Here is a 144179-nt window from a genome sequence, read left to right as displayed (position 1 = left end):
TTTGTGATTTGCAAATATCTTCCCACATTCTGTGGGTTGCCTTTGTACTCTGTTGATATTGTTCTTTGATGGGCAAAATTCTTAATTTTGACGGAGTCAATTAATCTATTTTTTCTTTTGTTGGCTCTACTTGTGACGTCACATCAAAGAAACCAAAATCATGAAGATGTTCTGGTATGTTTTCTTCTAAGAGTTTTATAGTTTCAGCTCTTATGTTTAGATCTTCAATCCACTTTGAGTTAATTTTTTATGTGGTAAGCCCTTTGACTATTTTTAATTGAGTTATTTTTCTTTTTTATTATAAAGTTGTAAAACCATTTATTTTTATGCATTTATATATGCTAGTCTCCTTTAGTTTGTGATTTCCTTGAGGCAGAAATGGTCTTCCCGATTTTGGCATCCTCAGGGCCCAACTTAATGTAAGGCATAAAATAGATGTTGAAAAATTATTTATTGAACTGAGTTTATACAATATTTCTGAATAGAACTACTCATGTTGTTACCTAGGAAAGTATATATGGGGGATTTTGCATTCCAAGTACTATTCATGGTTTGAAATCACATACCATGTCTGCTCTTATTGCGTTTTCTTGATGTTGTGCAGTATCTTTTGCTGAGTGAGTTTCTGTTGCTGTTTCAGTTCAAGACTAAATACTGCTGGTTTCTTCCTGTTTCCTTAGAAGCCATTAATAGTCAATCCCCTTTTCTTTGCAATCTTCCTAAACCAGGATAAAGTGAGTAAAAGAGAATCCAAAGCAGGTGAGGCCAACCCCAAGTGTACAGACAGAGGTGACAGGCCCCATGACAACCTGGAATACATCTTATTTAATGGATAGCCTCTCCTGTGCTCACACATACTCAATGCTGCCTGGTCTTATAAATTTGGATGTTTATGAGAAGTTGTCCAACTTTTAAGTGTTGGTAACTAACTTTTTTAAAAAAACATGATTTTTAAACATGTTTTAAACAGGAGGACAGCAGTTTGTATCTTTGATCTATATATATTTACTCAACTCGTGTTAAATTACTCACTGTAGCTTGGATTCCAGTCTTTAAAGTCTATTAAATTGCTTCTGCCAAACAAAGTACTAATTCTGAAGCTTGCCTTCACTTGTCATTACTTATTATTTATACCATGCTGAGCTAATCCCTGAATTTGACCAAACATAAATCATTGGATGCCTACCCTGAGGAATTTCTGTCTTCCTCTGCACTTCAGAGAATTACTAGATTAGACAAAGAAATCTCAGATGGGTTATTGAATGCAGAAAAAACAAACCTGCCCAAAGAAGCACTTTAAACAGATAGTCATGCCTTATACCATATGCCCTACTCCGAGGAAAATTATAACCTTTGACCTACTTCTCTCTGAACAAATATTCAATTACATGATTAATGAAATCAATGTTTACAATTAAGTTGCTACATTTCTTTGAATGATTTCTAAAGCTGTTTAACATTTTGCTGGTGGATAAATACCGCTTGTAGTAAATGTAAAAGTTGTCCTTGTTCGAGGAGTTCTGGTTCTCAGCTGAAAGTGCTCTGAACCATGGTAAGCCAGGAAGGAACTTAAAGCAACTGCCAAACAATTGTTTGTATTGTAGGGGAGGAAAGCTCTTCCCTTTTTCCCTTCCAGTGGCTAGTCTAGTAATTAAATTGACATAAGACAGATTAACAGGAGAAAAACAAATTTAATTTTGTATGTTCGGGAGTCCATAAGAATATGGGACTCAAAGAAGTGACCAAAGCAGACTGCTTTTATACCTTTTAGATAAGGAAACAATAAATGTGTGAAGAATTGACAAGATGAAGAAGTTTGGGTTTGGAGTAGTAAATTAGTTAGGAAGTAACAGGTTTGCTTATACAGGTTTCTCAGCCCTAAATTCCCTATCTTTGGTGATATGGGTGCCTTCTACCCTTCTAGTACAGGGAGGGGACTTTTCACAGGAGAGATTTATCTCCTGCTTTCAGGGAGAAAAAGGAAGTTCGGAGTGTCCTTCTTGCAACAGCTGTTTCTCAAGTTCTTTCAATTCAAAATCATCAATATTCCAAAGTGGCATATCTTGGAATGACATATTCTGAACCCCTGCAATGATTAGAGGCTTCCCAAATATAATATACTGAGAAGCATACCCCTGAGTGTGCCCTTATTCTTGCCTCTCTCCTCTCCTCCATCTTAGTAAATGGCCATGCCATTCACCAGGTAATCAAACTAAAACCTTTCTCTCCTTGCCTCAAACTTATACCTATCCATCAATATTCAAATGTCCCAAACATTTTGATGTGCTAAATGTGTGCATTTGGAGCTAGCATTTGCCTCAGAGCCTTCAGGCTTCACCTGGGCTCACTGATCATCCTTGGGGCTTGGCTTTGGTGTGAGCTGGGGGCCACTTCTAGGCACTAGTAAGTTTAGAAGTGAAGGCAAAAGGATAGGTGTAAATAAACACCAGACAGCAAACCCTGATAGAATGAATGATGCTGACGGATGGGTGCGCACAAAGGAGAGCTCACAGCCCATTTCTGGAACACTGAACGAAGACGGAAGAGCGTTGATGGAGGAAATAGCAAAGGAAACCACAGCCCAGAGGAAACCACAGCTAGACTAGGAGATGCATTTTGGGGGGAGGATGGTGGGGAGGGGAACAGACTGCTCTGCCTGTAGAATGTGGGATGGGCCCAGGGCTTGACACTTAGGGGCAGGAGAGAAGAATGGGGCTGAAAACCAAGCACTGTCTGAAGATCTGTGTACAGGAGGGTCAACATCCCCCTACCCCTCCGCAGTCTGTGCACAGAGCTGCTGGGAACATCAGCCAGGAACTTACCTGAGCCCAGAGGAATGTGCCCAGTCAGGGAAGGACTTGGGCAGCTGGTGTGCAGACCCAGAGTGAAGACCACCTCCTGCTGGAATGCAGCTGTTGAGGGGAGAGGGGCAGAGCCTTATCTTAGCCTCAGGTGCTTCTCTGCCCACTCCTGCTGAGGAGTCCAAGGCAGCAGTCCCTGCTCTAGTCCCAGAGTTTTTGTCTGCCTTTAGGGGCTCACTAGAGATTAGACAAAACTTGTAGCATGAAAGAAAGCAACCAGGATTCTAAAGAGAGAGAGAAAGACAGAGACAGAAACTTATCTCAGAGGAAGCAGAGAGAATTCAGAGAACAAGAGAGTATAAAACAAAGAACATAACAGAATAAAACGTCTTTGATCAGCATCCTCAGAGAGATTTTAGAAAACATTGCATCCATAGAACAAGAGCATGGCACTATGAAAAATGAGCCACGTGAAAATACCCACAACAAAAGCCTCTGGAAATTAAAATTGTTTCACAAAACATAAAATAACAAATATGGATGGACAATAACGTTTGGGACATTTCAGAAGCTACAGAGAGAAAGAGGAGACAGAAAATAGGACAGAAATAATAAGAGATATAGATGATTAAACCAGGATTAATCCAGATACAATGCCTAACTAGTAGGAAATCGAGAGAGACAGAGACAGAGAGGAAGAGAAACAGAGGGGAAGAGAAGAAGGAGGAGGAAGAGGAGGAAAAGAAGAGGGGGAGGGAGAGAGAAAGAGTGGGAGAGAAGGAAAGAAAGAGAACATAAAATGTAGAGTAGAAAATTATCAAATAAATAGAGAAATTTTTCCAAGAGCTGAGGAAAGACACAATCTTGAGATTGAAAGAGGCTTTGAGAGTATAAATTAATATGCCACTTTGAAGAGTGACCTGACAGTAATTCCTGGGGCTGACTGTTCACACACCAAGTAATTTCCCTTTTGAGTCTGTCCTCTAGGACAGAGCTTCCCGACCAGGTGTCCCAAGTTGAATGCAGATGTGTTGAGTTTGTATGTGTTCTCAGGTGTCCCCTGGTGGCTGAGCAGGGCCAGGGGCATTTAGGGCTGCTGGTATCAGCACCTCCTGAAGGAGCAGCGCCATCCTGTGCTGACCCCAATCTGCCACACCAGTAGTGCTGTGTCTGGTGTGTGATGTGATGTGGGAAGGTTGGGAAGCATTTGTCTCAACACAGAACATATAAGCAGCTTACGCGGTGATGTTCGTGGAAGCAAAATAAATGGGAATAGCCTAAATATCTACCAATGGATTAAAAAGTAGTGCATTTGCTGTGCAAACTATTATATATAGGATGGATAAACAAGGTCCTACTGTATAGCACAGGGAACTATATTCAATATCCTGTGATACACCATGACTGAAAAGAATGTGTGTGTGTGTGTGTGTGTGTGTGTGTGTGTATGTATGTGTATGAATGATATCTGAATCACTTTGCTATACACCAGAAACTAACACATTGTAAATCAACTATACTTCAATAAAATAATTTTTTTATAAAAAGTAATGCATTGATCATACAATGAACATCACACAAAATAAAAACATGAACTGGACTACACATATCATCAAGGATAAAGTCTGAAAACAAAATGTTGAATGAGAAAACAAGTTGCAAATCATTTATATAATGTCTACAATACCATTTATGTAAAATTAAAAAAAATAACAGTGGACTGTATGTTAAAAACAAGCTTTCTGAAACTGGAATCTATGAAAAGAATGTGCAATGTCAAAATTTAGAAGATTGCCTGAGATGAAAGGAAAAGAATACATTTAAAGATTTATGATTTGGAAGCAAACATTTGATGTGTCCCTTCAAGAAAAAAAGAAAAGCAATGACTATAAAATACTAGATAAAATACATAATGATAAGATAATAGCAAAGGGGAGGGGGGAAAATGGTTGTGAAACAGGTAGAAATGAAAAAGAAGCAGGATGAAACAAGGAAAGAATGTGATATGAAGGACCAGCTTGAGTCACAAGGCTAGAATGCAGCAAAAAACATTGAACTCTATGACTGAATCAATATCACACTTTTTAGAACTACCATATGACCCAGCAATCCCACTTCTAGGCATATACCCGGAGAAAACAATAATTCAAAAAGATACATCACCCCAATGTTCATTGCAGCATTATTTACAATAGCCAGGACATGGAAGCAACGTAAATGTCCATCAACAGAGGAATGGGTAAAGAAGACGTGGTACATATATACAATGCAGTATAACTCAGCCATAAAAAGGAACAAAATAATGCCATTTGCAGTGACATGGGTGGACATGGAGATTGTCATACGGAGTGAAGTAAGTCAGAGAGGCAAAGACAAATATATGATACCGCTTGTATGTGGAACCTAAAACAAGGGTACAAATGAACTTATTTATAAAACAGAAGTAGAGTCACAGATGTAGAAAACAAACTTACGGTTACCAGGAGATAAGTGGGGGGAGGAGGGGTAAACTGGGAGGTTGTGATTGACATATACACACTACTATATATAAATAGATAACTAATAAGAAACTACTGTATAGCACAGGCAACTCTACTCAGTACTCTGTATATGCCTATATGGGAAAAGAATCTAAAAAAAAGAGTGGGTATATGTATATGTATAACTGATTCACTTTGCTGTACACCTCAAACTAACACAACATTGTAAATCAACTAGACTCCAATAAATTTTTTTTAAAAAATCACACTTTTAATTAATATAACTTAAAAAACATTTTTTAATTTATTTATTTAGGCTGCACTGGGTCTTAGTTGCGGCACACAGGATCTTTAGTTGTGGCATGTGGGATCTTTTAGTTGTGGCATGCATACTTCTTAGTTGCAGCATGCAGACTTCCTTAGTTGCAGCATGCAAACTCTTAGTTGCGGCATGCATGTGGAATCTAGTTTCCCGATAGGGATAGAGCCCAGTCCTCCTGCACTGGCAGTGCGGAGACTTACCCACTGGACTACCAGGGAAGTCCCTAATTTATTATAACTTTAGAATAAGCTTTAATATCTGATTACGTTGCTCAACTTTCAATATCTTTCTTTTAACACTTAAAAATATATTCATAGTTTCTTCCTTTTGAAGAAAAACTTTTTAGATATGACAAATAAAGACACTACCATAATTTTATAAAAACAAAATATTAATTATTAAATTTGAAGAGAATTTTTTTTAAGTTTTCTGGACTTTAGTTATTGATTATTTTTTAAAAACTACCAATGAGACTTGAGAAAGTATATTTGTTGTGATGTTTGGTGATGCTCTACTCCACGACCAGGGGATGTGAGTCTCCATTATTTTATGTTTTCGAGGCCTGACTTTATTGACAAAGTTATAAGCACCTTAGATGTAGGAAAGAAAATGCATTTACTATAAAAAGTAAATAAGGTAATTGACATATTACATATTAATAAAAAAGTAGAACAGGATTCTGTCAAAACAAAAATTCTGGGACTTCCCTGGTGGTACAGTGGTTAAGAATCCAACTGCCAATGCAGGAGACACGGGTTTGATTCATGTTCCGGGAAGATCCCACATGCCGTGGAGCAACTAAGTCCATGTGCCACAACTACTGAGCCTGCACTCTAGAGCCCACGAGCCACAACTACTGAGCCTGCATGCCACAGTTATTGAAGACCGGATGCCCTAGAGCCCACACGCTGCAACTACTGACCCCGCGCTCTGCAACTACTGAGCCCACGTGCCACAACTACTTAGCCCATGTGCTGCAACTACTAAGCCCATGTGCCTAAGGCCCATTCTCCTCAACAAGAGAAGCCACCACAATGAGAAGCCCGTGCACCACAACAAAGAGTAGCCCCTGCTCACTGCAACTAGAGAAAGCCCACGCACAGCAATGCAGCCAAAAAAATAATAATAAATTAATTAGTTTTAAAAAAATGCTTAAGAAACTCAAGAATGAAATTATCCATTCATTCACTCCACAAATCTGGATAAGTGTGGACTAAGGAGCTGGGGACACATGTGGTCCATGCCCAATGGAGCTCCTATTCTGGTAGAAGGGCCAGGTAGAGTTGTGACCAACATCAAATAATAATCAGTATCATGACTGAAAAGAACAGAGTTTTGTCTGAAGCCTTAGGAATTGCAATTCAGGAGACACAGATGCAGGTAAAACCAAGAGTGTTCTGGGGAAGAGAAACAGGAGGTTATAAAGGCAAAAGCTACAAGGTTATTACAGTTGTCTTGCAAGACTTATAATTGGCTCTGATGCAAAAGAGAAATACTTGTTCCTTTATTTTTTTCTTTTGCATTATGGTTTAGTACAGGATATTAAATATAGTTCCCTGTGCTATACAGTAGGACCTTTTTGTTTACCTATTTTATATATAGTAGTTTGTATCTGCTAATCCCAAATTTCTAATTTATCCCTCTCCCCCACCTTTCCCCTTTGGTTAACCATAAGTTTGTTTTCTACGTCTGTGAGTCTATTTCTGTTTTGTAAATAAGTTCATTTGTATCATTTATTTTTTTTTTAGATTTCGCATATAAGTGATATTGTATGGTTTTTGCGTTTCTTTTTCTGACTTACTTTATTTAGTATGATAATCTCTAGGTCTATTCATGTTGCTGCAAATGGCATTATTTCATTCTTTTTTATGGCTGAGTAGTATCCCATTGTGTATATATACCACATCTTCTTTACCCATTCATCTGTTGAGGGACATTTAGGTTGCTTCCATATCTTGGCTATTATGGGAAATACTCGTTTTGAAGAGATAGGCTGAAAGGGCTTCCCTGGTGGCGCAGTGGATAAGAATCTGCCTGCCAATGCAGGGAACACAGGTTCGATCCCTGGTCTGGGAAGATACCACATGCGGCGGAACAACTAAGCCTGTGAGTCACAACTACTGAGCCTGTGCTCTAGAGCCCATGAGCCACAACTACTGAAGCCCACATGCTTAGAGCCCATGCTCTGCAACAAGAGAAGCCACCGCAATAAGAAGCCCGTGCACCACAATGAAGAGTACCCCGGCTTGCCACAACTAGAGAAAGCCCGCCCACAGCAACAAAAACCCAAAGCAGCCAAAAATTAATTTAATTAAATTTTTTTTTAAAAAAAGAGAGAGAGAGGCTGTCACAAGTTATTTAGGGTAAGGGTCCCATAAGTATCTTGGGTTTCTGGAACACTGTGCAGATGATCTGGATGCCTGTGTTAAGGCAATAAGTGGTCAAAAGTTAAGATTCCATCCAAGCTGAGACATGCATAAGTCCCAGCTCATCAGTGGCCTCCTGGCTCCATTTTAGAGAGCTCTCTCAGCAATACTGACTCCATTCTGATTTTTCTTTTACACCAGAAACTGGAATGTAAAGTAGAGAAAGCTGCAGGTTCCCCAGGGGAGATGTGATCCAGCCTAGGCATCAGGAAGAGTTGCCTTGAAATGTGATGAGTAAGCTAAGAGCTGAAGGACCAAAGGAGCTAGCAAGGCAAAGAACAAAAGAACATTCCAGGTGAAGGGGGCTCAGGTATGGAGCCAGGTGAGAAATTATTGACTAAAATGAGAAATCTGTGATTACGGACTTCCCTGGTGGTCCAGTGGTTAAGGTTCCATGCTTCTACTGCAGAGGAGTATGGGTTTGATCCTTGGTCAGGGAAGTTCCACATACCATGCAGTGTGGCCAAAAAAAACAAAATCTGTGATTACAAATAGTGACATTGTCACTCAAGAATTACCAATGCCATTTCTATTCATAAAAGGGATTTGCTCATAGGGTCCTCAGAACAAGATGTGGATTGAGTTTCATCTTCACAGTAAGCAATCTGGTAGATTACACAGCTCTACTATTCTGAAGTAGAAACATATTCTACTATGTTCCATCTAAGACTGACATTCTTTCTGCAGTTGCAAAACACAATATTCAACTGCTTTTGTATAGCTTTGTAGCTTCATACAAGATAAATGTCCTATATCCCAATATATTGACTGATTTTTGTATTTTATAAAAATATTTTGCCCAGGGCTTTCCTGGTGGCGCAGTGGTTGAGAGTCCGCCTGCCGATGCAGGGTATGCGGGTTCGTGCCCCAGTCTGGGAGGATCCCACGTGCCGCGGAGCAACTGGGCCCATGAGCCATGGCCGGAACCATGCGCGTCCAGAGCCTGTGCTCCGCAACGGGAGCGGCCACAACAGTGAGAGGCCCGCGTACCGCAAAAAAAAAAAAAATTGCCCAGAGGATGCTTTGGATTCTTTTTTTCAGAATTTAGAATGTTGCACATGGTGGGGGGGAGGGGTACAGTTGGAAGCCTTTAACTACCAAGTAGAAATTTCATGATGTTCTATATTTGAATGTGTAATTTCATTAGTGATGTGTTCTTTTTCTTTCTTTTTTTGCTGTTTGCAGTGACTATTTCAGAGTTCAAATTACAAGTTTTACTTTGAAGATTTTATAAAGATACAATTGCCTACATTAATTTACAATATTGAATTTTCAAATAAAACAAGGATGCACAGTGATTAAGGTCCTAGCCAATGTAATAAAGAGACAAAAACTAGGAAGTTAAATAATGGAATGATGCTTGTCTTACAAAATTCAAAATGATCAACATAAAATCTAGTGGAAGTAGTAAGAGAGTTCCATTAGGTGGGCAGATATGGTTCCAACAAACAATAACCATTCACCCTGAAACCAAGCCAGACCCTAAGGAGCCCTCCTGGGTACAAGTCCCTTCATGTCCTGACTTCTGATTTGTAAAAAATGCTTTAGTCTCCTAGGCCTTCTCCAAGTTCCAAAGATCAGACTCAAGCAGTTAAGTATTACAGAAGTGAGAAAACGCAGAAACAAAGGAAAAGCAGTCAAACAAGAAAAGTACTAAGCCTGAACAATAGAGTCACAGGACTCCTAGTTCCTTCTGAAAGGATATAGATAACAATCCGATGCATATCCTTGAGTTTTTTACAGAAACTAGGACCGCCCCACCCCCCACCCCAGGTTGGAAACTGCTAACCACAAGCACACAGACATCAAACTGGTTGGAACCAGAAGGTTGAGGATTGAGATTCCTGAAATATCACCTTGTTACTGCACCACCAACCAAAAAGAAGAATGTCCACAAGCTGATCATGCACCCTATGACCCTCACCCCTAATGTTGCCTTTAAAATCTCTGAAAGCCATGAGGAAGTTTGGGTCTTTTAAACATTGGCTACCCATTCTCCTTGCTTAGTGCCCTGCAAATAAACACTGTACTTTCCTTCACCACAACCTGGTGTCAGTAGATTGGCTTTATTACATGGCAGGTGAGCAAATGTAAGTTTGGTTTGGTAATAGTTTTTCACATAGGAGAACAACCTTACAAGGAACATCCAGTTAGAAATGTAATGCAAAATAATCCCAACAAAAACTATAAAAAAATTACTCAGTAAATTCAACCAATCTTAAACCTAATGGAACTTGAAACGTGAATTCTAAAATTTTTCTAAAAGATAAATAATATCTGCCAAGATTTTTTGAAGAAGAGGAATGATGAGAGCACACTGTCCTATCACAGGCAAAATACTGATGGCTGTGAAATGAAAATAGTGTGGCTTTGCACTGCTGCAGGCTACTTGACCAATGGGAATTTAGCACATGACAAAGTCAAAGTTCAAAAATGTAGAGAAAGAATGCATGATTTTTTAAATGGTATTGAGACAACTGTCTGTTCATACAGGAAAATCTGAGATGTCTTTCCAGTGTATGGGAGCGAAATTTGCCACCCCAAATTGTGTCTCTTTGGCATGAGGATTAAAACAGGCTGATTATTTTTAAGAAACAAGAGATTCAGGAAGTCTTTTCTCTCCCTTCCCCTTAGCTGCCTAAAGAAGTTAAATAAAGGGCTTATTTACAGAATAAAGCTGTCCAGAATTATCTGCAAAGAATATAGATTAGGTGTGGTGGGGGAAACTCAGCAGGACCCAGAGACCAGAGTTTGCTTTGTGTCCCCTCACCTCTGCCTGGCCCAGCAAACATTTATTTACCAAACATTTGCTTTTTCAACTTCCTGTGAATTGTCTTTCTCCCCTTTGAAGTTCCAAACTACTATCCCCAACATCTCTTTTTTCTTTAGCTGAAGATGGTATTTAAGGTCAGGGTTTTGGCCATTTGGGTGAGTTACTTAGTTTTCCTGTGTCTCTCCCATGTACAGGTTATTAAAATTTTGTTTGATTTTCCCCTGTTAATCTGTCTCATGTTAATTTAATTCTTAGACCAGCCAGAAGAACCTAGAAAGGTAGAGGAAAATTTCTTCTTCCCCAACATCAGTTTAAGAATCACACAGCCTTGGGACTTCCCTGGTGGTCCAGTGGTTAAGACAATGCACTTCCAATGCAGGGGGTGCATGTTCGATCCCTGCTCAGGGAACTAAGATCCCATATGCCACGTGGTGTGGCAAAAAAAAAAAAAAAAAAAATCACACAGCCTTAAAATGTTTTGTATTGATTAAGGATGTAAATGTTAAAAAGTGAAATTATAAAAGTACTAGAAGAAACCAAGGGGGAATATTTTCGATTGTTAGGTGGGAAAGTGAAACCAAACAGAACCCTGTGGGTCTCCCAAGTACAAATCCTTTCTGTGTTCCCTGTTTCTTGTTTGCAGAAAATAAGCTTAATTCAGCTTCCATGACCTTCCCTGAGTCCCAAAAGGCAGGTTCAAACAGTTGCTAATCAGGGAAGGGAGGGAATGCAGAAATAAGGGAGAAGTCAAGAAACAATAGTACAGCCTTGGGGCTGGGTCCTGGTTCTTCCTGAAGGAATATATATAATAATACCTTTGAATTCTTCTGCAGGAGCTAAGGTCCCCACCCAGGTAGAAGATGGTAACTTCAAGCTGAGCACAAGATTCCTGGAGCACCACCCTTTTACCTCACCACCAGCCAATCAGAAGAAAGTCACACACCCTGCAGCCCTTACCCTAAATTTACCTTTAAATACTTCTCGCTGAAAACCATCAGGGAGTTCAGGTTTTTTAGCACAAACCACCCATTTTCCTTGCTTGACCTGGCAATAAACCTTTCTTTACTCCAGACTCCCACATTTCAGTTTGTTTGGCTTCACTGTGCATCGGGCACACAATCTTGTGTTTAGTAACAAAAGTACTGTTAGGAACTGAATGTTTATGTCTCCCCCAAATTCATATGCTGAAATCCTAACCCCCAGGGTGATGGAGTCTGGAGGTGGGGCCTTTGACAGGTAATTATGAATGGGATTTGTGCCCTTATAAAAGAGGCATCAAAGATCTCCCTCATTCCTGCCAGGTGGGGACACAGTGAGAAGACAGCTGTCTAGGAACCAGATAGTGGTTCCTCTCTAGACACTGTACCAGATGGTGACTTGGTCCTGGACTTTTAGCTCATAGAAGGTGAGAAATAAATTTCTGTTGTTTGTAAGCCATGTATGGTATTTTGTTATAGCAGTCCAAACAGACTAAGACAATGACTTACTAATGAGGATATGAAATGCAAAAGCCATAAAGAAAATAAATAGGTTGGACTTGGCTGCATTAAAATTTAAACTTCTATATGGCAAGACACCAAAAAAAAGTTAAGCAAATAATGCACAAAATTTTTTTAACATAAGAAGAAAATTACAACAACCCAGCAGGAGGGAAAATGCATAAAGGATGTGAGTAGACTGTTTAGATAAAGAAAACTACAAATGGTTAACAAAAACACTCTCTCGTAATAGTTATCAGAGAAATGAAAACTAAAATAGTGAGATATCATTTAAGCTAATTAGATTAGCATAAATATTAAAGATTAATAATATCCAGTGTAGGGACTTCACTGGTGGAGAAGTGGTTAAGAATCTGCCTGCCAATGCAGGGGACACAGGTTTGAGCCATGGTCCAGGAAGATCCCACATGCTGTGGAGCAACTAAGACCGTGAGCCTGCGCTATAGAGCCCACAAGACACAACTACTGAAGCCCACATGCCTAGAACCCGTGCTCCGCAACAAGAGAAGCCACGGCAATGAGAAGCCCTTGCACCACAACAAAGAGCAGCCCCTGCTTGCCACAACTAGAGAAAAAGAACCCGTGCTCAGCAACGAAGACCCAATGCAACAAAAACTAAATAAATAAATAAATTTATTTTAAAAAATAATAATATCTAGTGTAAGCAAATGAATCTGTATGTTTCTGGCATGGGAAGGAAAACTTATTCTTATCCATTTTCGGTAGGAAATTGGTATAGGACTTTACGAAGAACTATTTGTAAGCATCTATCAATCAGATTTTAAAGTGTACATATACTTTATGATAGCAATAACATTTATAAAAAGCCCTTCTACAGAAATAATCATGAATGTTAAGTGGATGATTATAGAAGTATTGTTTATCATAATGAAAAACAGAAACACCCTAGATGTTCATCAGAAGGGGAATTTAATTAAACTGTGTCACCTTAATATTATAGAAAACTATGCAGTGGTTTAAAAGGATATAAGAAAGTCCAGTTCAGGACAGCAGACCAATGAGACATCCCACCTTCCACTTGTCTGAGACCTCCTGCTTATAGCAGTGCCTTCTTCATCCCAAAGCTCCCTGACGACACACACTGAATGAAGTCTGCTGGTCAGTGAGTGGTCCCCTGAGTTCCCAGTCAAACTCACTAGAAAGATCCCTGGGGTGACATGACTTCCATCCAAAACAACAGCATAAATTTCCATTGGCCACTGAGCTCTCCTGTAACAAACATCCACCAATCACCATGCAGAAAAAAGAGAACCAATAATTTACAAGAGAAATACACAAACAAATGGCCAGGCATGGAACAATAATTTGTGAACAATATATAAGATGAAAAGTCTCTAACATACTTGGAGAAATGTAAGAAGATTTTCGCCAACATAAAACCCAGATAAATGTGGAGTTACTGTGTACCGGGTACAGAGTTCAAGTCTGCGAAGATGAAAAGAGTTCTGGAGGTGGAGGGTGGTGATTGTTGCACAACAGTGTGAATGCACTTGATGCCACTGTACTGCACACTTAAAAGTGGTTACAGGCCTTCCCTGGTGGCTCAGTGGTTGAGAATCTGCCTGCCAATGCAGGGCACATGGGTTCGAGCCCTGGTCTGGGAAGATCCCACATGCTGCGGAGCAACTAGGCCCGTGAGCCACAACTACTGAGCCTGCACGTGTGGATCCTGTGCTCCACAACAAGAGAGGCCACGATAGTGAGAGGCCCATGCACCGCAATCAAGAGTGGCCCCTGCTTGCCACAACTAGAGAAAGCCCTCGCACAGAAACGAAGACCCAACACAGCCAAAAATAAAATAAATAAATAAATAAAAACTAAAAAAAAAAAAGTGGTTACGATTATGTTATCTCTATTAGACTACAATTATAAAAAAAAAAAACAGAATATAATGAAAAATAAGACAGAGGGCCAGTTACTCGGCATGGTTCTTCTTGCAGCTTTGGTACCAAAGGAGATGTTAACGGAAGTTCTTCGATTTGACATCTGGGAAAGTGCCTGGAAAGCGGCACACATCCTGGGATGTGTCTGCCTCCGACATACAGCTGTCTTGGGACAAGAGGGAAGGCAGCCTCACCAAAGGCATCACTACCCTGAAGACCTAACAAAGGAAAACAGACGCCTTCCCCAGGGAAGAGGTGAGGAATAACCACCCTGCACTGCGAAGGCACCTTCCACTGGTCTCCTCTGTGGAGGTGGTGTATGGATGATGCCCCAGCAGATGAGGTAATAAGACAAAACCCCCATTGTGAACGTATGTGTTTCAGCCCCTTGGGAAGTCAGCTGTCTGAAGCCAATCAACTTGTGGGCATTAGTGTCAGGGAGCAGGTGACAAATCACATCTTGCTTGTTACAGCTAAAGCCAGAATGCCTCAGCTGTTGAGGAGAGACGCGTTAACCCCTCAACATCCGTTCCCATGACGCGCCTGTCATGAAGACTAGAAGAGAAATGCTTCCCTTTATTCTTGGTAGCCAAAGGGGATCACTTATTCCATGGACACAGGGGATAAAAGAATTCTTAGTCATCCTCATTAGAAAGACCGTTAAACCATAAATCGCACAGGTCATGGAGGCATAGGACAAATACTCCAACTGCTAGCCCTCCTCTTTCATTTTGGAGGTCAGAAACTTGGGCCTGGAAAAGCTAATATTTTTCACAAATTTAACAACTAATTTGGGAACTTAAATTCATGCTTGGAAGTGTAAGAGAAGAAAATAATTTTCCCTCTACCCTCTGAGTTCTTGGCTGAGACCCTCCTAATAATAAAAGACAGACTGACAAGAAAAAAAGAACAGAAGTTTATTAACATGTATACCTCATAGGTGCATGGAATATACCCAGGGAAACTGTAAATCCCCAGATTACCCAAGCCACCACCTTAAATACCATCTTCAGCTAAAGACAAAAGAAAGATGTTGGGGAAGGGAGGCCAGTCATGGTGATGGTGGGGGTTATTTCCAGGAAGAGTAAAGTAAACAAGGGTAAAGTTGTTATATAGATTCAAGTGTGTGCCTCCCTCACTTATTAGACTCTCTTGTAATTTACAGTCATCGTCCTCTTCCTTGTACATAATAGGTGATACCCATACAAATGGATAATTACTTTATAAATGTAAATGTCCCTTACAATAAGGTAACTTCTACTCTGTTTTCAGAGCTTCTATGGCCTCAGCTGTTTCTCAAAATAATCCTTGTGCCAAAGAGGCATATTTTGGGGTGGCATATTCTGCTACCTTTCAGCAAGCTCTAATATCTGTAAGAAAAATGGATAGTTTTGATATTTTTCCCCAAAAAACTGCACACTCACTATCACCTTGAAAAAAATCTAGATGCTTGACTGTATTTTATTCTATTGAGTTGTTAACTGCTCTGGTATTTATAGTTCTGTTTCCCTAGTGAAGACTGCGGTTTTAAAAGCCACTATCCCTCCCCCATACATCACCATCTCCCTTACTCCGCTTAATTTCTTGGCAGTTGGGACCTTGTCTCTAGTCTTCAGGTCAAGAAGAAACCATGATATAAAATATTAATTTAAAATGTCATACATTATCTATTCTGGGTTTTATATAAACCATAATATAAACTATGTTGGATTATATTAACACTGATTCATTTTTTTTATAAATCTTATTTGATGTCTAGAAATTTTTTTCCCTAGAACTCTAAATTTTTCAGCTATAGAAGCCAAATATTCTCTCCATATAGGACCTCAAAGCATAAATCTGTGTTTTCCTGCAGAAACAGTATCAACAATCTGTATCAAAGATCTTTATTTATTTATTTATTTATTTATTTATTTATTTTTGCGGTACGCGGGCCTCTCACTGTTGTGGCCTCTTCCGTTGTGGAGCACAGGCTCCGGATGCGCAGGCTCAGCGGCCATGGCTCACGGGCCTAGCTGCTCCGCAGCATGTGGGATCTTCCCGGACTGGGGCACGAACCCGTGTCCCCTGCATCGGCAGGCGGACTCTCAACCACTGCGCCACCAGGGAAGCCCAAAGATCTTTATTTTTTTAATGGTGACTAAACAGCTCTCAGAAGGTAGAAGTGATTCAACACGTTAAACACAGGAACTAGAAACCTTGCAGGGGAGAAAGGTCCTCGCGTCTTTCACATTCTCATGTGCTTGTGCAGTGGGTCAGTTTTCCTTCATGACCCCTTTTTGTCTCTGTACTTTGCAGAGGGTGAAAACAAAGTCTCGGTATTTACATCAGTAGCACTAATATAACCGGTTTTGCTTAACTGATTTATTTCCATTACTATGCAACGTTTCTGATGGTGGACTATATAAGTAATATGACATAGTCCTATCTGATCCATGTTTGTTCATGAATCAACGTAGCTCTTACATCCTCCTTCCCTTTCCCTTTACAAAAGATTTTGTTTAAAAAAAAATTAAATGGGGAGCAGATGGAGCACTCTTCAGCACATATTAAGCCTTAAATGTGAAAATAGGGAGCTTCCCTGGTGAGACGGTGGTTAAGAATCCGCCTGCCAATGCAGGGGACACAGGTTCCAGCCCTGATCCGGGAAGATCCTACATGCTGTGGAGCAACTAAGCCTGTGTGCCACAACTACTGAACCTGAATGCCACAACTACTGAAGCCCATGCACCTAGAGACCATGCTCCACAACAAGAGAAGCCACCACAATGAGAAGCCTGTGCACCACAACGAAGAGTAGCCCCCGCTCGCTGCAACTGGAGAAAGCCCATGCACAGCAACTAAGACCCAAAGCAGCCAAAAATAAATAAATAAATAAATAAATAAATATATATATATATATATATATATATATATATATATATATATATATATAAATGTGCAAATAAGCTGAGGTAGATATAAGGATCTTGCAATGTCCACTTGTGAGCTACAGGGACATGGGAACACATGTAGACATCTCCCTGAGGCTGCAGCCCTGCTTTGTGTTTCCCCACCTTCTTCCTTCCAACACCAGAGGCTAATGGATAGGCACCACACTTCTCCCTTAGTTCTGAGAATGCAGAAGTAAACACTTTCCTACCAACTCCCTGGTGGTCACTGCCTTGCCTCTCCTGAGCATTTCTTTGCCCATACCTCTTTTTCTGCATCCTTCTAAAGGACAGAAATTTGGGGATGCAGTCCACTCTTCACTTCCCAAATACAGAAACTGACAGCTCTCTCCCCAGTCACTCTGGCCATAGTCCAGTCACCTGTAGGAACAGACCAAGGAGCAACAACTGGGCCACTTCTCTTTTTCCTTCTCAAACAAGCTAAAAGAAATTATCCTGATATTTGTTCAAATGGTAAGGAAGACCTTTCTCAAGACTATTGCGATAGGGGCAAGAGATCAGGCCCAACTCTGAATGCAGCAAAGATGGCTAGGGGTTTACAGCCAATGAGCCGACTGTGAGGTTGGTGGATGGGAAATCACTAAGAGGAGACATCCAGGATGGGGGATTCTAGCTAAACCTGTCTAACTGGATTCTTGCTGAAGGCATCAAGGATGAGACACCAATAGTGGGGGATGAGGAGTTTGATCAGATATCAAGAGTGGGTGAATCAGGCTAAACTGACTTAGCAGGATTTTTTGCTAAGATTGTCTTTAGCAGGCCGTGGATGAGGATTCTGTCTAAAGTTTGGTCAAACAGAGAGTCCTTGTGAACCAGCTGACTTAAATTGGGGTAGCCAGGGAAACTGCAAGAGTCCTTCCTTCCTCAAGAATGCCTGGGCCAAGGAGCTGGTGCTGGTGGTGTCCTTCACCATCGGGGGCCTCATTATAATTCTGCCCACAATCAGCCCCTGCACCAAATATGCCATCATGATCAACCAGGCCTCACCTTACAACCACACAGTGCTCCTCCTAGACCATGGGAACATACCCAATGGGTCCAGCCACTCACAGGATCCACAGGGCCCAAGCTTAGAGTGGCTGAAGAAACTGTGAGCACCTACATTGACAGGGCAGGGTCCTCTTCCCTGGATCCCCCAATAAAAATGTGAAAACTGAAAAAAAAAAAAAAAAAATGTGGGCAGCAAGTGTATGTGCATGTGCATGTACGTGTGTTTAATTATGGGAATGGGAGAGGCAGAAACAAGTGTATTTTTAGATGAGACAAGGCCCTAGGCCCAGTTATTCCATTCCAAGCTGCTTGGGGATTGGTGCCCTGCCTCTATCCAGAGATTTGAACCAGTAAAGGTTTGCTCCATCTGTTTTTTGAAATACAACTATAATCCCAGGGAAAAACAGCTATTTGTCTTGGGGACAAACCAGCCAGGGAAATTTCAAAGAAACGAGACAAGAGTTGGGGGGACTGGCCCACAGCACTGTCGTACTCATCCTTCAGGATTCCGCCTGGCTGGCTTCATTCCCACAACGTCTGGACAGTCTGCATACTAAGCCCTAAGGGTGAGGACTCTGCCTTTAGTCCTCAAACATTTGTTGAACACCTACCTGAGCTGGGCCCTGAGAAGGTGCTGAGGATCTTGACCCCACTCTTGAGGAGCCTGCAGTCTGGGAGGGGAGGTGAAAATGCAAACACTCCCAGGACACCGGGGATGGGGGGATGGGGGTGTCCAAGGCAGCTGGGGTGCAGCGTCAAAGGGAGGAAAGAAGGAAAGGGGAGGAGGACAAGTCAGAGAAGCTTCCCTCCCTCTCTCTCTCTCCCTGCCTCCCTCCTCCCTGACAATAGGAGAATTCATTTTGCTGTTTTATTTAATCCCAGTAATTCCACAGAGTCTAGCTAACTGCTGGCACATAGATGCTCAAAAAAAGTTTAATTGACTGACTGACTGAACAAACCCCATTTTTCCTCTTAGAATGTCTCCTTGGCATGAGGATTATCTCAAGCTGATAATTTTTAAGAAACAGAAGACTCAGGAAGTCTTTCTTTTTACCTCCCTCTTACTGCCTAAAGAATTTAGATAAAGGCCCTGACCCAGCAAGAGCCCCATCACCAGAGATATCTACAAAGAATACCGGCTGGGTGTGGCAGGGGTCACTCAGCAGGGCCTGGAGACCAAAGTGCTCTCTGCATCCCACTGTCTCTGCATGGCATAGCAAACATCTGTTCACCAAACATTTGTTTTTCCACTTCCAAGTGAATTGTCTTTCTCCCCTTTGAAGTCCCAAACCCCTACCCTTTCTCCTTCCCTCAGATGACATATAGGCCTCAATTACCTAACTCGCATTCTTATGGAGGCCCCGTAGGTATGTAATATGTAATTAAATTTTATTTTCTCTTGTTAATCTGTCTCATGTCAGTGTGGTTCTTAGACCAGCTAGAGGAACCTAGAAAGAGTAGAGGGAAATTTTTTCCTTTCCCAACATGGCACCATGAGCTTCTGGCTGGCATGCCAATGCCTCCTTCTCTTTGCTGCTGCTCTTCAGTATTCTGGATCCCCAAGGCATTGATAAGGGTATCCAACCCCACTATGAGGAAACATATTAGCTCTGTAGGGGAGGAAAAAACTCTCCCTCTTCCCTCCTAGGTTCTCCAACTGGGGCCCTGCAAATTAGACTAATAAGAGACAGATTAAGTAGAGAAGCTCAGAGTTTATTAATGCATGCAACACACATAGACATGGGAAAACTCAGGGATGAGTAACTCAAAGGGGTGGTTAGAACTTGGGATTATATAACATCTTAACAAAAAACAATAAATCTCTAGAGATGTGACAAGACTCAGGAAAAGATGTTCAAAATTTAAAGGCAGCAAACTTGGGAAGGTAAATATATGGGGAGAACTCATGGAAGATAAGTGTTGTTTTAGTAGCCTTGTTACATAGATTCCTCTCCTGCTATTTTGAGAGCTGAGAAGAGACTCAGAGCCACCCTCCTCTTCCTGGTACAGTACAGGGGACACTTTTACAAATGGGGATTTATATCGTGCTTTTAGGCAGATGGGGAGGCTGGAGAGTTTTGTTTGGCATCTGCTGTTTCTCAATTGTCTTCAGCTCAAAATAATCTTTATGCCCATATGGCATGTTTTGGGGTGGCCTGTTCTGATCCCCTATAGCCCTTAATAATCGCAAATCTTGATTGGTGGCCAAATGCACTGCCCATGTTTAAGGACAACCATGATGATGCAGGATTTATATACCAGTAGTATAACAGAGTTTAAGATGCCCTGGGAGGATGTGGACCAGACTTGTCACCTTATTCCAAATGGCAAAGGCTACCTAATGTGATGGGTTGTATGCCCTTGGCTGTATCAAAGAGTGAGATTTCTTTCTATCTTTTCAATCTTTTTAGTGAGTTACATTGAATGCCTGTGATGTGCATCGAATTCTGGTTTAATGCTTTATTTGATAATAATGTTGTTTTCTTTTTCTTCTGCTTCTGTGGAGCAGTATTCTGGGGTGGGAAAGGATTTTGCAATTATATTTGCCCCGCACTGGCCAAAAACAAGCCCCAGCACACCTGGCCCAGTGTACCTCCAGGTGGTTGCAGACTCAGCCCCCTACCCCAAGGAGTGCTCTTCTTCCTGCCACACCTAAAGTGCCAGGGTACTCTGGAAAAGACCAAGGCCCTGTAGCCCAGGCCAATTATCATTGATCAAAATTTCTGGGGTAGAGCTGGGAAATCAGCATGTTTTTTTAAAACTTCCCAGGAGATTCTAGTGTGCAGTCACTAGAGAGATTTGCAGCTCTGGGAGACAAAAACCCAACTCTTGCTGGAATTGGAGCCTCAAGCAGAGCTATGTAGGGGTCGAAAATGGCCAAGCTCCCCATGAGGAGACACCACATCTCTTCCTGCTCCAGGCCTCTCAGGCTTCTCGGTCTCCCTGTCCTTTCTCAGCCTGGGCCTTTAGCCTTTCCTTCGGTTTTGGGAACAATAGATTGCCATTCATTTCACTTCACTTAAGTTAGCTCACAATGATAAAACCTCATACAGTTATCGGAAGGAAGTGTATGGGATGAAGAGGGATGACCCTCTCAGGGTCCCTGGCTAGGTCTGAAAATTAAACTGATAAAGGCAAATGGACAGGAGAAAAGCATACACATTTATTTAATATAAGTTTTATATGACATGGGAGCCTTCATAAGAAAATGAAGACCTAAAGAAACAGTTAAAACTGAGTGTTTTTATGCTAAGTTTGATGAAGAGTGCACGGTCATGAAGGAACAGGATAGGACAGGGTATGAAGTCAGTGTAGTAAACTGGGGGAAACAGCAAGGCCTGTGTGCTCAGAATCTTCTCAGTGTCTCTCCAACCTGAAGATAAGGAGGCTCCTTTACTCTGGATATAAGGAGGGCACCTCTTATAAGAGGATCTCATGACCTGCTTTGGGGGAAGTGGGAAGTCAGAGAACCCTTCCAAGCACCTGTCATTTCTCAAATGCCTTCAGTTTAAAATATTCAATATGCCCAGGTACCAAGATGTTCTGAACCCCATCAGAAGGAATTGTTACTTTCAACTTTATACTGAAAAATCTAACCATGAGTTAGATTTTTTTATAACCTCTCAAAACTTAGAAAATCCAATCCAAACTTCCTAAGACTACAGCCCTGTTAAAGAAAATATCATTATGACACTTGTTAAAACAGTAAAGAAGACTCTCTTCAGCACTACGTTGAAAGGTGTCAAGACTATTGCAATAGGGGCAAGATATAGGTCCAACTCCAAATGCAGCAAAGTTGGCTGGTGGTTTATAGCCAAAAATCAGAGTGAGGGGTCAGTGGATAGGAAATCACTAAGAGGATACATCCAGGGTAGAGGATTCTTGCTAAACTAACTTAAGAGGATTCTTGCTGAAGGCAGGCTGGGGTTGTCAGATATCAAGGGTGCAAGGGTGAGGAATTTGATCAGATATCCAGGGTGAGCAGATATTGAAGGCATTCAGGGCACTGTCAGGGAAGAAGAAAATTTTCCCCTACCCTTCTTAGCTTCCTCTGGTTGGTCTAAGAATTAAATTGATATGAGACAGATTAACAGGAAAAAATCAAATTTAATTTTGTATGTATAGAAATCCCACATACATGAGAGAGTCAGAGACCCCACATACATGAGCAGTTCAGAGACAGAAAGGTAAAATGAGGTATATATGTCATCCTGAGCTAAGGAATGGGATAGGGGCCTGGGGCTTCCAAGGACAGGAAGGTAATTCACAGGACAGTAAAAAGAAGAGCAGGTGTTTGGTAATTAGATGTTTGATCTGCTGTATATATTGGGCCACTTAGATAAAATTTATCTCCCAGTAATAACTTTTCTGGGAAAAATCCCCAGTTTAAATTCTTCCAGGTATTTAAGAGAGGAGCAATAGCTTCTCTTAAACCAGCAGGGTCTCAATTGCCTTTAGCTCGAACTAATCCTCATGCACATTTTTGAGAGGCTTGTCCTGAATCCTGACAACATGCTACCCCAAAATATGCCATTTTGGTATATTGATTAGTTTGAGCTGAAGGCACTTTAAAAACAGAAAATCAGGGAGAGGCTTTCTCTGAACTCCCCTCATTCACCTAAAGACAGATCCTCCAAAAGGAATTCAGTTGTCATAAATCATATCCCCGGGAGTTTCATCCACCAGGAGAGAAGACTAGTAATTGACATCACATCCAGAATTTGTCCCAGTCTATCATACCTCCCATCTATTCCTCTAAGGGCTCCGACATCTTTCCTGAAAATCACTTTCTCCTAAGGGGCCCATATTCCCTATCCCCTTCCCCTATTAAGATGGTATATAAGCTCTTACTTATATATGTTTTTTTTAGGTATTCACTTTTTTTCCTGTGACGGCTTTGTGCATGTAACATTAAAAATTAATTGGGAATTCCCTGGCGGCGCAGTGGTTAGGATTCCGCACTTCCAATACTGGAACTCAGGTTCAATCCCTGGTCAGGGAACTAAGAACATGCAAGCCACATGGTGCGGCCAAAAAAACAAAAAAGAAAAAAAAGAAAAAAATTAATACATTTGTATACATTTTCTTCTGCTAATCTGCCTGTTGTCAGGGTACTTCATAGACCCAACCATCAAATGCAGGAAGGTAGAGGGAAAGTCTTTCCTCCCCTACAATACCAAGGGTAGGGGATTCTCTCTAAACTGAGTTAGCAGGATTTTGGCTATAGCTTGACTTGTTAGGCCAAGGACAGGGCTCAAGGACAAGGCATAGTCAAAAAGGAGGCTGTCTAAAGTTTGGTCTCACTCTCTGTTTCCATCACTTCTCAGCCTTTACTTCATGCTCCAGCAACAACTGCTTGTATCCACACACATGCACACATTCCACTCCTTTGACCATGCAATCTTCTATGCTTGAAATATTCATTCACCTCTTGATCTATAACCCACATTCAAAGTTAAATAAGCTTAGATAAATTCCTTGAAAAATATAATTAGCAAATATGACATAAGAACATCTAAAGAGTCCCAAATTTATAAAGAATTCATAATAAAAAAAATCTTCCCTCTACAGAAAGGTCCAGACCTAGAAGTCTTTCCTGGTGAATTCTATCAAACATTTAAGATAGAAATAATATAAATACTATACAAGCTCTTTCAGAAAATGGAGGAAGAGGAAATACTTCACAACTTGTTTTGTAAGGCCTGTGTGACCCTGATACCAAAACCTGATTAAGAATTTGCAAGTAAAGAAAATTACAGACAGATGCAAATATCCTTAACAAATATCAGCAAATTTACTTTAGTAATATATCAAGAATTAGGCTTATCATGACCCACTGGGACTTATCCTAGAAATATAAGGATGGTTTAACATACAAAAATCAATTAATGTGGGCTTCCCTGGTGGCGCAGTTTTTAAGAATCCGCCTGGTAATGCACAGGACACGGGTTCCAGCCCTGGTCCGGGAAGATCCCACATGCCACAGAGCAACAAAGCCCGTGTGCCACAACTACTGACCCTGTGCTCTAGAGCTCGTGAGCCACAACTACTGAGCCTGCATGCCACAACTACTGAAGCCTGTGTGCCTAGAGCCCGTGCTCCACAAGAGAAGCCACCGCAATGACAAAAAGAAGCCCCCACTTGCCACAACTAGAGGAAGCCCAAGTGTAGTAACGAAGATCCAATGCAGCCAAAATTTAAAAAAAATTAAAAAACAGAAAAAAAATCAATTAATGTGATTCTCTACATTACATTGAAAAAAGATAAACTTTGAAAACATTATGCTAAGTGAAAGAAGCCAGTCACAGAAAATCACAAATGGTTTAATTCCAATTATATGAAACAGCCAGAATAGGTAAATCCATAGAAACAGAAAGTAAATTAGTAGTTGCCTAGGGAGGAGGGAATGGAGGGTGATTGCTTAAGGATATGGGTCTTTTGGAGTTATGAACATATTTTAAACCGATTGTAGTGATGGTTATGCACTTTAAATGGATAAACTGTATGCTATGTAAATTATATCTCAATACATGCTATAAAGATCTCTTAGGATGTCCGAAAAGGCCCTGTAGGACATTTCTCATGTATCATTCCATGTTCAAAAGGCCAGACCTCCTAACTTAAAAATACAGTGAGGGAATTCCCTGGAAGTCCAGTGGTTAGGACTCAGCACTTTCACTTCTGAGGCCTGGTGTCAATCCCTGGTCGGGGAACAAAGATCCTGCAAGTCACGCGGCATAGCCAAAAAAAGAGAAAAATACAATGAAATCTTTTTCGAAAGATAAATTAAGTTATCTAAACCTAGACAAATACTTTAAAGACAAACAGGAAGAATGCCTCTTCTACCCCACACATGCTCTCAATTTCTGGGAACTTGTACTTGGAATAATGTGGTTTCCTACCACTGAGGCTCAGATGCCTGACTCCTGTGGCCTCATGTCTCTCAAGGATTGGGCAGAAGTTCTGGCACCAAAGGATACAACTTTTGCACAGGCTTCATTGATGGAAACTGATTTTCCTTTTTTGTTGTTGTAGTTGCACTTCATTTTTTTCAGGCATTATTCACGTCTTATTAAGCATGGTATCCCTTGCACCTAACTGTGCCTAAAAACTCAGTAGGCATCCAAAAAATATTTGTTAACTGAATAAGGGCAGGAGGGCAGGGAGGGAAGCCTGATATCTGTAACTATAAATTGAAGACTCTTGTTATTTCTATACTTTTGACATAAACAACTCCAAAAAAATGGCAGCATCTTGTAGGGATCTCCATGTCAGGGAATTTTATTGTCAAATTTCAGTGGATTTTTTTTTTAACTTCTTTTTAAATCATGTTAGCATTTTGCTGTTATTACATGCTGTGATGGTTTTAGAGTGGGATTTGCCAGAATCGTGTTTGCCCCATTAACGAACTGTTATTACCATTGTCATGATTTTTTCCTTCAGTTGAGCATAATCTTGTTCTCCATCTCCAGATACACTGACCATAGGTATATAAATTACATAGTATGGCTTACCAATAACATTACTAAAGTACTTAAAATGCTTTACAAGCAAACCTTTTACAATTATCATTACAAAATTTGTGAAATAATTTTACTCGCTATGACGTGGAACCTTGTGATACATTATTTAGTGTTTTATTAAACCTGGAAACTCACTAGCTTTAAGGAGCTTTCTCTCATAGGTTAATGGACACCAACCTACTTCGTCATTGTTCACTAGTTCTATGCCTCTGAATCTCTGGTGTGCAAGGTGTAAATTTATCGGAATAAAGCATAATTAAACACAGTGTAGATGCTCAATGAATACATAAAAATCCCACCAGTATGGTGTAAAAGTGGTCTAAAGTATTTGATCACCTAGAGTGTGGGGTCACATTTCTGAATGAGTCAAATTCTATCAGAAGTATTACTACGTTTAGAAAATGAATGAATGAGTCATTAAAATAGATACATAGTGACCTCCAAGTATTTATGCACTCATTTGTTTTGATATTATTTAAACTTATTAATAATATGCTTTGAAAGATGAGAGCTTTTGCTACTTTCCTACATTAGAAAACACCTGCTGTTGGAATATGTCCAAATGAATCTTCTATCCTACTTTATGCTTTTGTTTGCTTGACAGCCAGGTATGAGAAACCAGGTAATTTAAATTTTTTTCTACAAAAATGAATTGCTCTTTGGTTCAGTTAAAATGCCAAATGAATAACTTACACAGTTGTCATGTGTTTTCCTTGCCTAAATGTGAAGCAGGCTCTCTGGCTACAGACACTGTCTGCTGTAGCTGAAATTAAAAGACCCAGCTCAGTGTTGGGTTCATTCTAGGATTAAAAAAGCTTTACAAGTAAGGATAGCTTTATATTAAAACCAAAATGAGACCAAAATAGGGGGGATCTTTTGCTAAATTTAATGAAAAGAATATGTGATCAAGGATCCCTGTGGTAATGATACTTTTGCAGCAATCATTCTAGACCAAAGGCAAGCTAAACAATACAGCATTTTCCATGCCAGGTATAGATGGTGTTCTTATTTAACTTGCATTCCACTGTTTTTAGTGTTTTATTTAAACTAGAGTGTGAATTTTATTGTTCTTGAGCTTGTTTTCTGAGGCAGCACATAACTTGTGTATGAAGAACCAGGAGAGATGGTTAAAAGGAAGAATGTGACTCAGTAGCAGGTGGGTCTCCCAGGGGCTGCTGCTGGTCCATGAGCCTCATATTCATTAAACATGAAGGTCCTAGAGTACTGACCATTCAAAGATCACAAAGGGAGTGATTCTCCTTCCAGTAAGAGTGGAATAAAGGGGACAGAATTTGTATCTTGCCTTACCCAACTGAAAAATAGATCAAATATAGGAAACAACTATGGATTACTGCTTGGATGGTTTGCTGGCCACGGAGCATCATAAAGGGTGCCCAGATGTAGCCCAGCAGTGGCAGGATCCCTGGGTTAAGGAGACACAGCTCAGAGATGGGGGTGGCCAAGGCAGCTATGCTTCACAGGAGAGAGTGCCCCAGAGGAGAGATCTCCACAGAGAACTCCAGAAATCTGTCTGCAGATATGTGAATGAGTTCTGAAAAGTGTGAGTACCTGAGGAGACAGGCCAGAGAAAGATCACCAGAAAGGATCAGGGGAACAATCCCCAGGTTCACACAGTCCAGGAATAGTTCATGTTCCACTAGCCAGACTGGAAAGACTCCTAAGAAACAGGGTGTTGAGAAAAGTAGTCAATAGTGTATTGGCTTAGGAGTAGGGACAAATTAGCCCTAGAGTGAAAATCAAGTCTTGGAAGGATCAAACTATTTACAAGTACCTTCAGTATGTACCAGGATAAAGGCTAGTAACATTTAAAGGAATACTAAAAAAAATTCCTACACCCAAGAATATATTTACCATATCTATCATGCAATAAAAAGATTACCAAATATGCAAAAATCTAGGAAACTATAACTCATGATTAGTAGAAAAATAAATCAGTAGAGACAGATCCAGAAATGATACAAATGATAGAATTAGTAGACAAGCATGTTAAAATAGCTACTATGGATGTTTTCCAGATGTTCAAGAAGGCAGAGGAACACATATGTATAAAAGAGTTATTGGAACATATGAAAAAAAATAGAAAGGACCTCAAGAAATAAAAAATATAATGTCTGAGATGAAAAATACACTGGATGGAATTAACAGCATTTTAGACAACGCACAAGAAAAGATTAATGAACTTGAAGACCTAGTAATAGAAATCATCCAAAATGAAACAGAGTCTCAGTGAACTGTGAGACAATATAAGTGGCCTAATATTTTTGTGACTTGAATCCTAGAAGTATGGAGGGAGGGGATTTGATGAAAACTATAAACCCACAGCTCAAACAAACAAGAACAAAAACCAAAACTGAACAACCCCAAGCAGCAGGATCATGAAGATAATTACTCCAAAGCATATCATAATAAAATTGCTTAAAGTGAGTGACAAAGGAAAATCTCCCTGGCATGTGGAAAACAAAGGGCACATTAAGAATGGAGAGATGAGGATGGCAGGGGAGGAGTGGCCAGTGGGTCTAGGACCCTCTGCTTGAATGCTTGTATGTCCCTCATTTGTCCTCCTGGGCCCAGCTCACGGGCCAGCTCCTGTGAGAGACAGGAGGGGACACTGCTTACTCTTTTTTTTTTTTCACTGCTTACTCTTGATTGGCAAGATCTGTTTCACTGATGTAGCAGGTGAGGGAGGATAGCACCCTCTCCCCTCACTCTGTGTACCTGTCTCTCCAGACTATCTTTGAAGAGATTTGTGTTTGGAAAGGGTAGAGGAGGAAAGACTTGCCCTGGCTGGGTCTATGAAACACACTGACAACAGGCACAGTAAACAGAACAAAAGGCATGCAAATTTGTTTATTTTGAACATCACATGAATGGGGATGTCTCAGGGAAAAAAGTGAATACCCAAAATGGTGATGAGATTTGAGAACTTATATACTGTCATAATAGGGGAAGGGGAGAAGGGATGTGAGCATTTTAGGGGAGAGTAAATGATTTACAAAAAAAAACCCCAAAAAACCAGATGGAAGGTGTGGTAGCTTGGGACAAAATTTAAGAGTGGTGGTGACTTCCTCTCTCTTCTCCTGTGATAAGAGTCAATCTTCCCTAGTGAGTGAAAAACTCCTGGGAGGGAATTGATGACAATTGAGTTCTTTTTTTTTTTTTTCTTTAATTAAAAAAAATATATATTTATTTATATTTAGGCTGCCCCTGGTCTTAATTGTGACATGTGGGAAATTTTTAGTTGCAGAATGCAGACCTGTTGCGGCATGCATGTGGGATCTAATTCCCCAGCCAGGGACTGAACCTGGGCCCCCTGCATTGGGGATACAGAGTCTTACCCACTGGACCACCAGGGAAGTCCCTGGTTTTTTTTGGAGGATTTGTCTTTAGGCAGATAAGCATTTGCTTTTTTCAAGTACCTTCAGATCAAAATAATCAGTACACCAAAGAGGCATAGTTTGGGGTGGTGTTTCTGAATTCCTTCAAAGGACCTTAGAATTTGTTGGTGCAGAGTTAAAGCCTTGGGAAATACAGAATCCAACACAGACCTTAGAATTTGTGGGTGCAGAGTTAGAGCCTTGGGAGATAATGTCACTTAAATATCTTAAGAGCCACAAAAAGACAAAAATCCCAAATGCAAGGAGGTTAGGTACCATCTTAAGGGGGAGGCTGCTGATCTTCGGATAGGAATTAGATAATGTACAACTTGAGTGATTGAAACATGGGCTGGGACTCCCTTTGGTACAGAAATATGTCCCTTATTTTGAGAAGGATCACCTGGATTTTCTGGAGCTGAGAGAATAACCTTGCTTGGGATGGTTACTTCACTCCACTCAGGTGGCATCACATGCTTGTGTATTTGTTGTGTCAATGTATCTAAAGTATGTGTAGACCTAGTTCATAAATCAAACATATAGAGTTAATATTTTTGTGCATACTTAGCATTTTAAGTATTTTTAAAGTTTCAGAGATTTGGGGCCCAACAATCTTGTAATTTCAGCTTAAAATGTGTAATTAAATAACTGACAAGACTTTTTTAATTTTAAAAGAAAATCTTACTCTTTATAAATATTATTACCATTTAAAAGAACTTACGGGCTTCTCTGGTGGCGCAGTGGTTGAGAGTCCGCCTGCCGATGCAGGGGACACGGGTTCGTGCCCCAGTCCGGGAAGATCCCACATGCTGCAGAGCAGCTGGGCCCGTGAGCCATGGCTGCTGAGCCTGCACTCCACAACGGGAGAGGCCACAACAGTGAGAGACCCGCATACGGCAAAAAAATTTAAAAAATAAATAAAAGAACTTACAATTCATGAATTTATGAAGATTGGTGATTACTGGGAAAATTTTGTTCACTAATCAAACAACCAAAGTACTCACAAAGGAAATCAAACACACACATATATATACACACATATATACGTATTTTGCTATTTTTTATTTAAGTATAGTTGATGGAAATCAAATATATTGTTAAATGTTTAAGGAGACTTAAGTTGTATAAAAGCCTTAAAATTTATTTAAAGATTTGCTAGATATATAAATAGAATAATATGAATTGTAAGTTTATTTAAAGAAGAACTAGGTTTTTACAATTTTAGAATTCACTAATTTTAAATTTGTAACTTTGATATAGCAAATATTGATTTAAAAAACAAAGTTTACCCCACAAAGTAGTTGAAATGTGTACAAAGAGCTACTCTCAAGGATATCCAAAATGTGCTTTGAAAAGAAGGAACTTTTACAATAAAAGAAGGACTCTGTAGGTCAACAGGAGCCTTCCCTGAGCATTGAAAGTGCAGGTGGAGCTCATTTTATACATTTCTGTCATTCTTTGTATCTTTTACAGCAAGTATGCATGAGTTTTCTAGTAAGAAAGTGTTTTAACAAGAAAAAAAATCCTTCATCTTCCTTTTCTTCCCAAGGGTGGTCGATGACTCATGTTGACTTAAAAAACACACACACTGTAAGAGCTGTGAGTTGAGTATATTCAGCGTCTTGCTGAGGACTGTAGACCAGGAGACAGCCTCTCAGCCCTGAGAAATTGTTCCGAAGCAGTAAGGGAGAAGCCAGCATATATATGAGATTTTTGCTGGAAAAGACAAACAAAAAAAACATGTAGTTGAACGTCAGATTACTGCTAATCACAAAAAAAAACAGACATATAAAGTTAATGATTTTAGTGCTTTGCTGTATGTGGAAAGATGCAAAAATCTGGGGTCATTGAAATTTTTCCTTAGATATGTATCTTAACTACTTAGGGGCTGGTATCCAAAACCCAGAATGCTTCCTGTTATTCTCCATCCTGAATTTCCCTCAGGTGCACAGGCAACTGCAGTGGTTAATAGATTGATGGTTGTAGAACTGGAATAGCAAGCAACATTTTTTTTTCCTTTACCCTCAGAAGTCTAGCTCTTCTACTGCAATAATGGAGGAGGGGTACATAGCCCACTGAGGAGCCTGGAACATAAGGGGTGAACAGGGTAATTAAGGAATGATTTGCCGGATACTACTCCAAGAAGAGCTTCAAAGGGCCAGTTGACTTTTGTCCTTGAGAACAAAAAACCATATCTCCTGGAATTAAAAATTCTTCCCCTTAGCCTCCACCACCTACCAACACAACATTATCATTAGCAGAAAGTCACTGCACGCACTCTAGCTGGGCGAACTTATATTGAATTTAATTGACATCCAAGGCAGAGAGAAAAAGCTATGCTTTGCCAATTTTTTATGTAAAGATTAGCAGTAGTATATATGGACACACATTAGAAGCACATTCACACATGGGGGTGCTTGCTCAAAAGGTTTTCAACTTCGAGATCGAACATGTTTGGAGCTCATCTATTTAGAACATTCCAACTATTCTGCCTCACAGGAGAGGTGATCAGAAAAAGACTGAAGATAACAAAATTCTTGGCTTTTGATTTACAGAGTAGGATTCTGAGGTCTCAAGGCAGAGATTTTAGTTTGAGAAAAAAAATTTGAGAAGTATGAAAAGTGGGTTTGAGACTCAAATGCCAAATTGCTAAGGACTCACAGATTTGGGGGATATCGAAAGAATAGATGAAACTGGCCTTTCCCGCCCTCCTGAAATGAAGACTCCCTCCTCCTTCCAGGAAGCTGGCATTGCTATGAAAAGTAGAAGGCCTTGGGATCAGGGCTTGGGACAGATCATACCTGGTGGGAGTCTCTCTGTCCCTAGGTTGTCGATGCCTGGAAGCTAGCATCTTAGCTACGTTCTCCATAGGTTTTGGCTTTGTCCTGGCCACAGGTTGCACCTCTGTGGGTTATCCTGGATGTATGTTATCTGCTAGAATGCCAGTGCTCACTGTATGTGTCTCAGGCTTTGCTCAGCGCTCTGATTCATCCTCATAGCTACAGGAGGTGCGGTGAGGCCCAGATTGAAGTTGGTAGATGACCCAGTCTTGAAGGCAAATTGTGAAAATAATCACCACCGAGGGTCCTTGTTTGCAAGCATTGTGGCTTCACAGATTTAATATCTCTGATAGCTCTAAGGGACTGCTCCAAAGAGGCAAGGGAGGATCCAGGATATACAGGAGTTTTTGCAACTAAAAGCAGGTACTCAAAACATCAAAAGTTACTGCTAACTAAAGAAAACCAGACATCTCAAGTTAGCACTTTTCTATCTATGGGAAGATGCAAGAGTCTGGGCTCATCGAAATTATTCCTTTGATATGCACCTTAACTCTCTAGGACTGGTATCCTGCTTTTCTCCATCCTGAATCTCTTCATGGTGCACATTATGGGGCATCTGCAGTGGTCGATGGCTTGATGGCCCCAACATCCTTTATTTACTGATAAGCCTGGTGACATTCTTCATTCTCTTGATGAAGGCAAACCTCACTAAAATAGAGTTGGGAGGGCAGAAGGGGGAGCTCTCACACAGATACAATTTGAAGTCTATAAGATCCCAACAGGAAGAGAAGTACCTTCCATCTCCTACAGGAATGATACTACTTTATTACCACCAGCAGGAGGAAGAGAGATTTTCTTCTTGCTTGGCATGGCTCAGACAATGAGAGACTGTCACAACTTAACCAATGAAAAGCCACTATACTTTGAACTCCCAGTTTCCTCTAGTGCAGCAGTCCCCAACCTTTCTGGCACCAGGGATCCATTTCGTGGAAGACAATTTTTCCATGGACTGGGTGTGGGGCAGATGGTTTCGGGATGAGTCAAGCACATTACATTTATTGTGCACTTTATTTCTATTATTATTACATTGTAATATATAATGAAGTAATTATACAACTCACCATAATGCAGAATCAGTTGGAGCCCTGAGCTTGTTTTCCTGCAACTATATCTTCCCATTTGGGGGTGATGGGAGACAGGGACACCCGAAGTGTGTTGTTTATGTCCAGTCTACTCCATAATCTCATTTTGGTTGCTGTCACTGCAGGAAACCCTGCTTCACAAAGATAGGATGTTGGAAATGGAAGCGGGCTTTTCAGTGCTTTTGTGGCAATCTCAGGATATTCCGCTGTGACTTTAATCCAGAATGTATGGAGTATGGAGGTTTGAAGTTGTCTCAAACATACTTTTAAGGCCACCATCATTTGCAATCTCAAGCAGTTGATCCTCTTCTAGCACAGACAAAGTCAATTCACCTGGCTTATTCACAAATGGGTCACAGATCCATTCCTTCCCAGTTCGGGGGTCTTTTGTGGTTGGGAAGTAATGCTCAAACTCTTGTGAAAGCTGAGATAGATGAGCAGTTTTGAAGGTTTCATGGTTTCGTTGGATAGCTGGTCGCCACATATTATACAAAGTGGGCTTGGAGAATGTGAATCACCTGCTGCAATTTAAGTAAGACTTGGTATTTTCTTTTAAATGCAGCTTTTTTTTGTTGGCAGCCTGAGAGTCTTCTGCTCTCTCATCATTGGGTCTTTCACCCTTTTCAAAGAAGCTCTTCAGCGACATTTGTTTTTTACTCATTTTGGCTAGGGTGAGCTTGTGGGCTTACCAAAACTATGACTGAGACAAGTGCACAGTGTGGGAAAGAGGCGCGGATGGAAGTGGTAAATAAAATAATGGGCGGGCCACGTGCAGACTAAAATAAGGGTCAAATTCTGACTTAAAGCCTGCCACCAGATGCAGCTTAATTGTCACTTGTCACTCACTGATAGGGTTTTGATATGAGTCTGCAAGCAATTGATTTATTATGGTCTCTGTGCAGTCAAGCCTCTCTGCTAATGATAATCTGTATTTGTAGCCGCTCCTCAGTATTAGCATCACCACCTCAGCTCCACCTCAGATCATCAGGCATTAGAGTCTCATAAGATCCTTCGCATGCGCAGATCACAGTAGGGTTCAGGCTCCTATGAGAATCTAATGCTGAGGCTGATCTGACAGGAGGCAGAGATCAGGTGGTAATGTGAGTGATGGGGAGTGGCTGTAAATACAGATGAATGGCTCACTCACCCGCCGCTCACCTCCTGCTGTGAGGCCTTGTTCCTAACAAGACACAGACTGGTACCAGTCTGTGGCCCGGGTTGGGGACCCCTGCTCTAGTGGGCTTTTTGTTTATAATAGCCCCTTCCAAATTTCCCTTCTCCTCAACAAAAAGTTTCCTCTCCTTACTTTGCTGCACTTCTTTGCTGGATTTTGATGTCAAAACTCCACAGGCAACTTCCTCACTTTGACCCAAGCTCTTGATAAATATTCAGCCGATGGAATGTGCTTGGCTCTAGCTGATGCTGGTGACACTGTTGAAGATGCTAACTTTATGGAAACCATGGTAGATGCAGGTATTCTCCATCTGTACACCTGGGTGGAATGGGTGAAAGAAATGGTTGCCAACTGGGATAACCTAAGAAGTGGTCCTGCCAACACCTTCAATGATAGAGTTTTTGCCAGTGAAATTATAAAAACAGATCAAAACCATGAAAAGATGATGCTTAAAGAAGCTTTGAAAACAGGGTTTTTGAGTTTCAGGCTGCGAAAGATAAGTACCATGAATTGGCCATAGAAGGGATGCACCAAGACCTTGTGTTCCGGTTTATTGAAGTTCAGACACTTCTCTTGGCTCCATTCTGTCCTCATTTGTGTGAGCACATCTGGACACTCCTGGGAAAGCCCAACTTAGTTATGAATGCTTCATGGCCTCTGGCAGGTCCTGTGGATGAAAGCTTGATACATTCCTCACAGTATCTCATAGAAGTAGCACATGACCTTAGACTGCGACTCAACAACTATATGATACTAGCTAAAGGGAAGAAGACTGACAAGCAGCCTCCTCAGTAGCCTTCACATTGCACCATCTATGTGGCAAAGAGCTATCCATCTTGGCAACACATCACCCTGTCAGTTCTACGTAATCACTTTGAGACCAACAGTGGAAAATTGCCTGATAACAAAGTCATGCTAATGAACTAGGCAATTTGCCAGAATTGAAGAAATACATGAAGAAAGTGATGCCATTTGTCACAATGATTAAGGAAAATCTGGAGAAGATGGGACCTCATGTTCTGGATTTGCAATTAGAATTTGAAGAACAGGCAGTGCTCATGGAGAATAGAGTCTATCTGACCAATTCCCTTGAGCTAGAACACACAGAAGTCAAGTGTGCCTCTGAAGCAGATAAAGTCAGGGAAGATTGCTGTTCTGGGAAACCACTTAATGTTTTTAGAACAGAACCTGGTGTATCAGCTTCCCTAGTGAATTCTCAGCCATTCAATGGCCACTTCTCAACCAAAATTGAAATCAGGCAAGGAGATAACCGTGATTCTATAATCTGGCGTTTAATGAAAGTGGACTGAGGAATCAAAGACCTTTCCAAAGTGAAACTGATGAGATTTGATGATCCACTGTTGGGGCCTTGGCAAGTTCCTGTCCTGGGAAAAGAGCATGCTGAGTAGACGCCCATTTCTGAGCATGCTGTTTTCCACATGGACCCCACGAGCAAGAAAATTCATCTTACTGAAAATGGGCTACGGGCAGATATTGGTGATACAATGATATATCTTGTTCATTAAATTCAGGCACATTGGAGATTTATCCTGGTTTCTGGGGATATTACGACTATGACCGTGCTTACAGATGGGCTATGAGAACCTTAGGCTGGACCTAAATGTGGTTTGCTATAGTTGCGTGCCTCGAATTGCAGTTGTTTTCTGCTCCCAGATAAACTTGCTTTGCTGGTATAATAACTGGCTGCTTTATTGTCTGGTGTTAACAAAATCTTTGCAGGAAAAAAATACTACAAACAAAAGAAAAACCCAAATAAAAAATTTGGTAAATTTTTTGCTACACATATGACAGAAAACTAGTATTCTTCAAGGTGCAAAGAGTTCCTACAAATTAAGGAGAAAAATAAAACAAAAATCCAAATAGAAGAATTGACCATGGACATAGACAATTCACAAGAAATAAATATCAAATGACTGTTTTCTGTTTCATTTTTGAACAGCTTCTTTTGAGATTTAATTCATTTACGGGTAATTCACACCTTTAAAGTGTAAAATTCAATGGTGTTTAGTACATTCCCATAGTTATGGATCCATCATCGTAATCAATTTTAGAACATTTTCATTACGCCCAGAAGAAAGTCTGCACACCTTAGTCATCACTCTTCAGTCTTCCTAACCCCTCATCCCAGGCAACAAATAACCTAATTTCTGTCTCTACAGATTTGCCTATTTCGGACATTTCAGATATATGGAATCATACAATATGTGGTCCTTCATTGGTTGATGATACTGAACACTTTTCCTGTGCTTATTGGCCATTTGCTTATCTTATTGGGAGAACTATTCAGATCCTTGGTCCATTTTTAATTGGGCTATTTGTTGTTTTATTATTGTGTTGCTAAGTTCTTTGTATGTTTTTATACAAGTGCCTTTTCAGATATGTGATTTGCAGATATTTTCTCCCATTCTATGGGTTGTCTTTTCACTTTCTTGATGGTGTTCTTTGAAGCTCAAAAGATTTAATTTTGGGGATCACTAGTTTACCTATTTTGTTGTTGTTGTTGCTTGTGCTTTTGGTGTTAGAATTAGAAACCATTGTCTAATTTAAGGTCACAAAGACTTATACCTATGTTTTCTTCTAAGCATTTTATAATTTTTACATCTAGGTCTTTGGTACTTCTGAGTTAATATTTACATGTAGTGTGAGATGGAAGTCCAACTTCTTTTTCTAAAATGTGGATATACATTTGTCTGAGCACCATTTGTTGAAAATACTGGCACCCCTTTGAATTGTCTTGGTACCCTGTTGAAAATCAATTGATTGTAAATGTGATGGCTTATTTCTGGACTCTAAATTCTACTCCATCTATCTATATAGCTATTCTTTTTTTTTTTTTTTTGCCACACAGTGGCCTGTGGGATCTTAGTTCCCCAGCCAGGGATTGAACCCGGGCCCTTAGCAGTGAAAGCTTGGAGTCCCAACCACTCAACCACCAGGGAATTCCCTATATATCTATGCTTATGTAAATACCATATTGTCTTAATTACTGTAGCTTTGTAGTAAGTTTTAAAATTGAGAAGTGTGATTCCTCAAACTTTATTCTTCTTTTTCAATATTGTTTTGGCCATTCTGTATTCCTTAAATTTGTACACAAATTTTAGGATCAGCTTATCAAATTCTGCAAAAATGTCGAGATTTTGATAAGGATTGTACTGAATCTGTAGATCAATTTGGAGAGTATTACCATCTATAAATATTGTATTCCAGTTTGTGAACATGAGATACTTTCAAACTTATCTAGTTCTTTAATTTCTTTCAACACTGGTAATTTTCAGAGTATAATTTTTGCATTTCTTTTGTTAAAATTATTCCTATTTTATTCTTTTGAAATCTATTATAAAAGGAATTGTTTTCTTAATTTCACTTTTGGTTTACCCATTGCTACTGTATAAGAAAAAATTGACTTTTGTATATTGATTTTATATCCTACAACCTTGCTGAATTTGTTTATCACTTCTTATAGTTTTTAGTGGATTTCTGAGGCTCAAATGACTTTTAAATATATGAAAAGAGACCAACCTGTCATAAAATGAGACAAATGTAAATAAAAACTATCATGGGATATGGTTTTGTTCACCTACTGAACTTGCAAAGATCTAAAATGACATTCATATCATTGTATGGGTGTGGTATGTATTAATATTTCTATTAATATTCATACTCTTTATTCAGCAATCCCACTTCTAGGAATATATCCAAGAGCAGCTATCTTCCAGTTCACATACAGTATCCCTAGGGATGCGTAAACAGTATTGAAGTGTTACGTTGTATGTAGGCAGGTCACTGTTTGATTCCATTTACATAACCAGGCAAAACCACTCTGTTGAGAGAACTCAGCATAACTGTATCATCATATCGTTTAATCAAAATTTTTCAGGAGACTTCCCTGGTGGTCCAGTGGCTAAGACTCAGCGGTCCTACTGTAGGAGGCCTGGGTTCGATCCCTGATCAGGGAACTAGATCCCACATGCCACAACTAAAAGTTCACATGCCACAGCTAAAGATCCTGCATGCCACAACTAAGACCTGGCACAGCCAAATAAATAAATAAATACTTAAAAAAATTTTTTTTCAGGATGTTTCTTTAAATCGTGAGGACTTCCTCCATCTCAACCTAACCATAATCCTCCTCCTCAATAAAATAATAACTCTCCTCTATCATCGAGTAGTTTGCTTGCTGTTTGTTTTATTTTTTTAATATATATTTTTAATTGGGTTCCTTTTAATTTTTTTTTTAAATTTAGAGTTGCTTTACAATGTTGTGCTCGCTCCTGCTGCACAGCAAAGTGAACCAGTCATATGTATTGCTTGCTGTTTAAAAGTTATTGTTATATTACCCTTTTCATAAGCATTGTATCCAGTTCAAATCCAGCCCCCCCAAGTTATTTCAGTAGCCTTCTACATGGTCGCCTATATTTCATAATTCCTACTCTAAATTTTCTTCTAGATAGCAACAGATTGATTTAAAAAAGTCACCCCACGAACCTGACTGAACATCTTCAATTGTCTCCCACTGGATGGTGAAACTCCCTTACATGTGCATAGAATTTAAATTCCCCAATATCCTGGCACTTGAGGCCCTTCACAAACCCTATGTTCTAACAAATGCGCATGATACAGTATTCAGACAAGGCATGTATTCATTTATAATAAATAGTTGTTGAACCCTTACTGTCCTCTAGGAGGTATATTGATAAGGAAAACAGATCTTGCCTCTGGCCTCTGGACTTTATAATGGGGTGGGTGGTGACTAAACAAGTCAGTGCTGGATGTAATTACAAAAGAGAATCAGTACTACAAAGAAAAATAAACAAGGATGTCAGTAAAAGAGAATAGAGGGCAATCTACTTGTGCAGGTGGTCAGAAAAGGCTTCTCTGAGGAGGTGACATTTAAAAGCATATATTTGCCTGCTGGGTAGAGAATGACCTGGAGAAAGGTGGGAGTGAGCCAGGGGAGGAAGCTTCTTAGTTGACCAGATGGCTGAACTCTGCTCCTGCTGTTTCTTTCTTGGAGTCATTCATTCAGTAAATATTTCCTTAGCACCATGTGATGTTCCCTTCATGAAGTGTAAACATTCTTGTGCATGTAGACATAGTGTCCCCTCCAGAGGCTAATGCAGTACCTTGTGCTCAGTAGGGTCCATTTGATATCTGTTGAGCCAGGGAGTGGAATGGCTCTTCTGGCTCTCTTTTTCATTCAGCAGTGCTGTGACAGTGATAGTTTCAATTATTTGAGAGAAGACTGGAAGAGGAATGGTGCTCTAATTTATGATTTTCCTGAGGTTCCAAGGTAAGCCAAAAATGAGTGTGGAGAAAGAGTACTTTCTGAGAGAATTCCTGAGAAGAAAGTGGTCCTCTTTGGTTCTTCTGGTCCCACTGCTGCCAGACTTCCAAGGAAAGAGGCTTGCAAAATCTGGCTCCTTCCCCCTCTAATAGGAAGCTGCTGGGGTCTACCTGGTCTGAGGCTTCCTGGGAAGCAAGGTGGCCAGACCTCTCCATTCAGAATGGGAAAGGAAGGGACTCATACCCTCCTGGTTGAGGTTTTTGGAGCCAGGGCGGACTGCCTCCAAATATGCCACAATGGCACATTGATTATTTTGAATTAAAGTTACTTAAGAAATGGCCAATGCAAGAGGGACACTCTGACCTTCCCCTCTGTCTCCCTGAAAACAGGAAATAAATCTCCCATGTGAAAGGTACCCTTTTTGTACCAGGAGGCAAAGAGAGATCCTTATCACCAGAGATAAGGAAATCAGGCTAAGACGCCTGTATAAACAAACGTTGTTACTTTTTAAATTTACTACCCCAAGCCCAAATTCTGTTTAGATTTTTCACTAACTGAGCACCCAAAACCTAAGTTTGTATTGTCAATTCCTCACAAATTTATTTTTTCTTTGTCTAAAAAGTATAAAATCTGCCTGCTTTGGTCACCTCGTAGATCCCATTTCTATGAGGCCTACATGTGCATGAATTAAAATTTGTTTCTTTCTCTCCTGTTCTTCTGTCTTGTGTTAATTTTGTTATTAGTCCACCCACAGGAACTCAAGAGGAGTAAAGGGGGAAATTTTCCCCTCTCCAACAAGGTGAGGACACTAGAGAGGGCATGGGGGTGGGGGTGGGGGTGGGGGGTGGGGAGGGTGGGGAGGCGGAGGGGGAGGGGGAAGGGGTCAGAAGCCAGGGTGTTGGATCTAGGTCTGTGTGTGGCTCCTGCAGAGCCAGCAGTAGCACCTCTGGCAAACCTGTTTTTTTCCCCTAACTGGTTACTTCCCCTCGAAGAAAAACTTCTGCATTGAGGCCGTGAAACAAACTTGGGGAAGCTGGCTACAAACCACAACTGGTCTTCTGTAGTCTTTAATGAACCACATCTCTCACCAGGCTCTAGTCCAGGCAGTACAGATACCGCAGAAAATAGAAACAAAGGTGTGCCCTCTGGAAGTTCAGAAGACACGATGTGACAGAGGGTGCTAAGAGGCTTGGAGAAACCATCCTCACTCATTCCAGCCTCCTGTAGCCCCGAGTGGGGTAAATACCTGGAGAGGTGCCAGGCAGAGCTGACCCTGCCTTTTCCTGAGCATTCCTTACCTCTTCCTTCTTTTTTGGCCCCACTGCTGGCCATCCAGGTAGGTTGTGGTCACCTCTGTCCTGGATGACAGCCCTAGACCTCATGCTTCTCCCTGTAGAATATGTGCATCAATGTGGCTCTAGTCAGAGATCTGACCCCAGAGCCAGCGGAGAGGAGTGGCTTCTGTCCTAGTGAGGCCACCATCTTCTCAGGATTCACATAGGGCTGCCTAACCAGCGTAGCCATAACCTATAGCCACAAGTGCGAGTAGGAGAACCAGCATAAGCCACAATCATAATGAGGGTCATCATGTTAAACTTGTAAGCCCTGAGTGCTCCCAGTTCAATGACCTTTGTCTCCACTTGCCCGGGGACAGCAGGCTATAGCATCCAATTGGGAGTTGACCCAGGCAAACACTGGGGAGAGATCATCCTTACTTACAAGGTGACTGGTGGCCTATAAGGCTCACTCACCTAGAGGTTAAGTTAATACAAAGAATCATCCCTATTGCGTGGGGTACATACTGAAGACTGAATACTTTTTGCTGTGTTGAATAACTGAATAATCCTGTAATAAATATAACTAATTTAAAAAGGCTCCTGAGGATCAGTTTCCTATGATCCATCAATGTCAGTGGGGTGAATATACCAAGGTTCACTGTGGGTTCATCTCTGGGGCAGAAATTCCCTTCTCCCCAAGTAGAATCCCTGGGATCCAGCATTAAAATAGACATAGGCCTTGTATAAGTTGAAACTTTTAACACGCCTGTTTATATTTGTTTATATTTGCCAGCAATATAGTTCCTGCAGGATGAAAAATACATGCAGGCCCTTCTGACGTAATCTCCAGAAGTACAGTGTGGTTGAAAAACTGTAAAGAAATTAAGTTTCTGGAAATGCTTAGTTAGCAAGTTGGAAGAGAACAGAGGCTGCCTGGGAAGTTGAAGCAATTTGGCTTATTTAGCATTCCAGAAATTCACAAAATACTTCGTATTCCACTTTTCTAACTTGTTATTTTGAAAAATTTCAGTTTTCCAGAAAAGTTGAAAAAATTGCAGAATTAAAACATATATACCCATCACTTAGACTTACCAATTGTTAACCTTCTGCTACGTTTGCTTTATCTGTATATAAAATACATGTGTTTCTGAGCTATTTGAAAGAACATTGTAGCCACCACAACTTTTAAAATAATTCATCACACAACTCCGAAGAACAAAGACGTTCTCAAACATAGCCATTATCACAGTGAAACATTTAACAGACTAAATAATACTCTCTTTAATATATTTTCCATCAAGTTCTCCAATTATCTCCCAAATCTCTTTCATAGCGTCTTTCCTTCAACTTGGTGTAGGATCAATGGTCATGCAATGGATTTGGTTGTGGTCTCTTATGTTTGAACTTATTCCTAGCTGTTCTGTGTTTTTCTTGATGTTGATTTTTTGAAGAGTCTGGTGGAGCTGTTTTGCAAAATGTCTCTCACACTGGATTTGTCTGATTTCTTCCCCTGTGACTAGCTTCATTTTAAACCTTTTTGGCAGATATACATGGGTGACGTAAAACCTCATTTTTGACATTCAGCACGCTAGCAAGTAAGGCTTCTGAGGGCCATGGAGATATTTTTAGCAGAAAGACTAGTAGTTGCCTTCTCTGGAGTGTGGCCCTTCCTGACATAGGGCTGGCTGACATCCCTGGCCTGTGCATTCTTTTTTGTTTTAGAAAATATCTTTTTTTAAATTAAAAACAATTTTATTTTTATTTTTGGCTGCATTGGGTCTTCGTTGCTGCGCAGCTTTCTCTAGTTGCAGTGAGCATGGTCTGCTCTTCATTGTGGTGCATGGGCTTCCCATTACGGTGACTTCTCTTGTTGCGGAGCACCAGCTCTAGGTGCGTGGGCTTCAGTAGTTGTGGCTCGCGGGCTCTAGAGCGCAGGCTCATTCGTTGTGGCGCATGGGCTTTGTCGTTCCGCAGCATGTGGGATCCTCCCAGCCCAGGGCTCGAACCCATGTCCCCTGCATTGACAGGCGGATTCTTAACCACTGCGCCACCAGGGAAGCCCTGGCCTGTGCATTCTTGATAGTTCCCAGTGATCATCACTAGAGGCCAACTTTAAAACAGGGGTTCTCCGGTGTTGGAGGGGGTAGGACAACATATTTGGCTTTGTCTGGAGACATTTTTGGTTTTCATGTTGGAGGAGGGAGTGTGCTACTGGCACCTAGAGGGTAAAGGCCAGGTATGCTGCCAAACATCTCCCTTAAAAACGAGTTATCTGACCCCAAATGTCAACAGTAGCGAGGTGGAGAAATCCAGGGGATGCCACTGAAATGTTCCAACTAGCTGACTCCTTGGCACCTGCCTCCTTCCATTTCTCCTTGTTCCTGAAATGCTCCACTACTGTCTGCATCATAAACATTAAACAGAAAGGAAAGTAACAATTTCTCAACACTTCCTAACTGGTAAGTACGGCGACACACTTTTGTATGTCTGTAACTAAATTGGCCCTCTACTTGGCCTGTGAACTTGTAGCTCTTGCCAAGTGTGTCATCTGAGATGAGCACTTTAATTGTTCCAACAGGCACGTATCAATCTTACTTGGAAGAAAAAGGTGCCAGTAAAATCCCAAAGAGCATTGCTAACTGACAATTGTCCTGCAGGTTAGAGTATACACAATGCTTTCCAATAATACATCTGTCATTTGACCTGACAACATTCGGGGAGGCGGTTTATTACGAAGTGACTGCGCTTTTGCACTCGAGGAACCACGTCCGCCCAGCGACTCGCTGGAGGACACCGGGCTGGTGGGCGGAGAGGGCTGGGCGGGAGTCGGGAGATGAGGATGTGGGGAGAGGCGAGTCCCAGGCCAGGGCTTGGGGGCAGAACTCCAGGCTGGGGTAGGGGTTCAGACCCGGGGTTCAGCCTCCAGGTACGGCACTCCGCAGGAGTCAAAACTGTTCTGGACGCTTCCTTCCTCTCCCCGTCCTCCTGCAAACAAATAACCTGACACTCAAAGGGCATCTTGGCTTAAACATAACTCAAACAAGTTCACAAGTAACCGTGGGAATGCCTGGCTCCTGACTTCCGCGGAGAGCCGAGCGAGTTCTCCAGTTTGTGGTGGGGGCGGCGCACGGGGAGGGAGTGCAGGGTCAAGAGCTGCAGAGCTCACCCTCCCCTGCCAGGTAGGGCAGGTGAGTGGGCGAGGCCCGGGTCCGTGCCGCGGTGGCGCAGTGCGGCGGAGGGGTCCGCGCGGGAAGCCGGATGGCACTGGACGCTGTCTCTGCGGCCACGGCTCAGCCAGTGGAGGGCCTTGTCACTGTATCCGGTTTTATCCAAAGGGGCGGCGTGCGCGACGCAGGTCGAGTTGCTGCTTAAATTCAAGGACAAGGAGGGACAGTCATTCGGTGAAAGCCCTCCCACCGCGCGAAAACGAAACTTCCAAGGATGCCAGACTTCCGTTGCGACCGCGCCGCCCCTCTCCCGGGCCTCCGGGCCCTGAACGCCGCCTCTTCCAGCGCGCAGCTGGGGCGCAGCCAAGCCCCGCCCCCAGGTGAGAGCCGCGCCCGGCTCCTCCCCGCCGCCAGGCCCCACCCGGCGCCAGGCCCCGCTCCGCTCTGTTCGGCGGCCAGGTGAGTTGTGCCAGACCAAGGCCTGCTCTGCCACCAGGCCCCGCCCCACCTCCAGGCCCTCCCCCACTCAGTCCCGCCCCACCACCAGGTGAGCAGTCTCAAGCCAAGTCCGCCGGGCCCCGCCCTCCGCCCTCTAGGCCCCGCCCACCGACTGCAGCGCCTGCGTAGTACGGCCCGTCGGGCCGGGGCCGGGCCGCTCGGCCGGTGCAGTCGGCGGGCGCAGTGCGCGTGCGCTGTGCGGCCGGGGGCGGGCGGCGGCGGCCGCGGAGCGGGGGCGGGGCGGCGCCGTCTGGCTCGGTTGGGCCGGGGCGGGAGCGCGACGCGGGACGGCAGGGCCCGCGGGCTGCCGACGGCGGCCTAGGTGGCCGGCAGGTGAGGTCCGTGCGCCGTGGGGAAGCGGGCGCCGCAACGGGGTCGCGGGCGGGGCGCGCTGAGGGACGGTGGCGCCCGGGGAGCAGTGGGCCGAGGCGCATTGTCCGGGCGGCGGGTGGCGCCTGCACAGCGCCCCCTGCCGGCCGGGCCGCGGGCGGGGGCCTCGGGCTCTGACCGCGCGCCTTTGTTCGCCGCCCCCGCCAACATGGCCGCCGCCCCCGGCCAGGCCGGTCGGCCCGCGCGCTTTGTTCCGGAGGCCTCGGCACACAGTGGGCGGGGGGCGCGGGGCGGCGGGGGCGCTGCGGCGGGCCCTGGCGGGGGGCGGGGCGGGGTGAGTGTTGCATAACCCGGGCTGGGCGGGGAGGAAGGAATGGGACCCTCGGGTCTTGAGGGGGAGGGGTTCGAGTCCCCTGGGGCGGGGGTGGGGACTGTATCCCTGGTTGGGTGGGAGGGGATGTAAAGGGGGGAGGGGAACGGGCCCTCGGGGCGTGGGGAGGGGCTGGGGTGGAGGGTGGGAAGGAGGTGGGGGAGGGAATGGGGACTGCCCCCCGGAGCGTGAGAGAGAGAGGGGCTCTGCACCGAGACCTCAGAAAGGGGAGGGGGTACTCCGGGTTCTGGACCCCCCTGAGGCCTGGCGCTGGTCTCCCACCCAGGGCTGTGTACCTACGACGGCGTAGCCTCCCCGGCGGCTGCCCTGGGTCCTGCAGCAGTAGGCTTCGTGGAGAAGGTGGTTTTTCGGGGCTCCCCGTAACACCCCCCTCCTAATTTCCACCGCCCCCTTGGCTGCCTGTCCGCGCGCCCTGGTCAGCTCTGCGCGGGACTGGCGGACGGCGGGGTTTCTGCACACCCACACTCACACAGTTTTCTTTTTCATCACGAGTGACCTTGAACGCATTCCGCAAGCATTTGCTGAGATTAATTGCACGGCTCGGAAACTGCGCAGTGCCTTCGGTTTGGCTCTGTTCATCTTTCCAACTGCGGATGCGTCCTCGACTCTACCGGGTTAGATTTTAGTGATGGCTTCAGCAATAAATGCCACGAAGTAGGCACCCCAAATCTGTTTACGCATTTGCTTTACGGTTATTTGCTATTTATGATTTGTGGATTGAGATTCCTGGTTTTGGAGAGGGTTTTCCATGCATGTTGAAGTAGCAAATATGGATTTTGCTGTACGTTAAAAAGCAACACCAAATACATTTAAGTGTTAACGGATTACACTGTATAACGTGACTTGTGCCAGAGACGACATACCTACCAAAATGCGAATTCCTATATAACTTCTGTTGGAATTTTCTGGAAGGAACTCCGCGGTCTGAAAGCATTGATGGAGAGTACAGTAATTGCTTTCTACACAGCTTTTGTTAGGAAGTGAAAACTAAACCTACACTTGAGGATGTATACCAGGACAGATTGAGTTTGTGAACATTCTTAAAGGTTGTGAACTTTCAGAGGCTGTGAAATTTCGGATGGGGGTAGAGTGAAATGAGGAGGCTTCTCTCCCATCCCCCCAACCTTGGTTAATGGGCAAATACCAAAAAGTTGTAGTAGCTACTGGATTACAGAACCTTTATTATCAGACTTGATAATTAAATGTAAGAGTTGCTAAATATGTTTGTCAAAATTATGGGTAGTAGATGTGTGTTTCTTGTGAGAAATAAAATAGAATTTCTTTATTTTGACTCTTGAGTAGCAAAATGGTTACTTTATTTTTTTTAGTATTTATTTATTTGTTTATTTTGACTGTGCCGGGTCTTAGTTGCCACACACAGGATCTTTACTTGTGGCATGCGAACTCTTAGTTGCGGCATGCGTGCAGGATCTAGTTCCCCACCCAGGGATCGAACCCGAGCCCCCTGCATTGGGAATGCGGAGTCTTACCCACTGGACCACCAGAAGTCCCACAAAATGCAAAATGGTTATTTTCAAATGCCGTGAAATGGGTAAGGAAAAGAGGCCCTCAGTCATCTCTATGATTAACTTAGCATTCTTTTTGTTTTTTGTGATACGCGGGCCTCTCACTGCTGTGGCCTCTCTCGTTGTGGAGCACAGGCTCCAGCTGCGCAGGCTCAGCGGCCATGGCTCATGGGACCAGCCGCTCCGTGGCACGTGGGATCCTCCTGGCCCGGGACACGAACCCGTGTCCCCTGCATCGGCAGGCGGACTCTCAACCACTGTGCCACCAGGGAAACCCCTAGCATTCTATTTTTTAAGGTTTTCTATTGGCCCCAGAATTTTGATAGTACTGTTTCTGACAGTACCTTTATTTACCAATTCAGACCACAGTAACAGTATTTACTTAGTTTTGGAATATATATCTGAAGCAGTGTTTAAGGTGGTATTCTTGGTAATACTAGTGCTAAGAAATGCTACAGGAAAAACAAAACGGTTCTTGGTTACCTTAGTTTGGGAAACGTTGCTTTGTCCTTTTCCTTCTCCCCAAGGGTCACAATTCACATTATCAGGTTAAGGGCTCTGAGAAATAGTACCAGCACTGTTTTCCGTATTTGGCCCCAGATCCCTTCTTGTTTTGTTTTTCGTGTAATATCTAGTAACACTCTTGAAATCCAGGTAATGGTGAAACGTTGGTCATTGGTGTCCTTACCGGTAATGGTACCACTCCTGTAAATTGTGGACTGGGAGGTTGATGTGATTTGTGTGTGCCTGTGTATTCTATGGGAAAGAGTACCTCAGATTTGGCTCTTATCACACTGATAGTGTATAATTATGAGTTATTAATTTGAGGTCTTAACTAGAAGAAATTTAATTATGTAGTGTTCTCACTTCCCAATGACTTACCTGATTGCATACAGTTAAACTCCACTGGCTGCACTCCTTAATTGTTAGCATTTTTTCTGCCGGTATGTTGGAAACACATAAAAAGGGTACTGTTGTTCCTGAAGAATTATTGTGGATTATTTTAGAGATTAAAAATAATGCTGTTGGGTATTTCTTTTGAATTAGCTATTAGCAGGATTCTAATTTGCTGAGAAAGAACAGTTAACATATATCATGTAAATACTTTCTTATATTTATTAGATGCTTAATTGTGTTTTCTTTCTCTTTTCCTTGAATGAAAAGAAATTGGAAGCAGGGAATCAATTGTGCAAAGGATAAGAGCTCTGGAGTTGGACATGGAGATGGCCTTCAGCTCAGAAGAGTCTGGGTTGAAATCCAGCCACACTCCTTACTGGTTCAAAGCTACATACATGATTCATCACATAGCCTTTTTAAGCTTTCTTAAAAAGCTTAAACCTGTGATGAAACCTAGATTTCATCCTATAGGATGAAACCTATCATATAAAGCTATTATGAGAATTAAATGCAATGGATTTGTAGAGTTCCCAATACAGTTCCTGAAGTTCAGCAGCTGGTGCCAGTCATTGTTGATTTCCTTCTCCATCCTGCTTTTGAACTTTGCTATAGTTATTAGCATTTTTTTTTCAACATCAGGTTGCTTAGTTGTGCTCGTCTTCAATTAAATTTTTTTATACATTTATTTATTTATTGGCTGCGTTGGGTCTTCGTTGCTGCACGCGGGCTTTCTCTGGTTGCGGCGAGGAGGGGCTACTCTTCGTTGCGGTGCACGGGCTTCTCATTGCAGTGGCTTCTTTTGTTGCGGAGCACGGGCTCTAGGTGCGCAGGCTTCAGTAGTTGTGGCTCACAGGCTCTAGAGCGCAGGTTCAGTAGATGTGGCACATGGGCGTACTTGCTCCGCGGCACATGGGATCTTCCCAGACCAGGGCTCAAACCCGTGTCCCCTGCATTGGCAGGCGGATTCTTAACCAGTGCGCCACCAGCGAAGTCCCAATTAAATTTTTAATTAAATCTCTACTGGGTGCTTATTATATGGCCTTAAAATTGCCATAAGTCGTGTATGGACATAATACATAAAGATGTGCCCTCAGAGACCTTACGGCTTGGTAGGGAAGATACCCATACATAAGATGAGGAAATTCTATGCTTTTGATATCTGGGAAGAGAAGGTGATGTTCCAGCAGGGTTAAGAATATAGATTAGGAGAGGAAAAAAGTCTAGATGAAGGGACAGCAGGAGCAGAGTCCTGAAGAGAGTGTTTGAGACCATTCTGGATTTGAATTACAACCAAAAGTTTGCCCTGTATTATCGGTTACTCCTGTGTGACTGATTCCTAGGGTCCCTGGACATCATAAGTTCTCTGTGGGTATTGATCATACCACTGCTGACACCACTTATAATTTGGCATGGCCAGTCTGTCTAGGGATGAATTTGGGGCCAGATTTTAAATAATTGTACATATCTCATTAAGGTGGTTGGTGTTTATCCTAAAGGTGAGGGGAGCCATTGAAAGGCATTAAACCGTATGAAAGGAGCATTGGAGGAAATCTGCCAGTGTAGGAGCTCTAGTTTAAAGAGTGTAGCCTGTTCAAGAAGGCAGATGAAGTCATTTGAAGCAGGGGCAATTTGTTTGGAGTCCCTAGAATGTTAAGTGTGTTGACTTTTTGGGGGGTGGGTGGTGGGTGGTAGAGGGAGGAAGGATCCATTCATCATGGATATTGTTTTATCCAAATGTTGAGAGAGTAAATGAAGAGGTTAATAAAGCATTTTCATACCATTTTAGATGTTTCTAGATTGTAGTAATAAAGCATGACAACTTTTTAAACTTAGATTATATTTGTTTGTTTATATTTGTTGTTCAGCTTGCTTATAGTTATATCCTTATAACCTAGGTTTAATTTTTGGACCTGTCTGCAAATGATCCACGTATTTATCTATAGATGATCTATATACTTACACGTATGTATGACCTGTATATCTACCTGTATAGTAACTAATCATATATCTAAGTTAATATTCCTAGTGTGAGTTTTAGGTCCTGACACAGGATAAGAATGTTCTTTTTCCTATGTACAGGGTTGATTTGTTGTTGTTTCTTTTTGCTTTCTCTCTTTCAGGATCACTGTGGACCCAAGGAATTTTATGTATTTGGTGTGTTTTAAACAAGTAGTCATCATTCTTTTCCCTCAGCTTGTTCTAATTTGGGCATGGCTTGGTCCTTTCAAACTAGTTCTCTTCCCTTGGATGCGACCCCATTAATCTTTGAACTGTTTCTTGCTCATGTTACAAGATGTCTTAGATTCACTTTGTGCTTTTCCTGCCCAATATCTATCAGCCAGTTGTTTTAGCTCTTTTTATCAGGCAGTGGAATTTAGATAACAAAATCTGGTGCTGTGTGTCCTTACTGCTACTGAGATGCCCTTGCTTTCATTGGATAGGCTTGGGAAATAATAAATTTTGATTTTGTGTTGATATTTCCAATTCACATTTAACTTTATAGGGTTTTTACTTTGACTTTATCCTTTCTTCTCTAATGTTAAAAATTTGCATTCTTAGCAACAGTAGTTACTTTCCTTTATCCTACAGTATAAATATAGTAGTTTGAAAACGTTAATAACAGTAGAGTGATTGTAGGTTTGTATTTTATTCTCCTTGTTTTAAAAATGTATCCATGCAAGGATGTACAGTTGACAATCTGAATTATAAAATCATTTGAAAACATTTTCCCTCTGATTTTGTAACCAATTTGATCATTAGTTTGGTTTATTTGAATGAAATCTTTAACTTTTAAGGATTTCTTTAATGTTTTAATGTATTTTTTCAGTGTGTAAAACATTTACATAGTTCCAGAATCAAAGCTGCATTACTAAGGTATGTTCACATTCTCCCTTTTCTTCCTATCCCTGCACTGTACCCCTTCTGCCCCACTTTTATTAGTTTCTGGTTTATTTTTCCACTGTTTTTGCAAATTTAATCACAAGTATGTTTTTTACCTGCCTTTCTTAAAAAGAAGTTTGTGTACACTTTTGTTTCTTCCTTTTTACTTAATACATTCTAGAGATCACTTCGTATACACTCTTTTTCATTCTTTTGTGCTTGTAGTTCATTTCCTAATTATAAACACTTGGGTTGTTTATAGTCCATTGCTGTGAATAACCTTGTGGATGTATTGTTTTGTATTTGTGCAGGTATAGTTTCAAGATAGTGAGATTGTTGGGTAAAAGGTAAATGTGTTTGTAATTTGTTAGTGTCAGAAATTACCTTTTAAAAAGGCAGATCTGATTATGTCACCTTTTACGTAAAACCCTCAGTGGCTTCCCATTGCTTTAAGGACAGAACTTCAAAACGTGGCCTTAAGGGTGTGCATATTTCTTAAACTTTGGGGCCTTGACCTCACCAGTACCACATCTCCCTTTGCTTTCCTTGCTCCAGCCATGCAGGTCCTTCTCACATCTCCCGTGCCCATCATCATCTCCGCCACCAGGGAGTGTGGCATTTGTTCTTTCCCTCTTCCTGGAATGCTTTTCCGTCCGGGTTTCAGTTATTCCTAGTTTCATTTAGAGCTTGTCTCAGGCATCACTTTTTTATGAAATTCGTTTTGTGTGAGTTTGCACATTTTATAATAAAGGTAGAATAGGGAACTTCGATATATCCACCACTTGCTACAGTAACTAGCAGTTTTCTTGACTTTACTGAAGTCAAGTTCTTCTATTAGGGACATTGTTGTCCTTCCTGGTGCTTATCAAAATTACAGGGTTACATTTGTTCACATGATTTAATGGATTTTTGTTTTCTCAAAAAGGCTGAGCTTCATTAAAGTAGAGATTCTTCTTGTTTTGTCCGTAATTACTTTTCTAGTCCTTAGTTCAGTACTTGGGTTGTGAGTGCTCAAATTCCCTGGGCAGTAACTAGAATTGTCCAAGGGCAGGTTGAGGCTGTGTGGTTAAATGTGTGGTCTGTTGCACAGGGGTCTGTCAGACAGTCTTATTCAGGGATCTCAGTTAACACAGTGTAGGAGCTGATGATGCAACTCGTTGATAAGACTGTTGTCTGTGTGCCTGATGCTGGAGTTTGCAGTCCATAGGACAGGCATTTGAGAAGGGAAGGTGGATGTAATGTGGGGGAGAACCCAGACTGGAAGCCACAGCAAGACAGATGGAAAGCTGTGTCAGTTCTGTTGCCTCTGACCTTGGTTGTGTGGATATCCTGAAAGAACTGGCCCTTTGTCATGGAGGTAACCACACACACTTGGCCCAGGAGGCAGAGACTCTCAGGGAGCCTGGGGGAAGGTAGAGTAGTTGTTGCAGCCTCGCATCCTTGAAGCAAATGGGGAGTTCAGTGGGTGCAGACTGCAGATGTCCTACCAGATGTTTGCCCCTTCACTTACTTCCTCCGCGTGCTGCACAGTAGTCTCTCTTCTGGCCCGCCCAATCTGGAAACAAATGGGCGTGGAAATCTTGGGGAATGCGATTTAGCCTAGCCAAGTGAAAACGTTGCAAAGCAAAACGATGAGTTCAGGGTTTTAAATTACCAGGTCAGGTTCCACATAAGGGACCTGAAAGTTTCTACAACTGCCCTAAAACTGCAAATTGAATTCCCCGTTTGTAAGTGAAAACATTGGTTGGTAAGGAATGGGATCCTGAAAATTGGATTAGCGGCATATGGTCAGATTCTGATTTAACTGGAGACCTTGAACACCTAAATTCTGCTGGGCTACCTTTCCCAGTAGAAGCAACCTTTCCATCCCTTCCCTTAACTTAATCTCCCTTTGCCTGAAAAACCTGCATTTGGCTTCCCCTAGGATCATCCCAGGAGGTCCCAAAGGGTGAGGTGCAAATTGTGACCCATGAAGAGGTAGGCCTACCCAAAAGATTGTCTAGTTTGCCATGAGAGAAATAGGAACCTGGGGAATATTTATGGGAATGGATGTTAAGGGTGTGAGTTGAAGGTGAAGGGAATGTAAAGTTGGGTTAGGCCAAATTTATTGATGTGGACCCATAAGGAGAGATTCTGGATTCAGTGTTACAGCTTGAGGGCTTAGAAAGGGCTCTGCTTGGTTGATTGCCTGAAACAAACCGAAGGGTGACCTGTACTAAGTGGAGTTGAGATGCCAGAACTACCTTGGTATACTGTAGAGGAAGGTATCCAAAGGCTTAGGGAGATTGGAGTATTGGAGTGGATTTGTCATGAAAGACTTACCCTTCCTGGGAAGGTTCACAACTCAGGCCTTATCCCACAGCCATAAGACACCTGCAAGACATCTGAACATTTGGTACGATAAGCCCCAGTATCCTTGAGAATTCTGGTCACTCTTCTCTGTAGATCAGAAATCACAGTGGGATCTGCTGGCACTGAACTGGGATCTGTAAATGCTGTGGTGACAGTTGGATCCTGGGTTGTCAGGTCTATTAAATGGTCTTTTTTATTTAGAATCAATCTCTGGGTTGTAACTAGTAATTTTTTGGTTACTCTGGTATTTTTGTGTAACCCTCTGAAATTTTTCCTTAAATTGACTCAGTGAAAGATAAAAGCAATTTTATGTACTTTCCATTCATAATTACTCTTCACCACAAGCTTTAGTCCATAAAGCAGGGTTCATCTAAAATACATTAGCCTTTAAATATATAGTTTATATGACTTGTGGGACTAATTTGGTGGACTCTTTTTGGAAGGTGGCGTCATTGAAACAATATAAAATGCCTGTACTCTGTTCGGCCTAGCAATTCCACTGCTAGGAATTTATGGTATAGATGTATTTGCACAAAGGTACAAACCTGTATGTGTAAGATTTTTCATTATAGTGGTGTTTGTGGTAGTGAAAAATGAGAAACATCTGTCTAATATTGAAGTTAACAGTAAAGTAAGTGATCTTTATGTCCATACTCTGGAATGTTCTGTCACTATTAAAAATAAGAGGGAAATAAAAATAAGAGGAAAAAATTTCCTATACTGCATGGAAAATGTAATGTTTAGTAAGAGAAGCAAGTTGTAGAACTTTGTGTGTGCATGTATGTGTTTTAAGATGTTTGTATATCTATACTTACTATGCTTTAAGAATTTGCATATGTCATTAGATTCACAGCAGTCTTTTAACAGTGGTTACCTCTGAGGGATGTGAGAATGATGAAGGAAGGGGGAGGAGGGCTCCATGTAAACAGTCTGGCTGCATACAGCTTCTTTTTTTTTTTAGTTTATTTTTCTTGAATTTTTGAATTTTATTTTTATATAGCAGGTTCTTATTAGTTATCTATTTTATACATATTAGTGCATATGGGTAGCTTCTTAATCTGAGTTAATAGTAAGTAGCAAATTCCCCTTTGGTTTAAGGATAGTTGACTTTTCAGAGTCTTGCCTTTTTGATTTTTCTTTTTTTCTTTTTTTTTTTTTGGTGAAATGTACTGAAAGTACAGAAGTAGTTACAGATCCATGGTTTGTGACATACCAACCGTGGAACTCTACACATTTTGTCATTAATTTCATTCACTCGGTCATGTATAGTTGTAGTTTGTTTATTAATGTAATGATTTATTCATGTATTATCCATGGTAGTAGTTCATTCTTCTGTTGATAAATATTGGGTTGTTCCCAATTTGAGCCTGTTAAGGTCCCCCAAGGACAAGAAGACAACAAGTTGGGGTTAGATTTTGCTGTAGGAGAAATACTTGTGACAAAGCCAACAGCCCCTTGCAGGACTGATGTATGTAGAGGAGGAAGAGGTTGGAGGGAACCTTTGGTACGATAAGTCTTCGGACTTCAGTGCAGTTCTAAGAAAGTTTAAGTAAGGCCAGTGACATGTCCTCCAGCCAAAGTTGGGGTCAGAGGAGTTCCTTCTCCTGCAGGAATGGACCTGCTTTAGCATCCTGCCTATGGCCAGTCATTGGCTAGAACAGCCTGTGGGAAGTGTTGGGCTGGGGGAATGGTGATGATGGATTCAGAACAGAGCAGCTCCCCATGTTAGGTGATCCAGCAGGCTCATTTCCATGACTGTCACGGGGCTCATGTGAGCAGACGTGCTGTGAACATTCAGGTGCATGTTTCTTGTATGCTTTTTTGTTGGGTAGACTTAGGAGTAGAATTGTTGGGTCGTATATTATGCCTATGTCTGGTATTAGTAGATAATGCCAAACTTCCAGTGTGGATATACCTATCAGTTTCTATTCCAGCTACAGCAGGGGTCCCCAACCCCCAGGCTGCGGACTGGTACCTGTCTGTGGCCTGTTAGGAACTTGGCTGCACAGCAGGAGGTGAGTGAGTGAAGCTTCATCTGCTGCTCCCCATCACTTGCATTACCGCCTGAGCCATCCCCCCGCCCCCCCCCTCCCCCCCCCCCCGTCCATGGAAAAATTGTCTTCCACGAAACTGGTCCCTGGTGCCAAAAAGGTTGGGGACCGCTGGTGTAGAGCAAACAGAGAGCAGAGGGTGGGGGAGAGGGCAAGGGTGGAGAAAAGAGGGGGAGGGAATGGGTGGGAGTGGGAATTTTCTTCATCTTAAGCAGCTAAGATTTCTAGGGTGGTTTGTAACCATAGCATACTCATTAACCTATCTTGTCAGATAAACTTTTTTTTTTGTTTTAAATACACTTTATTTTTAAGAGCAGCTTTAGGTTCACAGCAAAACAGTAGAAAGTACAGAGTTCCCCTGTACCCCCTGATCTCACACAAGCACAGCCTCCCCCATTAGCAGCATCCTGCACCAGATTGTACATTTGTTAGAATGGGTGAACCTACATTGACAAATCATTATCATCCAAAGTCCATAGTTCACATAGGGTTCACTCTTGGTGTTCTATATTCTGTGGGTTTTGACATTTATAATATGTATCTGACATTATAGTGTCATACAGAATAGTTTCACTGCTCTAAGAATCTTCTGTGCTGTATTTGTTTTTTTCTGATTTCTGTCTTCATTCCATTGTGGTCATAATACTATGTAATTAAAAGCTTATGAAATTTTTTGAAGCTTGGTTTATGGTCCAACATATGATCACTTTTTGTAAATGTCCTGTGTGTGCTTGGAAAGAATGTGCTTCTGTCTTTGTTAGATGCAGTGTTCTATGTTTGTTAGTTTAACTTGGTTAATTGTGTTAAATTCTTCTACATCCTTTTTTCCTTTTCGTTTGCTGGTTGTATTGGTTACCAAGAGAAATGTATTAATACTCATATTTTGCATTTGTCTGTTTCTCCTTACTTGCGATAATTTTTGCTTTATCTATTTTGTGGCTATGTTACTAGGTGCGTACAATGTTTAGCATTGTGTATTTTCTTTACCGGTTGAGTCTTTTAAAATAATTGTCTTTCCTTAAGGCAAAAGTGTTATTAGAGGTAAAGGTTGATTAGCTTAATATTAATGTAGTTGCATTATCTTTTCTCTGATTAGCAGGTGCAGTGTATATCTTTTTTTTTAACCTTGTACTTTCATTCTTTGTACTATGTTTTGGACGTTTCTGTTGTCAGCAGTATATAGGTGGGATTTTAAAAATCTAGTCAGACAATACTTCTCATAATTGGAGTGTTTAGTCTATTGATATTTAAATTTAACCCAACTGTTGACATAGTTGGGTTTGAGTATGTTGTCTTAATAAGTGCTTTCTGTTTATTGTACCTGTTTTATGTGTCTTTTACTCCTTTCTTGGCTTTCTTTGAATGCCTTTTTTTTTTTTTTCCTCTGCTAACCTCAAGGTTACTTAAAACATGCATCTTTGACTTGTCAAAATCTAATATTTGGTTGTTTCCCCCTCTTCCTGGACACTTAAACTCCATTTATATTAGTTTCACTTACGTAGCACAGTTTGTGCTATTTTAATTCTGTGTATATTTTGTCTTAGGACACTATTAATTTATACAGTAGTAGCCATTTAGATTTACCCTTTTCATTGCTCTTCGTTCCTTGTTATAATTCCAGTCCAATCCAATTCCAATTCCATTTTCCTTCTGCCTGAAGAACATTCTTTATTTCTCCCCTGTTGTGTGACTCCTAATAGTGAATTCTTTGAGTATGTGTTAGTCTAAAAATATCTCAAATTGATTTTCCCTTTTGAGGGATATTTTTGATTTGTATAGAGTTCTAACTTGTCAGTTTTCTTCTAAGGTGTTGAAAGAAGTTATTAGATTTTCAGCTTTCATTTTTTTTCTTAAGTAAACTGTCAGTTTGATATTTGCTGTCATGGATGGGATCTTTTTTACTTCAGGCTTTTATGGGTTTTTTTTTTTTTTTTTTTGGTCTTTGGTTTTCAACAGTTTTTATGATGTGTCTAGGTATATATTTCTTTTTATTTATATTTTGTGTTTATAGGTCTTACTGAATCTGTGGTAATGTTTTCTTTTGAGAAGTTTGCAGCCATTATCTTTTAAAGTATTTCTTCTGCCCTGTCCCCCCTACCCTCTACTCCATTTAAATGCATGTGAGGCGTTCCCAGTCTCTTACCCTTTGCATGCTTCGTCCTTGGTATTTCTTCTGATCTATCTTTGTTCACTAATTTTTAATGAGGCCAGCCTATTGATAATCTATCCATTGAGTTTACTGTATTTTTTCACTTCTGGAAAATCTGGTTCTGTGATAGTTTTCTACCAAAGTTTTATATCTTATTTTTCTGTCTCTGAACATAATAGTCACAGCTATTTTATTTTTCATTTAATAATTTTATTTATTCCTGTAACCTTCCTGTAGCTTACTATAAAGTATGATTTTGTAACTGCAACACCTGGTAGCCCAGTGGGTCTGCTTTTTTTTGTTGTTTATCTGTCGTTTCTGCTAGTTTTTATTTTGTCTCTTTCTGGGCTAACTTGCATGGTTGCACATGTAGTAGATTACATTTTTTAAAGTGTTTGAGATAATTTGGGGTCAGGATGATATTCCTAGAGAGGATTTATGCTTGCTCTGCCAGACGTCTGAGGGAGCTGGCAGCTTGGGATCACCTCTGCTAAGTTTTAGGGTAAAGAGGAGTTGCGGCTGGACTTCTTACCATTCCTCCAGCTCGCAAGAGCAATTCAGGATTCCATGTCATAGAGACGTGGGTTCACCAGCCCCCTCCTTCCTTTGGTAGTCCCTGGGTTCTGGTCTTTGGCCCCTCACCTGGCAAAGTTATTAGCCTCTAGCTGCCCCTTAACACTTGGCAGTTACTCTCAGGGAGAAAAGTGGTTGCATATGTGGGGTTTACCTACCACTCTAGGTCCTGCCTCTGGAAGCACTGCTATCTTCAAGTTCTTTGATGCCTTCAAGCATATGGTTAGTGTATGTGTCACTGTGTGTGTTCATGTTTTTGTCACGGAAGTTTTCAGTCATATACAGTCGTTCCTCCATATCTGCTGGCGATTGGTTCTAGTATCCCCAGAGGATACCAAAATCCATGGATACCAAAATCAAGTCCCTTACATAGAACGACGTAGTTTCTTGCATATAACCTGTGCACATCTTCCCATATACTTTGTCATTTCTAAATTATTTATAATATCTAATACAACATAAATATTGCATAAATGGTTGTAAATGCAATGTAAAAGCTGTGTAGATAGTTGCCAGTGCTTTCAGGAACTTTCTGGAATTTTTTTTCCCCTGAATATTTTTGATCTGAGGTAGGTTGAATCTGTTGACGTGGAACCCACAGATGTGGAGGGTGAACTGTACAATAGTCAAGAAAATAGTGTAAAAGATCCCCCTTTGTCTCTGTGACACCATTCCAGTGATCTTCCTGACCTTGATAGCTTCCTGGCTTCTGGTATGGCAAGATGTTCCAGGCTCTTCATATATTTCCTCCCGCTCACCTGCAATTAACCTTTTCTATAAGAAACACTGCTTCCCAATAGTTTTTGTTAAGGGTGTTCTTTTAGATTTTATTTTGATATTCTAGCTTTCAGGAGAGTGGTCTAAATTACCAGTCCATCACTACCAGGATTGTCCATTCTTTACATTGATTCCTGCAGGTGGCCTTTAAAGACACATCAAAGATTCAGGGTTGCTTTTTGCCAGTGGTTTTAGGCAGGGGTTGTTGTGCCACGGACGTTTTCTCAGTCTGGTGAAACCTGTGGATACCTTCTCAGAATGTTTCTGAATACAGTGAATAAAATACAAGGGAGCAAAGAAGAAATGTTATATTTAAATAGTTACTAAATATGAAAACAATGTTAATTTAGTAATATGGCTTTTTTGTTAATATGTTAAGTGACAGATAAGACATACAGAAACAATTTCATATTTTAAGGTACTAAAGTGACAGCTCTTGATGTTTATCAAAAAGTAAATTGAGGTGGTCTTTTCTCTCCTTTCACATATTGATCAACAAATAATTGATGGTAGGGAATACAAGAGAGCATAGTAGATCTGTGTGTCACAGCACTGTAATCCTGACACACTAGCTACCCAGAGTGAGGTCAGACTTTATAGGCCAAACCACTGTCCTCCATAAAACTGCCCTCACTACAGACACCAACAATAAACTTGGTGGTCCACAGGCCACCCATGTTTCTGACCACCTGGCTACGAATTCGGGGGTCCTCGTGATCTCATGTTTGATAATTTACTAGAACAACTCACAGAACTCAGGAAAATGCTATACTTATGATACAGTTTCATTATAGCAGAAAAGGATCCAAATCCATGACCATCCAAAAGAAGCACACAGGACAAGGTCTGGAAGGGTTTGAATGGGAATCTTCTAGTTTTCTTCTGTGGAGTCAGGAGTATCACTGACCTGCACATGGATATGTAATGGTGCATGGAGTTAGAGTATTGTTGACCAGGGAAGCTCTCTCCGGCTTCTATGTCCAGAGTGTTTATTGGGGTTTTGTTATGTGAGCATGGCTGATTGAATCATTGGCCATGAGGTTGAGCTCAGTCTTTAGCTTCCCTCCTTGAAAGTTGGGCTATCGGGATTCAAAGCTCCAATCCTCTAATCCCGTGGTTGGTCTTTTTGGTGTGGCCAGCCCCATCCTGAGTCATCTTGTTAGCACAAACTATCTAGGGACCCACCATAAATCACAAACACTCCTGTCATTTAGGACATTCCAACGATTTAGAAGGTACTTCCCAGGAACGGGGGTGGGGAGGGGGCAAGTTCTAGCCAAACTCTTTGTTTTACAACAGTCACCAATTCTGTTGTCACAGTTTGATGACTAATGCCCTGATGGCTGACCTACTCCGGTCATGTCTTGTTCTGTGGCAGGCCTCATAACTTAATTTAGAAGTAGTTGATGAGGGCTTCCCTGGTGGCGCAGTGGTTAAGAATCCACCTCAGGGGACACGGGTTCAATCCCTGGTCTGGGAAGATCCCAAATACCGTGGAGCAGCTAAGCCTGTGCGCCATAACTACTGAGCCTGCGCTCTAGAGCCCACGAGCCACAACTACTGAAGCCCCCGCGCCTAGAGCCCATGCTCCACGATAAGAGAAGCCACCGCAATGAGAAACCTGCGCACCTCAAGGAAGAGTAGCCCTCGCTTGCCGCAACCAGAGAAAAGCCCGCACGCAGCCACAAAGACCCAATGCAGCCAAAAAAACAAAAAAACCCCGAAGTAATTGATGAGCTTAAAAGCTGTTTTGAGATCTGTAATAAATGCAGTGGGGTGGAAAGATCTGTGATTTCTGTTGTTGAGAAAGTCAGGGATACTGGTAAAATAATGTGGTTTCATACGCTCATGATGGAAGGAAGTGCTTGCTGTATAATTCAGGTGAAAGTTAGGAAAATGGAGATAGAATTTTTCCCTCATCCAAATTCATGATACTTGTGAATTTTGTCCATCCTTAAGAGCTCCTTTGTTAGAACTTGGTGGTTGGATGTCTCGTGATTTAGGCTGTTTAATAATTTTGTTTATATTGATATGAGAGTTTGTGGCCCTGAAGGCCTTCAGATATACACTTGGTATGTACTGTAGCCAAACACTGGGTAATTAACAATGCTGTGTTCAAACAGCCCTTCATTTTAATCTTGAGGTTTTAGCCAAAGGGACAGCCTATGCTGGAGACCTCTAGAGCACTGGTTTTACATGCCATCCATTGAAACATTTGTGACTGGGCTTTCTGGTAAATTCTTTTGGGTACTTAGGAAGGTTCTGAGTTGTAATACAATGTTTTTTCTTTCCAGATTTATAGAATCTAAAACTATTGACCCTTTTTCTCTCTTAACATTTTATTGTGAACATTTTCAAGCATACAGAAAAGTTGAAACGCAGTCGAACACCTGTATACTCACCATCCAGATTCAGGAATTGCAAATACTTTGCCACCTTTTTTTTTTATATAATTTTTTTAAAAATTATTTTATTTATTTATTTTTGGTTGCATTAGGTCTTCGTTGCTGCGTGCGGGCTTTCTCTAGTTGTGGCGAGTGGGGGCTACTGTTGGTTGCGGTACAGGGGCTTCTCGTTGCACTGACTTCTCTTGTTGTGGAGCACAGGGTCTAGGTGTGCAGGCTTCAGTAGTTGTGGCACGTGGGCTCAGTAGTTGTGGCTCACGGGTTCCAGAGCACAGGCTCAGTAGTTGTGGCACATGGGCTTAGTTGCTCCGCAGCATGTGGGATCTTCCCAGACGAGGGCTTGACCCGTGTCCCCTGCATTGGCAGGCAGATTCTTAACCATTGCACCACCAGGGAAGCCCTACCACCTTTTCTTAATCTATTTTTAAAAATCACATCTTAGGAAATAAGCTACAGACTTTGGAGTACCTACAGTAAATCTGTGTTGTTGCCACCAATTCCAGATTTTGCTGTTCTTCTCTCTCTGCTGTTGTTTTCCCCAAACTTTTTATTTTATTTATTTATTTTTTTTGCGGTACACGGGCCTCTCACTGTTGTGGCCTCTCCCGTTGCAGAGCACAGGCTCCGGATGTGCAGGCTCAGCGGCCATGGCTCACGGGCCCAGCCGCTCCGCGGCATGTGGGATCTTCCCGGACCGGGGCACGAACCCGTGCCCCCTGCATCGGCAGGCGGACTCTCAACCACTGCGCCACCAGGGAAGCCCTCCCCAAACTTTTTTAATGAAACTTCCTATACACTGAAAAGTTAAACCTATAGCTGAGTTATACCTGTATGTTTTCCATTGAGATTCATTTGCTGACATTTTGTTATACTCAACATTTTTTGTTGTTAAGCCATTTGAAAGTTGCAGTAAATTGCAGACATCATGATACTTTTAAAAATAAGGATTTTTTTTGTAACTACAATATCATAATTAAGAAATTAAGAAAATTATTTCTTGTTTAATATTCAGGTCCTATTCAGATTTTAGCCATATGTCATTTTTCACATAAATATTTGTGATAGCATACATTCCTCCCCACACTTTGAACCCTTTGTGACGACAACTGTAAGACACTTGTTGGCAGCCCAAACTTCAGCTTAACACTTGGTGTGTTTAGCGGTTTGTACTTTTCCACTAGTGTTGAGATTTCTTTGGAACATGGCACTTTTGCTTAAGCAGTTTTAGAAATTTATTTTCTTTTTATAAATAGCACTGTTTGGTGATAGCAGCTGGCAGCAAATATTTTGATATGTAACTTTTTTTAAAAAAAATATTTATTTATTTATTTATTTTGGCTGCTCCAGGTCTTAGTTGCAGCATGCATGTGGGATCTTAGTTCCCCTACCAGGGATCGAACCTGTGCCCCCTGCAGTGGAAGCACAGAGTTTTAACCACTGGACCACCAGGGAAGTCCCTGTGTTTATTTTTAAAATAAGAAATTTATCTCAGCTATGTTACTTGTAGTCTGTATGCCCACGTGCATTTTAATTTCGGTGCCGTAGGTTTTTATTATTTATTGTTTTAACATCTTTATTGGAGTATAATTGCTTCACAATGTTGTGTTAGTTTCTGCTGTATAACAAAGGTGCTGTAGGGGTTTTTTTATATATGAATTTATTTATATTTGGCTGCGTTGGGTCTTCATTGCTGCACACGGGCTTTCTCTAGTTGCAGTGAGCCGGGGCTACTGTTCATTGAGGTGCGCGGGCTTCTTGTGGTAGCTTCTCTTGTTACGGAGCACGGGCTCTAGGTGCGCAGGCTTCAGAAGTTGTGGTGTGTGGGCTCAGTAGTTGTGGCTCGCGGGCTCTAGAGTGCAGGCTCATTAGTTGTGGCTCACGGGCTTAGTTGCTCCACGGCATGTGGGATCTTCCCGGACCAGGGTTCGAACCCGTGTCCCCTTCATTGTCAGGCGGATTCTTAACCACTGCCCCACCAGGGAAGTCCCGGTGCCGTAGGGTTTTAATTTCCAAAATGGAACAAGTATAATGTGTGCCTTATGGTGGTTGTGTAGAGTCTGAGTTGATGCATATATAGCAGTGTGTGACACACAGCATGTGCTTGGGGACACTTGTTTGTGAAATTGTGAGAATCTTGTGTTCCCCTTTCAGCTGGTTACAGAAATATTTTGAGTTTCGAAACTAAATTCATGACATGTTTTAAAGATTGTTTAGCCAAATTGCATGCTTGGATAGTTAATTATATTTAATACAGATGGACTTATAGCAAAGGGAAATAAATCCAGGATCTTCTTTTCCCCAGCTTTCTTTACGAAAAATTTTAAATTGAAATAAAAGTTCAGAGAATAACATTAGTATGTTCTTTGTATAGATTCAAAAATTAATATTTTGTCATTTTCACTTTATTGTTTGTGTATGTATCACTTTCTTTCCATGAACTATTTGAAATTCACTTGCAGACATTAATTCAGCCTACCTGTAGAAATTTCAGCATGTATTTCCTAAGAATAAATATATTCTCATGTATAACTACAGTGTCATTATTGTGCTTTTAAAGGTTAATGATAATTCCATAATGTGTCATCTACTATATAGACCCTATTTAAATTTCCCCAGACTTCAATGTCTTCTATAGCTTTTTCCCCTCCAAACCATTCATTCAGGGTTTGCTTGCTGTCTGCTTTTAGTCTCTTTTAATCTAGAGCAGTATGTCTACCTTTTTTTCTTATGACATTGACCTTTTAAGGAGTGTATTCCATTTGTCTTGTAGAAACTTCTCACATTCTCTTGTATCACCTGTATTTCTTAAAAACTGGGAATTAGGTCTAGAGTCTCAAGTAGATTTAGATAAAGCATTTTTGTCAAGAATGTTTTATAATGATGTGATGTACCTTGCATCACATCACATCTGGAAGCCTCTAAAGTGTGGTTGGCTCACAATTAGTGGTGTTGAATTGTTTGATCCCTCCATTGTCAAGAAGCATTTATAATCAACAGGTAATTTGGGGTGATTCTTTGGTACTGTGCAACATTATTTTTTAACAGCCTTTCACTGAATGGTGTTAGCAATCTGTTGGGTTTAGTCCTGAATACAGAGCTATCTTTTTTATTGGCTTCAATTTAAGCTCCATTTGACAACATTTTGTGTAATATTTGAAAAAAATTATGACTCCTGCTATCTTAGAAATGAGACTGTGCTGTCTCAGGATTTAAGATAAGATCAAGCAGTTGGAATAGAATTGCAACTCAAAAATGGGGAAGAACTTTTATCTGGAATTTTGTTTTCTTATATTATTCAAAAAGCTCCTATATCATTCCCTTCTGCAACTCTTTTTTTCAATCTGTGTCTTATACTTTTTAAAAAGTATTATAACAATTTCAACCTGAAAATTTTAATGAAGTGGTAAGCAGTAGAAAAATCATACCAAGATAAGCTTAAATCTGCTAGTGAGAAGGGTACATACTCTTTAGACCATCAGTAAGCTAAAATTTTCATGTTATAGAACCAAGTTGATTTATTAAGTTAAGAAACATTGATACTTGTGTAGATTAAAATATTCTTCAGTCTTTGAAGCAGCTTTGTAAAGAGTGTCAGAGAAAAGGAGCAGAGTCATGGGATGTTTTTAAAATTGGGAAATACTGCATTATTTATTATATACCGATGAGAACAGAAATTGATAGAGAAGATAGAGATGGGATTGTTAAAACATATGAAAGGGTTGAATTTAAACACAGTTTATCTGTTATTATAGTAGCAGAGGCTACCAACCAGCTGGTGAATTTGTGGTGGGAAGATGAGTAGTTCTCTTCTGTTTGCTTCTGTCTAACTAGCAGATAGGAGGATGGGCTTGGTATTGTCAAATGCCCACTTGAGATAATGAGATTATAAATTGGGAAGTTTTTCAGCCCCATTTAATGGCTGAAATTGTGGGTGCAGTAGGAAAGGAGTTGGGTTAGGGTTTTGCCAGAAAGTGACAGGAAGAGAAAAGCAAGGGAGTCACTCTAGTGGTTGACCATCTGTGGAATCTAAGCTGAGTAATGAGGGAAGTTAGTCCCCAAGGAAGAAAAAGGTCAGGCTGTAGTTTGGAGGTAGTGGTTGCATCAAAGAATTGTTGGAGTGGAACTTCTGGTGTAGGAAAAGTGGAATGATCAGAGGTGGTTTTGAGTGTTAGATGCTTGAAACAAAGATTCCAGAGGTATTGTAGTCATTGGTGATGAGAAGGTTGAGGTTGTGGCTGTGGAGATAGTTGGTTGGAGTTGGGTAGGTAGTTTGAAATGAGGATGTCAGAGAACCAAGGGAGCACGTTGTTCAAGGATCATATGTTGCCAAGAATGTGATGGAAAACAAGTAAGATCTTCAAGAGTGTGTGCAGATGACTAGAGGATTAATAGGTGGATGACTGCAACGAAAAGGGGGGCCTGTTATTACTAGTGCTATGGCACGTGCCTCCACGTTGGGGTGTTGGGGTAGGAGAGATTGTGTAAGTAAGGTTGTTTGGGGAACACAAACAACCAGTTTGGAGAGAGCTGCTGGATGGAGGGGACCCTAGATAGACTTTTGCTACAGACAGACTGCCTTTCAGAAGGCAGCAGAAAGGTTTGGGCAGATGGGGGAAGAGGGCTGTAGGGTTCCAGTAGGGAAAGATACATCAGAGTGGGAAGAATTGAATGGGGAAGTGAGATTTCTGGTGCTGAAAGAGGTAGAGTGATGCGAGGCTTACATGTCTGTTGGGTGGCCTTGGGAAAGACAAGTGTATGTCTTTGTTGTCATGACAGCCTAGACTTTGTTGTCATGACAGCCTAGACTTCATTTCCTTACCTCAGTGCGTGGGGAGGCAGGCTGGTTGTAGCTCCTAGGAAGAGCACATGAACCTTGCATGGGAAAGGTCACCTTCAGAAAAGCTGCTGCTTCCATGTTTTTTCTATACAGGCATACCTTGTTTTATTGAAGGTTTGTGGCAACCTGGCATTCATTGGCAGATGATGGTTAGCATCTTTAGCAATAAAGTATTTCTAAATCAAGGTATGTACATAGTTTTCTTCAGGTATAATGCTACTGCAAACTTAATAGAGTACAGTATAATATGAACATAACTTTTATATGCATTGGAAACCAAAAAATTAGTGTGACTCACTTTATTGCAATATTTGCTTTATTGTGGTGGTCTGGAACTGAACCCTCAATATCTCTGAGGGATGCCTGTATAACTTATTGCCACTTGAAATACTGTCTTTTTTCCTTACTTATTTGTGTACTGTCTCTCCCCTTCTACCTAAGCTTCAAACAGTAGGCATTCTGAATATTCATTAAATGAATTATAAAAGCCATTTGTTTTTAAATTTCCCTTGAAGTTCTATATAGTTAAGCATTTTTACCAGTTGAAATGATTCCTCTCTCCCTTGTTATTTAGGCTTTTTAATTATTTTAACTATTTTGTTGAATTTTAGTCTCTAGAAAATTCATTCCCTTCAATTCTTAAACCTGTGAATGCATGGCTGTATGATGTAGACATGATGACTAACAACGAGAACTGAACGTAGTCATGTGGTTCAGTGAAATTTGTGGTGGATATTTTTGTGTTCTATGAGAATACATTTCCATATATGTTTTACTACGTGGACTGTAAACTGGACCCAAATTTCAATTAAATGATAAACTGACTTTTTTGCATGGGTATGGAAATTTCTTTGAGGCTCCTCCAGAGTTATTGGATCTTCCGCTCTGGTTTCCTGAAGCTTGGGAGCAGAAAGGGAACTGCGAAGTCTTATTGGCTGTAATCCCTTCTTTTGCCCAAGGCTGCTGGTTTACTGACCATACCTCTAGCTGTGGCTCAGACTTGAAGTAGCTTCCAGTGCTGCCTCACCCTCCAGCTGTTGTTCCACCATGCACCTGCCACACCTCTGTTGCCCACTCCAGTGCCTTGCTGGGTCTTTTTGTGTCCCATCAAGAATATGGGACCTGCCAGTCTAAATCTTTTCTGACATGCCAGTGTCTACCCTTTTCTGACTTTTGCCAGCAAAATGGATTGGCTGCCAGCAAAATGGGTTGGGATACAATGGGGGAAGCCGGAAGCCAGATGCTGTATTATGTTTAGTTGACCCGTGAGGAACTGCACTTTTCCTTGTTGAGGGGTCTAGTACCTCCTTTTCTCCTGCTTCTCTGTGTTGTCCTTGGCACTGAGGTCTGAGGAAATAAAGTTAATTACTTCCTGGCAAAGTGTATTTTAGCTGATGTTACGTTTAAAATTTGTCATGTTTGATGGCTTACTTGGAGTAGTTTGCTTTTGTGATGCTCTAGTAATGAACTATTATTTCACTGTCTTACAGAGTACTTAGGATTTCACGTATTTTTGCTGAACTTATTAAAAAAAAAGGCGCTTGGGATGATGGATTAACAAGAACATTGAAATTCTGTGAGAACTTTCAAATTGGAGCATACTGAATTTTCACCCTAGTCCAGCAGCTCTGCTGCTCACTTAAATACAGATGAATGAAGACCCCATTCGGGAAGACACCTGGCCAGCGGTCCAGAGCTGATGCAGGTAGGCAGTGCAGTTCTACACTTTAGTACAATAAATTTAAAACAGTTGTAAAAATGAGAAATGCTCTCATGTAATTCGTAGTGGTTTGCTATTCCTAAAGCTTTGTGATTTCCAGTATTTTAAACACATACACATGTGAAAGAAACAGGTTTAGGTTTTTGAAAGGTAGGGATCATATTAATTTTTTTTTCCTGTGGTCTCTTGCAGTAAGTTATAGATGTCCAGTAAATACAGCAAGTGAATTGTAAATACTTGTAGGATTATAGTAAACAAAGGATTTATCATTTGTTTTTGAAAGAAGATGTGAAAGTGAGATGACTAGCTGAGTATTAGATTTAGTGAGATTTAGGATATTTATAGGGAAAAAGGTAAGCTCAGTTTTTTGTGTATTTATTTGAAAGAACTTTACTGGAATGAAATGTATGGAAATGAATATTTAATAGAAATTAATTCTTATTTTTGAGGCACACAGCCGATACTAGAAGTTTAGACTTTGCATGATTTTTGTCCACCCTAAAAACAAAGGTTAAAAATCTTATAGGCTACAAAATAAAATAGGTAAGTAGTATTTTCTTTAAGATTTATGTTTTTCTCCATTCCAGAAATACATTTGAATATTGGAAAAAACCTGTCATAACATGTTAAGGTTCTTTGATAAATGAATCAGAGAATTCTGCTAGGAAAATTACTATTAATCTTACAAGTGGTTGCTATGTGATTTAGAATTTATTATATTTATTAACTGTAGTGTTTGGAATTCCTTTGTAGAAGAGCCACAGGGATTAAGATTTTTAAGTTTCTCTTTTCTCTTTGATTTTAGTTCCTCTCGTAAAGATAATATTGATTTAACTGTTAAATATTTGTCAGTAAGATTAACTTGCAGTAGTGGTGACTGACTGAAGTATAAGTCACCTGAGAGGTTACTATTTAAATTCCAACAGGCTCATCAGCTCTGTCCTGCTCTTTTATTAGCTGTATAAACATTGGTGCATTTTGTATCTTCTTAAGCCTTGGTTTTTCTCATCTAAACAATGGGACTGTTATGGTATGTATCTATTGGGGTTATTATGAAGAATAAATGTGTTTATGTTGTCAGGTGCTTAGGTAGGTGCCTGGCACATTATAGCCGCTCTGCAAAAAGCATTTTTTTTTTTGTTGATCATATTGTTTGTAACGAAATGTTTATTCCATCTCATTAGTTGCAAAAATTGCTGTCAAGTTTTTGTTGATCAGTGAACGCCCCATGTTTCTGTCATTTGAAATAGTAATTCGTACCCTCAAGTTCTTTTTATGCACACCATTCTAAATTCAGCACTCCTATTTTCTTCACTGATTTAGTCATATTCTTAGGAGAGAGAATTGATTAAAGTGATGTGTAGTATGGTGTAAGTAATTGAAGGAGCTAAACCAAGAGATGTTACTGTTAAGGGAGAGATTGTCTAATCCTAGCCAGTTCTTTGATCTTATATTTTCTTACTCTTTGATATTTTTTAGAGCATATGGCCTAGTGCTAAAGACAAAGTAGGTACTCTGTAAATTCTAATCAGCCTATTGATGAATATTTTAACATATGAAACCCTGGGGTCATTTATTGTTTTTCACTGTTGTGTATTATACTCTATTTTAGAGAGATACTGATCCCTTGATCAGTATTACTTATAAACTAGTCTTAATCATTTTCCCTGTTAACATAGACAAAGGCTTTGTTACTTTTAAATCCCTGTATCAGTAACAAATGTGCCCATTTACAAATAAAGAAAATTCACACACAAAGGGGGTTTCTTTTTCTCATGCAGCAAGAAGCCCAAATAGGCATTCCAGAGTTGACATGGTGGCTCAGCTATGCCCTTAGTCTGGTGCCATCTGAAAGGCTAAAGTGGGGGCCTTCAGTGGATAAGGCTCCTAGGATGTTTCTCTTCCTCTGTGGGCCATTGTGTAGCTGGAGTTACTACATGAAGGCTCCCAGAGCAAGTATCCCAAGAGAAACAGGCACAGTGGCATGGTCTCTTCTCTTGGAACCTTGGAAGTCATACAGGTTCACTTCTGTTGCATTTTGTTCATTGAAGCAGTCTCAGAGGTCTGCCCAGGTTCAAGGGAGTGGGCATGTACTCTGCTCCATGGGAGAAGTGTCAGAGAATTGTGGTCATGTTTTAAAACCACCACAGTGGGCAACTCCTAATACCTGACAGTGCTTGACATTAGGGTGTGAGTGATCAATAAAAATTTGAAAATTGAGTTTTCTGCATTCTCTTTATGTACCTAGTTCAACATATTAGGGATTTCTTTTTTTTTTAATTAATTAATTATTTAATTTTTGCTGCGTTGGGTCTTTGTTGCTGCGCACGGGCTTTCTCTAGTTGCGGCGAGCGGGGGCTACTCTTCTTTGTGGTGTGCGGGCTTCTTATTGTGGTGGCTTCTCTTGTTGAGGAGCATGGGCTCTAGGTGCACAGGTTTCAGTAGTTGTGGCACGTGGGCTCAGTAGCTGTGGCTCATGGGCTCCTGTAGAGTGCAGGCTCAGTAGTTGTGGCACATGGGCTTAGTTGCTCTGCGGCATGTGGGATCTTCCTGGACCAGGGCTCGAACCCATGTCCCCTGCATTGGCAGGCATATTCTTAACCACTGTGCCACCAGGGAAGTTCCAGGGATTTCTATTTTTAAAATAACTTAGGTTTATTTATATAAATATGTTGGAATTTAATTGGTTACTAAAGTGGTAGTTTATATATACCTAATGACGTTGGGCAGCAAGTCCTTTTTTACAGTAAAGCTTTTTTCATATTTTTTTTTTCCTGTAAAGTTAGCCTCCATTTTTACTAGTTTACCAAAGGTTGCAAATTTTCTCCTTTTATGACATTATACTGATAGGTACAGGGAATGGTAGTAATAGATATCCATGTGCCGAATACTCAGATTAACAACTATTTTTGCTATATTCAAATATTTTTAAAACCTTGATTTTACTTTTATCAAATCAATAAAAATTCATGGGTGAAATGTCAAGTAGTGCCGAAGACTTATATCAAAAAGTAGGCACTCCATTCATTTTGCTGTTTACCTTCAAAATTTGTAAATGAGTACACAAATTTCTCTTGATCTGAAAAATTTAGATATGTATTGAAACCTGTGGAGGATGACGGCTTTTTCACGTAACATCTTTTTTCTCCCGTTAACCTTTTTTTTTAAATAATGAAGTCAATATTTAATTTTTTTATTGAAGTAAAGTTAATTTACAATGTTGGGTTAGTTTCAGGTATACAACAAACAGATTCAGTTGTGTATGTATACATGTACATATGTATGTATTATTTTTCAGATTCTTTTCCATTATAGGTTATTAACAAGATATTGATTATATTGGGACTTCCCTGGTGGTCCAGTGGCTAAGACTCCACGCACCCAGTGCAGGAGGCCTGGGTTCGATCCCCGGTCAGGAAACTAGATCCCACATGCTGCAACTAAGAGTTTGCATGCCACAACTAAAAGATCCCGCCTGATACAACTAAGGATCCCGTGTGCTGCAACGAAGATCCCGACCGCCGCAACTAAGACCTGGCATAGACAGACAGACAGATAGACAGACAGACAGATAAATGAGATTTTTTTTTAAAAAAGATACTGAGTATCATTCTATCTGCTACTTTTCTTTGCCTCAGTTAGTATGATAATCTCTAGGTCCATCCATGTAGCTGCAGATGGCATTATTTCATTTATTTTTTTATGGCTGAGTAATATTCCTTTGTATATACGTACCACATCTTCTTTATCCATTCATCTGTTGACAAATATTTAGGTTACTTCCAGGTCTTGGCTATTATAATTAGTGCTGCTACAAATATTGGGGTGCATGGGTTGCAGTATCATATGGTAGCTCTGTTTTTAGTTTTTTAAGGAACCTCTATACTGTTCTCCATAGTGGCTGTACCAGTTTACATTCCCACCAACAGTGTAGGGAGGGTTCCTTTTTCTCCTTTCTCCACACCCTCTCCAGCATTTATTATTTGTAGACTTTTTGATGATAGCCATTCTGACTGGTGTGAGGTGATACCTCATTGTACTTTTGATTTGCAGTTCTCTAATTAATGCGTGTTGAACCTCTTTTAATGTGCCTGTTGCCCATCTGTATGTCATCTTTGGAGAAATGTCTGTTGAGGTCTTCTGCCCTTTTTTTTTTTAGATGTTGGGGGTAGGAGTTTATTAACTAATTTATTTATTTTTGCTGTGTTGGGTCTTCATTTCTGTGCGAGGGCTTTCTCTAGTTGTAGCAAGCAAGGACCACTCTTCATTGCAGTGCGCGGGCCTCTCTAGTACTATCACGGCCTCTTGTTGCGGAGCACAGGCTCCAGACGCGCAGGCTCAATAGTTGTGGCTAACAGGCCTAGTTGCTCCGCGGCATGTGGGATCCTCCCAGACCAGGGCTCGAACCTGTGTCCCCTGCATTAGCAGGCAGATTCTCAACCACTGTGCCACCAGGGAAGCCCTGCCCATTTTTTGATTGGGTTGTTATTTTGATATTAAGCTGTATGAACTATTTGTATATTTTGAAAATTAATCCCTTGTCAGTAGCATCATTTGCAGCAATTTTCTCCCAGTCCGTAGATTGTCTTTTTTCATTTTGTTTATGGTTTCCTTTGCTATGCAAAAGCTTTTAAGTTTAAGTAGGTCCCATTTGTTTATTTTTGCTTTTATTTCCATTACCGTAAGAGACAGATCCAAAAAAATATTGCTGTGATTTATGTCAAAGAGTGTTCTGCCTATGTTTTCCTCTAGGAGTTTTATAGTATCCAGTCTTACATTTAGGTCTTTAATCCAGTTGAGTTTATTTTTGTATATGGTGTTAGAGAATGTTCTAATTCCATTGTTTTACATTTAGCTGTCCAGTTTTCTCAGCACTACTTATTGAAGAGACTGTCTTTTTTCCACTGTATATTCTTGCCTCCTTTGTCGTAGATTAATTGACCATCATGCATGGGTTTATTTCTGGGCTTTTTATCATGTTCCATTGATCTCTATGTCGGTTTTTGTTTCAGTACCATACTGTTTTGATTACTGTAGCTTTGTAGTATAATTTGAAGTCAGGGAGCATGATTCCTCCAGCTCTGTTCTCCTTTCTCAAGACTGTTTTGGCTTTGGCAGTCTTCTGTGTTTCCATACAAATAAAATTTTTTGTTGCAGTTACGTGAAAAAGGCCATTGGTAATTTGATAGGCATTGCATTGAATCTGTAGATTGCCTTGGGTAGTATGGTCATTTTAACAATATTGATTCTTCCATTCCAAGAACACAGTATATCTTTTGTCTTCAGTTTCTTTCATCAGTGTCTTACAGTCTTTGGAGTACAGGTCTTTTGCCTCCTTAGGTGGGTTTTTTTCTAGATACATTCTTTTTGATGCAGTGGTTAATGGGATTGTTTCCTTAATTTCTTTCTGATATTTTGTTTTTAGTGTATACAAATGCAGACGATTTCTGTATATTAATTTTGTATCCAGCAACTGTCAAATTCATTGATGAGTTCTACTAGTTTCCTGGTAGCATCTTTTAGGACTTTCTATATATAGCATCATGTCATCTGCAAACAGGGACAATTATACTACTTCTTTAGCCTTCTAAGTTTTGGCTAAAATGGTACTTACTGTTTCTATCATGATTACTGCATAAGTACTGAACTTTTGAGCCAAGTAATGCAGTATGATTATTTTTTTTGCACATTTTTCCTGGAGTTTAGTGATTGCTTTAGTTTTTTTTCTATTTGTTTAAGTTTCTTTGCAAGTTGAAGTCTCTTAAACCCTCCAACAGCTCTATAAAGCTCCTCTCAGTATAATTTCCTGCATGCCAAATCCATCTGTCCGTGTTTTTCTTAGAGGATTTTTTCCTAGTGCCTTCTGTCCTTTTCTCATCTGTTGATTATTCTCTCGACCTGCTGCAACATTGTCATCCTTGGAATTTCTTTTTCCTCTTTTGTATGTTAGATTCTCCTTTCCTCCTGGTTCCCATGCATTTTGTCTCTTAGTGTGTACTCTTGCCTGGGTAAAGCATGTACATCTTCAAAAGTTTCAAGAGTAGGCAGTGAATGAGTTGATTGTTAAAGCTGCAAGTGGAATGTATAGTGATTCATTCATATTCTTTACTTTCCACTTCTCAGATTTCCTGAAATTGTCTCTAATAAGAATTTTAAAAAATGCACATAGAAGATGGAAGTTTTTTTGGACCTTGTATCAACATTGTTGTTATTCTACTCTCATGCTTTATATTTGGCAGGGAAAAGATTCTAGGTTGGAAATAACTTTTTCTTTCAGAATTTTCCAGGCATTGCTCCATTCATTGTCTTTGAGATCCAGTGTTGCTATTTGGGGAAGTTGTATGCCATTTTCATTTCTGAACCTTTGTATGTGTCCAGTGGTTTTTTTTCCCCTCTTCTCTAGAAACTTATTTTTTTTTATTTTTTGTAATTTATTTATTTTTGGCTGCATTGGGTCTTTGTTGCTGCATGCGGGCTTTCTCTAGTTGCGGCGAGCAGCGGCTACTCTTCGTTGCGGTGTGTAGGCTTGTCATTGCAGTGGCTTCTCTTGTTGTGGAGCACAGGCTCTAGGTGCGTGGGCTTCACTAGTTGTGGCATGCGGGCACAGTAATTGTGGATCATAGGCTCTAGACCGCAGGCTCAGTAGTTGTGGCACATGGGCTTAGTTGTTCCACGACATGTGGGATCTTCCCAGACCAGGGCTCGAACCTGTGTCCCCTGCATTGGCAGGTGGATTCTTAACCACTGTGCCACCAGGGAAGCCCCTGTAAGTTGCATTTTTAAAAAGCCTTTCTTGAATTAGCTCTACCTCTTATGATTGTCTTAGTGTCTCTTTGCTTTTTGTCTCTATTTGTGAATGTTTTCTCTTGTGAATGTTTTCTTTAGAGATGGATTTTCAGATTTCCTGCTTGTATGATGAGAGTATTTAATACCTCTCAGATTTCCTGATTTCTCCCTTAAAGTTATAAAGTCATACTCTTTTTCTGTTTGTTGAAGTGGCACCCCCAGAGACGACTGCTGGTCATGTAAAGCCAGGCTAATTAAAATTGCTGATCAACAGGGAGCCTGTCACCTTGACAGCCTCCCAGGGAAATTTCACAAGAGGGAAAGGTGCTCACAGGGGAAGAATGAGTGAATTAATAGGATTGGAGGCAATGAGTGTGGTGTGTAGGGGGATTGGTATTTTTAATCCAGATGAGTTGCTGGAACAGACATTGGTCTTTATCCTTGGAACATCTGAGTCCATGCAAAGTTAAGTCAAAAGTTGGTTATTTTGGAACATGTGTCTGAATGAGCTTGTTAAAACAGTTTGAGTGTATATAGTTTTACTTGCCTGTCATGGTTTAGTACAGTTTAAGTAGTGGTTTGGTGAGTCATTGAACAGTTTATTTTGTAAATTAGGCTTTTTTTCTCATTTCAATCAACAAATAGATGTAGCTCCCTAATAAAGGGTCTTGTTCTGTTTTCCACTGGAAAATCTGTGATCCTCAGATGGGTGATATAACCCACCATTGACAACTAACTGACATTGGTGCCCAGTGAATATATACACACCTACCTACTCTTCTGTTATTTGCTTTTTCCACTTAACAGTATGTATAGGTGACCTCTTCTTAGCAGTATGTAGAGAAATTGCTCATGACTCTTTACAACTGAACAGTATTCCATTGTGCAGATGTACCAAATTAGTTTGTTCAGTAGTCAGTTATTTGGACATTTAGGTTGTTTCTACTCTTCTGCTATTAGAAATAATAACTGCAATGAATAGCCTTGTCCATTTGTCTTGCCAGTGCCATTAGGATAGATTTCTAGAGGTAGAACTGAATCAGATCTTAAATGTATATGTAGGGCTTCCCTGGTGGCGCGGTGGTTGGGAGTCCGCCTGCCGATGCAGGGGACACGGGTTCGTGCCCTGGTCTGGGAAGATCCCACATGCCGCGGAGCGGCTGGGCCCGTGAGCCATGGCCGCTGGGCCTGCGCGTCCGGAGCCTGTGCTCTGCAACAGGAGAGGCCACGGCAGTGAGAGGCCCGCGTACCGCAAAAAAAAAAAAAAAAAAAAAATGTATATGTAATTCTGTGAGATGTCACCAGATTCCCCTCAGTGGGCTCTGTACCGTTTTTCATTCCTACCAGCAAGTAATATGTGTTTCTCACAGAGTCTCACCAGCGTTGTATGTTGTCAGCAGTGTAGATTTTTGTCCATCTGATGGGTGGGAATGGTATCTCTGTAGTTGTATGCGTGAGGCTGCATATCTTGTGTTACTTGTAAATGCCTCTTTGGCCTTTTTATGTTCTTATCTCACCCATTTTTTCTTCTCTACTTTCAGAGGCTCTTTTAATGTCAGAGATATTAACTTTTGTCTGTGGTATGAGTAATTTATCTTATACTCTCTGTTGTGTGGAGTCAGCTTCTTGGAGAAAATCTTCCTTGAGTCCCTTGTCTCTTGTTCCCATTTGTATGGGTCTCTTAGCCTACTTCTCAGAAGCTGCGCTGAACTTCTAACATGGTTTCTCAGATCCTCTGTGTTTACAGTGCTTTTCTCTCAATTTCGGGAGTATCTTCCAATAATGCTGAGAGAAGATTTGTTTAAGGTTTAAATTTTGAGCCCGTACATGACTGTAAATGCCAGTTGGTAATTTATCTGGTTACGAGTTCTGTATTCAAAATAATTTTACCTCAGTTTTGAAGGCATCACTTACCTCTTGTTGTCTAGCCCAGTGTTGATGGTCAAAGAATAAGTCTAGTACCTCTTTATTTTTTTTAAAGAATTAAAAAAAATAGACTATTTTTGTAGAGCAGTTTTAAGTTATAGCAAAATTGAGCAGAGGGTACAGTGATTTCTCATATACCCCCCATCTCTCCCCAGAGTTCCCCAGTAGCAGCATCCCACACTCAATTATATATGTGTTAACAATGAAGGTACTACATTGACACATCAGCATCATCCTAAGTCTGTAGTTTCAAGTGTTCACTCTTGGTGTTGTATGCTCTGTGGGTCTTGACAAATGCATAATGACACAAATCCACCATTATAGTATCATACAGAATGGGTTCACTGCCCTGAAAATCCTGTGTTCCAACTATTCATCCCTACCTCCCCCTTAACCCTTGGCAACCACTGACCTTTTATTGTCTCCATAGTTCTGCCTTTCCCAGAATATCATATAGTTGGAGTCATAAAATTCCTTCATGGCTTGATAGCTTTTTTTTTCAGTACTGAATAATATTCTGTTGTCTGAATATAGTACCAATTATTTATCCGTTCACCTACTGAAGGGCATCTTGTTGCTTGCTTCCAAGTTTTGGCAATTATGTATAAAGCTCCTATGAACATCCATGTGCAGGCTTTTATGTGGATGTAAGTTTTCACCTCCTTTGGATAAGTGCCAGGGAGGATAATTGCTGGATTATATGGTAAGAGTTTTGTGAGAAACTTCCAAATTTGGATTCCCACCGACAGTGAATGAGAATTCCAGTTGCTCCACATCCTCTCTAGCATTTGGTGTTATCAATACATATTTTGGATTTTCACCATTCTAATAGGTGTATTTAGTGGTATCTCATTGTTTTGAGTTTGTATTTCCCTGATGACTTATGATATAGACCATCTTTTTATACTTTTATTTGCCATCTCTGTATCTTTGGTGAGGTGTAAAGGTTTTTTGGTTCAATTTTTTTTTTTTTTTTTTTTGCGGTACGCGGGCCTCTCACTGTTGTGGCCTCTCCGTTGCGGAGCAACAGGCTCCGGACGCGCAGGCTCAGCGGCCATGGCTCACGGGCGCAGCCGCTCCGCGGCATGTGGGATCTTCCCGGACTGGGGCACGAACCCGTGTCCCCTGCATCGGCAGGTGGACTCTCAACCACTGCGCCACCAGGGAAGCCCTTTTGGTTCAATTTTTAAAAGTTGTTTAATCAGTTTGTTTTCATTGCTGAATTTTAAAAGTTCTCTTTATGTTATGGATAACAGTACTTTATCAGATATGTCTTTCCCAAATGTTTTGTTATCGTCCTGACAGTGTCTTTCACAGAGCAAAAGATTTAAAGTTTAATTAAGTCCAACTTATCAATTATTTCTTTCATGGATTTTGCCTTTGGCATTGTATCTAAAAGGTTCTCAACATAACTGAGGTTATCTAGATTTTCTCCTATGTTACCTTTTAGGAGTTTTATAGTTGATAGTTTTTTGTTTTACATTTAGGCCTGTGATCTGTTTTGAGTTCATTTTTGTGGTGGATATAAGATCTGTGTCTAAATTCATTTTTCTACATGTGGATGTCCAGTTGTTCCAGCACCATTTGTTGAAAACAGTCTTTTCTCCATTTTATTGCCTTTGCTCATTTGTCAAAGAACAGTTAACTGTATTTATGGGTGACTATTTGTGGGCTCTTTATTCTGTTCCATTGATCTCTTTGTTCTTTCACCAATACCACACTGTCATGATTAGTGTAGTTATATAGCAAGTCTTGAAGTCAGGTAATGTCAGTCCTCCAATTTTGTTTTTCTGCTTCAATATCCTGTTGGCTATTTGTGTCTTTTGCCTCTCCATATAAACTTTAGAGTCAGTTTGTTGATGACCACAAAATAACTTGCTAGGATTTTGATTGGGATTGCGTTTAATCTACATATCAAGTTCAGAAGAGCTGACATCTTGACAGTCTTGGTTTTTCCTATCCATGAACATGGAATATCTGTCCATTTATATGGTTCTTTAATTTTTTTAGTCTTTGAGACTAAAAAGTGAAGCGGTCATAAAGTGCAATTATGAAGTTTATTGTGGGGTGACTTATACACAGGCAGGATCAGCTGGACGACCATCCATAGGTGTTTGCAGCTGCACTCCATACCACCAAAAGGAGTATAGGGGGATTTAAAGGAGCCAAAGCTAAAAATGGAATCTGATTACTAAGGGAGAAGCACACCCACACAGATGGGACTGGGGTTTTTCCTCCCCCCCTTCAGGGGTCTCATGTCCACTAACCATCTGCATAAGCAAAAGATACTCTCCCAGTTTTCATATCAGGTGAAGGCAAGGGTAAAAGCTGATAGGAAACTTACCTGCTTTGGGTGCATTTCTTGTGAGTAAGCTAAAGCTCAGTCATGCAGAAAGGGGAGAGGGGGTGGGATGGAGATGACAAAGAAGAGTCAGTGTGGTTCAGCCACTCAGAGCCCTTGGCATGTTATTCATAGTTATTTTAAGTTCTCAGTTGGATAATTCCAGCATCACTGCCATATCTGAGTCTGATTCTGGTATTTGCTCTGTCTCTTCAAACTGTGCCTCACAGTTTTTGATGAAAGCCAGACATGATATTCTGGGTAAAAGGAGCTCTGGTAAATGAGCCTTAAGTGATATGGTGGTGTGGTGTGGGAGGGAGAGATACACTGTGTAGTTCTGTGATGAGGTTTTAGTCTTCAGTGAGTCTGCCTCACCGGGCTGTGACCTTCACTTGTGCTCCTCAGTTTCCTCCCCTCTTGTGTCCTACAGGGTGGCTAGGGGGCTGAGCCTTGAAATACCTGTCACACCAGGGGACAGCTAGAGAGTTGGAGTTGGGTATTTCCCTTCCCTCTGGTCACTTAGGCCCTGATACAGTAAGACTCCAATAAAATAGTTTCTCTCAAGGGCAGGCCTTGTTAAGAACATAATACTTTGGTGTATTTCAAAAAGGGTACTTCTCCCTTCCCTCTGCTGAAAGCATAAGGGGGTTTTTCTCTGCTCTTCACTGTGAGAACCTGATGGTGCTTCTGGAGGTAAAACTTAAAAAAATGTGGAGCCCCTTCCTTCCCATGACTAGGTCCCCTGGAGTTTTTATTTTTCAGACTTGTCCACATCAAGCCTCTAGCAGTTAGTCAATTGCCTTTCAGGTTTTCCTACCCAGGTACTGGTTCCTGCAGAGGATTCTGCTACCATGAATTGTGATTCTCTGTATCTGCTTGTCTGTGTCTCCAATTTTGGGGACAGTGATTCCTTGTAACCTCACTTCTCTCACCAATCTAAGAAGAGTTGTTGATTTTTCAGCTTGTTCAGCCCTTGTTAGAACAGAGTGATAACTTCCAAGCTCCTAACATGCCGGACTGGAAATGGAAAGTTCTCTCTCTTCATTTATTTTAATTTTCAAGAGCTCTTGTTGTCCCTTTTTATAGCCACTTGTTCCCATTTTATGACTATAGTATCTTCAGTTTTCCTGAGGATACCAGTTCTTTTATTTAATTTTCGTAGGTCTTGGAACTACAAACAGTGATGCTTATTTTTATCTTTCTCGTACCACTGGGTTTTTCGTTTGTTTTTTTGTTTTGTTTGACTGTTGATCATTGTCCATTCATACTTAAGAATTAAGGATTAATTACAAACGGCTTACCTTTTCTTGAGTGATCAGAAGATTGTTTTTGTCACGGTACTCATCTAAATGGGAAAGCCAGCTTTGTGGGGAGTGTGGCGATGTCTGGGGCCTGTTAAGTGTCTAGGATGCAGGGAGCCGCGTGGGTGTTAGGCCGGGGGTGTACCAAATGCTAACGTCAGCTGCCCTTTCCTTGTATAGTTAGTGGTGAAGGGAAGGAGGGGATCCTGACACCAGGTACAATTCCAGTAGATCTTGATCGAATCCTGTATTTTCACGTCTACTTTTGCATTTTTTATATCGTTATATGCATCTATTGTAAGCCTAGGGATGTTCCAGGGATGCTCTGGATAGATTTGCTCTCTGTTCGGTCCGTATCTTATCTTCATGTATGAGCTGCCCACTTCGTGCACTGTATATATATAAGCATGCTAGGTGAAAGTGGGGGAGAATGGCTCTCTAAGCAATCGGGGTAATGTCTCACTGTTTTTATCTATGAAGTAGAATGGACAATCTTACACAGACCAATTGACCATATATCTCCTTTTTCATTTAACTTCTTAGAATTGTAAATGTTATGTAAGTACAGAAATTTATGTCTAAAAATTGCATGTCTTAATGTAAGGCCAAGGAGAGAGAACTTTGCAGAAAACCCAGAAGCCTTCTTGTTCCACCCAGGTGGATCTTGTTACTTAGCGTGAATTTTGATCAATATAGTAAGCATGCTTTTGCATCATTCCACAGATATTGATAGATTGTTTTCATTTTTATATTTTTATTCAAAATATTTGAATTTTCTTTGTGATTTTGTGTTTGAACCGTGACGTTTTAGAAGATTGTTGTTTAATTTGCAAATACTGGGGTGTTTCCAAATACCTTGTTATTTATTTCTGACTTGATTCTGATATAGTTAGAGGACATACTTTGTATGATTTCACGTTATTTTAAGTGTATTGAGGGTTTGTATTCTGAGTAGCATATGGTGTATCTGGGTTAATGTCCCATGTGAACTTGGAAAAGATCTTTATTTTGACAGTATTGGATTGGCATTCTGTAAATGTCAACTAAGCCTAGTTGGCTGCTTGTGATGTTCAGGTCTTTTATATCCTTTCTGATATTCCTAGCCACTTGTTATATCAATTACTGAGAAGCGTTCATATTTTTAAATATAATTATGAGTATGTCACTTTTCCATGTGAATTGTCAGTTTTTGCTTTATATATTTCAGTGTTCTTTATTTTATTTATTTATTTTTGGCTGTGTTAGGTCTTCGTTGCTGTGCGCAGGCTTTCTCTAGTTGCAGAGAGTGAGGGATACTCTTCGTTGTGGTACACGGGCTTCTCATGGTGGCTTCTCTTGTGGAGCACGGGCTCTAGGTGTACAGGCTTCAGTAGTTGCAGCACGTGGGCTCAAGAGTACAGGCTCAGTAGTTGTGGCACGTGAGCTTAGTTGCTCTGCGGCATGTTGGATCTTCCCGGACCAGGGATCGAACCCGTGACCTCTGCATTGGCAGGCTGATTCTTAACCATTGCACCACCAGGGAAGTCCATATATTTCAGTATTCTATAATTAGGTTCATATACATTTGAGATTGTTATGGCTTCCCTTTTTTTGTTTTGTTTTGGTTTTTTGGCCACGCCCTCACAGCTTGTGGCGTCTTCGTTCTCCCACCAGCGGTTGAACCCAGACCCTCGGCAGTGAGATCTTGGAGTCCTAACCACTGGACCACCAGGGATCTCCCTGGTATGGCTTCTTGATTGATCCTTTCATCATTTTGGAATGTCCTTTTTGATCCCTGATAACTTTGTCCTGAAGTTACTTTGTCTGATGTTAATAATCGTCTCTTCCTTCTTTATATGGTCTCTTAATTGATTCATTTAGACTATGTTTAATGAAATTATCAATATTGTTGGGTTGGAAAGATTTTTGCTATCTATAGTATTCTGAATCCACAGGTAGGTTATTTTGTTTATCTTAGCAGCACCTTAAAGATTTATTCCACTGTTTTCTGGCTTACATTGTTTCTGACAACATATCTGGAGCTAGTATTTTCTGTTTCCCTAAATTTAAGGTGTCTTTATTCTTTGTCTGCTTAAAATATTTTATTTATCATTGGTTTTCAGAAATTTGATTAGGTTGTGCCTTGGTGTGGTTTTTTCCTTTGTCTTTATCTTACTTTGGCTTCATTGAGCTTGTTGGCTCCATGGTTATATACTTACCACATCTGGAAAACTTTCTGTCATTATTTTTGTCAGACTTTTTCTTCCTTCACCCCTTGGTCCTCTCTTTCATGGAGTGCATTTCATTTATGTTGGGCTAGTTGATATTGTCCTACAAGTTACTGAGGCTGTTTGTTTCCCCCAGTTTTTTCCTTTGTGTTCCGTTTTAGATATGTTCTACTGCAATGTCTCACATTCACTGGTCTTTTTATCTGTGGGGTCTAATCTGCTATTAATCATATCCAGTGATTTTTTTTCTTTCATTTTGGATCATGTATTTATCACCAGTTTCATTTATTTATTCTCTTCTCCCCACCCCACCCCCATTTTTCTATTTTAAGTGTTTTTGTCTTCCTTTAAGCTATTTGTGCATAGTTGTTAATAGTTCTTTTAACATCCTTGCCTGCTAATTACATCGTTTTGGTAATAACCCGCTTGGTTATGGGGTTACAGTCTGCCGCTTTTCCACAGGTCTAATAATTTTAGTTGGGGTGTTGGACATTTGAAATGTGTTGTGGAGCACTGGGTTTTATTGATGTCCTTTAATGAATATTGGAGTTTGTTTTGGCAAGCAGGTGCTAGGATGGGTCTATAGCAGCTTTTATTTTTAGGGCTACTTCATCCTTCTGGTTAACGGATTATCTTTTTATGGTTTTTACTGACTGCCCTGTGTGTTCAAAGAGGTGGCTAGATGGACTTTGAACAACCCTCATGCCTTTGCAGGTTAATATCTAGCCAGACTTAAGACCACCCCTCCCCTTCCAGATGTTTGGAGCTCCCTCTGAGATCTCTCTCCTTGCCAGCACTCAGATCCACAACTCCCAGCCACCTCTCCCTCCGCAACTCCCATCTGACTCTCAGTGTAGCAGAACCACAGTGTTCTTGGTTTTCCCTTCATGAACCGTCATCTACAAGTTGTTATGGGGATGCACTTGGTTGGTGTGGGGACCTCTGCATGGGTTTTCTGCTCCCTGGTTCCATAGTCCTCTGCTGCCTGTTGTCCTGATGTTTGGATCCAGATATGTCATATCTCTTGTCCCATTTTCTAGTTGTTCGTGGCAGGAAGACAAGTTCTGTACCTTTTAGTTCTTTATGACTAGGATTGTCATTTTTTGTTGTAGTTTTTGTCCGTGTGATTTTGGTTTTGTGTTTTATGGCTGATTTAGGCAGATAAACTGCTGTCTCTGTCATTTTATCTTCCCAGAATCCCTTATGTCTCCTATTTAAAAGATAAGTAAACAAATGGTTTTGTTACATGTTGGCTATTTGTGGGTTTTTTTGGCCACGCCTTGTGGTTTGTGGGATCCTAGTTCCCCAAACAGGTATCAAACCTGGACCCTCGGCAGTGGAAACGCAGATTCCTAACCATAAACCACCAGGGAATTCCCTTGTGGTTTATTTTAACTTCATACTTTATATAGCAGTTTTTCATAAGTTAACTTTTTCCTGAGTTTGAACTATTTTTTATTCAGTTTTCGTTGACTCATACTCACTTCTCTTTTAGGCCATGCTGGTGTATCTGCAAGCATGATGAAGAAACGGACATCCCACAAGTAAGCAATTCTGAAACTTGCCTTTTTAGATAGCAAACTGTGGCCTTTGGTTACATGAGATATGAGGTCATCTATGTGAGGCCCTCTCCCTGTATGAGCAGGTCTTGCCTCACAGCAGCCAGCATCACATATAGCCTTGCTGCATGCTGAGTAGTGGTGTGCTATCTAATCCCTGTGCATTGAGGACCTGGCTAGCACTCTGCCAGGCACACTCATTTCTTTATAAGATTTTCAAATGAATGAGGAGCTTGTAATTTAGAGAAAGCATAAGTATATTGAAAGATAATTTTAAGTGACAAATGTGTTATAAATCCTAAATTCTATAGGTACTAGAGAGTAGAAGCAACTTTTTTCCTCCCTGAAATCTTCTTTTGTGTGTAATGTAGTTATGTCCAAAAAGAAAATTGAGATACTATCTTAAATAACAATATCCACTGGTACTGTATTTTATTTAATAGATTTTACAAGTATCCACTACTGTGCAGTAGTGACGGCTACTGTACCATGGAACCCTCTCTAACAAATCAGTTATGATTGTATGAGTCTTAATCATGGATTGTTAAATATGGAAGACTCTCCTTGACCCTAGCACCTCCTAAGACTCCCCATAGCAATTATTTTCAAATTACTTATATTGAAATGCTTGCACCTCTTGGTCACCGCACTGTAGTGGTCAAAGAGTGTGAGTCATCTGGGCTTTTGTGGAAGGTTTGGATGAATAAAGGTGCCTTAGAGTAATTGTTGGTGATTAAACTAAATATATCTCTATTTAAATGAATACTTGTATATGTAATGTAAATATTTGTGATATTCAGTTTAAGAAATGACTTGGAAAGTAAAAATATGAAGATAAGGCAAGTCCTGAGGTTTGATAAAGCGTTTCTCAAATTTCATTTATTTGCCCATCACCTTCACATCTTCTGCCATATCTAGTAATCTGATAATTTATGTAATATATCTCCACTAATTATCATATCATTACCATAAATGGTACACCACCTCTTGGCACAAATAGAAGGTAATGAAAAAAAACTTAAATACAGTGGGAAATGAAAGTAAATTACACATTAACTTTGCAAAACCGGAACTCTTCATCTTTTTTCACCTAAAACACAAGGCTTGAATACCTACCTGTTCAATTTTTGAAGTTCATATGTGTACAGCTAAAAGGGTTTCTCATCCTGTATGTTGCATGATGCAGGGAACTTGATCTAGTGCTTTAATATGAGGTGTGCTTGTCTCACTTAAAGGGTAGACGTTTTGAACATATTAAAAGGGAGAAGTTGAAATGAAAGGAAAAGTTATCAGTCATTTTCCTATTTTTTCTAATCTCAGTGCAAATTTGAAGATGGGTGGGATGGGAAAAAACTGAAACAAAAGTTTCCACATTTCACAAGTGAAAGGTGTTAATAGTTGTCCTTGGAAGGGTGAGTGGGAATAATGGCTGTTGGAGAGGCTGGCCTTGGAGTGGGAAGCCCCATTGGCTTAGCTGTGGGCCTTACCAAGTTCCCTCATGTGCCTGGTGCTCTGCTTAACTCAGGTAAAGTCATGGTGTTGGACTAGAACAACAAGGTTTTCAGCTTTTTATCATAGAATCCTTTCTACAGATGAAGTGTTTATAGCAAACAAATATAGGAAAGCAGAACTGGAGCCTCACTCTCCTTGCCTGCCCCCATTGTGGCTCTCCAGAAAGTAAGGCACTCGGGACTCCTCATGTGCAGCCACTGACCCGTGGTCATGCCTCCTCTCGCTTCCCGTGTTGGAACAGGGAGACTGAGCAATAATAACTCCATGTGCAGATGCCTCTGCTTGCTTGAGAGAGTCACAGGAACTCCCAGGAAACAAATGCTGGCAGAGCCACCGTCCTGAGAACGGCACCTCCCGTCCCCATGGGTGCTAGGGGATTCGGGTAATCAGGTCTCCAGTGCTTGGAGCAGTACCTCTGCACCCAGAAATGTTGTGTAGCTGAGTCTTGTTCTCATTTTTTAAAGTAAATAGAAACAAACTTTTGTACTTCTTGCGGGCTAGAGTCCTTGGTGTGTTTGGGGGACAAGCTGGTGGACAAGCCTTTCCTGGCTTCCCAGGAGGTTATTTGGGAAATCTGCACTGAAGTTACATCTTGAAGGGAAGTGTAGTTGGGGGACATGTAAGGTGAATTTAGCTACAGTGATTCTTTGTTTTAGTTTTCAAATGTAAATCCGGCTCTTTTCTTCCTAGTTGGAATAGTGGATAGATTTACATTTCAGGGTACTGTTGGAAGGTATGACTGGGCTTTGGTGTATTTCCTACTAATGTACATTTAGAAAATGGATCAGGAGCTGTTACATGCTAAGTTGAGGATTTCCAGGGAATGTTTTCCTTTCATTTTATAAGATACCAATACTAGTCACCAACCAAAACTGTGACTGTGATCCTCCTCCTTGTGTCCCTGGTGTAGTCTCATTTAGTGTTCATGGCATCCCTGTCAGGTAGGGACCATGAATTCTTCGTGCACAGAGAGATTAAGTAACTTGTCTGAGGTCATACATACAAGAAGTGACTGAGCTAGGATTCAGAAATAGGACAGTCTGATTCTAAAGCCCATATTAACTACCACATTCTATTTCCTGAACTGTATGTTTTGTTGTCTCATATCTGAAAAATATATTATTTCTGTCCTAAACACACAGACTAGATAACAGTTGGAGCAAGCATCTGAATGATCCATGGTATTGACAATCTTAAATTGGTCAAATATGTAATACTTTTTAATCAATTTGCCAGTAACAGTTATTAACACCAGTGAAAGTGACTAGTGCTTTGGAAGACCCTTGAGGCATTTGGATGTTTGCCATGGACATCTCTGATATCCTCAGGGTGTACACTGTGTAGACAAAATAATGAAAAAACCATAGTGATTTGGATGGAAAACTTGACTTTCTCCATCTTGTTTTTATATTGCCAGTTTAAGCTGGGAATGACCGTATCAGCTGTAGAACTTTTATCAAGCAACAAGTACTAGAGAAGCAGTTTTTTCTCTCTCGACTTGCTGGTATGCATTTTGCAGAAAGATAATTATTTGCCTTAATAGTTTCTTTTGAAATCTGCTGGAACACAAAGTAAGGAAACTGCTTTTATCTCATAATACTAAATAGAATAAGGAAAGAGGTCAGTAATTAATTCATACACCAAAGTACATGGTGTGTGGCAGTCATTTACTGGTTCATAGTAGAATTGTAATGGTTGAAATTTTAACTTGAAAAAGTATGGTGCCTTTAAATATTGACTATAAAAGTAAGATATTTACTGATGAGAAACAGTAGTCAACTTAAGTCAATAAGGGAGTCTAGATAAAAGATGAAAGGTCTTAAAACAGATTTTTTTTTAATTGGGGTATAGTTGATTTATATTATGTGAGCTTTAGGTATACAACATAGTGATTCACAATTTTTAATGATTATACTCCATTTATAGTTATTATAAAATATTGGCTATATTCCCTGTGCTGTACAATATATCTTTGTAGTTTATTTATTTTATACATAGTAGTTTGTACCTCCTAATCTCCTATCCCTATTTTTCCCCTCCCACTTCCCTTTCCCTATTGGTAACCACTAGTTTGTTCTTAGGAATTCTTTTCTTAATGACCAAATAATTGGAATGGTACATTGAGAACTTATTTAAAGTATTGAGCAAAGTACAGAAATATTTTCTGCACTCTCAGTTTATCGTTTTTGGGCACATGGATGGATAGAAATTAGTGTTTTTTCTGGATTAGCTCTACTAACAAAGGTCTGGTGCCAGCAGCAGTAGCACTTGGAAGCTTGTTAGAAAGTCTTTGGTCCCTCTCCAGACCTGCGGAATGGAGCCCAGAGTCTCTGGGGCAGGGCTTGGGTATCTTTTTTCAAAAGCTCTCTAGGTGATTCAATGCATGCCAAAGTTTGAGAAGCACTGGCCTAGACCATTATCAGAGCTGATATCTTAAAGCACATTAGATAACTAAGTCAAGTTGTTTGGAAATGAGTACACAAAATTACAGCAATGAAGGATGATTGGATGCTGTGTACTTGGTCACCATTTTCTCCCATTGAAACTACAAGAAAAGCCATTTATAGCTTCTGGAGATAAGAAACAAGGAAAGTGATTATAGATGTTTAATTCTTGTTTCTCTGCTTTTATCCTTGAATTGTTTGGATCTTGACGGGATGCAGCTTTTTATTTGCCCTTGGCTATGTAATTCCATATGTCCTCAGTTGAATGAAGTGTCTTGGTATTTGTTTACAGTATTGCTGTTTATTTATTGACTACCTAGTAAATGATAGTTAAGAACATTTTAGACTTTTTTTCCAAAGAAAATACCAGAGACTAAGGCTGTTAAAAATAATGTATCCAGGGAGAACATAAAACAACATCACCATATTAAAGGAACTGTTATTTTATATTTTAAAAGTTCATTGCTTTAAATCATTAATCTCACATCCTTATTTGTACTGCTCTTATTTATTTATTAAAAAAAATTTTTTGTTGTTCATGCTGTGTGGCTTGTGGGATCTTAATTCTCCAACCAGGGATTGAACCTGGGCCCTCAGCAGTGGAAGCGAGGAGTCCTAACCACTGGACCACCAGGGAATTCCCTGTACTGTTCTTAGATTGAACTGCCTAGAGATGACACACGTGTGTTTGTGTTCTTTTTATATCTTCTTCCAGTAATCTGACATACTCTTATTGTTTGCTTTTATATATACTATTTCAACTCATGTAAGTAAGCTTTAATTTTTATTAAAGTTTTTTTTTATATAATAATTATTTATTTACTTTTGGCCGCGTTGGGTCTTTGTTGCTGCGCGTGGGCTTTCTCTAAGTTGCAGCGAGTGGGGACTACTCTGTTATGGTGTGCGGACTTCTCATTGCGGTGGCCTCTCTTGTTGCAGAGCATGGGCTCTGGGTACGCGGGCTTCAGTAGTCGTGGCTCACGGGCTCTAGAGCACAGGCTCAGTAGTTGTGGTGCACGGGCTTAGTTGCTCCGCGGCATGTGGGATCTTTGGGGACCAGGGCTTGAACCCATGTCACCTGCATTGGCAGGTGGATTCTTAACCACTGCGTCACCAGGGAAGTCCCCCCTTAAAGTTTTTCTTACTGATTTTTGAATCTGAATTAGCAATTAGAAATTAAAGTAAAATATTAGAGTTTGTTTAATGTATAATTCTTAACTTTTCTAGTATGGAAAATTTCAAATACACACAAAAATAAAGTAGTATATAATAAATCCCGAATTCCTATCATCCAGCTTCAGCAATTATCAACATTTTGCCCAATATTAGATACTCTTAGTATATTTCTTGTAATTTAGGGAAGTTCTAAACCTTGTCTTCTAGTGGATGCTATAGTTGGAAGAGCTTAAATCAGTTTATCAAAAACTTATATATGTCTACACTCTTAATATTAAATAATATTTTAACATATGTTTAAAAATATTTTTAAACATTCTTCTTTGTAAACTTCGGCTGCAAGGGTATTTGAACAGTTTAGGCATTCAAGGTGCAGTAATTGGAAAGCTTGACTGATGATTTTAAAAAGTAGTATATTATTCTAATTACTGTTTTTGTCTTTAGTATTCATTGAGGCATCCATTCTTTTTTTTTTTTTTTTTTTTGCCGCGCCACGCGGCATGTGAGATCCTAGTTCCCCCACCAGCGATCAAACCCGTTCCCCCTGCAGTGGAAGCACAGAGTCCCAACCACTGGACCACCAGGGAAGTCCCATCCATTCATTCTTTTTTACCTCCTCCTTTCGATCAAATTAAGTTGTTTATTAAATAAATTGGGCAGAAGTGGTATCTATATTAGATCTCCTTGAATTCTTCTTTTAGAACTAGTGAAATGATGTAAAAAAAAAAAAAGGCAACAAATAAAATTTGGAATTGATAACACTAATATGTATAAAATGTATAAATCTGTTTTTATATATAGTTTATTGCAGAATTAGGACATCCATTGCATTAAGAGTAATTAAAAATTGTGTTTTATCTGCCTATGAAAGTAAAATACTTAAGTCATAGAAAAATTTGAAAACACAGGTAAATTCAGAGGAAGGCAACTTAATTATTTTTAATGCCATCATCCAGAGATTACACCTGTTAATAATTTAATGTATGTTTTAAAAAGTTTTTTTCTGCATATCTGTATGGATAATTGTGTGTCCTACTGTGTGCCCTGCCATGCACAGTACTAAGTGCTTTAGAAACATTATTTCATTTATTCCTTGCAACGACTCTGAGGGATGTATGTACTGAGTTGAATAATGTCCTCCAAAATTCGTGTCCACCTGGAAACTGACTGTAATCTTATTTGGATATAGGGTCTTTGCAGATGTGATCAAGTTAGGATGAGGTCATACTGGATTACGGAGGTCCCCCAATTCAATGACTGGTGTCTTTATAAGAAGAAAATTTGGACACAGACTTATAGGGGAAAAGGCTATGTGAAGACAGAGATTGGAGTGATGTGTCTACAAGCCAAGGAATAAAATGTCATGTTTTTTCTGTGATTTTAATAGCTATGTAGTTATTTCATCATATAGATACACTGTTACTTATTAATTCAGTGAGACCTATTGAACATTTTTTATTTCCAGTTTTCCCTGGTATGAACACTGCTCAGAACTTCACTGTAGCTGTAGCTTTGTGTTTGTCCACTGTTTTCTTTTGATAAATTCCTAGACCTGGAATTACTGGGACAGTGGATTGCCAGATTGTTCACTAGGAGGGTTGTATTTATTCTGTAAGCAGTTAGAAAATAGTACTTCATTGTAATTTGCATTAAATTTGCAGTTTTTGTTATTGGTGTAGAAAGATCATCCTACCAGCAGACCAGAACACTGAGAAATCTCTGCAAGATATACAGCAGATGCGAATAGATTTATATAAAAACTCAGCTAAGCCAAGGAACTCCCAACCACTTTCAGCTGCAAAGGAAGACCTCCAAAAAGTTGAAAAAGTTCAAACTAGACCCCTAGAATCTGCTCAGGTCAGGGAGAGCAAAGGCTGGCTGCAGTCGTCTGAATCATTATGGGTGAGAAACCATTAAGCAGTAGATGCTCACCTTACCTCCCCTGACTTGAAGTTGCTACTCAGTCTCGGCTGCTTCACAATTCCCTGGGTCCTGGCTGCTTTATCAGAACCTGTACTTAATACTCAGACACCAGGGACCCTGACTTGGCCTGAAGAAATACATCTCAGCTACAGATACCACTTAATCTTTCCTTGCATCTGAAGTATGAACACCAAGAATCATCAGGCACCTGAGGAACACTGATAGCACCAAAGAGAGTCATACATGGAACAGGGCAGCTAACCAGGAATCTGCAAGTGTTAAGAAAGATGCCACTCAGACAGCAGCAGACTCAACGAAGACAAGGCTAAACCCAGAAGTTCATAAGGAATCAGGAAAAGTGAAAATTATCCTCAGATATCAGAAGGTGTGTTCATTAAAAAGAAGAATGATTCAAGATAAAGAAATAATCAGTTCATAGAAATTAAAAATATTATGTAAGGTATTCAATAGATAGACTGAAATTCAAGCCTGTTTTACTTAATTCAAGAGATTGACCAAGTGCTAGTGAGGGATAATTAGAAACATATGTCACAAGTCCTGGTAACATTTCAGAATCCAGTAACAAAATTCTAAAAGCAACTTGAAGAGGAAGATGGGTTACCCTCAAAGGAGCAAGGATCAGATTGGCATCTGGTATCTCTCAACTCTGGAAGGTAGAAGACAATGAAAATACCTTTTTGCAATAAAGGTACTGAGGGGAAAAGGAATCTGAGCCTGCCTTGTATACCTAGGCAAGTCAAGGATGAGAACAAAATAATATTTTGAGGCTTGCAAGAATTTGGAGTTTGCATTTGTTAACCCTATCTGACTTACCAGAGGACATGTCTAGAAAGACCAAATATATTGGGTTGGCCAAAAAGTTCAGGTTTACGGGAAAACCCAAACGAACTCTCTGGCCAACCCAGTACGTGAGAAAAATATAAATGTTGCAGAAAGCAACAAAAATCCTCTTGTTTACTTCTAAATAAGGAAATGTTTTTTTAAATTATTTTTAAGATAGTAGCAAGATAAATAACAGTTTGGAACAAAAGACTGAATTTCAGCAGTGTGGTGAAAGTGGCCAGGAAGGGGTTACTAGGTGCTAAGGTGTTTGTTTTTAAAATTCTTTCCTTCTTTTACTAAGAATTTTTTTGTTACTTTTAGTCTTGCTTGGACCGGGGAAGGGAAAGTATAGGTTTTGATTAATTGTAGATTTTAATAGAAAATTGTAAGTTTAAATAGGATTTTTTTTTTTTTTTTTGGCCGAGCCATGTGGCCTGTGGGAAGCTCCCCGACCAGGCATCGAACCCGCACCCTCAGCAGTGAAAGCATGGAGTCCTAACCACTGGACTGTCAGGGAATTTAAATAGGATATTTAGGAAGTTAGAAGTAATTGCTGTAAGTTTAGAAATAAGATCTATAGATTCCTACAGCTTCCATTAGAAGCTTTATTTGGTGCAAAGGAATCTTGCTCATCCTAGCTGTATAAAGGAAGAAAGGGGTGAGGAAATGAGACAAAGCATTGCAAACAGAAACACAAAGCAAAATGTTAGAATAGATCAAGCATATTATTTACCACAACAGAAGTTAGTGATTAAGGGCTTCCCTGGTGGCGCAGTGGTTAAGAACCCACCTGCCAATGCAGGGGACATGGGTTTGAGCCCTGGTCTGGGAAGATCCCACATGCCGCGGAGCAACTAAGCCCGTGCGCCACAACTACTGAGCCTGCGTGCCACAACTACTGCAGCCCGTGCACCTAGAGCCCATGCTCCGCAGCAAGAGAAGCCACCGCAATGAGAAGCCCGCGCACCGCAACGAAGAGCAGCTCCCGCTCACCACAAGTAGAGAAAGCCCGCTCACAACAACGAAGACCCAGTACAGCCAAAAATAAATAATTTTAAAAGTTAATGATTAAAGTTCCCTTAAAGAAAGTGAGGAAATAAAATCCATGCAAAAAGGAGGAATTGTGTTTCTTCAGAATTAAAGGATATAGGAGCCACTTTGAATAGGGATGCTTGCTGGCTAGATTTGAGTCCCTTGTGTTGTTCAGAAGATGGAGGAGAGCCTTGTGTACTATACCACTGGAGGTGACCAGGATAAAAACTGCTTGTTCTGAAATGTGATTAGAAAGCATCAAGCATCTCCCTCTTCAGAAGCAATTGCGGTTCCAGAAGAATGCCACTAATGAGTATAGAAAGGATGAGTGACTGAACTAGAAAATCACTGCTCTGAGTCTTCCAGTTGCCCTTTCCTGCTATCAATGGCTAAGTTTATATTGATTTTGTTGAGAATCATAGTAGAAAATTTCATGCCTCTGAATCTAGGATGGAATCTTTTCTGTTTGTAGTCAGTGTTTTCCAGAGAAACAGCACCAATGGTGCGTGCATAGAGAGACTGGAGATCCAGGGAAGAGCTGATGTTGCCGCTTGAGTCTGAAGGTAGAATTGCCTCTTTGTGGGGGGCGAACACTCCCTTCTTAATACCTTTAACTGATTAGATGGGGCCCAACTATGTTATGGAAGGCAGTCTGTTGATTTACATTTTAGTTTCATGTAGAAAAATACCTTCACAGAAAACATCTAATGCTTGATTTAGATACCTGAATACTGTGGCCCAGCCAACCTGACACATTAAAATTAACCATCACACTGGTGAAGATGCTGAATTTGCTTATAATTTTGGTAGTAATAATGGAATGTCTGTGTGAATTACAAAATGGTGCATATGACTGAATTCTTTCTTCAGTGAGTTTTGGGAACCAACCTCTGCCTTTGCTGTGAAGAAAGCCTGATCCTGTACACAGGATGAAACACAAGGACTTTTGCCTAAAGATCAAAAGAAGATAGGTAATTGTCTATTTGAAGAAAAACATAATGCTAGCAAAGATTCTTGTATTCTAAAGGAGGAATGTAATCACCTTCACCAGCCATATCCCTACAGAGGGCCAGTTGGATGTAGTGGCACATTTTCAGGGATTATGAAAAGGTCTTGAGGTTCACTTTCTTTCGGGTTTGAGTATTAGTAGTAGTTACAAGTTACAGACTCGATAATATGTTATTAAGGTTTTTTCCTCTCCACTAAGTTTTATACTGAAGTCCTTTAAAATTAATCTTATTAATTCATTTAAGGTTATATAGATTGGTTCCTTACTATGAACAATATTGAATTTAGCTCTTGCTTTTCTCCTTTCTCTCTCCATTTAATACCAGGTACTTTGTTCCAAGTAATATTCTTTTGCTTGGTGAGCTTCTTATACTTTACGTATTCTTCTTTCATCCCCCTTTTCAGAGTAGTGTTAACTGTATTTTCAGAGCAGGTAATAGTTAAATACTATTCTATTTCTCTTGTTCCTGTGTTTGTTCTATAGTAAGAGATATTCATTGCTTACTATCAGCTCTGTGCTGAAACTTTTCTAAGTGTTCTTTCTTTTTTTCCCTCTTAATATTTATTTATTTGGCTGCAGCAGGTCTTAGTTGCGGCACGTGGGATCTTTAGGTGTGGCATGTGGGATCTAGTTCCCTGAGCAGGAATCGAATCCCGGCCTGCTGCATTGGAAGCACGGAGTTTTAGCCACTGGACCACCAGGGAAGTCCCCAGGCGTTCCTGATTATCTGAAACTCTGTCCAGTACAGTCGTCCCTTGGTGTCCGAGGGGGATTGGTTCCAGGACCCTTCACACCATACCAAAATCCATGGATGCTCAAGTCCCCTATATAAAATGGCATAGTATTTGCACATAACCCACATAAGTCCTCCCATATACTTCAGATCATCTCTAGATTACTCATAATACCTAATACAGTGTAAACACTATGTAAATGGTTGTAAATACAATGTAAATGACAGGTAAATTGTTGCCTGTGTATGGCAATTTCAAGTTTTGCTTTTTGGAATTTTGGGATTTTTCTATCCATGTTTGGTTGAATCTGAGGATGTGGAACCCATGGACATGGATGGCCAACTGTTAACTTCTTCAGGAAGCATTTGTGAGAACAGTATTCCCCGCGTTCTTATGTGTTCACACAGTTTTATCTGTATACTTTTACTTGGAGGTCAGTATAGAATTCTTGGCTGCCTGTAAAACCCTCACCTCACATTTTCTTTCCTGAGAACCTTAAATTTGTCACTCAGTTATCTGGTGGCACACGGTGTCACTGTGTGATTTTTCTTTTCCTTACACATGTGATTATCCTTACACATGATGCAGTTCTTTTGCTTGGATGCCCTCGAGACGTTATTTTCTTTAAAGTTTGTTTGTTTCACGAGACTTAGTGTCAGTAGTTCTGGGTCAGTTTTCCCAGGGGCATGTGTGTACATTTAAGTCTTTTATTTCTGGATATTTTTCTTGAATTATTTTAGTATTCTTTCTGTTCCTCTGATTTTAGCTTTTGGGTGATTCTGTTACATGGAAGTTGGAATTTCATATCTGTTCCCATCTGTCTCTTTTTTATCATCTGTTTTCCTTAAATGCCCCATGGTGTCAATTTCTTCCATGTTCCTCTAGTTTAGCCTTCATTTCTGAAAAGTTTTCAAATTGCTGCTTGTTTGTTGACTGTGTCTGATTTTTCTCACATCTTCTCTTGTGTAGCTGTCTCTCATCTGGGCTCTTATGTTTTTGATGTAAGTTCCTCTTTCATGGCCTCTGTTATGTGCATAATGTTAGGTGGTAATTTCCATCTGCCTTGTGGGCATATTTTTGGGTTTGCCTCCGTTGCCCATTGGTGCCACCATGGTTCTCTCCCGAGACTTTTGTACATGAGAAGGGGTGAGAGTATTCCAGGACAGCTATCCTTGCTGCAGAGCTCTTCAGTATTCCCATGGCATACTCAAGTTTCTCTGTATAGTCTCCTATGTGATACCTGTTGAGGTCGGCCTCCTTTGGGCCCACCCTGTAAGCATCTGAACCTCATCTTTCCTTTACCCACGGGCCTCACCCTACTCAGGATGTTATTCTCAGTATGTGTCCTCAGTTCAGGCTCTGCCTTTCCTGGAAGGCCATTTGGCTGGGTGTTTGCAGAGACTTAAGGGCTGGGTTAGACACAGCGTTTTCTGGTCTCATGTCCTGCATATAACCTTTTGAACCCTTTTACAGTCCAACTGGAGAAGTTTTCCTTCTGAGGTGTTCCCCAAATGGTGTTCCCTATCTTGCTTAGGTAAAGGACTGTGTCAACTGATTCTAGGCCTCCTTGAGACAGCTTTAATATCTTGTTGTAACCTGTTTCTCTGTTTCACAAAACACTAAGTTTACTAAGCTGGTCTACTTAAAATATATACAACTGTAGTTTTAAATATTACAGGCTACAATAAATTACTTGTTTTTAAAAGTTTATTTGTATTTATGCCATTTGTTCACCACTTTTATTTGTGGTTTACCAGATGAGAGCTTTATGCCCACATAAGCTTTGGGTTCTTATGAGTGGGTTCTTTTCTGCTCCCTAAATTTTTTCATTCTTGGCATATAGCAGCATCCATGTGCCAGCATGGCTTTGGCCTTCAGCTTGCGTTCAAGCCAAGTCTTGTCCCTTGTCTCTGGATTTCTACATGAAATGAAGATTTTTTCCCTGATACTGAGAGCCAGGTGTATTACTTGTAAACATTGTATGTAGATTTTTCGATTGTTTGTAATTGAGAAAGAATGTAGTTTGGTGTTGCTTCAATAATTTTTAATACTACATTAAGTATTTGTTACAAATTTAAGTGTTGAAGGTTATGTTTTCTAGAGAAGTAATGATAGTATAAATGCATGGATAGAAGCCAGCCTGGACTCCAGTTTAAGAAAAAGTTAAATGTCTAGTTTATTCTTATTGTTTAAGCCAGTGAGGACAAAATTATGTGGGCATTAGAATGGGTGAAATTGAGTTTCTTTTTAATGAGAAATGGATTTCTATTTTATAAAGCCATATGCATGTGTGGTTATTTCATGTAGTCAGCCCTTGTCTTTCTTTGATTAATTTGGATAATTGTGAGTTGATTGAATTAAAGGAAACTCAGAAAGCTGAAAAACTGATACTTAATTTTAAGGCTAAGTTGCTATTGACTAGTTGTGTTTTTCTGTGTGTCCACAGTTAGGGTGCACAAGAAGCTTCTATTGCTAGAGACAGGCCCCACCTGTGAGCCACCACTGCACGGCTGTGGGACTGGGAGATGGCTGCCTGTAGCCACCTGAACCCTGAGTGTGGCAACATTAGCTAGCATAGGACCCGGATCATCTGTGATGGGAGCATGCTAGCTAGCAGTAGTTGTGTTGGTAGGAGTGCATACTTTTGAGATGATACCTTACGTGTGTATATGTGTGAATACAGAAAACATCGGAGCAGTGTGGGGCCGAGCAAACCTGTTTCCCAGCCCCGGCGGAACATCGTAGGCTGCAGGATTCAGCATGGGTGGAAAGAGGGGAATGGCCCCATCACCCAGTGGAAAGGAACCGTTCTGGACCAGGTGCCTGTAAATCCTTCTTTGTATCTTATAAAATACGATGGATTTGACTGTGTTTATGGACTAGAACTTAATAAAGATGAAAGAGTTTCTGCGCTTGAAGTCCTCCCTGATAGAGTTGGTAAGTTCTCTTTACTGTTTGTGCATTATATGCTTTAAAAATGATTATTGAAATGGATGCTTTTTGATTATTAGCATTACTGGTATTTGTTTTAATTGGAGCATAAGTACTTCTGATACACATTTAAATCAGTCACCTAAAACCACAAAAACTGCTCAGCAAATGTTCTAAAACCAAAGTTCAAGGAACTGTGAAGGATATAAAGACGTATAAAATTGTTCCCCAAGAAGTCGACAGTCTAATAATTTCTAATATGATTATTTCCCACATTTTGCTCAGTTTATCTGGACTCTGGTGAGTAAGAGTATTTCTCATTAGCTCAAGTATTCAATGTGCTCATTTCATCAGATTATAATAGCTTAGAAAAATTTCATGTATTTATTTTAGGATCTTTATGTGAAGTGAATTTTTATCATTGTGTATTATTATATAAGTGATAATTGTACCTTCAGCCAAAATTTAAGCAACCAAAACATGTGAACTCTGTTACAACATTTTTGGGGTTCGTTTGTACAAGGTTTGTAGGAAATGAATGGCTTTTTTAATGTCATACAAATCAGTTTTGCCTTGCATACCTTAGGTTCCTTAAGGCATAAGGTGTCAGTTAAATAATAATGACTGGTTTTATTTTTAAGAATAAAATAAAATATGATTTTATTCTTAAGATCAACGGAATACACCCAAGTTGTTACTTTCTTCAGAGTATTTACTTTGAAATGTTTTCTTATTATTATTACAGTGATGCTGCTATTGCTTGAATCTGGTTTATGCTTTTGGAATTGTCCTTAGAAGCCTATATATGTACAAATAGAGCCTCAGCAGATCTGCACTTGAAGGATAGAAATTTGGGATCAAATTGTCAAGGGAAGACGCTTACCTAGCCCCCCTTTCCCCCTTTGTTTTTGCCATTGTGTTCCTGGAACACATGCTTCCTCATCAAGTTAACTTTGCCAGAGCAGCAAGTTATTTTTTTAATCCTTGCTTTAGATAGCAAACACTGTCTTTATTCATCTTGTATAAATATAGTTCAGCTTTCACAGAAATCTTTCTTTAAATTTGTATTTTTAACCAAAGGTAACTAATTATGTAATAGTAAATCTTTGGCATTTTAGTCTAAGTTCAGCTGAACACATTCTTCCTTGTGAAGCACATCCTCTTTTCTCCTGATCTTGACATCAGTCCATTTTCCACATTAGAAATTAACATTGAAGAATCTTCCCTTCAGGGCTTAAAAAGTATTATCCACACCTTTATATCAATTATTTGTGCTCAGTAATTATCATACATTCTTTTTCTGACCCAGAATTTTAGTTTCTGACCCCTTCAAGGGCAAGGCTGCTAGCTTACTTGAAACTTACTGCATTCTGCCACATGACCTGTGTTAGCTCTGTTGTCATCATAGGACAGAAGAAACCTTTTATCTTGATAAAAAAGTGATTTGACTAAACCAAAATATCTGAAGATATATGAGTATCTCTGGTGATGGGATTTAAGGGTTTCTTAATGTTTTTCTTTCTACTTCTGGGCCATCTCTGTTTCCAACAGTAGATATGGATTGCTTTTGTAAACAGAAAAGCAATTTAAAAAAGGAAATCCAAAGGCCTGTGTGCAAAGCAGCAATATGTTACATGCCTAATTTAATTAAGAGTTAACTATGGTATTCCCTATGATACTTTAGTCTGAAAATTTATTTGGACTTCATTTATGTTTCATGTAGGAAGAAAATGGTCTTTCCTAATTTGCTTAAGGCAGTACATTAAAGTTACAGTTTTGTTTTCCTTAAGCTAAAGGTGGAGAGAAAAGTAAGTCAGTCAACCCAAAAGCATGTGATGTCACAGAGTACCAGTTCCCAAAGTGTAGTCTGAGGACCCTTGAGGTTTCCAGAGGCCAATTCAGGAGGCTTATTAGGTCAAAATTAATTTTCATAAAAATCTTAAGATATAATTTGCCTTTTTCACTCTCATCCTTTCACAGTTATACACTGGAGTTTCCCACTATTTGGAAGATCTGCATAACTCAGTGAATACAATATTTTCTATATGAGCAATGCATGATGTTACCAAATCATATATTGGTGAAAGATCCATTCAAAGACCGACAGATTTTTTATGTTGTGGTAAAAACACAAAACATTAAATTTACTACCATAATTATTTTTAAGTATACAGTTCAGAGGCATTAAGTATATTCACATTGTTATGGAATAGGTTTCCAGAAATTTTTCATTTTGCAAATCTGTAATTCTTTCCCCATTAAAACAACAGCTACTCTTTTCTGCCTCCCACTGGCCCCTGGCACCCACCATCCTGTTTCTATGAATTTGATTACTTTAGATACATCATAAGTAGAATCATGTAGTATTTGTCTTTTTGTGACTAGATTCTTTCCCTTAGCAGAATGTCCTCAAGATTCATCCATGTTGTAGCATGTGATAGGATTTCCTTTCTTTCTAAGGCTGAATAATATTCCATTGCATGTGTATACCACATTTTTTTCCCCATTCATCCATGATTGGACACTTGGGTTCCTTCTGCCTTTTGGCTATTGTGAATACTGCTGCTGTGAACATGGGTATACAAATATCTCTTTGAGCCCTTCTTTCAGTTCTTTTGAGTATTTAACCAGGAATTCTGAATCATATGGTAATTTTGTGTTTAATTATCTGAGGAGCCTACATACGTAATGTTTTCCATAGTGTTTGTTAACATTTTACAGTCCCACCAACAGTGCCCGAGGGTTCCAATTTCTCCGCATCCTCACCAATATTTGTTATTTTCTGTTGGTTTTGATTTGCATTTCTTTGATGATTAGTGATGTTAAGAATCTTTCATATGCTTTTTGCCCGTTCGTATGTCATTTTTGCAGAAATGTCTGTTCAAGTCCTTTGCCCACTTTTTTGATCAGGTCACTTGATTTTTTTGTTTTGTTTGTTGTAGAGTTGTAGGCGTTCCTTATGTATTCTGGAGACAAATGAATTTTAATTTAATAGTGTGACAGAAGTTTATTGATAATGATTTCAGATTCTACATTGCAATTAACCTTTAAGGAAAGCTACCACTTGTTGAGTTTTGATGTGGTATCATAGAAGAATACCTAGAATTATCTGAACACTAATAAAATATTTTTTCAACAGCATATCTTTGTGATTTTATACACCAACTAAAAGTACATACAACAGATTGAATGCTGAAACAGATATGAGATTCTAGCTGTCTTTTTTTTTTTTTTTGCTGGTACGCGGGCCTCTCACTGCTGTGGCCTCTCCCGTTGTGGAGCACAGGCTCCGGATGCGCAGGCCCAGCGGCCATGGCTCTTGGGCCCAGCCGCTCCACGGCATGTGGGATCTTCCCGGACCGGGGCACGCACCCGTGTCCCCTGCATCGGCAGGCGGACTCTCAACCACTGCGGCACCAGGGAAGCCCCTAGCTGTCCATTTTTAAAGCTAGACATTTCTTACTAATTTTTTGTTAGAAAATATTTTTCATTAAAAATGTGTTTCTGTAGGTATTTTAACATATTTTTAGATATGTCATTTATAATTTCTAAAATAGTTGGTACTGATACTTATCATCCATATAAACAAATGCTCAAAAACTTTTAAGAATGTAAAGGAGTCCTAAGATGAGAAAGTTTGATAACTTCTGGTATGAAGAAAACTAGTGGGATTTTGCTATAGTGTCATGCACAGTGGGGAATTCTATGTTATTTTGGGTAATTATTGCATACTTAAGCAAAGAAAACTACCGTATGTGTTTACAGTGTCCTTCTGATAAAATTGGATAGCAGTATCTTTACCAAGAAATTCTAATCTTTGTTCCTTTGAACTTTGACAAAAATAGGACTCATGAGTAAGAAGTGCTAATTTTTTTTAAAGATAATTGTCTAAAATGTGAGGAATGGATAAATCTTAAAATCAGTAGGTTCCTCCATAATTTTCCCAATATTAAAAAAGAAAATGAAACTTGTAATTTTTCACCTATGTCTTTAATGTAGAGCAGGGCTGCAGAGGGCTGTTGATACACCAGTAGGGAGGCCTGTGTTCCTAATCACACAGGCCATCTAGAACAACCTGCTTTCCTCTGAAATAATTTATACAACAAATGTTGAACCCCTGTGATCACAGTATTGGAAACAAGATGGGAAAGGCCTTTGCTTTCATCACTGTGCAGTCTAAAAGCAAGTAAACAAACATGTAAAACAAGATAACTGCAGAGAGTGGTAAATGTCTTTAAGAAATCAAGCTCGGTTAGGTGACTGATTGTTGGGGCTATTTTCACCGGGTGGTCCTAGAAAGCCTCTGGGAGGACATCTGCTCAGGAAGAGCCAGCCCCTGAGGATGTGGGGGTCATAGTCAGCCCAAGGGTATCCCAGGAAAAGATGCCCATGCTGCTGAGGTGTAAGGCAGTCAAGCAGTATGTGACGAGCAGGAGGGCAGAGGGCTGCCAGGGGATGATGGCCAATGTGCTGTGGATCTGGAGAAGCAGTTCGTTATTCAAATTATGAAAGGAAAGTGCTGGAGTATTTTAAGCAAATGACCAACACAATCTGGTATAACGGCCACAAATATCACTCTGATTATTGTAAAAAATAGATTGTAGGGGCAAGAGTAAAAACCTATGCCTTGAATAGGTTAATACCTTGGTTTTCATAAATGGTCAACGGTTATATAAGATATTTAAAAGGCAAGGTGGGTAAAGGGTATATGGGAACAATATTATTTTGGGGACTCTTCTGTAAGTCTAATTCTATCTCATAATTTAAAATAATTATCGATTAAACAATAACAAAAAAACACTTTATACCTTGAATAAACTAAAAGTTTTAATTAGGTACAGTACCAAGAACAGATGAATTCAGAAAAAAAAGAAAAAAGCAGATTCTTTCACGTAAACCATTGTTTGCTTTTTTGTCCCCAGCAACATCTCGAATCAGTGATGCACACCTAGCCGACACAATGATTGGCAAAGCAGTGGAACACATGTTTGAGACCGAGGATGGCTCTAAAGACGAGTGGAGGGGAATGGTCTTAGCACGCGCCCCTATAATGAACACATGGTTTTACATCACCTATGAAAAAGATCCTGTCTTGTACATGTACCAGCTCTTAGATGATTATAAAGAAGGCGACCTTCGCATTATGCCCGATTCTAGTAAGTATAGATTGACAACTTTTATTTTTGATAATTCAAAAATAATTTGATAAATCAAATATCTTTAGAGCAAGATATTTGATTAACTCTTGTGCAGATACATTTAAAAATTTTAATTATTAGGGTTAAGTGATTATTCTTTTAGTCATGCACAAAGCATAGGTTGTGAAATTTTTACCCTTTTGCCAAGAATAATTTACTTTCCCTGTTCTGGACTTTGGACTTTCATATGAATGGTGTATATAATGTGGGGTCCTTTGTGACTAGCTTCTTTCACTCAGCTTATGTTTTCAAGGCTCATCCATGTTGTAGCGTGTGTCTGTATTTCATTTCTTTTAATAACCAAATACAACTCGATTGTATGGATATACTGTATTTTGTTTATTCATTCATCTGTTGATGGATATTTGGATTTTTTTGCTTCTTTTTGGTTATTATGAAGAATTGTGTACAAGTTTCTGAGTGGACATTTGTTTTCAGTTTTCTTGGGTATATGCCTTGGAATGGAATTGATGAGGCATAGTGATCACTCTGGGTTGAATCATTTAGGCAACTGCCAGACTGATTTTCAAAGTGGTTGCATCATTTTAGATTCTCACCAACAGTGTGTGAGGGTTCTGATTTCTCCACATCCTTACCAACACTTGTTACTTGACTTTTTGATTTTAGCCATCCTAGTGGTAGTGAAATGGTATCTCATTGTGGTTTTGGTTTTCATTTTTTTTGATGACTAAAGATGTCAAGTATCTTTTCGTGTGTTATTGGCCATTTGTGTGTCTTGTTGGAGAAATATCTATTCACATCCTTTGCCTGTTTTTCAATTGCATTGTCTTTCTGTTATTGAGTCGTAACAGTCAATAGTATAGGTATAAGTCTCTTGTCAGATATGTGACTTGCAGATACTTTCTCTTATTCTCTGAGTTGTCTTTTCAGTTTCTTAAAAGTATTCTTTGAAGTACAAAAGTTTTTAATTTTGATGAAATCCTATTTTTCTAGTTTTCCTTTTATTGCTCATGCTTTTGGTGTCATATCTAATAAACTCTTGCCAAATCAAAGGTTATGAAGATTTGCCCCTATGTTTTCTTCTAAGAGTCTTACAGTTTTAGCTCTTACATGTAGGTCTTACTTGGATCTTTGATACATTTTGAGTCAATATTTGTTTATGATGTGTCATGTCCAACTTCTTTGTTTTGCATGTGGCAATCCAGTTGTCTGAAAACCACTTTTTGAAAAGACTGTTCTTTTTCCTACTGAATGGTTTTGGCACCCTTGGTAAAAATTACTTGACTATGGAGGTATGAAGATATTTCTGGACTTTGAGTTCTATTCCATTTGTCCATATGTCTATAGTTATGCCAGTGTCACACTTGATTACACTGCTTCATAATAAGTTTTAAAATCAAGAAGTGTGAATCCTCCTTTTTCAGAATTGTTTTGGCTGTTCTTTGCAATTTCGTATGAATTTTAGAATCAGCTTGTCAATTTCTGCAAAAAAGTCAGCTGGGATTCTGTTAGGTATTGTGTTGAATCTCTAGATCAGTTTGGCGGGAGCGTATTGCCATCTTAAGTTAAGCCATTGACCCATGCGCATGGGATGTTTTTTCATTTATTGAGTTTTTTCCATTTCTATCAACGTTTTGTAGTTTTCTGAGTATACGTTTTTGCACTTCTTATAGTCCTAAGTATTTTATTCTTTTTGATGCTATTGTGAATAAAATTATTTTCTTAATTTCACTTTTGCGTAAGCCTTTTTTTTTTTTTTTCTTTAAACTACTCAATAGCTTTTCCTCAAACACATGAATTCTTGGCCCTAGGCAGATATGGCTGACTGACAGACACTGGATATATTAGCAATGTAACACCATCTCTGTTCCTTTTTTTTTTAAGTTCTTCCTGTGAACAAGCCACTCATTGAATCTACTCATGTGCTCATCTGGCCCTGACTTCTGCCTTCTTAATCTTTTTTTTTTTTAAGTGCGTGTATATTTGTTATAAATGTGTAATGGAAAGTGTTATATAGGCGGGAATTTAAATATGAGAGCATACCATAAAAACATTTCCTCCAACCTATATGAAGTTTTAAACTTTTTTTGTAGAGAAATGTCCAAAGCAAGTACTGTTGACTTGATAATAGAAAGTATGAGGTCATTTGCAGATTAAATCATTGCCTGTACCAACCACGTCTTTATCCTCTCACTCCTCCTTTCTTTCGAGTGGTATGGAAGTTTATTTGCTGTTACTTGCTGTTGTGATGTTCTGATACAAAGAGCTCTGCAGTGGCCTCTGAGTCCTTGGCTTCTTCACTTATGGTTACTGTAAAACGTATGGCGATCATGTGTTCGTAATTTCTTTGTACACATGAGGTGCCACAAAAGTGTGGTGTGGTATGATGTTGCTGCTTGATGGAAGAGCACTGTTGAAGAAGAGTTCAGCTTAGATTTCCTCTTTACTTCCTTTTTTTAAAGAACTGATAACACTATGCTCAGGTGGTTTGTTTGTGTTGTGTGAGATCAGAATAGCAGGTTTCAGATTATGCCATTCAATGAGAGAATTTATTATAATCAAAGAGGCAAACTACTGTTAATACAGATACATGATATGATCCAAACCAGGATACATGTGAAAATAAAAAGGTGCACTGCTAACCATTGTGTCAGGACTACAGGCATAAGCACTGACTGTCTTGGGCAAACCAGGATACCTGGTTGTCCTACTTGAAGGCTCTCTGTTACTACATGGATAAGAGCTTGAGTTATTCAGGACCTGTTAGGGGTTTCTTAAAATAGAATTGTAACTGCCTAGCTCCATCCCCTGGCTACCCTTTTTTGTACTTTGTTTCTTTATTGTTGGCAGTGATGGTTTGTTCTCATTTTATGTGTATTCCTAGAACTTACAGAGTTCTTGCTAGGTCATAGGGCGGGCAGTGTTTTCCAACACTCAGATTTTCTTGGGGGTTTCTCAAAAAGTACAGGTGCCTCAGCCATCCTCTGAGATTCAGTTGTAATTGGTCTGAGGATGGAGTTCACTTAGCACCTATTTTTATAGCACAGGAAATCTCTTTTATTTTGAAACTGGGTTAAGAGGACCATGTGTGATGAAATGAAGTTGAGGGGAAAAAAGCTTTAAGGATTCACAGGATAAGACAGGAATACTTAGGCATTTAGGCACATTCTCAGTAATCCCAGTAGGTATTATCTGCTTTGAAATTATTTCAAAGGAAAACAGCCTTATTTTTAAGAAGCTATAGAACACAACATTGTAAATCAACTATACTTCAATAAAATTTTTTTAAAAAAGAAAGAAGTTGTATAATTACAGTTGATTCTTGAACAGCTTGGGGGTTGGGGAGACTGATCCTCCGTGCAGTTGAAAATCTGCATATGACTTATGGGCAGCCCTTCGTATCTGCAGTTCCTCTGCATCTGTGGATTCAACTAACTGCAGATCGTGTATTTACTATTGGAAAAAATCCCTGTATAAGTGGACCCATGCAGTTCAAACCCCTGTTGTTCAAGGGTCAACTGTATTTAGTTTTTTTCTTGACCCTTTCCTTCTTTTAGTCCATCCCTCTTTAGGTAATTATAGCTATAACTAAATATAAGCCAAAGAAATTTCTAGTTATGATTTTCAAAATCATTTACATGTCTAGCTCTTGGGGATCAGCACACTGTTTTTGTAAATAAAGTTTTATTGGCACACAACCACACCATTCATTTATATATCATCTGTGGCTGCTCTCATGTGACAACAATACAGCTGAGTAGTTGGTACAGAGACCGTATGGCTTCAGGCCTAACATATGTATTGTCTGGCCTTTGAAGGAAAAGTTTGCTGACTCTTGGTCTAGAAAATCAAGGTGAATTCAGGATATTAAAAAAAATTTTTTTTAATTATTAAAATAGATATGTGAGTTGGTGTGTATCTAAAAATTGACTCTAAATTCTCTTTTTTCCCACTTTTAAATACAGATGATTCACCTCCAGCAGAAAGGGAACCAGGAGAAGTTGTGGACAGCCTGGTAGGCAAACAAGTGGAATATGCCAAAGAAGATGGCTCTAAAAGGACTGGCATGGTCATTCATCAAGTAGAAGCCAAACCGTCTGTCTATTTCATCAAGTTTGATGATGATTTCCATATTTATGTCTACGATTTGGTGAAAACATCCTAGATGTCATCACGAACTTTGCCAAATTTGTGGAACTCTTAAATGTATAATTTGTAGACATAAAGACTTGATTGCTTTCCAGTTTAATGAAAGCTTAAATGTCCCTGCGAACCCACAATCTCTGCCAGCAGAACTGGTTTTGTTCTGAATAGTACAGATTTATGTGAACACAAAGCATTTTGTGTAAGGAACTCCTTCCTCTTAAAAGAAGTCTGTCTGTTTGGAAGGGAGTTACAGGCAAGTCTGGTAAAAGTTAAGCTAGTATCATAGTCATTTAAAACTGTAGTAGATCTTATCCACTTTCCCCTTCACGCTTAACACTGTTATTCTGCTGCCACAATGCAAGCATAGTTTGGTATTTTTGTTATTGCCTTTTTTTGAGATATATATGTATCTATATCTACCTATCTATCTATATCTGTGTGTATACATATATAATGTATATATACATACACATAGATCTGTGTGCACGCGTGCGCGCGCGCGCACACACACACACACACACACACACACATTTCGTGGGCAGTCCTTTCTTTGTGGGTTGGAGTGGGGGTTACATAATTTTCTCCAGTTTAACAGGAGTGCTGACCCAAGCCATTTGTATTTAGTGTATTCATTGTATTACTGCTGTTTATTTAAAATTAAATTTGGGCACAGGAAGCACATCGGGACATTCAGCTTATTTTGAAAGTCAAGTTCAGAGTACCATTTCAGTCTGGAGGCTTTAAACTGTAAATTCAAATATGAATCACCTGTGAACATTTAATGACCCACATTACAATTTTACAAAACAGTTAGAAATCTGGGTAAAAGGCTGCCTTTAATTCTAAGCTTTGTATATTATTTGTTTACATTTTTTATCATAAATACTTCTTTTTAAGCAAAGCCCAGGTACTTGGTCCACATAGTGTAATGCCAGGTGTATTTTGGATGGCACATTTGGTCCATTATTTGTACAAATTAGTAATCTGGAATTTTAGTACACGGATTTAAAAGGCAACAGTGTATCAGCGGTTTATGTGTATTTGGTAAGTTCCTGGAAGAACGTAGTGCTTTTATATTAGAAATGTAAGTTTAAGAATGACATTGTTGCCTTTTAACAAGTTCTCTGGGATACCTTTATTTTTATTACTGTTATTACTGATATATGATTATGGTCAGAAGGCTTTTCCCCCTTGGCTTTTCCCCTCGAAGAATGTCTAGACAAATAACAGCTTAAATTCCTGACACCTCTTGTGGTGCTGTATGTTCTTACTCATGGTATGCTGTTGATGTGGATTCATTCCATTTGGTGGATCCTGCCACATCAGGGTCAGTCACCTGCACTGGCTTGTGGGTATGACTGATAGCAGCCCTTAGCCATTGAATCCTTTCCTGCAAGGTTGTTTTAACTAAAATAGAACTGCAAAAGTGGTTCATTTAGCAGCAGAACATCAGTCTATCACTTTGTTTTGGATGATCCCTGGCAGTTTGAAAGCTAGGAGAAAGATGATATGTGAAACCAGTCTTGTGGAGATTGAAAATCTTACCTCTGATTTGGGCAGAAAGCTTAAATGCATATGAATCTCAGTCAAACACCAGGTCTGTGTGACGTCTGTCATGGCTGTTCTTGATGTTAAGAGATTCTGTAGTTTCAAGACCGCGCTCTGCATGGTTTGTGTGATGCCCATTTTTGCCTTCAGGAAGGCTGTGCCTTGTTGTGCTGGTGGGTGGTAACCTCGCACACCATGTAAATACAGCACCCCAGTTCTCTCCAGCGTGCCCAGTGCCTCACTGAGGGCAGCCAGGGGTGAGCTTCTCCATGCAGTGGGTACCCAGGTCTTAGATGTTCCTCCTGTGCTTGAAACAAGTGTCATGCTACAGATCTGTCATCTGTTCTCCTGGAGGCTCTTGTAAGAGTTTCTGCATGTGAATCTCAAGGTTGAGCCCAGCTCCCTGTGCCCAAGTGGACACATGCGGCCCAGAGAGTGTGTTGTCCAGCGTGCACTGCATGAACAGGACACAGTGACTTCAGACTGAAAAACAAAGTCCTTTGGAGGTATCCTGAGGGTTGGGTCAGTTGAGTTGAAACATTTCTGGCATTACTTAATGACTTGCATTGTGGTTTTTCTGCAAGTACCTTTAGCAACTTTTAATACCACGTGATCTCTCTAGATGAATGTGACGTGATTTATTATCATCATTATTTTAATCATTGTTCCATTTATTGCCTTTAGGGTTGAAGGAAGGGGAAGGGGTCTTTTTTTTGTTGTTTTTTCCTTTTTTTTTCCCATTCTTTTTTCTTTTGGTGGCTTAAACCACACTTCCTGATGCCATGACTAACTCTGCTCCCCAGCCGAGTATTTCAGGCTTCGTCTAGGCTCATGTTTCAGATCTGCATGCATTGCTTGCATTTTCCTGGTATCGGAATGTTGGTTCCTTGTTCTAGGAATACAACATTAATTTCCAAAATTATCATGGGACTTGTGACAACACAAGACATGAATCTCTGTATAAAATGTATTGGCCTTTCTCATTGACCTGCTATAGTATTATTGTGTCGTGTGTGTGTGCGTGCGTGATGTCTGGCTGCCATGTAAAGCTTCAAAGGAAAACCTTAAAAGCAGACCATCCTTTTTTGCATGCTCTATTCTAAGTAGAATGTTCAATGTAACTAACTAAAATTGCATGTTAAATATATTTAGGTTTTTTGTTTTCTATCTTTGTTTTTATTTGGTTTCAGTTTCTGTATATTTGCTTAACTGTGCTGTTTCAGTGGTTGTAGGATAAAGATGCACTGGTGAAGCAAATGTAGTGCCAACAGAAGGTGATTTTCCAGTTGTGTATGTCATGCAGCATTTGAAGGGACTGTGCATTCTTAAAACAATCACAGTTGCTTCTAAACCAGATTTCATTTCTATTATTGTTTTACGTGCCAAACCCTGAAGTGCATTGGGCTTGAATCTCTGAACGCTGTGGACCCATTAGAAGACTGTTTTGATTGTCACAAATTGTAGTGCCTGAAGACATTCTTGAAGCTGATTGTCTTAAAAAAAAAAAAAAAGACAGTTCTCCAAAGACAAAACAGGAATTATTGTAACAGAAAATAATTATGGTCAAAATGTCTGTGGTTCCTTGGAAATGCTGCGCTTTTTGTATTTTCCATCATTAGTGCAGTTCGAACGAATGTGTATAGTTCAGAGGTCTTCGTGTTCGCATTTTAATATTAGGTAAATGACCTCATCTTTCAAGCTTGAATTCATTTTTAATTTTAATTTTATTTTATACAATGTGTAGACAGTTCCCTGTTCTCTGCATTTAGAAGTATAAACAATATAAATCTGTTCATTCTGTAAGTAATTTTTATAATTATGATGTAACTCTATCCTATCCTTAAAACATTTAAAATAAACCCTTTATGTGCAACTTTTGACTGTAAATTTTGTGCTTATGAGCAAACTGTGATGTGTTAAACGTGCTTCTGAAAAAGTTTTTGAAGTTTTACTTGAAGATTTTAAGAGACCTTTTTTCCCTCTTTTCACCAAATGTAAATGTCAGATATATATAGGAACAGAAAGAAATAGAATTTTTATTTGAATGATAATTAATAGTACCTGTAAAGAAAGGGAGCAATAATCAGTAGCCCCAATATATTATATAGTCCAAAATATGAAAGTTTGTGATTAGCAATTAATGAGAAATTTCAATTTATCATAAAATTTTAAACTTAAAAGAATTGTTTTAAATAGAATTAAATATTGTGTGTTTTATACTTTCACATCTTTTCTTGCTATAATTATATATTGCTTTTATTAATACTTAAATACCAACTAGTGAAATTCTGCAGTGAAAAAAATCTCCTTTTTTTTTTTTTCCAGTAGTAAGGACAAAGACATGTAGGTAATACTGGAACTATATGTACTCTATATTTTATCTTCCTGGATAATTTTATCAGTGAGAGGGAAAAGTAGAGTTTATGGTATGCCTGCCCTTAATTAGATTCAGTTTTTATGTTTCCCTGTTTGGCCCAAGGATCCGTGGTTAAAGCTAGGACGGGACAGGTCACTTTTGTTGCGGCCAGAGTGGCTGGGGAGGCTTGGCATGGCAGCTGCAATGACTACTGCTGAGGCCCTGGCCAAGGGGATTCAGGACCACCTCTCAGACTCTGGTGGGAGGAGTCGCAGACAGGTGTTGGGAGAAGATGAACCTGGAAGCACACGTGTTCACCCTGGGCGAGATCTTACAGTCTTCTTCCTGAAGGTAAATCACTCGTTGCAGTATCGAAGGTACAGCTCAGGAAATATTTTCCCCCAAAATAACAAAGCAAGCTTAGTCGAGAGGTTGGCGGTTGCTGACTGCTGTTTGTAAACTGAAGAACTAGGTCTAGAGCAGTCGCCACTATTGGAGAATTGCAGGGATGGGCTTGCTTTCCATTGTTTCTTCACTTGGTACAGTCACAGCTCTGTGATAATAAAGCATTTGACACTAATAAAGCACTAGCAAAAGTGCTTAGTAAGTACCTTGCCAAACACCTTCTGTTTTTTTGTTTTTTTGACCATGCCATGTGGCATGCGGGATCTTAGTTCCCCAACCAGGGATCGAACCCATGCCCCCTGCAGTGGAAGCGCAGAGTCTTAACTACTGAACTGCCAGGGAAGTCCCTTCATTTAATTCTTAATACTGTGAGGAAGGCATGACGTTTTTCCATGTTGTGCTGTTGTAAAAGGAGTGAGGGTTGAGTACCTTGTCCAGGATTACAGAGGCCATCAGGACTCAGACCTTCAATGCCTGTGCCCAGGCTCCAAGCTGCTGTGTTCACGCCTCAGAATTAAATTACTAAAGTGGGGTGATTTGATTTGAATAGTCTATGGTCCAGTAATTTCTATGGATAATTTTTTGTAACCTTATTTTGTACATTGATAGCAAAAAGTATTTTATTTCCAAGTTGCATAATAAAAGGTTTTATATTAAGTCACTAGAATGTAGAAATCTGTCTCTTTATAGTGAGAATTGTAACCCAAAGTTATAATAAATATAGCTAATAAAAGGTATAAAAATAAATATCTTTTATTTGGAGAGAAATTATACTGGAAATATTTAAATAATTTCCATCACAAGAATGTAGATACTATTTTATATTTCAGACACTTTAAACATGTCATTAAGTTAATATTCTTACAAAACCTAGACTTCTTATGCTCCTTCCTAGTTTTCACAGTAATTGTCTTATGTCATTAATATACGTGTGTGTGTGTGTGTGTGTGTGTGTGTTTAAGTTTTTAGGCTGCTGAATTTCGGAAAATTAGGTGAGTCTGTAAACTGTTTCTCCAGACATTCTAGGATAGTCTCTGCCCCTGTATGGGCCCTAAAACTCGTAGGTTTTGGTAACTCAGTGGCAGATGGTCTTCGGGTACTGCCTTGGCACATCATTTTGCCTAAAAATGACATTGCATTCTTTCTGCTTAATTTTTATGTGAGGGCACTGGACCAGGTAGCGCATTGACCCCTGTCAGTTCTCGCAATGGTGACACAGAGGCGTGGGCCCTTTCCATGCATTTCTTTTTTACGTTGGCTATTAACAGTAGGTGAGTAGGCTGCCATGTGTACTGTGGGCGTGTTCCTGCTTCCGCTTTATCTCCATCCTCTTTCATTACTTTCAACTTATGCTTTGAAAATTCATGCTCTGGGGGAACATTAGAGCTTGAAGTACCATGTGAACTACCTAAAAATCCTTTTCATAGGATTGGCACATTACACGTAACTTTAAATTCTGTGTCTTCATGTTGGAACCAAAGCAGATTATGATGTGAAAGGGACAGAAGGAAGACCAAGACCTTTTAAAAACCTTGACATTGATATGAACAGTTAACAACTGAAGATTGAAATTCAGCATTCTGAATTGTCTTCTGATACAGATTGTGAAAGTTGCTTTAAAGCTTTTGCCTTAGATTTGTCTCCTAAAGGATTTGTAAGAAATCTGAACACGACTTCTTGTGCACTGTGCATTCCCACTAGAAAAACGAGAGGAGAGTAGTCCCTGGTGACTGTGGCTTTTTTCCCAAGAGTTGTACTTTGTGTGGACTGTGTTTACTCTGTGTGTGTGTGTGTGTGTGCATGTCTGTTATTTATGGGGGACCTGATTTGAGCAAAGTGTTGCTTCGAGTTGCCCTGTAATACCGTGGCCAAGTAGTTTTAACCACTGCATTTGTCTTAATTTATCCCAAATCTGATTTGTCACAGGAGAAGGACAAGATTGTGGTCATTTTCAGAGCAGTCCAGCCAGCAGAAGAGAGCAGTATGTTAAGGACTGAAAAACATGTCTGAAGGGATGGAGTCCACAGTCTGCATTGTCCTACAACTAGAATTACTGCCTCTGAGCAGTTTGTGGGGGAGAGATCACACAGAGCACAGGAAACTAACACCTGTTACCAGCCGTCTCCTTAATTCACATGCATTTGTAAGACAAACAAGTAAACGAAAACAAATGTCTCAGCCGTTGTCACTGGCCCTTTTTTAAAATTTGGTAGTTATTTTTTTTAAAAAGGGTCATGCTCTGATCAAATTACATGTGGTAGACCACTGAAGGATTGTTTTCTGATACTGCTTTACATATTATATGTGTCCGTCAGCTCAGGCTGCCGTAACAAACACCACAGACTGTGGGGCTTAAACAATAGACATTTATTCTTGCTCAGGTCTAGAAGGTGAAACTCCATGGTTAAGGTGTCAGCAGAATGGTTTCTCCTGAGGCCTTTCTCCTTGGCTTGCAGACAGCTGTCCTACCTCCAACTTCACATGGTGTTCCCTCTGTGTGTGTCTGCCGTGATCTCTTCTTGTAAGAACATCAGTTACACTGGATTAGGGCCCGCTATAACCACCTCATTTAACCTTAACCGCTTCTTTAAAGGCCATATCTCCAAATACAGTCACATTCTGAGTTGCCAGGGGTTAGGATACCAACAGGTGAATTTTGGGGTAATGCAATTTAATCCACAGCACCGTGTTAAAATTTAGTTGGGCTTTCTTACTGTTAAGCTTACAATGGAAAAGAAATCTTATTGGCAGAGCATTATTTTTGATAGACTAATTATTTTAAAAACAATACTGATTTTCTATTTTTATTTAAAAGGGATGGATAAATTTAGTGTACTAAAGAGAGCATTGAAAGAAGAGCCAAATCTCTGAGTTCTGGTTGCCCACTTCCTATCAGTATGATCTCAGGCAAATTGTTTAGCCTTTCTAACTTCTTTTCCTCATCTGTATTTGGGGAGAATCCTGCCCTACTCACTCAAAAGATGAGTGGATCCAGTGATGCTGGATGTTCGCGTGATGCAGACCTGAGCCTGATGCAGAGGGAGCGAGTCACCTTCGTGCTGGGATTTCATTGGGTGTCAGGGCCTTACACAGACAGCAGCTCTGTCATTTCAGGCCTTGCCATGATTTGCTTTGATTTTATGATCTTTGAGATCTTTTAGTTTGATACAGTTTCACTTATATAATGTCAATCGGGAAGATTTCCATTTTTATATTTTTTCAGAACAGTATCATCTCCCAGCATATGTAAAAATTGTTGTAAAAAGCACCGTTGAAAGGTCAGTGGGATGTTCCACATTTTCCATTTTATTGTGACTAAGAAGGAGACTATGAAGATAACCTTCATGAATAAAGGTCTGCATCTGTGTTTTGCTAATGTTCTCACATTGTCGTAGGGGTCATGAACACTGAACTGCCTCCTTAGTGCTTTCGTAAAACATGGTGCTAGAGTTGGCAGTGTCAGCCAGTGGCCTGATTTGGAGTAATTTAAATAGTCTACTTTCAGAATGTTTTGCTGCCTAAGAGGGAAGTCGTATCTTTAAAACAGTACAGTTATGCCCAATGAAACGTAGCCGTTGTGTGTAATAGGAGAGTAATGACCACTGTCCTCACTCCCACCCCAAGTGAGGCCTTGATGCACTGTGTCTTTAATCACCAATGTTGCTTTTTCTCTAATATAATCTGAAATCAGTCCCTCTTTGGAAAAGTTTTAAAAGTTGATTATGGTTTGAGGGGGCGGGGTTGTTTGCAGGTATTAATTTCACCTTAGTATTTGATGTCCCATCTTTAATTAATTTCTGGTATGACTATTTAACATTGGTCCCACACTCAGGTAAAGCCAGCTGCTTTATTTAAACTGCAACCGAATTTCATTTTATTTTCATGTGTGCTCAAAAGAAATAACCATCAAATTGTCCGAGAATGGTAGCTGGCAGCTGGCGCGTAACGGTGCCATTGCTTGTGTTCTTCAGTGGGGCGCCTGGGAAAGTGTCGAGGGTGTGGACACCAAGAGCAGGATTTTGTCCTGCTGAGAAAGTGAAGATAGCAGGCTGCCTTCCTCTAAAGGAGGTGAGGGTTTAATTAAACTTCTTAAGAATGGAATTACAAATGTTGCTATGTTGCAAGTCTTTATTATAACCTGTAAACAAGTCAATTCTAACCTAATTCAGCTTTAATACTCTTCAGATAGTAGCAAAAATGTACATTTGCCTCTAGGATATTTTGTAAATGTGAATACTATACAAATAATTTCATAAGCTACCTAAAATCTTTTATGGAACAAAATAGGTATACATAGTTATTTTGCCCTTGAAAATTCTCCATCCTTAATAGTGAAGTTTTAAGAGTCCTGTGGAAGATTGCTGTTTCTTTCCAGATAATGTAAATTGATATGGTATACTGCCACCTCAGAGAGGCACCTCACTGAAATGGCTCCTAAAACTTGTGGTCACTGTTGTGTGGTTAAACTTCACCAGTACGTGAGTTATATGGTGGTTACGACTTGGGATTTGGGGGGGCACTGTCCAGTGCAGCAGCTGGACTTTGCAGGATAAATTCACAAGGCCTGGTAGAATTAGCCCTGGACAGGTATTTGGAGTCTGGTCTCTGTTCTCTATTTTAAAACATCTCTGTGCTCAGTTTCTTTCTTTGCATGATTATTTTTTTTAACATCTCTGAACTTCTAACTTGTTTATCCAGAATAATATTATTATCTCCTGTTTTTTAAAAGCACTTAGGAAAGAGTAACTTGTTTTTGCAAAAATGCCTCAGAATAAGTGACAGTCTATACTACATTTAAACTAGCAACGTAATTCAGATAGCAATAAGCTCGTGTCTGTTCTACGTATTACTACATCGAAGTCTTCCCACTGCTCATCTGGTTTAGTGAGGTGCCTTATACCAACAATTACTTTGGCTGATGAACATGAAGCTGATGAAGGTGTTTATTCCTAACCGGTGTTCTCCCTGCTACACTGTGCTCCATGGAGGAGCTTACAACTGCCATTTAAGCATTTTAGTTGTCTGTGACACCAAAGAGTGGTGTGGTGTAGCTTTTAGAAAGAGAAAACAAAGTAAAATGTAAATTGTAGCATATTCTCAGTTTACAGTCAAAATCCTCCCAGCCGACCATTGGCCAACAGACGGTTAATACGCTGGAATCCACCAGGGCTGTTTCTGCCCAGCCTCCTCCAGTGAGGGGCTTTCTGTGAGACAGCAGGACAAACTTGTGTTCCACGTTCCAGCGGGATCCATTTGGCTGTGGTCAGGACTTGCCTGGTTGTGTTGTCATACCTGCTGCTTCTCAGGGTTTACGTGCACCTTATAGTTTATCATGAAGTGCAAGGTTAAGTTTCAAATTGTGTACCATTAATATCAGAAAAATCCAAAACCTTTTCTGCAGTTTCTGTGTCTTCATAATTTAAAATATTCTAAAATTGTTGTAATTTGTTTCCTGTTTAAAAACAGTTCTACTTACAATTTCAAGCTGAAACGGGTGAAGGCATGATTTTTGGCTAGACACCCATCTTTTTTTTTTTTAAGACACCCATCTTAACGGTTGCTCTGTATTCTTATCTCTACCTTCTTTGGAGAAAAGACCAACTTTACCAGCTTCACTTTTCTGATGTGATATTGTAGGATTTACTGGATTTCAAGACATTTTAAGTATTTTGAGGAAAGACACTATTAAGATGGGACTTTTGTATACCAAGGTATTTTAATGTTTTCCTTATACTGAGCATCCTAGGTTTAACTTAATAGTTTATATGCTCATTCAGCACTGAACTGAAGGTAAATTAGAAGTTTTTCAAAATTTATTTGAAGCCATTGTTCTAAGCTGACTGTTAATTTTTCCAAGAAAATTAAGTTCCTTTTATAGCTAACCATATTACCAAAATTCCTTTGTACTTAAGTAAATTGTCATACCTTTATTAAGCATCTTATTTCAGGATCATGTTAATATAATTTTCTGTTGATTTATTTACTTTTTATGATCTTTAAAGACAAGATTTTAAGAATCTTATGTCATGAATTTTTTCAGATGGTAAAGTCATACCTAGTTCCCTGGGTACTGTCCAGAGTATCGTTTTGAAAAAGTTCTGGTTTGAGTGACTTTGAGCAGAAAATCCCCCCAAAAGGGAAGTATATGAAAGTACATTATTGCAAAAAGGAGTAAGCTAATTCATACAGTGCCTAGGGTACCTTTAAGCATTAGAAGAGACACTCTGAGCAGATTCATCTCAGGTTCACCTGAGTCTGTCTTTCAGTGGCTCTCCACTTCAGGCTGTCTGCCAGCTCCTGAGTGCCTGCAGAGTGCCTGTGAAGCTGAGGGCTTGGGCGGAGGCCCACGCTAGAGTCAGGAGGCATCTCCACTGTTCTGGCCTCCACCAGGGCCTCTTTGACTGCCTGCTGCACAGCATGTTCATAACATTGTGATTGGTGTCACAGACCAGTTGAGTTTTGGGGTTGTCACCTGTCACCCCTCATGGCATCCGTAAACTCCAGGGAGCAGCCTGGGCCTGAGGGCCAGTGGCAAGTGTAGTCCCTGGTAAAGTGATTGTATCCAGTCTACCGAACACTGAGGTGACACTCAAACCTCAGAGGTCAGGATGTCCACCTGCCCCCAAGGACCCTGCTGCCCAACCCCTACCCCCCCACCCCTACCCCCTGGCTGCTTCCTGGAGGGAAGAGCAGTGAGAGAACTGCTCTCTTTGCACAAAGATCTGTTGCATAACTACTGTCTCAGTTACACTCCTATTGTGGATGGTCAGGAGGCCCCAGGAAAATGTTCACAGACAGAAGTGTCAAATCTGTATCCCAAGTGACCATGCTGGATTTACAGCCTCAGGAGTTGGTCCTACATGACTGTCAATGAAGAGTGTGTTTGATGGTGGGGTTTGCTGTGGCAGCTAAGAGCACTTCATTTTTCAACATGGGAATTCTTTCTCTGAGTGGTTCCTGGGAAGGCCACTGAGGGTCTAATTTCTCCCTTTCACTTTAGCACCACACATTGGTGACCAGGCTTGCAGAGAAAAGGGCAGCTGCCTAGCTCCAGGTTGCCTGTTGGAGCTGGTGGCTAAGCAGGTACCGTGTACTGTAATGAAATGTTGGCTGACGTGACCATTTTCTCTTACACATTAGTCCCCATTCCTTTCATGCTTTTATTTTCCTTGCCTTATCAACAGTTAACACACTTTTAATGGTCTGTCATGAGCCTAAATAAGCCTTTATAGAAGATTCATTTACTTATATTAAGGTTATGTATTTAAAAGGTGAGGTTCTGTAGCTTTTTTCCTCACTGTCTGACATTGTGCTTGTAACTCACCATGAAGTTATTATTCTGGAGTAGAAAGGGGTTAAAGAGCTAAGAAATAGGAATCGATTACATGTTAATTTTGGTAATCATCAGAAATGGGTGGTCTTTAAGAGTGGTCAGTAAGACTGAGAAATTGTTTCTGCTAACCCATCTTAGGCTAGTGTCTTTGAGTGCAGCATGAGAGTCAGCTACATGATCATCTGTGTGAGGGTTATTAGAAATACAGATTCCTAGGCTTCACACAAACTAAAGTTGACACTCAGGAAACTGCAATCTTAGAAGAACTCCTTCCCTACCCCTAATTTTGTGCATACTCAAGTTTGAGACCTACCATCTTGGATCTTAGGGAGTAGAGTATTTAAAAATCATGGAGTTTTTGTTATTTTAATATTTCCAAGGCTGTATCTCAGGGATGGTTAGAAAATGCTTTCATGTTTCTAATGATTTTGACTTAAATCTTCCTGTTTTAAGCCTTCAGATTAATTTTTATGTCAATATACAAGTCTTAAAAGACTTTGGAACTGGGGAAATGATTAAAGTTGTTGTGTTTGGAGTTCTGTGAATGTGCTTATGAGATTGTTCAGATATCAGCACATGGCATTCCTGTGTTTGCCTATTCATGAGCCAGGCTGTGTTAGTTCTACCTCGGACCTCAGCCAGGTGACCCCTGTCTGCTGTTGCCCATTTAGGTATGACTTTCTGATGGAAAACAACCCTAAGGCTTCAGTATTCAAATGATGTTGAGAGCTTCATCAGAAACAGAACTCAAGTCATTTTAGACTACTTCTATTCCTGAAAGGATACTCAGTAATAGTTTTAAAACAAAACAGAAAACTTGCAGGACACGGAAGTACCTTGTGCCAAAATGATTTTCACCTGCAGGATGCTCTCTCATGCTCTCACACATTGATTTAACTTTGGAAAATGAATTGATGTCATTTTATAACTTTGAAAGGTGCTTATTAATTAAAAGAAACTTATAGGAACAAAAGAATAGTATTTTATCACAATTCATTTGCCATGTACACTTGGAATTTCTCTAAATAACCACTTAGCTGTGTGTTTCACAGAATTCTTATTTGTCTTTAAGAGGATGGAACTCAGTCTTCAAACCGTCTGAATGATGACATGGGTGTGTGTGTAGGCAGTGGCTTAATACCAAATGCATCCATGTTTATTTTCCACATAGCTCACATTGGCCTGATTACTGGACTGTATGCATAGATAGATCTTAATATGCTCAGTGTTACTTCTTAGAATCTGAAGTACAGAGCTTGAATTAGTTAACTAACAACCTTTTATATTAAATTCGTTGTTAATCTTCCTGGAAGTTGGACTTTTGCAAAAACGATAGTAAGTGGATGATTAAAGAGGTGTTTGTAAAAAAAAAAAAATTTGGATATCACTTCCTAATAAGTGTTAATCACAACATAATATCAAAATATATGGGATGCAGCTAAACAGTGCTGGGAGGGAAATTTATAGCTGTGAATACTTATATTAAAAAGATCTCAAATCAAAGTCTAAGCTTCCACCTTAAAAGAACTAGAAAAAGAAGAGCAAGAATAAATCCAAAGCAAACAGAAGGAAAGAAATAATAAAGATTAGTATGGAAATCAGTGAAATAGAAAACAAAAATAGTACAGAAAAATCAATGAAAGCAATTGTTGGGTCTTTGAAAAGATCAAGTTTGGCATACCTTTAGCTACACTGACCAAGGAAGAAAGAGAAGACACAAATTACCAACATCAAGAATCAAAGAGGTCACATAACTACCAATTTTATAGAAATTAAAAGAACGGTAAGGAAATGCTGTGAACAACTTTATGTCAACACATGGACAACTCAAGTGAAATGGACAAATCTTAAGACACAAATCAACACTTTGTCAAGAAGAAATAGAAAATTTCATTAGATCTATAACAAGTGGAGAGATTAGGCTGGAAACTAGACTTCTCTCATGAAAATAAACCCCAGGGCCAGATAGCTTCACTGGTGAATGCAATCAAACATATAAAGAAGAAATAATGCCAATCTTTCAGAGACTCAGAAAATGGAAGAGGAGGGAATACTTACTTGTTCTATGTTATGAGCCCCCTATTATCCTGATACAAAAGCCAGACAAAAGCATCACAAACACTACTACAGACCAGTATCCCTTATGAATATAGATACAAAAATCTTCAACAAATCCAATGACATTTAGAAAGGCTTAGGTTCATGGCCAGGTGAGATTTAATAGCAGAAAGCCAATGAATGTATTCCACCATATTAACAGATGGAAGGACAAAAGACACGAGTCATTTCAAAAGGCAGAGGGAAAGCATTTGACAAAGTGTGACACCTTTCATGATAAAAACTCTCTTTGTCAAAGATTTCTTGTATACAACACCAAAAGCACAATCTAAAAGATAAAATTGATGTTAGGCTCCATCAAAATTAAAAACTTGTGTGTTACAAGCCACTGTTAAGGAAATGAGAATGCAAGCCAGACTGGAAAAAAACATTTATAAATCATATTGATAAAAGATTGGTGTTCAGAGTATACAAAGAGCTCTTTAACAAGAAGACAATCCAAGTAATAGTGCAAAGGATTTGAATAGATATCTCTCCAAGGAAGATCCACAAGTGGCCAATAAATACAAAAAGATGTTCAACATCCTTAGTCATTAGGGAAGTGCAAATTAAAACTGAGATGCCACTTCCCATGCAGAATAACTGTACCAAATAACAGTACCAAAATAGCTGTAACCCAAAGGATAGGCAATGACAAATGTTGGTAAAGATGTGGAGAAATTGGTGCAGCCCCTTTGGATAACCGTTTAGCAGTTTCTTAAAAAGTTAAATACAAATTTACCATAAGACCCTAGGTACCTAGGAAAATACACATGAAAATCGAGAAAATATGTCTACAGAAAACTTGTAAACTAACGTTTATAGAAACATTGTTCATAATAGCCCCCAAATGGAAATACACCAAATTATCATCAACCAGTGAGTGGATAAACACACTGGTAGATCCATACAATGGAACACTACTCAGATAGGAAAAGGAATGAGCTGGTACAAGCTACAATATCAGAAACATAAAATGGAGGAAGACAGATGGAAAATACCACATATTCTGTGATTCCATTTATGTGAAATTTCCTAAAAAGTAAAAACTACAGAAAGTAGATTATTGGTTGGTTGCTGGAGGCTGCAGTTGGGAATGGAGACCACCTGCCAGTGGATACTAGGAGTCGTTTTGCGTTGAGGGAACTGTTACTGATGATTGTATAACCATTTACTAAATTTACTAAAAAATTATTCACTTAAAATAGTTGATTTTATGATACATATGTGAATTATATCTCAAATAAAGCATTTAGAAGACTCCTGAGATAATATCTGAATTCTAAAAAGAAGGAAAGGTGGGAGGGACAGTTTGTGATTCTGAGTTTGGGCTGCCTGCCTGGGAATTTGTTTTTCTGACAACCTCATGGGTGATGCTTTGGTACCCAGTCTGAGGACACGGGGCTAGACCAAAGGGGGGTGTTCTAGTTTGTGACTTGCATTTGGACGAGGTAGATTGCCGAGGGGGTTGGGGGGTGTGAGCTCCATGAGTGTCATGCGCCTTTGTCCTCTGGGTCAAGTGCTGGGAAACAGCATCAGAGCTGAAGTCATGAAAAACTGAAGTTTTCTCTATTTAGGAAAATAACTGGTGGGAACCATAACGTCATCATCACAAGTGAATCATCTTGCTAAAAGGCTGAGAGGAGGGCAAGAAAACTAGAGAAAAAGCTACAAGTATTAATACTTGTGGAGCTGGGCAGCTCACGGCCCAGGCTGAGAAGCCCTTTGGGCGAATGCCCACATGTGGCCCGTGGGCACCCACGGGGCAGCAGTGGTTGGTGGTGAGTCGGTGCTGTGAGGCCTGCAGGTTTACCAAAAGCTACAGGAAGCACCTTGACGCCAGGGGGCCCCTTCTGATGCTGACAGTCTGTGATTCTTCCGGAGACCGAGAGCAGGCTCAATCTGGAAGAGGGAGCAGGCCCATGAGAAAGGCAGAACCAGAAGAGGCGGCCAGAAGGGAGTGTGAAAAGCCAAAAACTAAAACCAAAAAGTTAAGAATACCGAAAGCAAAAGCAGCTGAGAATGAGACCTTATACACTTTATTTTCACTCCCAGTGACCCGTTACTGGAAATATTCTGCTTTAGGCTAGTTTGGGAATTAAACACATCTTACATGCTGTGGGGCTGAGCCTGCCCTCAGAAAGCGAAGGCAAGTGGAGAGGTGGACCTAGGTCACTCAGGCTGGGTCGAGAACGCTGCCTTGTCACCCTTCGAGTCTCGCCACTACATCCGTCCATCAGAGCTCAGCCCGCTGCAGTGAGGAACCTTCCAGAGTCTACCTTGGGGTGGAATGCAGACTTGTGTTTGTGCACGCCTGTGTGCACGTGCTTTGGGATGCTGCATTTGTTGGCTGGAGCAGGTGTGAGAGCACACAGGTGGTAGTGCGAGGGAGAATGTTAGTCTCATGTACATTTGTGGTCCTAGGGGGTTTTGTGAAAGTAGTTTTTTATTTTTATTTTTTATTTTTTTTTGGCTGTGTTGGGTCTTTGTTGCTGCACGCAGCAAGCGGGGGCTACTCTTTGTTGCGGTCTGCGGGCTTCTCATTGCGGTGGCTTCTCTTGTTGTGGAGCACAGGCTCTAGACACGCAGACTTCAGGAGTTGTGGCACATGGGCTCCAGTAGTTGTGGCTCGCAGGCTCTAGAGCACAGGCTCAGTAGTTGTGGCGCAGGGGCTTAGTTGCTCCGTGGCATGTGAGGTCTTCCCGGACCACAGCTCGAACCCGTGTCCCCTGCATTGGCAGGTGGATTCTCAACCACTGCACCACCTGGGAAGCCCTGAAAGCAGTTTTTGAGGAAAAATTAGCTATGGAGGCAATCCTACAAGTCAGCCCAACACCAGGGCAAATTCATGTGGGAAAATGTTTCATCAAAGTCCGGCAGGAGGCTGGTGGGCAGACGGCATGCCTTCCCCCACCAGAACATGTGTGTGGCTCAGTGCATTTCTTCATTGCTGCCTCCTACCCTTGCACAGGTGGACACGCTGACGAGAGAAGGGAGCAAACAGGATGTCTAACCCTTTCCTGCCTAAGGTACCTGGACTTTGAGGGAGAACAAATAAAACACTTCAGAGGGGGGAGATTATTCAAGGACCAGAGTATCAAGCTGGGAGTTCCTGCTGGAAGCTATTTGGGATAAGAATCTGTGAGGATTTCACAAGTCTCTCCTATTCGAGTTCTTGGCTAGAGAGATTGCCTTGCTTTTTTTTTGCATTTTTGTTGCCTAACCACTTCTGCATGTGCTACTTTATGAGTTTCTCCACGTCAGATTCCAGTTCCAGTTGCTGTCATTGCAAAGGGATTCCCACTTCGCAGTCATAACTGGGAACACTTCGCTATTCCCCTTGGGCATTTTGCATGTACTTTGCAAGCTGCCCCGGCTCTCCTGGTGTTTCCTTGGCCTGGATGTTGTACTCACAAGTTAGTGGTCAGCCAGTGCCAGCCCAAGCCTTGACCCTGAGAGCAGTGACTGCCAGTGCCCCATCTCCTCGCAGGCTTGGATGTGCTTGCTCCTTCAAGATCCAGGAAGGAAGGACAGTTGGGTCCAGATGCAAAAGGAAGAGAGGTACCTTCCAGTCTCCAAGAGGACTCGCTCTCCGTTCTTACATGGCCACATTTACACAGGAGAGCAACTCAAGGTTATGTCGACTACACTTGGCCATGAGAGCTGTTTCCCCCGGTGCGCGCCATGTATTCGAGAATCTGTAGTGTTAAACTGAAGCCCTAAAAAGAATGCCTGCACTATAGTGAAGATGAATGTTCGTGCTTAGGACTTGTTACTTTCTTTGCACAGCATAAGAACATAAGATTTTGAGGCAAACAGGCGACATCCACCTCTGTGTTCGTGGTAGCCGTGGCTTTTACCTTGGCCTGTGCTTTTCTTTATGCTCCATGTCTCAGTAGCCTTGGGGTGGTAGCCATTTCAAAACTGCTTTGATTTATTTCACGTCCGCATAGATGTATTGGTCTCTCTTAATATCGGCGATATTCTTGTCTAAATTATGTACAAAAGAATAAAGCCAAATATCTGTCCTAGGTAATAGTGTCGTTATTTTGGAAAAATTGATCAAAACAACAATGAATTAATGGTTAAATGAATAAATCACTGCCTCCATCCCTCTCGTCATCTAGGGCCCACAGCCATGATGGATTGCAAAGCCTCCTCCAGAAGTGCATCCCCTGCTCCCAGTGACTTTGTGATAATTTGAGATGGTCTTTTAAAATTCACATTTGATAGTTGATCCTAAAGAAGTCTTTAGAAATACAGTTGCTTGGTGGTTGCTACTAAGAAATGAGTTTTACCAGTTTATCTTTGAATGAAAGTCTCTCAAGAATAAAAGTTTGTTTGGACTTGTGGATGGGGGACCTAGAAAGAGAAGTTTGCAACCTGTGGCTTGGAGAAGACTCTGGTGGAGAGATGTCATGGACCCTCAGTTATCACTTACCCCCTCGTCTGCTGATGGCTACCAACACAATGGTGAGCGATAAACCCTTTCCAAGTGAGTAACAAGCCAATGCAGACCTTACCAGGGTAAAGCAGCTCTGGCTTTGGATTTCGGGAGAATACCTTGGAAGAAGCCAAGGCAGAGAAATCCTGTGCAGGACAGGAATGTTGCAAGCATTTCAGAGTTAGATTTCCTCAGTCCTTTAACAGTAGAGATATCTTATTAACATCTGACAAAGTAAGGACTCCAGGGAGAACCACGTGTGCCTGCATTAAGGCACTTGGCAGAAGCTCGAGCCCATTGCTACAGGCTGTGTCTCTACAAAATTCCTATGTTAAATCCTGAGGCCCAGTGTGATGGTATTAGGAAGTGGGACCTTTGGGAGGTGACTAGATCATGAGGGTGGAGCCCCCTGTTGGGATTAGTGCCCTTACAAAAGAAACCCTAGAGACCTCCCTTGCCCCTTCCTCCATATGATAGCAGACAGCAGTAAGTCATCCATCTATGAACCAGGAAGCAGGTCCTCACCCACCTTCTGGTGCCTTGATCTTGGACTTAAAGCCTCCAGAACTGTGAGCAGATTTCTTGTTTGTAAGCCACCCAGCAGCCTGAGTGGACTAAGACATAGCAGTAACTCAGATTTGTCAGGCAACAGAACACTATGTGTGTACGTGCTGGGAACTTGGTTGTTCTGTGTGTGTGTTTCATATATAAGATATAAAATCCTTGCAATAACTTCTTCTGACAGTTAGGCATTATTTTCACTCCTATTTTACAGATGGGTCCACTTGAGTGTCTTGTAGTAACGATCAGACCTGTGCTATGGAAAGCTGAGCTTGCACTGAACATCCAAGACAAGGCTGTCCAGTAGAACCTTGGGGGATGTTCTGTCTGTGCTGCCCAATGCGGTAGCCACACGTGGCTTCTGAGCACCCAAAATGTGGTTCGTGGGGCTGAGGAACTAAATTTTTAATTTTATTTCATTGTAATATAGATAGCTGTGTGTGGCCTGTATCTGCTGCCGTGGACAGTGCAGATGAGGCGCTAGCATAACCTAACACGGATGGTTGTCCATCTCAGCCCTGTAAACTGTACAGGTAAGTACTATGTGTTCGTTGGTACATAAAATAAATTCCATGCCTTAAAAAGGTGGGCATCTGCCTCCTTTGCGTTTCTCCCCATAAGTTCAGTGTGACTTTTGGGGGGGCTTCAGTTCAGATGTGAAGGGCCCTCGACCAGTGAGCTGTGAGAGCCTCAGTTTCTGCCGTTGGGGCAGCAGGGACCCTGTGCAGAGACTGAAATAGGTGGGTGGTCACATCCTACAGATGACGGGCAGACCTCGAGGTCAAGGGTCTCTCCAGTTGTGGACACCTGCCTATTGGAGGGCAATGCAGAGGGGGTGGTTCCTGTCCTTCCACGAACTCACACCTGCCAACGTGATCATGACCTGACCATGTCAGTCAGCATCCATGCAGCTGATCTTAATTCATTCAGACCACTGACTGTTTCTCAATATATACAGATTTACAAAACAGGCTCTCAAAAGTCAGGCTGAAAAATCCCGATCTTTCTCAGGAGAGAGGACTGTGTATTTTACCCACAGGTTTTACACAGAGTCTTGATGTATGTTGGAATCAATCTTATTCTTCCCTCTCTCAGCTGGTCCCAGAGATTGAGAACAGGGTCCTGTGTGTGCTCACAAGTGTGTAAGTATGCACACAAGCGTGCATGTGTGTCTCTGCATGTTCAGGTGGGTATGCGAGCATGTGTTTAAATGTGCATGTGTGTGTGTACACATCCACGTGTAAAGTGTATGCATGTGCAGCACGTGAACACATGGGTAGTGTTAGCATATGCATGTGCGGGTGAGTGTGCATGTGTGCAGGCAGTGGAGTCCTGTCTCTGGGGACTGAGGGTGAGCACACAGATGGGAGGAAGAGTAGACCAGCTGTGAAGGCCAGTGAAGAGAGGTGACGGCCGCAGGCTTATACGCTGATGAAAACTAGGCATCCAGAAAACAGAATGTTCCTGACTAAAGGCCTCTGTTTAAGCAGAACAGCTGCCCAGGGCGTTGCTCTAAGATTTGTCAGTTGGTTGGAAACTATTAGGTTGAGAGCACGATTCTCCTGGAGTGTGAATGCAGATTCTGATTCTCCTGGAGTGTGAATGCAGGTTCTGATTCTCCTGGAGTGTGAATGCAGGTTCTGATTCAATGTTCCTGACTAAAGGCCTCTGTTTAAGCAGAACAGTTGCCCAGGGCATTGCTCTAAGATTTGTCAGTTGGTTGGAAACTATTAGGTTGAGAGCACAATTCTCCTGGAGTGTGAATGCAGATTCTGATTCAGCGGGTGTGGGGTGAAGCCTGAGAGTCTACATTTCTAACCGGTTCCAGGGGCAGCTGCTGCCCTCGGAGTAGCCTGAGGTGTAGAGGACAGGGCTCCACAGAGAAATCTGGAGACCCTGGGCTGCCCGAGCGGTCCCAGACCGTGGGAGAGGTAGCCTAGGCAAGGTGAATAAGATTCATACAGGCCCCCCGTGATTTGTGAGACAGGATGGCAAGGTGTGTGGAGCCTCTGCTCCGCTCTGAGAGTCAAAGGCTAGTGAGCTCGTGACATGGTGACACCCCTCATGCTGGTTGGATAAACTGTAGTAGTCACCAAGATGGGCGCTTTACCATCCATGAGAGGGTCTGAGCAGTTACAACTTTGGAGAAACAGGTCACCAGGCCTGGAGGGGGTAAGAAACCTCCACAAATGGGGGAATGAGTCTGCCTTGAGGAGGGAAGAATCAGAGACTGAAAACAGAAAGGGCTTTGGAAAGCCTGGTTTGCCCTGAATGTGTTATCTGGACAGCCCCTCAGGCCAATCTTGGTGTTCCCAAGGGAGGCCCCAGGAAAGAGGGGATGCAAGACACTGGGAATGCAGTGGCATGACTTTCTATCCTTTGGGCTTCATCCTAAGTGCTCAGTTCCCATCTTGCCCAGCTGGTTGGAGCCTGTAACACCACACTTTGAGGTCGATTACAGGTATCTGAGCCTCAGCCCCTCCCTGGCCAGCTGTCTTTAGAGATTGTTTCTGGATTGTGGGTCACTTGGTTCGATCAAATGATGGTAAGTGGATCACTATGTCTAATTTGCTCTAACAAATTAAGTCACTCTATTGCTAATAGGAGCTCAGGAGTATCAATTTATATTAAAATGATAATGAGAAACACAGTAGCTTCTTATTTTCCAGGCACTTTTCTAGAGACTTTACATATATTATCTCATTAAAACCTCCCAATAGACATTACCATCTCCATTTTATAGATGTGGAAACTCAGGCTGATAGATGATAAATAACTTGCCCAAGGTCATACAGGTAGGAAGAGGTTGGATCTGCTTCACATATCTGCTTCGTACATAGCTCTCAGGCCACAGCATGAAGGGCACTTGGACATGCTTGTGATTATGCATCAGGATTGTGTGTTCTTAAAGGGACGTTTGAATTTGGGTATGATAGTAAGAGGGGAAACCTATTTACTAAAGAATAATATAGTCACACTCATTCCACACCCACTAAGGTGGCTCTAGTCAAAAAGACAAGTGTTGGTGAGGATGTGGAAAAACTGGAACCATCATTTACTGCTGGTGGGAATGCAAATGGTGCAGCTGCTTTGGGAAACAGTCTGGCAGTTCCTCAAAATGGTAAACAGAGTTACCACATGAACCAGCATTTCCATTCCTAGGTTTAAACCCAAGAGAAATGAAAACATGTGTCCACACAATAGTTTGTATACAAATGTTCGTAGCTGCATTATTCACAATAGCCAAAAAAAAAAAAAAAAACCTCAAGTGTCTTATAAACTGATGACGAGATAAGCAAAATATAGTCTACCCATACAGAGGAATATTATTCAGCCACAAAAAGAATGAAATACTGGTACGTGCTACAAGTTGGATGAACCTTGAAAACATTATACTGAATGAAAGAAGCCGGACACAAAGGCCACGTCGTAAGTTTTCATTTCTATGAAATGTCCAGAATAGGCAAATCTGTAGAGACAGGAAGCAGATCAGAGGTTGCCAGGGGCTGCGTGGGAATGGGGAGTGACTGTTCAGTGGGTCTTGGGGATCTGTTTTTGGACTATGAAAATGTTGTGGAACTAGATAGTGGTGATGATTGCACAACCTTGTAAATATATTTTTAAAACCCCACTGAAATAAAAGTTCACTTTTAAAGAGTGAATTTACAGTTTGTGACTTATATCTCAATTTTTTAAATGTCTATGATTGAACCTGGAGAAGACAGAGGCTGCAGCCCTGGTCACCATGTGGAGCCTACTGGCCCAAGTGCTGGGGACGTGGACAACACACAGGCTGTCAGGAGGCACCACGCTCTGTTTCAGATCAATGTGTCTTCTCGCCTGGGACCTCCGGGGACCAACCTGGCCTCTGGTTCATTGACCTGTTATAGTGAGCTGATTGCTTACCAAAGGAGTCTTTGGGCATCTTACCAATAAAGGGAAAGAGTTTTTTAGGATTTGTAAAGGATGGAGTTTAGGTGAAATTGGAATGAAGCTATGGGTTGATAGGCTTGCCCTGCAGAGCTGTGTAGACCTCCTTGGGAACTGCAAGAACGTGTGTCCAGAGACCCCTTGTCTGAAGCTGTGCACCTGGGTTGTACATCTGGGCTTCATCCCTGAGTCGGAGACCCAAGTCCCTTGGGGATCATGGGCTGCTTCATTCTCACAGCTTTCATTCCAAATGGCAAGTGTCTGACAGTCTAGGATTTTGGAGACTCAAGCTTCTCAGTGGGAACAGCAGCAATCCTTCACAGAAGGCATTGTTGTGACAGGGCACAGCTGTCCTGTGAGAAGTGCTTTTCTTATGAATTCTGCAGCTGGTCTTCTGGGGCTGCCCTTTCAGCCCAGTGAGTGGCAGGGTGGGTTTTTACTTTTACATGGAAGGTTCATGCCAGTTGCCCAGGTCCCAAATCTGAACAGGAGAGCCACAGCCCCTTCCTCACAAAGCATGCAGCCCACAGGGTAGGATAGACTCAAACTACTAGTAACACTAACTATCCTGCCACACTATGTGGTTATATATACTATAAAAGATATACCACACATACAACTATGCTAATTGGTTACACAGTGTGAAATGTGCTCAGCATGAGTTAACCTGGCCTGACGGGGTCCAGGGGTTGAAGGTGGACTTGCTGGGACAGGGCATTTAAGCAGAGCCCTGAAGGGGAAGGAGGATTAGTGAAACAGCATGTGCAAAGGCCCTGGGGTGAGAAAGCACACGGCTTATTATGTTAGAGAAACTGTAGGGTGGGCAGTGAGGCTGGCAAAGAATGCGAGATGGGATAGACGGGCAGGGTGAAGTTTGGTCTCAACAACCATCTCAGGCAGTATAATTAATGGTCACTATCAATGTACTCAGGCCACGCCAGAGAGGGGCCAGCGAGAGCTACACCTGCTTTTGTCCTGTATCCTCTCCCTAACTCTGTTTTAATTCTCTTACAGACTTCTTTGTGAGGTCAGCACTTACTGATAAAAGCTTCCCAACTTCCTCAAGCCACGTATTCATGATCTGTCAGAGAGCCCTCCATGCATTCTGTTACTTTATTCAAGGGTGTCACAAGGATTTCCATTTGTAGTTACATACGAGGTCTACGGGGCTCCCCATTGGCTTCTTCTGAAAACAGTGGTCCCGGCTCACAGAGCCATTGCCTGTGGACCAAACCTCTGCAGGGAGGAAGGCAGGGGGAGGGGTGCACGAGACCTGTGTTTTAGTGGACGCTCTGTAGGCAAAATGACCACATAAGAATATTTGTTCTGTTCTGGCAAAACAAGTGGTGAACAGTGTGGGGGTGCAGGGAAGGTAGCTCGGGGCCCTGTGTGTGTGTGTGTGTGTGTGTGTGTGTGTGTGTGTGTGGTGTGGTGTGTGTGGTGTGTGTAGTATGTGTGTGTGGTATGTGTGTAGTGTGTGGTGTGTGTGTGTGTGGTGTGGTGTGTGGTGTGTGTGGTGTGTGTGTGTGTTTGTGGTGTGTGGTGTGTGTGTGTGTTTGTGGTGTGTGGTGTGTGTGTGTGGTGTTTGTGCAGTGTGATGTGTGTGTTTGTGGTGAGTGTGGTATGCGTTTGTGTGTGGTGTGTGTGTGGTGTGTGTGTGTGGTGTGGTGTGTGTGGTGTGTGGTGTGTGTGTGTGTGTGTGTGGTGTGTATGTGTGTGTGTGTCTGTAACAGTGGCGGGGGTTACAGGGAAATGACAACCAGAGACTGCCAGCCATTCACCACATGCTCTTAGAGGCTTGAAGGACCCTGTAGCTGGGAAGTCTGTGGAGAGAGCAGACACAGGTGCCTTGAGCCAACAGTTACTGTAATGTACATGAGGAACTCTAGATCTCTCATTGGAAACTAATCTCTTAGCAAGTAATCGTTTGAACAGTCAGCTCTTCATGTCCTAACAGAGGACTCATCTCTGCCTTCATGCCCTGTTGCTCAGGGCGTGGTAGTCAGGCTTCAGATCTACACCTTTAAAATGGGCTGATTACCCCAGTAGGGGCCTCTTTAAAGGGCTGTCACCGGGAGTGGGTGTGACCCCCACCAGAGTGAACCAGGAAGGGGTGAAGGCTCTGCAGTTCTGACTAGACCACCTGTCGAATCATGATTCTGAACTGCCTCTTCTCCCTGTGATTTCATCACATACAGTAGGAAAAATATCTGCCAAAATACTTTATACAAGATAGAAATTTTAGACAAAACACCACATCGGTTGTTTTCTGCAACAGTGATAGAAAACATTGACTGAAACGAGAATGGATTACCTCCCATAACTGAAGGTTCTTAGAAGGGGAGGGGTGATGAGGTGTAGTACTCCAGGGCCGCCTCTGCCTTCCTCCATGATTGACTCTAGCTATAGTCTGATAGCACAATGGGTGCTGCAATCCCAGGCATCATGTCCTCTCCTGGTCCTGTCCCAAGAACTCAAGCCTTTCTGAGAGACAGTAGGACTCTGAGTAAGAGGATGAGGACATAGGAGGGAAAGTCCACACAGACAGGCACTCTCCCTAGGGACCCGCCTTGCCTGCTGGGAGGTCTGATGGGACAGATAGAGGGGCTGGAGGGGTCTGAACTTTGCTTTCAAAGAGTGCACATGTGCCAGCTTGCTAGCAATCAGGGTGGAGAGAGACAGGCCGCCAACTTGCCGCACTTCCCAGACTGAAATGCATGCCCAGTAGGACTGCTAGTACCAGCAGCAGCTAGGCACTGAATCTCAGGTGGACGGGCCCTGGGAGAAAACTTGGTTTAACTGTGCAGAGACAGCCTGGAGGGTTTGGGGTGTGGTAATGGTCCAAACCTCAGAGCCCATTGCCAGTGTATGAATGGTGGGTGTGGTCCTTCATTGGAGCCCATTGTCAGCATGTGCACAGTGGGGCACAGGTCCAGCAGTGGCGTGCACACAGGGTGGTACCACAGAAACACACGTCTTGGGCGGACAGCCTCTGAGGAGGAATATGCAGCAGTTCCTTTCCTGGCAGGAGTGCTCTGGTCCCGCCCACCCCACACTATGGCTTGGAGCCAGAGCTGGGATGAACAGGTCCTGGGAGAGAGCAGCCACAGAGGCAGCCCAGGTCCCAGGCGGCAGCACAACCACCTCAATTCCTGCAGCTACAGAACTCTGGACCCCAGCACCAGCCTAGCACTAGGTCTAGGATAAACACAATGGAGAAAGGGATGTGACCTTGGGCTGCTTCTGGGCAGAACCATGGACTTCGGCACAGGTGGTGAATAGGTTCGCTGTGACCACAGGGACCTCACTTGCTTCAGCACTCACCTCCTTTGGGACAAAGCATGCAGTCAAGGGCAACGTAGCCGAATTGAACCCAATCCTCAGGGCTTCTACTCCAGTAACTGGGGAGCGGAACCCGCCCCCAACAGGGCTGTGATAGCCATGGAGCAAAGAGGAGGCCCTGCCAAACATCCAGTGCTGGCTCTGGACACCACAACACCAATTACACCCACTATCAAGGGGATAATGGCCAACACACACTGAGAAAAGATGTGGCTGGCATCCATACCAAAAATATTGGACTCACACAGTCTACACAGGGCTGCTCCCACACAAAAACACCCCTTCAAGACCACAGTAGATAACTGTTTCTCCTAAAGTCATAGAGGCAGAGAAAGTTAAGTAAAATGAAAAAGCAGAAGCACCACTCCCAATTAAAGGAACAAGAGAAATCCCATGAAAGAACAAATAATGAAACAGACCTCACCAGTCTACTAGACACTGAGTTCAAAAAGGAGGTAGCACAAATGCTAAAGGAAATAAGAAAGATTATCGATAGAAATGCAGATCACTGTAACAAGGAACTAGAAACTATAAAACAGAACCAATCAAAATTATACAGCTCAATTGCTGAGATAAAAACCGATCTAGAAGCAGTGAATAGCAAACTAAATAACACAGATGAACAGATAAGTGATCTGGAAGATAGAATAATGGAAATCACCTAATCAGAACAGCACACAGAAAGACAAATGAAAAACAAATGAAAGCAACAGGTGAGATCTATGGGATAATGTAAAGCATGCAAACCTACACATAATAGGAGTTCCAGAAGGAGAAGAGAGAGAGAAGGGGATCAAAAATGTATTTGAAGAAATTATGGCTGAAAACTTCCCAAACTTGAAAAAGGAAACAAATATCCAGGTACGGGAAGCACAGAGGGTCCCAAACAAGATGAACCCAAACAGACCCACACCAAGACATAAATATTATAAGTAAAATGGCAAAAGTTAAAAATAAAGAGAGGATTCTAAAGGCAGCAAGAGAAAAACAAAGAGTCAGTTACAAGGGAACCCCAATAAGGCTGTCAGCTGATTTCTCTGCAGAAATTTTGCAGGCTAGAAGTGAGTGACATGATTTATTCAAAGCCCTGAAACAGAAAAACCTGGAACCAAGGATACTCTACCCAGGAAGATTATCATTTAGAATAGAAAGAGAGATAAAGAATTTCTCAGACAAGCAAAAACTAAAATAATACAATAATACTAAACCTACCCTAAAAGAAATATTAAAATATCTTCTCTAAATAGAAAAGAAGCAAGAATCTATAGGAAAGGGAAAATCACAATAGGAAAGACAAATATATAAAAGGATGGAAGATCACTTAAATAGGCCAGTAAATAGATTCAAAAACAATTAAAAATTTTTTGTAAAAGCAATTCTAACTACAATTAACAGCAAAAGGATGAACATGAAGATGTAAAATAGGGCATCAAAATCACAAAAATGTGAGGGCGGGGAATAAAAAATGTAGATCTTTTAGAATGTGTTGAACTTGTATTATCAGTCTAAAGCAAGTAGATATAGTTAAGGGTCAACATACTTGAAAACCATGGTAACCACAAATAAAAAACATACAATAGATTCCCAAACACCGAAAAGAAACTCAAGCATAATAAAAAAGAAAACCATATCAAACCACAAAAGGAAAAACAAAAAATAAGTTTTGTAGAAGAACTACAAAATCAACTGGAAAACAAGGTTTAACATGACAATAAGTACATAACTATCAATAATTACTTTACATCTATTGAGATGATCATATGGTTTTTCTCCTTCAATTTGTTAATATGGTGTATCACATTGATAGATTTGCATATATTGAAGAATCCTTGCATTCCTGGAATAAACCCCACTCGATCATGGTGTATGATCCTTTTAATGTGCTGTTGGATTCTGTTTGCTAGTATTTTGTTGAGGATTTTTGCATCTATGTTCATCAGTGATATTGGCCTAGAGTTTTCTTTCTTTGTGACATCCTTGTCTGGCTTTGGTATCAAGGTGATGGTGGCCTAGTAGAATAAATTTGGGAGTGTTCCTCCCTTGCTATATTTTGGAAGAGTTTGAGAAGGATAGGTGTTAGCTCTTCTCTAAATGTTTGACAGAATTCGCCTGTGAGGCCATCTGGTCCTGGGCTTTTGTTTGTTGGAAGATTTTTTTTTTTAACAACTTTATTGGGGTATAATTGCTTTACAGTGGTGTGTTAGTTTCTGCTTTATAACAAAGTGAATCAGTTATACATATACATATGTTCCCATATCTCTTCCCTCTTTCATCTCCCTCCCTCCCACCCTCCCCATCCCACCCCTCCAGGCGGTCACAAAGCACCGAGCTGATCTCCCTGTGCTATGCGGGTGCTTCCCACTAGCTATCTACCTTACGTTTGTTAGTGTATATATGTCCATGCCTCTCTCTCGCTTTCTCACAGCTCACCCTTTCCCCTCCCCATATCCTCAAGTCTGTTCTCCAGTAGGTCTGTGTCTTTATTCCTGTCTTACCCATAGGTTCTTCATGACATTTTTTTCTTAAATTCCATATATATGTGTTAGCATATGGTATTTGTCTTTCTCTTTCTGACTTACTTCACTCTGTATGACAGACTCTAGGTCTATCCACCTCATTACAAATAGCTCAATTTCGTTTCCTTTTAAGGCTGAGTAATATTCCATTGTATATTTGTGCCACATCTTCTTCATCCATTCATCCAATGATGGGCACTTAGGTTGTTCCCATCTCCGGGCTATTGTAAATAGAGCTGCAATGAACATTTTGGTACATGATTCTTTTTGAATTTTGGTTTTCTCAGGGTATATGCCCAGTAGTGGGATTGCTGGGTCACATGGTAGTTCTATTTGTAGTTTTTTAAGGAACCTCCATACTGTTCTCCATAGTGGCTGAACCAATTCACATTCCCACCAGCAGTGCAAGAGTGTTCCCTTTTCTCCACACCCTCTCCAGCATTTATTGTTTCTAGATTTTTTGATGATGGCCATTCTGACTGGTGTGAGATGATATCTCATTGTAGTTTTGATTTGCATTTCTCTAATGATTAATGATGTTGAGCATTCTTTCATGTGTTTGTTGGCAATCTGTATATCTTCTTTGGAGAAATGTCTATTTAGGTCTTCTGCCCATTTTTGGATTGGGTTGTTTGTTTTTTTGTTATTGAGCTGCATGAGCTGCTTGTAAATTTTGGAAATTAATCCTTTGTCAGTTGCTTCATTTGTAACTATTTTCTCCCATTCTGAGGGTTGTCTTTTGGTCTTCTTTATGGTTTCCTTTGCTGTGCAAAAGCTTTGAAGTTTCATTAGGTCCCATTTGTTTATTTTTGGTTTTATTTCCATTTCTCTAGGAGGTGGGTCAAAAAGGATCTTGCTGTGATTTATGTCATAGAGTGTTCTGCCTATGTTTTCCTCTAAGAGTTTGATAGTTTCTGGCCTTACATTTAGGCCTTTAATCCATTTTCAGCTCATTTTTGTGTCTGGTGTTAGGGAGTGATCCAATCTCATACTTTTACATATACCTGTCCAGTTTTCCCAGCACCACTTATTGAAGAGGCTGTCCTTTCTCCACTGTACATTCCTGCCTCTTTTATGTGCGTGGGTTTATCTCTGGTCTTTCTATCCTGTTCCATTGATCTATCTTTCTGTTTTTGTGCCAGTACCATAGTGTCTTGATTACTGTAGCTTTGTAGTATAGTCTGAAGTCAGGGAGCCTGATTCCTCCAGCTCCGTTTTTCATTCTCAAGATTGCTTTGGCTATTCGGGGTCTTTTGTGTTTCCATACAAATTGTGAAATTTTTTGTTCTAGTTCTGTGAAAAATGCCAGTGGTAGTTTGATAGGGATTGCATTGAATCTATAGATTGCTTTGGGTAGTAGAGTCATTTTCACAATGTTGATTCTTCCAATCCAAGAACATGGTATATCTCTCCATCTGTTTGTATCATCTTTAATTTCTTTCATCAGTGTCTTATAATTTTCTGCATACAGGTCTTTTGTCTCCTTAGGTAGGTTTATTCCTAGATATTTTATTCTTTTTGTTGCAGTAGTAAATGGGAGTGTTTTCTTGATTTCACTTTCAGATTTTTCATCATTAGTGTATAGGAATGCAAGAGATTTCTGTGCATTAATTTTGTATCCTGCACCTTTACCAAATTCATTGATTATCTCTAGTAGTTTTCAGGTAGCATCTTTAGGATTCTCCATGTATAGTATCATGTCATCTGCAAACAGTGACAGCTTTACTTCTTCTTTTCCAATTTGGATTCCTTTTATTTCCTTTTCTTCTCTGATTGCTGTGGCTAAAGCTTTGAAAGCTATGTTGAATAAGAGTGGTGAGAGTGGGCAACCTTGTCTTCTTCCTGATCTTAGTGGAAATGCTTTCAGTTTTTCACCATTGAGGATGATGTTGGCTGTGGGCTTGTCATATATGGCATTTATTATGTTGAGGAAAGTTCCCTCTATGCCTACTTTCTGCAGGGTTTTTATCATAAATGGGTGTTGAATTTTGTCAAAAGCTTTCTCTGCATCTATTGAGATGATCATATGGTTTTTCTCCTTCAGTTTGTTAATATGGTTTATCACATTGATAGATTTGCGTATATTGAAGAATCCTTGCATTCCTGGAATAAACCCCACTCGATCATGGTGTATGATCCTTTTAATGTGCTGTTGGATTCTGTTTGCTAGTATTTTGTTGAGGATTTTTGCATCTATGTTCATCAGTGATATTGGCCTGTAGTTTTCTTTCTTTGTGACATCCTTGTCTGGCTTTGGTATCAAGGTGATGGTGGCCTCGTAGAAGGAATTTGGGAGTGTTCCTCCCTCTGCTATATTTTGGAAGAGTTTGAGAAGGATAGGTGTTAGCTCTTCTCTAAATGTTTGATAGAATTCTCCTCTGAAGCCATCTGGTTCTGAGCTTTTGTTTGTTGGAAGATTTTTAATCACAGTTTCAATTTCAGTGCTTGTGATTGATCTGTTCATATTTTCTATTTCTTCCTGATTCAGTCTTGGCAGGTTGTGCCTTTCTAAGAATTTGTCCATTTTATTGGCACAGAGTTACTTGTAGTAATCTCTCATGATCTTTTGTATTTCTGCAGTGTCAGTTGTTACTTCTCCTTTTTCATTTCTAATTCTATTGATTTGAGTCTTCTCCCTTTTTTTCTTGATGAGTCTGGCTAATGGTTTATCTATTTTGTTTATCTCTTCAAAGAACCAGCTTTCAGTTTTATTGATCTTTGCTATTGTTTCCTTCATTTCTTTTTCATTTATTTCTGATCTGATCTTTATGATTTTTTTCCTTCTGCTAACTTTGGGGTTTTTTTGTTCTTTCTCTAATTGCATTAGGTGCAAGGTTAGGTTGTTTATTCGAGATGTTTCCTGCTTCTTAAGGTGGGCTTGTATTGCTATAAACTTCCCTCTTAGAACTGCTTTTGCTGCATCCCATAGGTTTTGGGTCGTTGTGTCTCCATTGTCATTTGTTTCTAGGTATTTTTTATTTTCCTCTTTGATTTATTCAGTGATTGCTTCATTATTAAGTAGTGTATTGTTTAGCCTCCATGTGTTTGCATTTTTTACAGATCTTTTCCTGTAATTGATATCTAGTCTCATGGCGTTGTGGTCGGAAAAGACACTTGATACGATTTCAATTTTCTTAAATTTACCAAGGCTTGATTTGTGACCCAAGATATGATCTATCCTGGAGAATGTTCCATGAGCACTTGAGAAAAATGTGTATTCTGTTGTTTTTGGATGGAGTGTCCTATAAATATCAATTAAGTCCATCTTGTTTAATGTATCATTTAAAGCTTGTGTTTCCTTATTTATTTTCAATATGGATGATCTGTCCATTGGTGAAAGTGGGGTGTTAAAGCCCCCTACTATGACTGTGTTACTGTCGATTTCCACTTTTATGGCTGTTAGTATTTGCCTTATGTATTGAGATGCTCCTATGTTGGGTGCATAAATATTTACAATTGTTTTATCTTCTTCTTGGATCGATCCCTTGATCATTATGGAGTGTCCTTCTTTGTCTCTTGTAATAGTCTTTATTTTAAAGTCTATTTTGTCTGATATGAGAATTGCTACTCCAGCTTTCTTTTGGTTTCCATTTGCATGGAATATCTTTTTCCATCCCCTTACTTTCAGTCTGTATGTGTCTCTAGGTCTGAAGTGGGTCTCTTGTAGACAGCATATATATGGGTCTTGTTTTTGTATCCATTCAGCCAGTCTGTGTCTTTTGGTGGGAGCATTTAATCCATTTACATTTAAGGTAATTATCGATATGTATGTTCCTATTCCCATTTTCTAAATTGTTTTGGGTTCGTTATTATAGGTCTTTTCCTTCTCTTGTGTTTCTTGCCTAGAGAAGTTCCTTTACCATTTGTTGTAAAGCTGGTTTGGTGGTGCTGAACTCTCTCAGCTTTTGCTTGTCTGTAAAGGTTTTAATATCTCCATCAAATCTGAATGAGATCCTTGCTGGGTAGAGTAATCTTGGTTGCAGGTTTTTCTCCTTCATCACTTTCAGTATGTCCTGCCACTCCCTTCTGGCTTGCAGAGTTTCTGCTGAAAGATCAGCTGTTAACCTTATGGGGATTCCCTTGTGTGTTATTTGTTGTTTTCCCCTTGCTGCTTTTAATATGCTTTCTTTGTATTTAATTTTTGACAGTTTGATTAGTATGTGTGTTGGTGTATTTCTCCTTGGATTTATCCTGTATGGGACTCTCTGTGCTTCCTGGACTTGATTAACTATTTCCTTTCCCATATTAGGGAAGTTTTCAACTAAAACCTCTTCAAATAGTTTCTCAGTCCCTTTCTTTTTCTCTTCTTCTTCTGGAACCCCTATAATTCGAATGTTGGTGCATTTAATGTTGTCCCAGAGGTCTCTGAGACTGTCCTCAGTTCTTTTCATTCTTTTTTCTTTATTCTGCTCTGCAGTAGTTATTTCCACTATTTTATCTTCCAGGTCACTTATCCATTCTTCTGCCTCAGTTATTCTGCTATTGATCCCATCTGGAGTCTTTTTCATTTCATTTATTGTGTTGTTCATCACTGTTTGTTTCATCTTTAGTTCTTCTAGGTCCTTGTTAAATGTTCCTTGCATTTTGTCCATTCTATTTCCAAGATTTTGGATCAACTTTACTATCATTATTCTGAATTCTTTTTCAGGTAGACTGCTTATTTCCTCTTCATTTGTTAGGTCAGTTGCGTTTTTATCTTGCTCCTTCATCTGCTGCGTGTTTTTCTGTCTTCTCATTTTGCTTATCTTACTGTGTTTGGGGTCTCCTTTTTGCAGGCTGCAGGTTCGTAGTTCCCGTTGTTTTTGATGTCTGTTCCCAGTGGCTAAGGTTGGTTCAGTGGGTTGTGTAGGCTTCCTGGTGGAGGGGATTAGTGCCTGTGTTCTGCTGGATGAGGCTGGATCTTGTGTCTCTAGTGGGCAGGTCCACGTCTGGTGGTGTGTTTTGGGGTGTTTGTGGACTTATTATGATTTTAGACAGCCTCTCTGCTAATGGGTGTGGTTGTGTTCCTGTTTTGCTAGTTGTTTGGCATAGGTTGTCCAGCACTGTAGCTTGCTGGTCGTTGAGTGAAGCTGAGTGCTGGTGTTGAGATGGAGATCTCTGGGAGATTTTTGCCGTTTGATATTATGTGGAGCTGGGAGGTCTCTTATTGACCATTGTCCTGAAGTTGGCTCTCCCACATCAGTGGCACAGCACTGACTCCTGGCTGCAGCACCAAGAGCCTTTCCTCCACACGGCTCAGAATACAAAGGAGAAAAAGTAGAGAGAAAGAATTAGTAGAAGTAGGAAGAAAGAAAGACAGACAGACAGAAAGAAAGAAGAAAAGTAGGAAAGAAGGAAAGAAAGGAGGGAGAGAGGGAGGCAGAGAGGGAGGGAGGGAGGAAGGAAGGAGGGAAGGAAGGAAAAAAGAAAGAAAGAAAGAAGATACAGTAAAATAAAATAAAGTAAAATATAATAATGTTATTAAATTAAAAAATAATTAGAAAAAAAAAAAGAGACGGATAGAACCTTAGGACAAATGGTGGAAGCAAAGCTATACAGACAAAATCTTACACAGAAGCATACACATACACCCCCACAAAAAGAGGTAAAGCAGAAAAAATCATAAATCTTGCTCTCAAAGTCCACCTCTTCAATTTGGGATGATTCGTTGTCTAAAGGAGGGAAGGAAAGAAAGAAAGAAAGAAAGAAAGAAAGAAAGAAAGAAAGAAAGAAAGAAAGAAAGAAAGAAAGAAAGAAAGGGGAGGAAGGAAGGAAGGAAGGAAGGAAGAAAGAAAGAAAGAAAGAAAGGAAGAAAGAAAAGTATAATAAAGTTATTAAAATTAAATATTAAGAAAAATATTAAAACAAAACAAAACAAAACAAAAAAACCGGACGGATAGAACCGTAGGACAAATGGTGGAAGCAAAGCTATACAGACAAAATCTCACACAGAAGCATACACATACACACTCACAAAAAGAGGAAAAGGGGAAAAAATCATAAATCTTGCTCTCGAAGTCCACCTCCTCAATTTGGGATGACTCGTTTTCTATTCATGTATTCCACAGATGCAGGGTACATCAAGTTGATTGTGGAGCTTTAATCCGCTGCTTCTGAGGCTGTTGGGAGAGATTTCCCTTTCTCTTCTTTGTTCTCACAGCTCCCAGGGGCTCAACTTTGATTTGGCCCCACCTCTGAGTGTAGGTCGCTGGAGGGGGTCTGTTTTTTGCTCAGACAGGACGGGGTTAAAGGAGCCGCTGATTCGGGGCCACTGGCTCACTCAGGCCGGGGGGAGGGAGGTGCGCGGAGTGCTGAGCGAGCCTGCGGCGGCAGAGGCCAGCGTGACGTTGCACCAGCCTGAGGCCCGCCGTGCATTCTCCTGGGGAAGTTGTCCCTGGATCCCGGGAACCTGGCAGTGGCGGGCTGCACAGGATCTCCGGAAGGGGGGTGTGGATAGTGACCTGTGCTCGCACACAGGCCCCTTGTTGGCGGCAGCAGCAGCCTTAGCGTCTCCCACCCGTCTCTGGGGTCCGCGCTTTTCGACACGGCTCGCACCCGTCTCTGGGGTTCACGCTTTTAGCCGCGGCTCAAGCCCGTCTCTGGAGCTCGTTTAAGCAGCGCTCTTAATCCCCTCTCCTCGCGCACCAGGAAACAGAGGGAAGGAAAAAGTCTCTTGCCTCTTCGGCAGCTCCAGACCTTTTCCCGGACTCCCTCCCGGCTATCCGTGGTGCACTAACCCCTTCAGGCTGTGTTCACGCAGCCAACCCCAGTCCTCTCTCTGCGCTCCGACCAAAGCCCGAGCCTCAGCTCGCAGCCCCACCACCGCCCTGGCGGGCAAGCAGAGAAGCCTCTCAGGCTGGTGAGTGCCAGTCGGCACCAATCCTCTGTGCGGGAATCTCCCCGCTTTGCCCTCCGCACCCCTGTTGCTGTGCTCTCCTCTGCGGCTCCGAAGCTCCCCTCTCCGCCTCCCGCAGTCTCCGCCCACGAAGGGGCTTCCTAGTGTGTGGAAACTTTTCCTCCCTCACAGCTCCCTCCCACTGGTGCAGGTCCCGTCCCTATTCTTTTGTCTCTGTTTTTTCTTTTTTTCTTTTCCCCTACCCAGGTACGTGGGGAGTTTCTTGCCTTTTGGGAGGTCTGAGGTCTTCTTCCAGCATTCAGTAGGTGTTCTGTAGGAGTTGCTCCACGTGTAGATGTATTTCTGGTGTATCTGTGGGGAAGAAGGTGATCTCCGCGTCTTACTCTTCCGCCATCTTCCCCTCTGCCAATCTGTTGGAAGATTTTTAATCACAGTTTCAATTTCAGTGCTTGTGATTGATCTGTTCATATTTCTATTTCTTCCTGATTCAGTCTTGCCAGGTTGTGCATTTCTAAGAATTTGTCCATTTCTTCCAGGTTGTCCATTTTATTGGCATAGAGTTGCTTGTAGTAATCTCTCACGATCTTTTGTATTTCTGCAGTGTCAGTTGTTACTTCTCCTTTTTCATTTCTAATTCTATTGATTTGAGTCTTCTCCCTTTTTTTCTTGATGAGTCTGGTTAATGGTTTATCAGTTTTGTTTATCTTCTCAAAGAACCAGCTTTTAGTTTTATTGATCTTTGCTATTGTTTCCTTCATTTCTTTTTCATTTATTTCTGATCTGATTTTTATGATTTCTTTCCTTCTGCTAACTTTGGGGGTTTTTTTGTTCTTCTTTCTCTAATTGCTTTAGGTGCAAGGTTAGGTTGTTTATTCGAGATGTTTCCTGCTTCTTCAAGTAGGATTGTATTGCTATAAACTTCCCTCTTAGAACTGCTTTTGCTGCATCCCATAGGTTTTGGGTCGTCGTGTCTCCATTATCATTTGTTTCTAGGTATTTTTTGATTTCCTATTTGATTTCTTCAGTGATCACTTCGTTATTAAGTAGTGTATTGTTTAGCCTCCATGTGTTTGTATTTTTTACAGATCTTTTCCTGTAATTGATATCTAGTCTCATAGTGATGTGGTTGGAAAAGATACTTGATACAATTTCAATTTTCTTAAATTTACCAAGGCTTGATTTGTGACCCAAGATATGATCTATCCTGGAGAATGTTCCATGAGCACTTGAGAAAAATGTGTATTCTGTTGTTTTTGGAAGGAGTTTCCTTATTTATTTTCATTTTGGATGATCTGTCCATGGGTGAAAGTGGGGTGTTAAAGCCCCCTACTGTGAATGTGTTACTGTTGATTTCCCCTTTTATGGCTGTTAGTATTTGCCTTATGTATTGAGGTGCTCCTATGTTGGGTGCATAAATATTTACAATTGTTATACCTTCTTCTTGGATCGATCCCTTAATCATTATGGAGTGTCCTTCTTTGTCTCTTCTAATAGTCTTTATTTTAAAGTCTATTTTGTCTGATATGAGAATTGCTACTCCAGCTTTCTTTTGGTTTCCATTTGCATGGAATATCTTTTTCCATCTGCTTACTTTCAGTCTGTATGTGTCTCTAGATCTGAGGTGGGTCTCTTGTAGACAGCATATATATGGGTCTTGTTTTTGTATCTGTTCAGCCAATCTGTGTCTTTTGGTGGGAGCACCATTGTAAAGCAATTATACTCCAATAAAGATGTAAAAAAAACAAAAACAAAAACGCAGTTTATTCTACCAGCTTTTTATTTCTAATGACGCTGAAGCTCAGTTGCCCTTCCTTGATGATTCATTGTGTATACTGAAATAAACCTTGTTTTTACTTAAAAAAAAATTATTTTAAATGTCAATGGACTAAATGCCCTAATAAAAAAACAGAATGGCAGACTGGATTAAAGAAAACAAAAACCTACAATATGTTGCCTACAAGAGACTCACTTCAGGGTGAAAGACATGCACAGATTGAAAGGCGATGGAAAAAGATATTCCATGCAAATAGAAATGACAAGAAAGCTGGGGTAGCAATACTCATATCAGACAAAATAGACTTTAAAACAAAGTCCATAAAGACAAAGAAGGACATTATATAATGATAAAGGGATCAATATAAGAAGAGGATATTATACTCATTAACATATATGCACCCAATACTGGAGCACCTAAATAAATGAAATGAATACTAACAGATATAAAGGGAGAAACTGACAGGAATACCATAATAGTAGGAGACTTTAACACCCCACTGACATCAATGAACAGATTTTCCAAACAGAAAATAAGGCAACAGAGATCCTAAATGACAAAATAGACCAATTGGACTTCAGCCTCAACAATTTAATAGGATAGAAATTATTTCAAGCATCTTTTTTTCCCTGTACCTGCATCGTGCATCGTCCTGTTTTTCATGCCCTCCTCTCTCAGCTGCTAATTAGGGGTGATGTCATCTCCGAGCTGCTCTCC

At 40.5% G+C, this 144179-nt stretch overlaps 1 protein-coding gene across 1 annotated transcript; it reads left to right on the top strand.

The window, feature by feature from the left end:
• Window positions 1-44528: 44528 nt before the first annotated feature.
• Window positions 44529-109908, top strand: SPIN1 (spindlin 1). The gene is given in 6 exon segments (XM_079925501.1): window positions 44529-44737; window positions 83349-83397; window positions 96769-97022; window positions 101939-102172; window positions 106141-106326; window positions 106329-109908. Coding segments are annotated over 5 exon segments (759 nt in total). The 5' UTR covers window positions 44529-44737; window positions 83349-83371; the 3' UTR covers window positions 106388-109908.
• The last annotated feature ends 34271 nt before the right edge of the window (window positions 109909-144179 follow it).

The sequence above is a fragment of the Stenella coeruleoalba genome (assembly GCF_951394435.1).
Source record: "Stenella coeruleoalba genome assembly, chromosome: 7".
NCBI classification, from domain to species: domain Eukaryota; kingdom Metazoa; phylum Chordata; class Mammalia; order Artiodactyla; family Delphinidae; genus Stenella; species Stenella coeruleoalba.
This window is presented reverse-complemented; position numbering and strand designations above follow the sequence as displayed.